Source organism: Crassostrea angulata, chromosome 1 (genome assembly GCF_025612915.1).
Source record: "Crassostrea angulata isolate pt1a10 chromosome 1, ASM2561291v2, whole genome shotgun sequence".
Taxonomy (NCBI): domain Eukaryota; kingdom Metazoa; phylum Mollusca; class Bivalvia; order Ostreida; family Ostreidae; genus Magallana; species Magallana angulata.
In genome coordinates, this window is record NC_069111.1 from 5,630,239 (window position 1) to 5,774,417 (window position 144,179).

General features: G+C 34.6%; 13 protein-coding genes across 27 annotated transcripts in view; 6 read left to right on the plus strand and 7 right to left on the minus strand.

The window, feature by feature from the left end:
• The first annotated feature begins 361 nt into the window (after positions 1 to 361).
• Positions 362 to 5,567, plus strand: LOC128186313 (uncharacterized). Its single transcript, XM_052856113.1, has 4 exons — positions 362 to 1,715; positions 1,828 to 2,010; positions 4,631 to 4,765; positions 4,972 to 5,567. The coding sequence occupies exons 1-4, from the start codon at positions 728 to 730 to the stop codon at positions 5,469 to 5,471; spliced, it is 1,806 nt and encodes a 601-aa protein (XP_052712073.1). The 5' UTR covers positions 362 to 727; the 3' UTR covers positions 5,472 to 5,567.
• A 3,648-nt stretch (positions 5,568 to 9,215) lies between these two features.
• On the minus strand, positions 9,216 to 15,679 carry LOC128167189 (protein pitchfork-like). The gene is made up of 6 exons (XM_052832765.1): positions 15,545 to 15,679; positions 13,543 to 13,688; positions 13,100 to 13,198; positions 12,616 to 12,752; positions 12,311 to 12,437; positions 9,216 to 9,955 (listed from the first exon to the last, which is right to left on the minus strand). Exons 1-6 carry the CDS (start codon positions 15,549 to 15,551, stop codon positions 9,887 to 9,889), a joined length of 585 nt encoding a protein of 194 aa, XP_052688725.1. The 5' UTR covers positions 15,552 to 15,679; the 3' UTR covers positions 9,216 to 9,886.
• LOC128167148 (general transcription factor IIH subunit 1-like) lies at positions 15,680 to 28,134 on the plus strand. Its single transcript, XM_052832701.1, has 13 exons — positions 15,680 to 15,836; positions 16,284 to 16,455; positions 17,510 to 17,711; positions 18,241 to 18,331; positions 18,455 to 18,517; positions 18,981 to 19,074; positions 19,384 to 19,533; positions 19,723 to 19,802; positions 19,903 to 20,376; positions 20,527 to 20,617; positions 21,020 to 21,135; positions 26,691 to 26,783; positions 27,812 to 28,134. Exons 2-13 carry the CDS (start codon positions 16,302 to 16,304, stop codon positions 27,896 to 27,898), a joined length of 1,695 nt encoding a protein of 564 aa, XP_052688661.1. The 5' UTR covers positions 15,680 to 15,836; positions 16,284 to 16,301; the 3' UTR covers positions 27,899 to 28,134.
• A 136-nt stretch (positions 28,135 to 28,270) lies between these two features.
• On the minus strand, positions 28,271 to 33,679 carry LOC128167169 (MOXD1 homolog 1-like). The gene is made up of 8 exons (XM_052832744.1): positions 33,326 to 33,679; positions 32,432 to 32,561; positions 30,393 to 30,497; positions 30,127 to 30,297; positions 29,860 to 30,038; positions 29,519 to 29,759; positions 29,338 to 29,434; positions 28,271 to 29,050 (listed from the first exon to the last, which is right to left on the minus strand). The coding sequence occupies exons 1-8, from the start codon at positions 33,524 to 33,526 to the stop codon at positions 28,540 to 28,542; spliced, it is 1,635 nt and encodes a 544-aa protein (XP_052688704.1). The 5' UTR covers positions 33,527 to 33,679; the 3' UTR covers positions 28,271 to 28,539.
• A 613-nt stretch (positions 33,680 to 34,292) lies between these two features.
• Positions 34,293 to 36,139, minus strand: LOC128167178 (uncharacterized). The gene has a single exon (XM_052832756.1). The coding sequence runs from the start codon at positions 36,124 to 36,126 to the stop codon at positions 34,945 to 34,947; it is 1,182 nt and encodes a 393-aa protein (XP_052688716.1). The 5' UTR covers positions 36,127 to 36,139; the 3' UTR covers positions 34,293 to 34,944.
• Positions 36,140 to 36,278: 139 nt separating this feature from the next.
• LOC128167156 (vesicular glutamate transporter 2-like) lies at positions 36,279 to 48,343 on the plus strand. 3 transcript variants are annotated; one of them, XM_052832729.1, is made up of 13 exons: positions 36,279 to 36,400; positions 43,068 to 43,496; positions 43,863 to 43,981; positions 44,081 to 44,198; positions 44,537 to 44,624; positions 45,057 to 45,143; positions 45,515 to 45,648; positions 45,739 to 45,885; positions 46,199 to 46,331; positions 46,606 to 46,716; positions 47,419 to 47,546; positions 47,638 to 47,722; positions 48,126 to 48,343. In XM_052832729.1, exons 2-13 carry the CDS (start codon positions 43,161 to 43,163, stop codon positions 48,326 to 48,328), a joined length of 1,689 nt encoding a protein of 562 aa, XP_052688689.1. In that variant the 5' UTR covers positions 36,279 to 36,400; positions 43,068 to 43,160; the 3' UTR covers positions 48,329 to 48,343. The 3 variants fall into 3 exon arrangements, with proteins under 3 accessions (XP_052688689.1, XP_052688681.1, XP_052688672.1); XM_052832721.1 differs by lacking the exon at positions 36,279 to 36,400 and adding an exon at positions 41,185 to 41,514 and having other exon boundaries at positions 43,079 to 43,496; XM_052832712.1 differs by lacking the exon at positions 36,279 to 36,400 and adding an exon at positions 41,186 to 41,514.
• Positions 48,344 to 50,525: 2,182 nt separating this feature from the next.
• Positions 50,526 to 60,496, minus strand: LOC128167131 (NFX1-type zinc finger-containing protein 1-like). Of its 2 annotated transcripts, XM_052832682.1 has the most exons (3): positions 54,421 to 60,496; positions 53,111 to 54,214; positions 50,526 to 52,786 (listed from the first exon to the last, which is right to left on the minus strand). In XM_052832682.1, the coding sequence occupies exons 1-3, from the start codon at positions 60,479 to 60,481 to the stop codon at positions 52,719 to 52,721; spliced, it is 7,233 nt and encodes a 2,410-aa protein (XP_052688642.1). In that variant the 5' UTR covers positions 60,482 to 60,496; the 3' UTR covers positions 50,526 to 52,718. The 2 variants fall into 2 exon arrangements, with proteins under 2 accessions (XP_052688642.1, XP_052688649.1); XM_052832689.1 differs by lacking the exon at positions 50,526 to 52,786 and having other exon boundaries at positions 54,076 to 54,214; positions 54,412 to 60,496.
• Positions 60,497 to 64,797: 4,301 nt separating this feature from the next.
• LOC128188515 (GTPase HRas) lies at positions 64,798 to 77,275 on the minus strand. The gene is made up of 8 exons (XM_052859616.1): positions 77,106 to 77,275; positions 76,230 to 76,278; positions 70,683 to 70,711; positions 68,950 to 69,034; positions 67,659 to 67,761; positions 67,124 to 67,163; positions 66,479 to 66,639; positions 64,798 to 65,714 (listed from the first exon to the last, which is right to left on the minus strand). Exons 1-8 carry the CDS (start codon positions 77,134 to 77,136, stop codon positions 65,658 to 65,660), a joined length of 555 nt encoding a protein of 184 aa, XP_052715576.1. The 5' UTR covers positions 77,137 to 77,275; the 3' UTR covers positions 64,798 to 65,657.
• Positions 77,276 to 79,093: 1,818 nt separating this feature from the next.
• On the plus strand, positions 79,094 to 89,041 carry LOC128157429 (zinc finger protein 675-like). 2 transcript variants are annotated; one of them, XM_052819985.1, is made up of 12 exons: positions 79,094 to 79,221; positions 80,559 to 80,708; positions 81,295 to 81,593; positions 82,625 to 82,889; positions 83,117 to 83,232; positions 83,597 to 83,702; positions 84,079 to 84,178; positions 84,296 to 84,483; positions 84,619 to 84,947; positions 85,263 to 85,403; positions 87,391 to 87,612; positions 88,263 to 89,041. In XM_052819985.1, exons 2-12 carry the CDS (start codon positions 80,579 to 80,581, stop codon positions 88,335 to 88,337), a joined length of 1,971 nt encoding a protein of 656 aa, XP_052675945.1. In that variant the 5' UTR covers positions 79,094 to 79,221; positions 80,559 to 80,578; the 3' UTR covers positions 88,338 to 89,041. The 2 variants fall into 2 exon arrangements, with proteins under 2 accessions (XP_052675945.1, XP_052675939.1); XM_052819979.1 differs by lacking the exon at positions 79,094 to 79,221 and adding an exon at positions 79,228 to 79,383.
• A 2,174-nt stretch (positions 89,042 to 91,215) lies between these two features.
• Positions 91,216 to 96,794, plus strand: LOC128164790 (uncharacterized). 2 transcript variants are annotated; one of them, XM_052828789.1, is made up of 8 exons: positions 91,251 to 91,297; positions 91,738 to 91,757; positions 92,806 to 93,489; positions 93,607 to 93,712; positions 93,960 to 94,008; positions 94,121 to 94,556; positions 94,652 to 94,830; positions 94,975 to 96,794. In XM_052828789.1, the coding sequence occupies exons 3-8, from the start codon at positions 92,814 to 92,816 to the stop codon at positions 96,322 to 96,324; spliced, it is 2,796 nt and encodes a 931-aa protein (XP_052684749.1). In that variant the 5' UTR covers positions 91,251 to 91,297; positions 91,738 to 91,757; positions 92,806 to 92,813; the 3' UTR covers positions 96,325 to 96,794. The 2 variants fall into 2 exon arrangements, with proteins under 2 accessions (XP_052684739.1, XP_052684749.1); XM_052828779.1 differs by lacking the exon at positions 91,738 to 91,757 and having other exon boundaries at positions 91,216 to 91,297.
• A 2,285-nt stretch (positions 96,795 to 99,079) lies between these two features.
• Positions 99,080 to 103,103, plus strand: LOC128156474 (protein mono-ADP-ribosyltransferase PARP12-like). 3 transcript variants are annotated; one of them, XM_052818643.1, is made up of 3 exons: positions 99,080 to 99,202; positions 101,702 to 102,382; positions 102,520 to 103,103. In XM_052818643.1, exons 1-3 carry the CDS (start codon positions 99,082 to 99,084, stop codon positions 102,597 to 102,599), a joined length of 882 nt encoding a protein of 293 aa, XP_052674603.1. In that variant the 5' UTR covers positions 99,080 to 99,081; the 3' UTR covers positions 102,600 to 103,103. The 3 variants fall into 3 exon arrangements, with proteins under 3 accessions (XP_052674603.1, XP_052674620.1, XP_052674611.1); XM_052818660.1 differs by having other exon boundaries at positions 99,177 to 99,233; XM_052818651.1 differs by lacking the exon at positions 99,080 to 99,202 and adding an exon at positions 99,242 to 99,384.
• Positions 103,104 to 108,673: 5,570 nt separating this feature from the next.
• Positions 108,674 to 116,454, minus strand: LOC128169940 (uncharacterized). Its single transcript, XM_052835965.1, has 7 exons — positions 116,248 to 116,454; positions 113,000 to 113,680; positions 112,783 to 112,888; positions 112,632 to 112,680; positions 112,107 to 112,542; positions 111,838 to 112,016; positions 108,674 to 111,703 (listed from the first exon to the last, which is right to left on the minus strand). The coding sequence occupies exons 1-7, from the start codon at positions 116,327 to 116,329 to the stop codon at positions 110,357 to 110,359; spliced, it is 2,880 nt and encodes a 959-aa protein (XP_052691925.1). The 5' UTR covers positions 116,330 to 116,454; the 3' UTR covers positions 108,674 to 110,356.
• A 15,649-nt stretch (positions 116,455 to 132,103) lies between these two features.
• The window catches only part of LOC128170921 (zinc finger and BTB domain-containing protein 47-like), a 20,757-nt gene continuing 8,681 nt past the window's right edge, over positions 132,104 to 144,179 (minus strand). For 3 of the 8 annotated variants that reach the window (XM_052836721.1, XM_052836704.1, XM_052836728.1), the window contains one exon: positions 144,117 to 144,179. This exon is cut by the window's right edge and continues 235 nt beyond it. Coding sequence is in view for 3 of the 8 variants with exons in the window: in XM_052836676.1 (XP_052692636.1) it covers positions 132,620 to 133,950 (1,331 nt within the window). In the remaining 5 variants the exon portion in view is untranslated. Of the gene's footprint in view, positions 133,951 to 142,075; positions 142,217 to 142,407; positions 143,278 to 143,717; positions 143,900 to 144,116 lie in introns of those variants that run through there. The other 5 variants (XM_052836696.1, XM_052836676.1, XM_052836687.1 and 2 more) reach the window with 5 other exon arrangements.

The window sequence follows — 144,179 nt, forward strand, 5'->3', positions numbered from 1 at the left end:
GAAACCAATTTCTTGCATTGATGGAAAAGAGAACGTTACGACAGGTTTTTTGAACGGATTATAATGATATAGAAAAAAAATTCAAATATTAAATTCACCATTTAACCAATTATAAGAGATTAAAAAAAAAACCTTTTGATTTTTTTAAACTATTCTTTTTCCTATACAGTTTACATGACAATTCTAAAATAAAGAATAATTTCCAATTTATTTTAAAAATTAACAAAATATTTTAAATAGTTGTGTAAAAGTGCAGACAGTTTTTAAACAGTAACTGTCTCCCTGGACATAAAGGTACATGACAGGTAGCGAGAAAGTCTCCCACCAAGGCATTCCACGATCCGTCACGCATGAGCGACTATCGGTGTCATACAGGGCTCATTTGTTTTCTTACCCCTAGGTCACATCGTGCGTAACATCAGCTTTAGTCTTGGATCTTCATCGGACGAGGGAAGACTGTTGGAGCCGCAGACCTTGTTCAGTGTTCATGATAAAGCCTGAACAATGTAAAGGTTCAAACAGATTGTTAGAACCATCCGTCAAGTTGGGACTGTGTTGATTTTGGAGACAATAACACGCGTACATGAGGCGACGGCTTGCTTAGAAATACATGGATCAGTGATTTGCTATTAACGTAAACAAATATTTATTATATCAAGCAGGATTTGTAATTAGTGCCCACTTTATGAGGAACCGTGCTAAAGGAGTCAAATAATTTGGTGAAACTATGAACAGTCAGCGTTATGTTGCCTGTGTCTTGAACATCTTAATTCTCTTTGAATGTGCAGAATGTTGGTTTGGAAAGAAGCCTGCCAATAAGAAATGTTTGTTCGAACCATGCAAAGACTATTGCCGGAACGGAGGAACGTGTACCCAGGACGATTCAACGTGTAGTCCCCTCAAATGTGACTGTCCGCCGGGGTTCACTGGAAGACGATGTGAGGAGACACTAGGAGAAACCACGGTGTCCGTGACTGCCCAGTCCTCTAGGGATGGGTGTCCACTGAGACCGCTGGAGGATCGCCTGTGTTACCCATTCCCTTGTATACACGGACACTGCAACAGCACGGACGGACGACGGAGATGTGTCTGTGATAAAAACTGGACGGGGGACAGGTGCTCCCTGCTGGACTGTTCCTCCTGTGGAACAGGTGTGTCCTGTCAGCAGACATCTTGTGGCGAGATAACATGTGATACCCCGAGTACAACAAGGGAGGAAACGGTAAAAACCACGAGTCCTCCGGATGGAATGGTCCTACGGCCGCTGATAGAACGACTGTGTGCGCCGACGTTTGAGTGTATTCACGGAGTATGCAAAAACAGCGGGATCAGCTGTGACTGTGACGATGGATACACCGGGTTATTCTGTTCCGAAAGGCTGGCCACCACGACACAAACAACAGAAGAAGAAAAAGATGAAAAAGACATGAGAGATGTGTGTTCCGAAGGTTACTCGCTCCGGCCACTCTCTGAGAGACAGTGCCAGGGCTCCCTCACGTGTAAGTACGGGGTCTGTGTGGAAGAAGCCGGGGAGTCCCCAACACGTGTGAGATACTCGTGCGGTTGTGACCAGCGGGCTAGTGGTCAGCAGTGCGAACAGCGGTGTTGCCGTGACTGTGGAGAGCACGGGGAGTGTGTTCTCAGCAACGGACAGGAGCTCTGTAGCTGTCAGTATGGATTCGTGGGCAAAATCTGCAACGAAACGATACTGGAGAGTAAGTTGTTTCCTAGGTTGCTATATACAAGTCTTAAATGCATATATAGCTCGATTGTAAAAATTCAGGTATTTCGAACACCCCTATCTATACACGTGTGTTTGATCTTTAGGTGACGTGGAGGAGCAGGTGTCTGGGGGCTCCAGTAACTGGTATGCCTGGATGCTGGGGGTGTGCGCTCTGATTCTGGTCGTCCTGTTGGTGACCGTGGTCATCATTCCTTATCTATTGTGGCGCAGAGGGTCCATTCTTATAATGAAAATTGTTCATTATCTCCAACCCACGGAGGACAACGGTAAGACTTTCACTTTATTCATATAAATGCATATTGCCATTGTCCCCTTTTGTATGTGCTCTGTCTCTTTCTGTCTTTTCTGTCTTTCACTCTTTCTGTCTGTTTCTTTCTTTTTGTCTCTTTCTGTCTTTCAGTCTCTTTCTCTTTCTTTCTGTTTCTGTCTTTTGTCTGTCTCTGTCTGGGGGGATTCCAAAATTACAATAACTTAAACATACTAGTATATGTATTTAATAAGTTATGCTGGCTGTTGCAAATGTCTTGCATTCTCTCTGAATGGTTAGATTTTTTTATTTTCCCTTTATTTGAGATTTATGTGTACATAAGCAGGGGACCAATTCCAACTCTTAACGAGTGAACGTTAGTATCGTGTTTTGCCTATGATTCTTTATAGTACACACCAATAACACACTATGAAAGTAAACCGGTTATTAAACAACAATAAATGCCGAATCTACACACAATATTCTGTACCTGAATCTCCCGTGTCACTCTGTCACTTTATTTTCATGAACACTTTTATTTCTTGGCGAGTTGTGGTTTATCGTAAAGCACACTGTAGAATAAATGTTGATTGTTTTTTACGTCGTAATTGCTATTCAGATATTTAATTACGCTTACATTTCTTTACGACCGCAGCTTCTTTTTTATGAGCTTAAGGCTTGAAGTTTGAGTTAAGATTTTTTAACTAAATAATTAATTAAGGCAGTAAATGTACGTACATGTGTAATTTTAAAATTCATTGTTCATGTACTTATTTTTCAAATGCAAACAAACTGGGACATTGAAAGTTTGGACATATACTTACTTATTTTGTATTTTGCATCGTTTTCGATATAAAATAATTTTTTGAAAAAGTCTTTAAAAGTTCAAACATGACACAATAAATTAACTACGGTGTATTTCCTCATAATCACTCTAACTCAGAAATCTAGGAGCATAACTGTTCGGTTAACCAACTACATGCAAAAATAGAAGAGACAAGCAACTCTAAAGAATAAAAATCATAATGGATGGTTACAAGCGAACAAGACCGAGTTTTTGGCTTGGTTATGTAAAAAACATAAAGAGAGGAACTTTGACAAATGGCACCGTTCTAACTGATGTGTTATTTCGCACCACGAGGTGCATGGACACAACAGAAACAAACTAAATGGATTCTAGCGTGACCTTTATCCATCACTTTGGTTTAGTTGTCACGTGATTAAAGTTTTCCCCCGGGATCAGAGAGCTAGGGATCCATCAAGTGTTACACAGGAAGGGGTTTCTGAAATTGAATATGGACTTGTTTGATAATTAAAAAAAAAATATCCCATTGATATTTGTTTCCGGGCAGAAACTTCTCTTTAAAAGAGAATTTCAAGATAATTGGCGAAGAAAAAGGTTTTCTATCTTAAAATGTATAAAATAAAATTGAGCAAGTGATCAAGTTACAACCAACTACAATAACAAAATATATTTTACTGAAATGCACGCAGTGCCAGTAATATTTAACAGAATACAATGCACTGCGCAACAGTACGTACTCCTAATTATTTATGGAAAGCCTTTACAAGTGTATCTTTTAGCGGACCATCTGTGTCAGATCGCTGATAATAATATTTATCAAATTAAAACAGGACAACTATAAATTATCGTATGTTGTCCTATGATATAAAGAAAAACATTGTGTGTTTGAATGACAGGCGATCTGAATAAATCTGCAATGCTAAAGATCTCAATGAGAACAGTCAGGGATGACCTTCAGCCGCCCGTAACTTGGACCAGTCAGACTGCAGGACTGATTCTCTTGTTTATTGAAAACCACTTTATTTTATCCTTTTCTTTTCCTTTTTAAAATAAATAAATAGAATAGAAACATCAAGATTTCGATCCGTAAAGAACAATGAAATAACCAACATTAATGGATTCTTTAATGGATGCATGTCTCAATTCCCTGAAACAACGTTCTTTTACCCACAAAATCTAATCTATGCAACATTATGTACTGCTCGCAATTTTTGATTTATTCTACATGAATAATGTTGCAAGTTAGGACGTAATCTAGACAATTTTAAGTATTGTCAAAGTTACGAATGGACTAGTATTGCAGTGCTTGCTCACAATTCTGCAATGTAGAATTAATTGCATTTTTAAACAATGTAAACTCTTGAATTGTTGTGTAACTTAGTCACTGTTGACATCAAATATCATATCTTCGCATTGACTTGTATTACACGGGGCTATCCAATCTGTATGAGAAAGGAACTTGTCAAAATAATGAAACAGATAAAGCTAGACGCTGTACTTACTCATACAAGTCTCAAACTTAAATCTTTGTGCTTTACATTTTTATGACAGTCACAAAAAATTGGAATTGGAAAATTTTAAACTTATTATGTGTACTTAAATTCTGTCAATTTTTAATTTATTTATCGATATAGAAATGAAATACAGATTCGATCTTTCCCGTCAACTCTCCATTGTGTCTCTATAGTAAACTTTTTAAACAAAAACTTAGCAATAAAAATTGCAGGCTGGTTAAGATACAGGTTGTTGCATGGGGTGTTTTTGCACGATTTGAATTGTACATATATATTTATAATATTGTTTAACTATACATGCATCGATCTTACTTTTGTAGATGAGACTATGTATGACGCCCTGATAGCGTACAGTGCTGAATCAGACAGGGACGCCACGGTGGCCACAGACGTCATATATCCATATCTACGTCATCTGTGTGGGTTCAAAGTCAAGTTACGGGGAAACCAAAAAGGTAACTTTTCATGTCTTATCCTGTTTCTACTTTGTAATAACCGGTATTATTAGGCTTATTTAAAGAATGCATGTCTCAATTCCCCTTAACAACGCTCTTATATTAATTTAACCAGATAAAATTCAAAATTAAACATTTCAATAGTTTTGATTTTATCTCTGTTTAAGCAATTATAACCAAAGCACATCGTCTTTTTCTGTTTTTAGCATCTGAGGACTACAATGGTGCTATCCAAAAATGTCATAGACTTGTTTTGTTGGTTTCTAGTGATTTTATTTACCGGGAATGGCCATTGCTTTCTAGTGAAATATCCGAGGACAGTTTTGATAGAATGAGAAAGCGAATTGTTCCAATATTTTTTGGGGAAGCTAGTAAACTTTGTTACTCCGCTGATAAACGTTTTCAAGATCTTGTTTCAAAAAGCGTGTTTATCACGTGGTCGGGTCTAGAAAAGGACAAAACGAAGAACTTGACCCGAGTGAAATATTCACTGCCGAAGAAGACAAGATTCCCCAAGGAAACAGCAGACAAGGAACCAGATCGGAAGGAGAATCCTGACGATTCAGGATTACAGAAAGATCCTGAAAACGGAACAATTCACAGCAATGACGGGAACCATTTGCTCTGGAAGGACAAAATTGACTTCCTGCAATCTGTAGATTTCAACCATAACCCTTATAACATGCCATATTTCAAAGGGAACTAGCTCATCACGGAGATATATTTTTAAAATGTTATAACAACATTTGATTTAATTCGATGCATTGACTAATTTGGTGCCAATAAAAATTTAATACATGTACACTGTATTCATTTTATAAATGATGCCATGTTTTGTACGTGCATCACCTCTTATTTAACGTTATTCTTTAAAATTTTTGCTTTTATACTTTAAAGTTTTGGTTTTGTTTTATATATCACTATGCTCTATATCATTTACACCTGTTGCATGTATTTTACTTGGTATTTTGTTATATGTCACCACGATTGACAAACCACACTTCAGTGTCGATGTTGAGCATGGCGGGGTCTCTCTGTGGATTGACCTTAAGGATGTCACAGTAGAAGGGTGATCGAATTAATCAGTCGGTAATTACTATTAAACATTAGCTCAACTTTTCTGACAATGAGATAATCTGCATATGAAGTATCTGCTCTGCAAATAACGCATAGGTATTAATTGTATCTTATGAAGACAAAAGTGACAGCCATTGCTTGAGTTTACAGATTTGTTTCAAAATTTTTATCAGTAGACCAGTCAACGTTTTCAAAAAACCCGGACCTGTATAATGTATAAATCATTTCAAGAAAACAATTTTTGCTGTGAATAAAATCTGTGTACATTACGTTTCGGACCCTGCTGATTGTTAAGGGCACCGACCCGCCAGCTTTCTGGCAGCTTCTAAAGTGTTGTTGCGAAATTGTTCATATTTTGCATTTAAATTTGATAATGTTATAAGTGAATCACTCTGTACCAGAGGTTTTCAAACAAATTAAGCGTCGTTAAACAAGGCTTAATTATGAAATTAATTAAGGTTTTTTTGTACCTTGTAACTTTAATCCATCTTATAAGTGTTTTGTTATTTACGTCTTCTCTCTCTCTTTTCTCTCTCTCTCTCTCTCTCTCTCTCTCTCTCTCTCTCCAATCCAAATCGCGGAGGCATCTATCATTACCTAGATTTTGAATTGAAGACGAATGTTGATTAAGTTACAGAAGCACGCATGTATATCTTTATAGTAAATTTGTATAATGTTACATGATAATTAATAAAAGGGCTCTTTCTCTGAAGAGGTCCCAATGCTCTCAAATAATGGATTGAAAATGTTCTCATGTTAGAAGTGTAAGGTTGTTCTGTAGAACATAAACTAATGCAAAACCATTCCTCCCAAGAAAAATCACCCAAACAAAAACAAACCCAAAAGACAAACGAAAAAGCAAACAAAAAACAAAAAACAGAAAAATAACAAACAAAAACAGAAAAAAAACCAAAAATACAAGCAAGAAAAAAAAAAAATATTTAAAAATAAATAAGATAAAAATCAGTGTTAACACGTGCATACTTATTAGATGGTTCTGAACATGTTGAAAATCTTATAAAGATCACTCTGTGTCGGCAAATTGACATTTGCCCGTCCGTTTTGTTTCTTATTCCAGGTGTCACTCGCTGAATAACAAACTAACGTTCTCTTTGAAGTGTGGAAAGAACTTCTGATCTTGATGAATCGCTGGAAAACCAAGCCAATGCAGATTATAGTTTTTTGTATAATCAGTCATTGTTTATAAAACAAAAAGACGGAACATTATTATTTGATTTATTTGTATTTTATGCACACTGTGTTTACACAGAACTGTTCTTATAAATCAAAAGATAAAACATAAAAAAATAAAATGAAAATCGATCTCCAATAGATATAACCAGAGACATAAATAAGATGTTATTTATGTGTCTCTGATATAACACACTGCTGAACATCACATTAAGGAATGGTCAAATATTGCTAAAGAAACCGCAAAAGGCACAGTTTTCAAACATCTGTATAGGATTGAGTTTCATTTCCTATTTCACCCCTATAAATTCTTATTATCGCTAAAGATCCATTTAAAACATATATTATGATAAATACAACACATATGATAATGTAAATATACGGTATATTCAGCAATCATGAAATATAGTAATTATATATCTGCATGCACTAGACATTGTTCTCCACAGCTATTTGGTCGTAAGAACATACATATATCCATCAGGTAAAGGAGACGATCCTTGGTTCGCTGTTGAATGGATTTGTTTTGTACTGTTACAGAATTAATGAGATTACAAATTGATTTTAAACATAAGGCTTTGTTCAGAGAGACTGAAGTCAGCAAAATATTATTCGTGTAGATACTCTGCTTTAGATTATCGTTCCTGCCAATTTTTGATGATTTTAACCAATATACAAAAAAAGTACAGTGTAAAAGGGTTTGTAAAGAAAAAACTCAAAGATTTCTTCCATTGACATGCCATCTCCTATACCTAAAGAAATTAACACAAACGAAAACGGTCTTTTACGGAGATTGAAAAATCTTACATTTTGCTTTTACATTCGAAAATAAGGACTCCTCGCGCAATTTCTAAACATTATCAGCTGGATACTTTCTTGTGTTTGTTAATGCAAACTTCCTACACAATTTGTTTTTAGCTACACTCTTCAACCTGACAAGTTGAAAGGTGCGATTTGAATGACATTGTCTGAACCATGCGGTATCAATAAATCAGAAAAGTAAGCAAAACGTGATACGAGAAATTCCTGGAACAGAACGTTTTTGTGCTTGTTTCGACAATTGACAAAATATGTTGCCGAAGGCGACCAAAATTAATGTAGGAAAATTACAGAAAAATATAAATATAAAGTTTATAGTATAGCATGTTTTGACTGTAATTCAAATCTGTTTTCACAGCAGATGATCACTGTATATTTGCTGAAATATGGAGTTGAGCAAAAAAAAAATAAAATCCCGTAACTTTGTTCGTGTTTTAAAAATTGTTCTGGTCAATGTTTTCTTAGCACTTCCTCTGTCGATTCATCAGAGAGTTGATTTCAGTTGCTATTACACGTCACAACAAACATGACATGAGTTATCACCCCGTCAAATTTTTTTATTTATGCTAAAAGTTTTGATTTTCATGGCATAGTAAGCTCATAAAAGGTATCATTGGCAACATTTACTGATTTGATTTTTGATACCTTATCAGTTTTCGATACAGGTGTGTAGAAATACACTTTTTATAACAGCCCTAGCATCAATCACCGTATTATTTTTTTTGAAAAAATTTAAATTCTTATGAAATTCCTTTCCAACTATAATTATATACTTAATCATTTTGATAAACATTGGTCTAAAAAAAATCTCTCCAGGCAGCGATGATTGGTTTGAAGAAAAACAGTTTTAATTTTTGATGACTTGCATACATGTACATTTTTGCCATGAATTTCTGAAGGTAAGATAATCAGTCATATTTCTACAGTACATGCAAGTTTAACATGGAATTTTCTTTATTACAAAATAAAGTATGCACCCAGTCACATTATTACATACAAATACAATTAGTGTCAATAGAGATATGGTACATCTGAGCTCACCTGAATATGCACGTTTTTTTGTATCAGGCCTGGGGGCCATAAAAGTTAGACGAGCTCACTTTTGCTCTAAGTCTCACTTTTATCAAAAGAAGATATAGTGGAAAAGTGAGACCGAGATCGAAAGTGAGCTCGTCTAAGTTTTATGGCCCCAGGGCCAGGTGTCCGCAGAGATGGCTTATATGCCTCTTGTTTATCTTTAACACTTCTCTCAGGATTCAGATAATAAACTTGGTCATCATGTTTTATTACTACTTGATATGGCATATACCAAGCCCTGATTATCCTGGCCATATTCTTGTTCTTGAACAACAAAGATTTAATACAACAATATCATATCTTTATTCAAAGAGAGTTAATACTTATACATAGTACATGTAAATGATAACAACAGACTTCACATGATAACAAGGTCTCCACAGAATTCCCTCTACAACTTAAACAATCAAGAATAAACAGTTTACATCTTTCCTATGAGGATCATTATATAAACATATGCCCTCCCCATATAATGTAATCAATGCCTGGCACACAACACTCGATCATCTCATGATTTAACCAAATCTATACATTACACAATCGAATGAACAGTCCAGTACAGAATACCAAAACTGAGTCTAACAAGAGATTCATTAATTCTCATCATTCATTTTTAATATTTAATAATACAAATGTACATGTATAGTATCATACATTTTTACGCAAGATTTTGTTATTTCTATATTACTAGCAACAGTGAATTCAGCACTGCATAATGATATCTTTATTAATGAAAACTTCTGCTTTTGTAGCATTAAAAGTTAAAAAAAAAGTGTACATTTTTTTAAAACTAGAAAAAGCTGAATACACAGCACTGATAAAAAAAGAACCAGCAAGTTATGAAATTTGTGAGATGGTAAAAATATATGTTTAAAATATAAACACATTGCATTATTTCTCTTTATACCACAAAAATTAAAATAATCAGGATAATTGAGTCTATTTTTAGACATGATGTCAGTCCCAATAGAGTTTAAGGTAGGCAAGTTTCCGATGAAATTTCCTCTCTTCTTTTGTACTGTATAACTGCAATGGAAACCAGATGATTTATAACAGGTTTACTGTCAAAACTGATTTTCTTTCCATAAAAATGACAAATGAATAATAAACATGAGGCCCAGGGGCCACATCGCTCACCTGAGCAACAATTGCCTTAATTCTGATCAAATTAGCATTACAGTATCAAAATATCATGACAACTAAGTACAGTAGATCTTGCTAAAAAAAATTGAAAATCTGCCAATTTTTTCCACCTCTTTTTTTTTTGGTAAATAACAAGCCCCTTTTATTGTTGTACCTGTAAGAAGATTTTTTTCTATTCCTTTGTACCCCCCCCCCCCCCCCCCCCATTTTGTGGCCCCACTTTTCTCTAGGGAATCATGGTTTCATCAAACTTAAATCTGCATAACCTGTGCTTTCACACTAAGTACTGAGTTTTGAACCAAAAACTTCCCCAGAATATTTTTAAAGATTTTCTCTATAAATTCCTATGTAAAATTTCAAACCGCAATCACGGCCCCGCCCTACCACTAGGGACTGTGATTTTGCAAACTTGAATTTACACTACCCGAGGAGGCCTCTACACAAGTTAAAGCTTTTCTGGCCAAATAGTCTTTAAAAAGAAGATTTTTAAAGATTTTCTCAATATATCTATGTAAAAATTCCTCCCCCATTGTGGTCTCACCCTACCCCTGGACTATTATTTAAACAAATTTGAATCTATATGATCTGGGGATGCTTCCACTCAAATTTGGGCTTTCCTGGCCTAATAGTTTTTGAGAAGATTTTAAAAGATTTTCTCTATATATAAAAATTTATCCCCCATTGTGGCCCCGTCCTACCCCCAGGGACCATGAATTGTACAAACTTGAATCTACATTATCTGAGGATGGTTACACGCCAATTTGAGCTTTCTTGGTCTATAAGTTTTCGAGAAGAAGATTTTTAAAGATTTTCTCTATATATTCCTATGTAAAACTTGATCCCCCAATTGTGGCCCCACCCTACCCCAGTGACCATGATTTGAATAAACTTGAATTTACACTACCTGAAGATGCTTCCATTTTAATTTGAGCTTTCCTGGCCTAATAGTTTTTGAAAAGAAGATTTTTAAAGATTTTCTCCATATATTCCTATGTAAAAATCCATTCCCCCATTGTGGCCCACTATACCACCAGGGACTATGATTTGAACAAATTTGAATCTACAATACCTGAGGATGCTTCCACTTTAATTTGAGCTTTTCTGGCCAAATAGTATTTGAGAAGAAGATTTTTCAAGATTTTTTCTATATATTCCTATGTAAAACTTGATCCCCCAATTGTGGCCCCACCCTACCCCTGGGGACCATGATTTGAACAAATTTGAATTTACACTCTCATTTTATTTTGAGCTTTTCTGGCCTAATAGTATTTGAGAAGAAGATTTTTAAAGATTTTCTCTATATATTCCTATGTAAAACTTGACCCCCGTCTTGTGGCCCCTCCCTACCCCCTGGGACCATGATTTGAACAAACTTGAATCTACACTGCCTGAGGATGCCTCCACACAAGTTTAAGCTTTTCAGGCCGAATAGTTTTTGAGAAGAAGATTTTTGAAAAATACCAACAATTTTTCAATAATTCTCAATAATCTCCCCTTTAAAGAGGGCATGGCCCTTCATTTGAACAAACTGGAATCCCCTTTAGCTAGTGGTGCTTTGTGCTAAATTTGGTTGAAATCTGCCCAGCGGTTCTTGAGAAGAAGATGAAAATGTGAAAAGTTTACAACAACAGCAACGACGACAACGACAGCCAACGGACAAATTGTGATCAGAAAAGCTCACTTGAGCCTTTGGCTCAGGTGACCTATAAAGTTCTAGACTCAACATATTTTTATCAACGTTCTGAGCATAATTATTTTTTGAAATCCAGTTTCTTGCAGACAAGTCATCAATTTTATTATTGTGCAACTTGAATAAAAATGATTTTTCCTAGCTACGTATTGACGCAAAGTTTACACACTGATTCTCAAAAAGGGAAACAAAAAGTTTAGAACCGTTTTAACAAGACCTTGAACTTTTGGTAGGACGTTACTATCTATTTCTTGCATCAAAACAAGTTGAAAATGACGCTGATGCACCGATTGCATAGTCTTAGCTCAAAAGCCCGACCAATTTTGTTGATTTCAAAGAGTCATCGCTTATAGTGGCCAGCAATGAAATAGACAGGCCTACATCACATAATATTGCTGTTTGACACAACTTCCCAAAGTCCAAGCTCTTGCTAAAATGGTTCTATTAAAGGTGACTTAGCTAATATTGACATATTCCTTTTAACTGGGGAATATTATAACAATCTGGACTTGTTTGGTGGAATATTGTGTGAAAACTCATCTATTTACCTTTTCTGTGTTTTGGCCTATTGTGCTCTGTACTGTGATTTCAGGCAGAAAAACGGGGGTACCACCAAACGACTGATGCCACTGCACCTTACGGTTTTTGGGAATTTCGTGTTCATATGTCCCTGGTCTTTAACAAAATTTTAAAAAATGACAGAATAGTTTATGTAATAAAGCAGAAAACAAGTAATTTACAACTGTATCTTTCATACTTGAGTAAAACACTGTTCAGATAATTTTTTAAGTCCTAGAAGAAATTCATATCATTTTGAGAAATCATTGATATTAATATACAGCTAAATAATCACCCAGGTAGCACATCCACAATGTCCCGCTTGTAGATGGGGAATCTGTCAGCTCCCACCAGGAAAGGTTTCTTATCTGTGTCAAAGTCCATGAGCTTTGAGTTTTCCTGTTGATATTCTGTTGGGCATGGTGTCTCAAACTAAAAGTTCAAACCATTGATATACAATTATTGAGGCCAGTTACTAGCTATATATAACATACTTATGGATTCATGAATAAGGTATGAAAAAATATAACAACTAATATTTTGAGTGATATTACTGGAAATGTGCAATCAATCAACCATAGTCAGTAAATAATTGTTTCCGCCAATAACAATATAATCTTAGGCTGGCTCTTTCAAGAAATAGAGTTTTTTAACAAAAAAATAAATTCTCAAGCATACTAAGTGTTTAGCTTATTAATCAACATATCACTCTTAATAGATGTAGACGCAGATTATTAGACATAAAAAGAGCGAAAGCATCACAGAAACGTTCCACCTACCACCACAGTTTTGGGGAGCCTCCTGGACGTCCTTGCTCCTAGAGTGTATCCTTTGACACTGTTTAGGTTGTGTTCTACCTGGTACATGAAATTTGTTTTCTACAAAAAAAAAAATATTCTTCACTACTATTCTAGAAGAATTTGACCACATTCATATATTATGGATTTAAAAAAGTGAGACGAGGGAAAAAATTGAACAGTACTGATTTGTTTTTGTATGAATATGTATGCATGTAAAATGTATTCAATGATTTGAAAATAAAATCTTCTCATGGTCTTCTGAAAAAAGGCATGTTTTTTTTCTCTAATTTTGGTGATAATACTTGTAATATATCAATTCAGATTTCACTAAAGATTAAGCATAGAGTTCAAGTGTCATTTTATTTGTAATTTGTCAAAAGCTGGTCTCTCTTTATAAAAAAAAAATGTGCTTTGTTTCTTACATCTTCATTTTCGTAGCAGCCAGGCCCTCTGTGTGGAGCTCCTCTTAGAGGCACAATCTCATTCCCAAATCTGTTTGGAGGCATCTTCACAGGGAAGAGCTCCCTGTCCATAGTGGTCATAAAAGAAACCTTCTGTTTCTTTTCCACTGTACCAAACAATCAGAAAAACATATGCTTATTCACATTTTAAGTACATTTGTCCATAAACTATACATGTATTACAAACTCAAGTACATATTTTCATATATAACATGAATAATTTTTGGCAATCTTTGGATACCAGAATGGCCAATTCTTATAGATTTGCCAATAATATACACATTTAATCAGATTCAGTACAACTGGGTTTTTTCTATGGGTGCAAATGATCCAGAATTCCTTTTTTTTCAAGGGATGGGGTGAAGGGTGTTCAAAGAAAATAATTTTGTTCATTAGGGGTGGGCTGACAAGGCCTATTTTCTGTAAATTAACTAATGAATTAAGTTTACTTAAGTTTGATTTCAAACTCAGGTTACCCACATCTAGCAGGACTAGTACAATCACTAGATTAGCTGTTACATAGCTTGAATTACATTCAAGCTTTATTTATCTACCTGAAATATGTTTAATTTGATTTTTATGTAAAAATTAAAAACTGACAAAAAGTTGCAAGAAATTAATTGACAACCTATATTTGTACTTATACAATCATAGTTTTGAAAAAGCAGCCTAGAGCAGAAAGTTTATAAACATGCTGCTTTTGAGCAGTTCTAATGCATTTCCATTGTTTCAGTAACTATATCTGTCCATCTTGTGTGCAATAAGGAATGGTTAAGTGTCAGTACTTTAGAAGTGTCAGTACTGAATTATTATCAATCAATTATCATGTCAACTAGAACTGTTTTTCATAGTCATTTGATTGAAGAAGCTGTTTGGTCACAGACATAAGCAGTTTTTCACATCCTCCAAACTTTCAGAACTTTGATTGCTATTATGCTGAAGGTGCAATATTTTTTCATAAACTGTATTCAGGTTAGTTCAAAGTTGAAAATTATTGCTGCACCTATGTGCGACTTTTTGTACAAATGCTCTTTAAGAAAAAGTATGAGTAGTAAAAGTAAATAAACCAATACTTCAGGTAGGTAAATAAAGCTATGTAGCTTATTCAAGCTATGCAGCTAAATCTATAGTCTGTCCTAAGATATTTATGCAGCACATTGAAAAAAAAAAAAAAGGAAAATATCAAAGACATATATTCACATACACATTATTATTTTGCGCTTGGAAAAATAATTAATTCACAAGAACGAAAACAGATATCGTCCGAAGATTTATGATAGGAAATGTTTACATCTTTTCTCCATTGGAAGTCACTCAAAATACCTCGCACAACTTTTTAACATATGGGTACCTTAATTCATCTCCTTTGCTATATGCAAAATCCTCATCGACCTTTTATTTTTAAACCTGACAAGCTAGAGGGGGCATTTTAAAAGAAAATCTTGTGAATTTTACATACTGTTAATGAACATCATTTGAACCCAGAGGTATTTATAAATGTAGATAAATTTAAGATCATATGCAGCAAAAATATCTTGGAACAGATATAGATAGAGATCATGGAGGTTATTTTTAACACAGAGGGGGAAACAATACAGTAAACAATGAGAATTATTTTCTGGGACATTCGGTTATAAAGGGTTATAATAATAGCAAGCATAATTATAACACTTAATTTTTAAACATCTTTATGAGTTCTGCTTTAATGGTGTATCTTCACTGGGTTTTTTTATCCCTTTTATTGATATTATTAGTTGATCTCTCATTTATAAGCCCATTTTTTAACACCGTTCACAGATCAAATTAATATTTTGGTTCTGGAAGCTGAAAATGATGTTTCGAGAAAATGCGGAATGAAAATTTTTGTAAACATCTCAAGTTTGCTATGAAAAACTTTTCTCTGGAGGTTCTGAATTATATTGGCACGCAAAATTTATGAAGAAAATGTTAATGTAAAACTTACCCTCCATTTTGGTATGTATTTTTAGGATATACTAGAATTATCAAAACATTAAAATATGAATAAAGATTTTTCTCAAAATGCTTCGATGTTGCTATGAAATCTGCGCATGCGTCATGAACATTAATTTCCGGATCCGAGAAATCCCCGGTGAAAACTGAATATTACGGGAAAACCTGTAAAAGCACACAAAAGGCGGTTTGACAACATTGTTCTAATATAGAACATCCAATACCATCAATATGACGAAATCTCAGATACATAAAATCTCCATTTGATGTAAAATTCATCAGAGGTAGGCATAATAGAGATTAATCACAGGGGCTCGTCACGAAGTTTTTTCAACCTTTTATATATACCACCTCTATACTATAAAATACGTGTATTTTATAGTATAGAGGTGGTATATATAAAAGGTTGAAAAAACTTCGTGACGAGCCCCTGTGGATTAATTAACAGACGCAAAACCGTTCGAATTGTCTGTGTTGCACAATACAGACCATGTGATAGACAGTAACAGGCCACTGCAGTATCGAGAATTGTTCAGTACATTGTAGTGTTAATTTTTTTCTGAAGACTATCATATACACAACATCTGAATTTTCCCAGTGTTAAACATATACTCTCATAAAATTGTCAACACTTAACATACAGTTGTAAGTATCAGAGACATAAAGAACATTTTGTTATTGTTATTTTTTGTCTGTAAATACACAATTATACACAGTTTTAAACTATATAGGTTTCATATACCCCAAAAATGGCAGCTCGGTCGGAGGAGGTACTACTGATTGTGAACCATGTGCGGAACAAGAAGACTGACGGCACGCTGTACATGATGGGGGAGAGGATGGGCTGGATGCAGGGCAGCAAGAGCACCTTCTCCATCAGCTATATGTATGCTGATATCAAAGGTTAGGAGATAGTTGAAACAGTATACTAGTATGTTTCTGGCATTGAACTTTAAGCAGTTGAAGCATTAACAATGTTTCTCAGTCACAAAAACCTTATTTTTTAACAACAGAAAAGACTGGTGGTTTTGACAAGTTATATTTATTTGAGATATTTTATATTTGTGAACTGCCAAAAGTTGATCAAATATTACCAGACAAAAAAATTTGAAAAATGAAATGGATTAGAATTGAATAAATTGTAATATGTAAACGGTGTGACCGTTGGACCGAGCGCAGATTTAACACAGTGCAGTTTGATTTTTGTATAATAAAATCTATTTAAAACGCACACAGTAGGATCCGCCAGCATGGTTGCCTACTCAAATCATTCATCAAAGTTAAACTAAACGTCGCGTGCTCAGTCTACATTATGACGTCATATTTCAGACGTAAAACGTTCAAGTTTTGTCTTCGGAAATAGCCGGAGAGATTTACGTTATTCCGAACTTTTTTTTATTTCTTCTTTCGTTGTTCATTAATTCAATTCATAGGAATGCCGCTGTAATAAAATTGAATAGGCCTACCTTATTAAGTATCTAAGAGATCAGTTCCTTGACGTTAATGTTTTTATTTTCCATCTGATAATTTGATAAGACATACATAGAACAAGTCGTGTTTCTTGATTAAAACACTTTTGAAACTTATCTGGTTTCCTTTTTAATTTCTTTAATTCAAATCACCTTCTATTGAAACACTAGAACTTATTTAATCGAGTCTAGGGGCGATAAACATCGATAAGTACCAGTCAATCAATGATCGAACTAACTTTTTGAAAACAAAATGGCTGCCAATATGGCGGCGCCCAGGGCTGGAAGAAAATTTTTTTGGCCTTAGTACCCCTGATTCAACTTTCATTTTTCACTGATTTTCTTATATATACGTGTTACCATTAATCCTCGCTTCGCGAGGCGGGCTTCGCCCGCCTCTCGCTGCGCTCGGTATCAAAGTTCAATTGTATTGAGAACAGAAAATGGCCATAAATTGTGTCAGAAACACACTTGTCCTCTTTTTTCAGCACAGAAAATTTCACCTGACTCAAAAGAAAAAGTTCAGCTTCAGTTGGTATTGCATGATGGAGGAGCAAACACATTTCATTTCATCAATCCCAAGGGACGGTCAGCAGCCATTGCTGACAGAGACGGGGTGAAGGATCTACTACAACAACTGATTCCAAAGTTTCGACGGAAACTCAGCAGTGAGCTGGAGGAGAAAAACAGGTGCGTTAAAAAAAAATTCAGTGAGATGCACTGGTATATTTCTCAGACTCCAGTTTGTTGCAAATTGTTAATGGGAAGCAGAAATAAATATTTTGAAATGTATAAAAGAGTAGAAAAACAGTTTTTTAATTGTAGGATCCAGGCATCTGAATAAATATTTTTTAATAATCTTTCGTTTTTGTCAGTAAGAACAGGATTTTTGATTAATGCATTGTTTTCATTTTAAACTAAATTTCATGAAATCTCTTTGTTGGGTCTGGGCTTTTCATCTATTGTAACTATGGAGTGAACCATTCTTTCTCTTAACCATTTGAAGATTTATACAAAAAAATGTGTGGCACCATCTGAACAGTATGAATCTACTCACTATGATTTGATAATAAATCCTTGAGTAAATAACATTTTAATCTTTGCTATAAAAAAGTGATATACAATCCTTAAAAGTAGGCCTCCTCCAATATGTACTAAATTGTGCATAACAGGTTTGAATATAATACCCAAGTAATATAATTAAATTTTTCTAATGTAGGATGCTCCAGGAAAACCCAGAGTTGTTCCAGTTATACAAGGATCTTGTGGTGACAGGAGTTATCACTGCTGACGAGTTTTGGGCTTCAAGGGTAAATGGCAGCAGCCTGTTCTTCTCAAGTATTAAACAATCACATAAGCTCAATTAAGCAGTGCTTCTAAAGTTTTGGCATATATCACAAGCCTGTTTGTAAGTTGTCTCATTATTGTTGTAGAAGAATCAGAGTACTGTCAAAACAGACAAGTCACAGAATGTGGGAGTGTCAGCCGCTTTCCTGGTATGAATTTAGATAAACTGGAACGGTATCTTTTCTCAGATTACTTGATTTCGAAAAAGCAAATACTGTGTATTCATTTTATTGTTTCGGTGCAAATTTAAGGTAAATTTAATGCATTTTTCGTAATTTTTAGTGATCAAGAAAATGACAGGTTATACGATTATTGCTATTGCAGAACTGTTTTTTCATTACATTTATTTGCAGGTCGATCAAGTACTGTGGTTTCATCAATATTCGTTGAATACCAATTTTCGTGGATTTTGTTTTTAAGTTGATCCACGAAATTTAATGTCCATTGAAGTGTAATTTCTATTAACATTTTCTATTGATAGGGTCATTGGCAACGAATTTACGTATCCTTGAAGCTATGATTTTCACTTTATCCACGAAAATTGATACCCTTGAAAATTAATGAAACCACAGTAATACATGCAATTTATTTCATTTTCTTTTATGTATCCAGGCTGATATTAAACCTCAGACAGATGGCTGTAATGGACTGAAGTACAACCTTACTGCTGACGTGATTGAGTCGATATTCCGCACATATCCCATGGGTAAGCCTGCTGAGCTCCAACAATCAAATTGTTGGAGCTCAATAAAACCAACAATTATTGGCAATGATTTTATTTCTAGATGTGACAGCTAATGATTAGCTGGTTTGCAGTTATAATTTTTTGCAACAGAGCCTATCTAGGGTACATGTATGTTGATATTCAATAACAAATACTACACTGATTTAAAGACTGAATGGCAAATCTTGGCAAAGATGAGATTATCAAAACCTTGTTTAATTTTTTCTTACATTTGCTAGCAACAGCATATTTCTTGGAATAGATGATCAGTATATTGAAAAATTGTTGTAGTGAAAAAGATGCATGCTGAGCATGTTCCTCACAACATGACAGAGAGTGAGTTTTGGACCAGATTCTTCCAGTCCCATTATTTCCACAGAGATCGGACAGTGATGGGATCAAAGGATGTCTTCACAGAATGTGCCAAAGTTGATGAAAAAGGTCAGTCAGATTTCTCAGTTAAGAAATGATTTTCTATTCAATATAACAAAGCTGTACTTATAAAATATCTATAATATTTTTTGTTGCCCTGAAAATTTTAGTTTTTAGCAGACCAATTAGTATTTGTTAAGTTTTCAGATGTGGCGTGTGTTTCTTGGCTTCAGTTTATCATATGTTTTTTTCTTTCAGATATGAAAGAAGAAATATCTTGTAAAATGGTTGACCCATTTTTGGATCTCACAAAAATATCAGACTCTTCTCTCCATGAGGTATGAAAATATTAACAAATTTTAAGCAATTGCTATTATGTCTAAAAATGCCCAGGTGTATAATAAACAGTAGGTAATGTATGACAATCTGAACTTTCAGGATTATCGAGGTCTGACGGAAGACACAAGGATTAGTAATAATGTGACAAATGGAACCATGATTCGGAGATTCAATCATCATTCTACAATGGTGCTGAAAGCTTGTACAAAAAACTCGCAAAATGCTCAGAGCTCAAGTGCAGCAGACAATTCTGTTCAGTCCAGTGATACTCAAAATGGAGAAGTGACACCCAAAGTGAATGGTGTAGTAAACGGAGAGCAGGGGCCGAGTACCAGCAAAGACTACTGGGAACCATTGGCCAAAAAACAGAAAATGCAGGAAAAGATTCACATGGATGATTTAGGAGACTCAAAGAGTAAAAAGAATGTGAATTTACGCCTACACAAGATGGAGGGTTATCTACATGGTCCCACTCCTCTCATGATGTCTCGCTACACGACCAGTGAGGACCTGGTTCAATCCTCGGAGTCAGTGATGCAGGACGTCTACCAGTGGTCACCTGACCTGTCAAATGTAGGTCAACCACGTTCTCTGTCAATGTTCTGTTTCTGTGGGGACAGGAATCTAACTTTCATGTCTTAATTCGATCAGATGATATTTCATTGTATTAGTAGTTATTCAATGTATTGTTAAACACAACTTTTGTGTTTATTTCTGATACAGGTGCTGTCTGGGTCACAAGCCATCGTTATCCTCAGTGAACTCTCACCAGGAGGGGCCCTAATGAAAGGCACAAGTCATCAAGAACTGAATCGTAAGTCTTTGTCTAATTATTTACTAATAGTAATCTTTAAATGCAATCGATGCAAAGGTTAGCTCTTGGATAAATTGACACTTTCAAATGCACTTTGCATTCTGGGTGCTTTTTGTGATGGGGTAGTTCTAGATCTCATGCATGCACCATGCTTTTAAAAACTATCGACAAATGCACATTAAATACCAAATTATGCTATATGAATGTCACTTCCCAACACTTGTTACAGAATTTACTGATAATATTTAAAAAGTAAACTTTAACTTTACCTTCATAGCTTTTCTATTAAATACTGTATTTATAAATTGGAGAAGGAAATACACATGCAGATGTATTAATAACAGTACTTGTTTGATGTCTTGATTCTTCTTCAGTTAAAAGTTGATCCATTTTCGTTGACAGAGATTGTTCCCCCTGATGTCCAGGAGGAGGTAAAGGCCAATTATAGCGCCCTGTTGGAACTGCTGCGCCACTTCTGGACCTGTTTCCCTGTGTCATCCAAATCCCTGGAAGAGAAGGTAATGGAGGGAGAATCTATTTCAATGAAAGGGGGGAGGAGATGTTGTAAATAGAGAAGGGTGACTTGTCATTTATAGTACATTGGCTGATGTGTACATATACAAGGGTTGATCCAAAATTAATGTCACACAACTCACCGCACTCTTCATGAGCACTGTATTGCATAAAATGATGCATCAACGTTTTTAACCAAAATTTTAATTTGAATTAAAAACTTGATCATAGTTCATCGAATAATTAAAAAGATATTAATAACATGATATATATATGACATTGCCGCATCATGAATTTACATCTTTTTTAAGGTTTTGATTTAAGAATAAATTTCAAGTTATTCAAGTTGAAAAGCTCTCAACAACAAATGTCAATATTTTGAAATATACATAACAAAGATATTTTTTTAACTGTTTTCAAAAATAAGGGAGCATTACCGTCCATTTCAGATAATGTGCACTTTCTTTTGTCTCTAGATAAAATACCGTTATTAAAAAAGCCAGACATGGAATTTTGATATGAAGCATTTTTTGCTTTGATAGATAGAAATCACTCGAAAATGTTATGGATTTTATATATCAACCTAAAAGTGTGAGCTAGTGAATGTGGTACCCTTTATGTTGTTCCAATTTTTTATTCAGCATATGTCTTGTTAATAAATGAATTACCGTTAGGTAGTCAGAAGATATACGCTCTGAAGGGAAATAAAAGCTAGGTTCTTCTGTCATCATATTATAAAGCTACATTCATGACATCTTGAAGAGCCATCCATAAAACTGATTGCACATTAAATAATCCAATACACTACTCCATATGTCACTAAAATAGTTACTTGATTAACAAGGCCAGGTCTAATTTGTTCTGCCCTAGATTTTTGAATGAAATTTTTTACATGAATTTCTACTGATATAAATATTATTTTAAGATATAAAAATAAGACATTTACGACACTGTTTGTTTAAGGGGTCATCTCAAAGTTTGTTAATTTTTAACATAGGACCCTATGGGATTTTGCTTGAAGTGTATCAATTTTGCACATTTTTTTTACATTTTTTTTAAAACTTCTGCCCTAGGGATTTCTTTTTCTACATATTAAAGTTATTGCTAAAAGGCATCAAACGGTCAAATAAAATAACTCTTTTACCTCCTGGTTTGTTCCAGGGGTCTTATCAAAGTTGTTTTTTGTATTCCCAATTTCCCAGTTTGTCAGATAATGGCTATTTTTTATTTGACAAAGACAGCAATGGTGATCTTTATAGTATTAATATTAAAACATTCAGACATATTTAAGTAATAAATAAATATATAACATTACATATTATTATAAAGGGTCATTAATATAAAATACATGGTTATGTCTTGAAATATTTGAATTAAGCTATATTTAGGCAGGTTAAGAGAAAGTGACAGAGGGCTAGGCTTGCTGAACCTTCTTCACGTGTTCGGCCCGAGCCCAAATATAGCTTATACTTCGAGACATTTATTTTTAGCTCACCGAGACGAAGTCAGGAGGAGCTTATGCTATACCCTCGGCGTCGGCGTCGGTGTCGGCGTCGGCGTCCGGACCTGGTTAAAGTTTTTGTTGCAGGTCCTGTATCTAAGCTATTACTTGTCCTATCTTCACAAAACTAGCATGGATGATGCATCTGGACCTACTTATGGACTTGAAAAACTTGGATGCTAAATCTGAGTCCTAAATTTCAGATGCTGGAGGAGGTTAAGGTTGTTGGACCAGGTTAAAGTTTTTGTTGCAGGTGCCCTTTGATAGCAATATCTAAGTTACTACTGGTCCGTACTTCACCAAACTTGCATGGATGGTGTGTCTTATAATACTGATGCACCAGACAGGCTTGAGTGCTGAATCTGAGCTATAGGTTTCGGATGCTGGAGGAGGTTAAGGTTTTTGGACCAGGTTAAAGTTTTTTGTGCAGGTGCCCTTTGATAGCAATATCTAAGTTATTGCTGGTCCGTACTTCACCAAACTTGCATTGATGGTGTGTCTTATGATACTGATGCACCAGGCAGGCTTTGGTGCTGAATCTGAGCTATAGGTTTCGGATGCTGGAGGAGGTTAAGGTTTTTAGAGCTGGTTAAAGTTTTTAAAGTTTTTAAAACAGGTGCCCTCTGATGATTATATCTTAGTTACTACTTGTCCTAACTTCACCAGACTTCCATGGATGGTGCGTCTTATGATACTGATGCACCAGACAGGCTTGAATGCTGAATCTGAGCCACAGGTTTCGGATGCTAGAGGAGGTTAAGGATTTTAGAGCTGGTTAAAGTTTTTAAAACAGGTGCTCTCTGATGATTATATCTTAGTTATTACTTGTCCTAACTTCACCAGACTTCCATGGATGGTGCGTCTTATGATACTGATGCACCTGACAGGCTTGAATGCTGAGTCTGAGCCATAGGTTTCAGATGCTGGATGTGGTTAAGTTTTTTGGAACAGGTCACATGTTTAATAGATAATAGTACTATTTCAAACTTGCATAGTTGATTAAACTGTAATATGAATGAATCACAGAGGAAGCTTCAGATGCAGAGCTTGATCTCCATTATCAAGGATGCTAAAAAATATGTCTTAGTTATTACAGGTTCTAACTTCACCAAACTTGAATGGATGGTGTGTCTTATGATACAGAAGCAGCTGACAGGCATGGATGTTGAATCTGAGCCAAAGGTTGCGGATGCTGGAGCAGGTTAAGGTTTTAATTGCTAGTGCCCTCGATCTGATGATATTTTAATTATTAGTGGTCTGACTTGCATGGAGATGCATCTTATGTATACTGATTCACCTGACAAGCTTGAATGCTGAATCTGAGCCATAGGTTTCGGATGCTGGGTGAGGTTTAGTTTTTTTGGAACAGGTCACATGTTTTATAGATGATAGCTTGCATAGTTGATTTAACTATATTATAAATGAAATGCAGAGGTTGCTTCAAATGCAGAGCCTGATCTCCATTATCAAGGATGCTAAAGAAATCTCCTACCTCACTCAAACCTGCTTGATAGATGTGTTTGTTGATGATTCCTATGATATAGTATTGTGTGGTATGAAACAATATTGTTTAATATGATACAATATAATATCATATGTAATATTATAAAAAGTTATATGATACGATATTATATTGTATCAATTTTTTTGATCTTTTATGTTATGATATTGTATCATGATATCGTTATGTATAGTATTGTATATTATGATACAATATTGTATAATATTATATTGTATTGATAATTTATTATTTTATCACATGATACTATTACATAAGATATTGCAAAATATAATATTGTATCCTATGACGTAATGTTGTATATTCTATAATATTGAATCATACGATATTGTATAATATGATATTGGTTTCAGTAATATAGAATTATATCACATGAAATTGTATAATATGATACTCTATTATATTTTATATTATATCATATCATACGATATTGTATAATATGATATTGGTTTATGATATGATATATTATCACATCACATGAAATTGTATTGTATGATATTGTAAAATATATTATTGTATCGTATGATACAATGTGCATAAAATAATATTGTATTATATAATATTTTACTTTATCACATAATATTGTATCATTTGATATGATACAATGTTACATATCAAATTATATTGTATCATAGGATACAATATCATATTATGTATCAAAAATGATACAGTATCATACAATATCATACTATATTATACAATATAATATCAAATGTTTCAATGTGTTGATGTATTATGTAATATGATATTGTAACATAATACTATATTGTTTTATATATTATGATATTGTATTATGTGATCAAATACAATAACATATAACACAATACAATGTCATATCATACGTTACAATATCATATCTCATCATTGTTTATTATGGTATTTTATTGTATTATATGATATATGTTGTAAATATGATAGGATGCAATATTTAATTTTATATTATTGTATTGATTAACATATGAAATACAATTTTTTAACAGATGATATACGATATTGTGTCAAAACAGAATCCATGAATATCCAAGATCATAAAGTATGATTTTCATTTAATATGATAAAGGTGGTCTTATATAGGTGAAGTCTCATAAGGGTGATGTCTCGTCTCGGTGAGCTTTGTAATCTGTGATTACCTATGTTTATTTTACAATATAATATCAATTTTATGCATCAAACAAGCTATTTTCAACAAATTTTGCTGAATATCTGCAGTTGAAACTATCACGCCATGGCGTCAACAAAGCAAAAAGATGATGTCACAATACAAATGAAACGCTGCGCGAAAGCGTGTGTACTCGTTCTGTACTCGGCCTCTTAAGACAAAATGATAAAGAATATGTGAATAGACCATCATGACCAATCTTTTTAAGGAAGTTAAATCCTTCTCTGTGCCATGAAGGTGAATAAGGCAGGTGCTTATTCCTGGTTTCTGTAGTGCTGAGTGGATGAGAGTCATTGCCCAATTTCAGCTGAGTGGACTGAGACAATTTAGATAAAGTGACTTTTCTAAGTGCACAACGTGAAGTGACCACAGCAGGGTTTGAACCAGTGACCTTTCGGTTACTGGCGTAATGCCTATCATAATTAGGCAAGTGCTCCATTTGAGCCATGTGTTCTACTAATCATTTAGAAAGGACTAAATTATGAAGTCCAGTAATGATGTCACTTAAGTGCGGCAACTATCCATATTCCAAGCTCTATGAAAGATATCTTCAGAAGTAGTTATCATAACTTACTAAAAAAATTTATACTAATATTTTCAAATATTTTCTAAATTGAAATAGGTGGCTATCTCAAAGCGAAAATTCTGTCACTTTACACTGGTTATTCTATAATTCACTATTTCATCGGATCTGTGACATTACTTTTGGATCAACCCTCTTACATGTATGTCATTATAGTTACAGTATTTGAGTCTCACCGGTGACATATTGACATTACTCTCATTTGTCTAGGTGTGTCATCCATCATTTGTAAACTTTTAAACAAAAGATTCTTGTCTAAATATTTTGTTTGAAACATTGGTAGGGTCACAGGAATATAGGTTTCAAATTTTATTATTTTATTACTTTGTTTCATTATTTTTATTTTAATTACTGAAATTGTGAAAATTGGACGCTTGTGTCAGGAATTCTGGTGCTTGAGATGACCTTATACATTTAGTTTTTCTTTTTTAAGATTTTTTTTGCGTATTAAATTTGTTTCAAAAGGATTTAAATTTTAAGAATGTTGGCCGCAGCCACAACTTAGAATTATTGAATAAATTCTGTGCAGTCCCCCATCCTGATCTTATCTGCCACATATATTTTATTGCTTTGCTATGACTTATTCAAAAGGCATGGTGTAGCGTACCTGTGTCATATTCTCCCAATATACTTTAATGTGATCTTACAATTTTTAGATTTTAAAAATCTGCTGTTTAGATGTATTACCCTAAATCAAATATATTTTCATCAATCTGTCATGACAAAAACCATGTAGAAAATGAAATTAGATATTGTCACCCCTTTGTCAGTACTTGTATGTAATTTTATTCCTTTAAGGTTGTAAAAATGAAGTCAACATTAGAGAGATTTCAGATGGCCAAGCTAATTCCCCTCAAAGAACGACTTCAGGAGTACCACTACACTGTTAATGTAAGTAATCATAATATCAGTTTTAGTCCTGGTAACGTCAGTGTACAATTGTACGTCATTTTAATACCAGTGTTCGTTGTTGTTAAAACAGTGTAAGTCTTTTCAGTATAAGTGTGCAAATATAAGTCGTAAGTCGTAATTCATTGCAAGTGTAAGTCAATGTAATATCAGTGTAAGTCATTGCAAGTGTGATTGTTATATCAGTGCAAGTCATTATAATATCAGTGTTAGTCAATGTAATATCAGTGTAAGTCATTGCAAGTGTCATTGTTATATCAGTGTAAGTCATTGCAAGTGTCATTGTTATATCAGTGTAAGTCATTGCAAGTGTCATTGTTATATCAGTGTAAGTCATTGCAAGTGTCATTGTTATATTAGTGTAAGTCATTGTAATATTGAAGTAGGTCATTGTAACACCTCAGATTAAGTCACTGCAATATCAGTGTAAGTCATTTCATTGTAATATCAGTGCAAGTCATCATAATATCAGTGTAAGTCAATGTTATATCAGTGTAAGTCAATGTAATATCAGTGTAAGTCATTGCAAGAGTCATTGTTATATCAGTGTAAATCATTGTAATATTGATGTAGGTCATTGTAACATCTTAGTGTAAGCTATTGCAGTATCAGTGTAAGCTATTGCGATACCAGTGTAAGTCGTTGCAATACCAGTGTAAGTCATTGTATTATCAGTATAAGTCATTGTAATATCAGTGTAAGTCATTGTAATGTCAGTGTAAGTCATTGCAATATTAGTGAAAGTCATTGCAATATCAGTGTAAGTCGTTGCAATATTAGTGTAAGTCGGTGCAATATTAGTGTATGTGATTTTAAGTGCAAGTCATTTTAATATCAGTGTAAGTCATAATAATATCAGTGTAAACCATTGTAATATCAGGGTAAGTCATTGCAATATCAGTGTTTATAAAATTACTAAAAATCAATTGGGATTGGAAACAAAATCACAAATCTCAGGGTTCTGAATTTGTCGATTTAATTAATTAAATTATTTACAATTTCTTTGACAGCTGACAAGTCACATGGAGGAACTGCTGGCAGCAGCAAACAGGAAGTTTGACATGTGGCAGTCCAGGAAGTCCACTGTCAAAAGGTGATGGTCACACTAGGTTGTTGGTGCTATGTTATACAATGGGAGCAGGTCGCACTATGGGAGCATGTCATACTATGCTGTATGGGAGTATAATGTTAACTACAGAGGACAATCAGACCTGACTTCTGTGATGATGCTGTGGTCTTTGATGCTATGAATGAAGACTCAGAGACTGTTAAATTTTAGTGTTTCTTTTGTGTCTTACTTTATTCAATGCAATAAACTAATTATCTTCATGTGTGATACGATTTGTGGTTTAAAATTTAATGGAATGTTTATGCAAGTGTTGGAAGAACACAATCAGTATGAGTAAAAATTGAATGTTGATTGTGACATCATTTATTTAATACCACAACGTGTAAACATGCAGATCTCTTTATATGTTAATAACGTATTGAAGACTGTTTAGTTTGTCATTTTACCTTGTTGAGTCAAAATAAGGAACAGAAACATCTTTCTAGAGACAGCAGCAGTTTATTTTATCATAAATGGTCGTTTTTATGAGACTCCTTTTGTTTGGAGATCAGTATGTATATATGTATACATGAAGAATTCCACTATGTTTGAATCCTACATAAATGAAAGTAAAGTAGTATCATTGCAAGGAATGGACCTTATTTAAACAATTGAACAGTTGTACATAATCTATCCTCCTCGTCCTCCACGTTGTGACCGTGCCTCCAACATGGCGGTCATATACTGCTCCTCGCAGACGACAAGGGCTTTAAAGAGGGTGATTAGTTTATCGTTCCGTAATGACATGGCCATGAGTTTCCACAAGTCGTACATGTCGCCAGACAGGCAGGGCGTGGAGCGGGCGGCAATCGTCTTCTGCAGACATTCGTTAGAGCAGGTCGCTGTGTTGTCGCAGCCTGTCATGTCATACAGCGGGTCGTTGTGTAGGGCCAGCATGAACCCACGGTACGTACACCCAAACACGGAGTCCCCGATCTCCAGCGCACACAGAGGGATGTTCTTGAAGCTTTCACAGTGGTGGTCGTCCCAGTTCTCCCTTGGGTAGTAGATGAGGATGGTTTTACACAGTTCCTGTTTGGGCCCCATTCCCCACGTGATATCATCACGTACTCCCACTGTGTTATACTCACATGTCAGCTTCAACATGTCACCTGGGAGGACCGGTACGGGGGTAGTGTACCTGTTTTGTATAGAGAGCTAAAAGATACAGCATCTCTCTAATGAAATACAAGTACACAAATTTCTCATTTGGGATAAATGAGTATTTCGGAACAAAGTCGTGAAATTAAATAAAACTTTCTTATCCTTGAAAATTCACTGATACGGTACAAATTTCAATTCAAAATTTGACATCTTTTTCAATTTTCAGTGTTATCACGTTAGTAAAATATGATATATATAAATTCATATAAATCTATAATTTACAGTTCAATGCAGCTCTGTATTTAATAACACACTGACACTGACCAGAACACTCTTGGATTATACACGTCATATTTGGTGTCTTCTGTTATGGAGTTGTAGATCCTGTCGTTTCTTTCAACATCAACCCTTTGTTTAACCCCTGAAGATATAAAATACTGATTCTTGAATCAACCTTTACTTAATTGTAATGAGAAGTATGGTTGCGACGTATCTCGCTACATACCATAGTGTCCCATGATGTTGACTCCCGCCACAACCGTCACAGGTGACCTCATCTGAAACTGTGTGCACGAGCTGGGACAAGCAGACGACACCGAGTAGCTGGGGAGATTTCCGGGAATGCTGAAGTGTGTCTCCTCCAGGATAGCTACACCTGCGTTATACTTCTTCAGGTTCGGTGTCAGGTACAAAGACATTCCGGCGTTTGTTGTACCAGGCTCTTTCAGTGGGTTTAGGAACGTCCACTACAAAATTAAGTTTGTTTTGTTTTTAAAGAAACCACACTGATTTTCAATGCCATTCCTTGCAAGTCGGAAGAACTAATAACTTTATAATATGTATTACCTTCATCAGGACTTGTTTGTATCCCGTTTTGCCTATTAGAAGACCGACATCCCTTGGGAAACAGTTGCCCTGGTCTATTTCACCTTGGTCCATGATTGCTATCAAGTCCTGGCATGGTTTAGCGACAGAAGAGGAACATTCAAACACCGACTTCCTTGTTATCTCGCCAGAGTTTGGGTCTACAAACAAAGTATGAGTTAAAACGCGGCAAAATGCATCCGTGAAAAGAATTCCACACAAAAAGACGAAAAAGATCTAACCACTTACTGCAACCATAAACCGCCACTTGCCCCAGAAGTTTATGCTGATAGTTGATTGGTTTAGATGCTATCACGTGATAGTCAGTTTTCACGGGCAAATCAAAAATTCGACATGTAAAGGTTGATTCCTTCAGAGGTACGGAATAGTTAACAAGGAACATGTCATACTTCTGCACACCTGTATTCAAAAATGTAAAAGTAAACATTTTCAAATCAGATTATTTATTTTCAAGGAATGGAAATTTAGAAAATAGTGAAGAGATGTAATGTAACCTGGTTCGTCTATTTGTTCGCAGTCTGTGGACACTTTGTCAGCACTGCAGTCCAGCGAGGCGTTCATTGCCTGACATGTAGGGCTATCCCAGGGCTCACAGACTCCTGTGTGAGACAAAAACATCTAAAATATTATTGAGCTTATAGACATTGGTGGCTGTATCAACGTTATTGTAACAAACACACGGACCAACAACTTCTCTAAGATTTCCAGAAAAATAAAGCAAAAGCACAGTGGTGAGTTGCTGCCATATGTCAATACTAATATTATATTTACATATGCTTTTTATTTTGATATCATTGTCAAAAGTACTTTGTATAGGCTTTCAAGAGTGTTTTTCTTTCGTGTGTCGTGGCTTTTTCATTTATGCATGTGCAAGGAATACGTTACAACAGATACCTGTACCTACAGCCTGTACACACCTTTTGAAGGCTTTATTGTCTCACCTGTTGAGATGACTTGGAATAACAAATTCACTAATGGGCACTTTGTGTATCCTCGATCGTGTCTTGTTTACATTTAATCAAACGGTTCTTTGAATATTCATTAATGATAAATTGCATCACCAGTTCACCTAGCCAGCCATGTCATTTTTAACATGTACCTGTAGCACTATACGTGTGTTGCTTAGCTTATTGATTACTTAAAGTTTATGCACTTTAAATTTGATATATATATATCTCATGATCGATGCCATGATGATTTATGAAAATCATTACAAAGTAAAATTGTGTCGTAACACAGGACTGTATTATTAGATAGGAGGCACATATATATATATGTATATATGCCAGGCACTTGACACAGTGTCGTAATTGCAAATTACAATAAAACTTAATTACAATGATTAAATTATTGATAAGTAATGTCTTGCTTTAAATATCTATATTATTATTACAATTAATATATTTGTTAGTCACTCTAACAACCAGTCATATAATTGCTAATCTATATTCGATAATTGCTGCATGCTTATATTTATGGCCGAGTGATGATTACATTTAATGTTTAAATCATGATTACAATTAGTGATAAAGTTATTATTTCATTTAGTCATAATATCATGATTACATTAAATTTTCAAGTCTTGATTAGTTTAGTGACTAAGTCAGGATTATATCTAACGTTCAAACTTTGATTTTATTTAATGTTTAAGTTTTGATTACCTTTAGTGATAAATTCATTATTACATTTTATGTTTAAGTCATAATTACAATTAGTGATAAAGTCATTAGACTCTTTTGTGATTAAGCAATGAATACATTTTGTGATATAATCATGAATAAATTTAATGTTAAACCACGGTTACATTTATGATTCCCATACCATTAATACATTAACGTTTAAATCATGGTCTTATTTAATGGTCTAGTAATTATTACATTTAATGTTTAAGTAATGATATCGATTTTATTTAAGGAAGTCATTATAACACTTAAATAATCAAATCATATTTACATTTACAATTAATGATCAAGTCATGATTACATATACAAGTAAAGGTTAAGTCATTATTATATTCAATGTTTAAACTGAACGCTATGATAACAATTTTGATAACATAGTATTACATTGAACGTGATGACATGATTATATTTAGTAGTTTTGTCGCAATCACAGTGAATATCGGGTTTGCATATCACGAACATTTTTCATTTCTGTGTTGATGCATGCTATGATTTATTGTTGGTTCAAAATTTTAAACAAGTGACATGATAACTTTGTATGCATCCAGAACTTTTAAGCAGTGTCAATGCTGTTATAGCTCCACTCAATGTTTCTCGTTATTCAGACTTGACAAATTACCTCGCGATGTTTACCGACCCCTACGTCATGCATATAGTATACTAGTATACTTCATGGTAAAGCTTTCATTGAATCATTGTACGAGCCATGCCGCGGATCAAGGGGTCATGATTTTTTTAATTCACATAGCAAAATTACTGAAAATATGCCTCGGACCCCCCCCCCCTGGAAACACATTTAACCATTTAACATTTTACAGTTGTGTTTAAAGTCTTGTATAAATTTAGTATACCTGGGTGGGAGAAAGCCGGAAGGCTGAGGTTTCTGTTGGAAGTGGACCATTCACAGTTAGGGTCCCCTAATTCCAGTCCATTGTATTTCCCGTCCCCATCAGAATCCAGGCGGCAGATGTCGCTCCATATCTATTGGGAGGTCCAAGAAATGTTAGATTTAGTACCGGTATCCAAATGTATTGGTAAGAATTTACCCTAGTAGTAATGGGTAAGGGATATTAAGTATATGTGCATGTATTTTACCTTTCTCATTGTTTTATCATTCCTATATCCGATCTATACAAAATCGTTATGCAAGTACCCCCTCTCCCCTTTCCAAAAGAAAGGTTCTAAAGAAAGCCCCAAAAGCCTCCACAAAAAAATATCTTTAGTTTAAACTCTCTCTCATGCCCGGACACCACACTGAAGTTAATTTTCAGGGTCAGGATGGGGGGGTTGAGGGGCTCGTCTACTCCACAACAAAGCTCAGGTGATGTAAATGAGATTTCATATAAAATATCAAAATGTGAGTAAATGTATATATAATAACAATATAATCTAAATGAATAATTCAGTCAAGAGACCCCATTTGTCTATAATTGAAAAATCCATGCACACACGGTTTAATATTAATTCCCTTTACTTACTACCGTTTTATATATATTTACCTGTACATTAACTGTCAACGTTCGGGATGTACATGTAATAAAACATTCATGCTGGGAAACGAGTAATGACGTACACTGATTACCATTGACAATGATTGTAACAAGCTGGTCACTGACCACAAAACTCTAGCGAGGACGGAGTAACCCAGGACTGACTGACCACTAACAAGATTCAAACTCACTGCCGTCGCTCAGTGGAGGAATATTTCAATTAAACATGTAGTTATTAAGAATTATTTCACCTACCTTATTAGCTTTAATAAAATCATGTCCGAACTGGTTTCTTGGTCCTGACCCGTAAGGTCCTAAGTGACCGACTCCGTTCCATATGAGGGAGGGGTTACAGGGGTTGGGCACTTTATCTCCGTTAGGGATCAGGTCGTTGTACGTGGGCCATCCTCGAGCGACCGGTATCAAGAAAAAACCTATCAAACCCAACACGTGCATTCTCGGCTCTTGTGTCAGAATTCGTCCTAGCTATAGCTTACTTCTTTTTCTGATGTTAATTCATGCAAAAGGACTAATCACTCAAAGTAATTAATTGGACTGCGCATGATGTACTTGTGAAAGTTTTATGCACAAAGTTGTGAAACGATAAATAAAACGTTAAATATAGGCTGAGACTCGTTTCGCGTTGAATGGAAAAAAAGTTTTTGGTCGCTTTCACAGTTTCGAAACCACAGTACTCGTCCCTTCTTTATTCTAATACATTGCTAAAAATTGTTCTTTCCATCATATACATTTATTCAGTGTATGTGAAATGAGAATGCTACAATTGTTAGCTGAACGATAAAGATGGTAATTTTTAGGAATAATAAACAATTTAGGCGTTGTCAACTTATAATGCAACTATATTTAAAGGCACAATCTGCCATTATTATAAATCATATAAAAATGCTAGATTCAGAACAGAGCCATGTCTTAATTAATTCATTTAAATCAGACTATAAAACACCTAACTCTAATGTTGACTTTAAGATCATTAGTTTTAACAATATGAAAAAAATTGAAATATGTCAGTATATTTAAAAAATAATAAATATTAACTCCAAAAAGTATCAAATGTAGAGTTGTTTGTGTTGCTAATTAGGACATGCAGTTCTGAAAATAGAGTATACCTTTCTTCGAAATCCTAATTCCTAGGCCTACAGGATCGACACTCAAACCGATAAAAAAATATAGTTATGCATTTTATTATGAAAACCATGTTTATCATAAATGACATTACTTCTCTAATAAAATATATATCGAATTCCTCATTGATACTGCTGTCAGTGCTTCTTACTGACAATGTGGGTTAATTTTCTGCAACTTCAATGTTTAAAAACTTTTATGAACGGATTTTATTATAAAACTTATTGATAATAAAAAGAAGTTCATTATTGAATTTTTTCTAGCTCTTTTCAATGACACACAAAATAAAGAAAGGTGAAAATGAAACCTTTTGACTTTTGAGCGTTAACCAGTGCATAAATATCATGAATGATGACATGTCGCTACCAAAAATGGAAGAGATTCCCAATTTAAGTATAAATTATATACAACATATAACATATAATTTAAGATGTGCTAAAAACAAATTCACAAAATGGTCATCATACTTTGTGTACGCAATTAGTTAATTAGTTTATATACCCATTTAATGTTTTAAAGATTTTGAAGTTTGCAAGTGCACTTAAGCAGTACAAAATTCAAAGAACTAAGTTCATAAGTATAATATCATTGCAAAAACTCAGCACAATCATGTGTACAGTTGATGTGTATACATCTAAAAGCTATATGGTACATGAATATTGTGTACGTGTCATCAATAATATTACACTTCCTGGCGAATTGGTGTACACCTGTACACAAATTCAAAGTTATCATCCCATAATTTTTTCCAGAAATTTAACCCAAAAAGGTACGTTCCCTGCTTTCTTTTCTCCTCGAAGACGAATTTTGTCAAGCGAACCTTTAAATAATGGGCTTCGAACACAAGTTCCATCCGATTTATCCATACGATATCCTCGCCTGCAGCCACAAGAATACGAGCCGACTGTATTCCTACAGATCTTGTCTTCAGCACACTGGCCCACCTGATCATAACACTCGTCCTGGTCTATGCACAGAGAGAACCGGGAACTCCACACGTGTCCCGGCTTCTCTGAGGCACAGTCACACGAGAAGTTTAATCGGTTGCGGGTCATGTCCTCAAAATCCACGTTTTGTCCTTCGCTCCACGTACACGCCTTGTTTTTTAGTGTTTTACATGGGTTAAGTGGGTCCTCTGGAGCAGATATTTCGTCTCTCACGTTTCCCATTGAACTTTTGCCGTAACACGGATCCGGACAGAACCACAGGAAGGCACAGGTCCACAAAGAGACCCATTCCGACTGGTTCCCCCCGTACTGGGATCTAAAGTCGACCACTGTTCTATTAGCTGCTTCTACCGTCATTGACAAAGAATCAAGACATCCATCTGCCTTATCGTCTAAAAATCGTAAGAGAGGACTTTTCAGTTCTGTAAACCAACACATGTAATACGCAGCGGTGGCGCGATAGCGAAATATATCAAGTTCGGATTCGAATGGCCAGAAATTGTGTCGCTTGGCAAGCTTCTCCTTTCCTTGAATTTTACTCACAGATTTTGAGTCACGAGCTTTCTTGAAAATTTCGTTGATACATGCCAGTTCACTCTCCTCACACGCAAGAGTCAAACTTGGCTCCATCTGTACGATTCGTGGATTAGGAAAATGTTTATGGAGCCCTCCTTTTCTTTGGATTTTACCTCTGATTTGTCGTGGATCCACTGCAAAGTATTTGTGAGCCGCCAGAAATGGTCCTACTATTTTTAGCTTCTGTCTCACTGGGCTCATAAGGATATCTTTAACTTTGGGATCGTCTCTTGAAATGGGATGAACCCAGCTAACTTTTGGCTTTTTGGTAGGTCCAAGTGCATTATTCGAAATGCTTTTGTTCGTTTCCGTTGTCTGGTTTACAACGAATTTCCACAATGAAATTGAGAAAACCAGGCACCATATAAAAGAGCTGCTTATCGTTCGCATGTTGTTTTATGACGTCACGAATATGACGTAAATCATAGTTTTGAGTGTGAGATTTCGTTGTTGAATAAGTTCGATCACAAAATACAAAATGAATGAGTGCTATTTTGACAGTGATATTATGATTATTGATACTGGTTTAATTCTAGAATATCAAAAATTTTCAATGAAGAAAAGGGAGACAACTCTTGAAGCGTGTTGTGTCAACGCTGCAACGTTACGTGCTGCTGCCACAATCAAGGAATGAACAGTTGCTCCGAACAAGTGCTTCGCCAACGTAAGTATTTTATGAAACCATTCAAAATAATTGGGCGATAAAATACACGTGACGTTTACATTACTCGCAGGTATGAATAAATTCGAATTTCCTCGCAATTCTCAACGATGATATTGAAGAAATCTAGCCTGATTTTCTGTACGATGTTGCAATATAAGCTTGAAATTATGGAATGTTGCCATAAAGAAAGGTTTCAAGAACTTATTTGTCTCCACAAAAGACTTGAACTGTCGAACAGTAGAGTAGGCCTACTGGTGGTTTTCCCGAGGCCACAATAACACTGACATATACAAAAAAGGTAAATAAGCTGAACGTTATGGTATATATAGTATATTGATACCTCAAAATAGATTTCTATCATTTGAAATAATTGATTACTTTATATTTCATAAATAATGAGTATGTACATGTATGTTTCAGGAATTATGATCCGCCTTTTTGGACCCCTTCTCCTTTAAATTGATATTAATTTATTTTTTTCATAGGGACCACCCAGGCCAACACACCTCTAATTTCTTATCTAATTATTAATTGGATACATTTTTTTTTAATTTACCAGTTAATTTAATGGCTTCATCACAAGTTATCGCTTTAATGAATGTATTCATAGATAAACATGGCGAGAAACTTATGATTATATCTTAGATATTAATGGTTTATCAATGATAAAGTTTCTACAAACGTTAAACATAATCATTATAATGAAATCTACATATGTGGAGGGAGTTGAAAGCATATATGCATAGTGATACTTGCTTGAATTAAGTTTTTGAAGTTTTATATTGTCATAACTGTAATTTCGTCGTACACTCTTAGCTACAGTACGTATGTAAAGTTACAACAGCAAAAGGCATATGTATGGAACGCCGGGACTGTCTTATATGAGGATTTAACATTATACGCAGTGTTCTCCTCATTATATTTGGTAGTATATTCATTATATGAGGTCTTTTTTACATTATATCGTGTGCATTTTCCATTATATATAGTACTTCTTTCATTATATGATGTAGTTATATGCGGTAGATTTTGCATTTCGTTGTGATGTAGACACAGTATTATATGTTGTGCTTTCATCTTTATGATGAAGATCTTTCTGAAGCTTTTTTTTCGGAAGTCGTGCTATGAAAAAAATGGATGATATTTTACGGGCAATCGCAACTTCTCAGGCCTTTCCGGCAGACTCGGAAAAACACCTCGAATGTATTACCTAGGCGTCCATGACAACCCCCCTTTTTATAGAACTTGTTATAAATACAACACATTTCATGATCTGTTTAGATGTGAGCTATACTTCATTAAAGTAAACGATATACACTAGAATATAACACAGAAGCGACATACAAAACTGTCTAGCCGATACTTACATGTATTTTAATGGGAAGCGACTCCATTTTGTATAAAATCCTAACATCCGGTGATGTTAATACATTCGAGGCGTTTTTCCGAGCATGCAGGAAAGGCCCGAGAAATTGCGATTGATTTTACGGGACCTTAAAATGGCTCAATTTATAGATGGATGTACCTATTGCCGGGCAATGCTATTTGTCTAGCCTTGCTTAAACATTCTTAAATACTTGATGAGGATTACAGTATATCTTTCCAAATTATAAGGCGTGAAAATAGATCTGCACATTGTCTATTTAAGTTTTTCTCCTGATAAGTTTTAAAAAAATAATTTCAATACTGCACAAATCACAATTCATAATTTAAAGTTAAGTTTTTTATTCATATTTCTAGGACCTTGCCAAAATTTTAAATTATTCTTTTAGAAATATACCCATTTAGCGTTAAAGGAATTCTTATTTCTTGGTTTTGGAAAAGAGGTGGATTGAAATAAATATTCGATCTGCTCCTGAATACTTAATACAATATTCATTGTTGGGCCTTCCCGTGATATACATGTTCGCTTGCCAAAGGTACACGATTCGTACGGTTAGTTAGCAAAGAGACATTTTAAATTTTTAAGTTTAAGCTTTTTTATGCCCCCGTCCTAATCGAAGATTCGGAAGTATATAGTTGTTGCCCTGTTCGTCCATCTGTTTGTCCGCAAAAATATAGATCTTGGCCTTAATTTTTGAGTTGGTGGGGCAATTGCTTTCATATTTCACAGATGTATTCCTTGTATCAAATCAAATATACAACATGACTACTTTAGTCATGTTGTATATTTGGTTTGATAAAATGAAATATATCAGAAAGGACACTTGTGACAAAACTTTTCTTGAAGTACCGCCAAATTAATAAATATCGTTTACTTAAAATTTGTAATTTAGATTATATTTATCCCAGATAGTAAACTTTACATCTGCATTTAATGAAGATGAATGAGCAGTTTCTGAAATTTTAAGACACCCCTCCCCCTTCCATTCTTCTCTCAATGCACGCCATTCGAGCTTGAAAAATCATCGGTAATGTCTGCATATTATATAATTGGCATATTGAATTCATAAAGAAATAAGACCTTCATTCGTGCACACATACATATTAAATGTTGACAACTTTTGACAAGGTATGTTCTGTTCCCGCTATTATATTTTTTTATTTTGATAATTTATATTTAGTAAAACTATTTTTGATGGATTTTATGTCCACGTGTCCGGTTTAGAGCTCATGCACACAAGTACGAGAGTTCAGCTTCACACCTCTACTTGCATTTAATTTTATTTTTTAAGTAAACCAAAAAAAGTACAACTCTCCTGTGATGAAAATAGAATATAAATGTACATATTTCTGTTTTCACAGGAGATGCCCCCTCTCCCCCGGCAGATTGTATCCTGCTGTCGTTTCAATAAATAAATGGAACTGTTGTTACTTCAACTGCATAGGCGTCGGAACCGGGGGGGGGGGGGGGGGCTAGCCCCCCTTTTTTTTTTTTGCAAAGTTAGACCTAACCATTAGGAATATAGCATCATGGAGGGTTCAGTCCCCCAACTTTTATCGCATCAAGTAAAATTGTTCCTAAATTTACCCTAAAAAGATTAAAATATTAATAGTGATATCGAAAATTGGAGCCAGATTTTAATGATCTTGTCAAGATTTCTGATGATTAGTCTAGCTAGCCCCCCCCCCCCCCACTTTCAATTTGCTTCAGACGCCACTGAATTGTGCCAAATTGTAAATTGTCAACATGAAATTTAATCATAACCCTGAATGATCTCCAATGATAGATTTACAGTGAAGTCGTACCCAAACCGAGTCGTACCTAAACAGACTTTATCAAATGATTCGTCATACTAAAAACTCTGCGTTTATATTCCAGAGATTCCGAAAATAAGCTTCCGAAAGATCATCATCATAAAGATGAAAGCACAGCATATTTAAACAATAAAATGCTTTCTTTGGTGATTCATTCGGGATATGAAGGTAGTGACATTGCAGAAAAAATACATAACCCGCGTTAGCGGGTAATGTAAATTTTTTCTGCAATGATCACTACCTTCATAACCCGAATAAATCATCAAAGAAAGCATTTTATTGTTTATATTAACATCTTTCTTTAAGCTAATCGATAAATTGATTAGGAAAATTAAGTAAAATTCACTAAATTACTGTTGATGTACGTAAGTAAGTTAGCTAAAAGAAACAGCCAAATCGTCTCCTGTGAGACTTTGAGTCTGACATCGTCATGATTATCTCGTGCAGTCCGTGATTTTTCCTAGGTCACTATAGCTTTGGACCAATCGATAAACAGGGCGTGTTGATATCTGTCCTGTCATTTTCTTGTCAGTTTCAGCCGCTGTAGATTTCGACCAATCAATAAATGGGGCGTGTAGATTTCAGTCTGGCTGTTTCTATAGAGCTATGAATTAACTATAAGTTTTCGTAAGAAATAGAGGGAATAATACTTGGGAGATGTAAATATAATACTGTGTCTACATCACAACGAAATGCAAAATCTACCGCACGGAATGCTGACAGGACCGGACATAATATTTAATGTTCATCATCATCATCATAATAACAGAAATACTACATTTAATAATGAATATACTGTATGTAATGTGAGAAGTACATAATATAATGTTGTGTTCACCGCATATAATGTTAGAACGACCGCATATAATGTTAGAAGCACCTCATATAATGTTGGAAGCACCTCATATAATGATAAATGTACATAATATAGTGAAATAACTATATCATATAATGAAAGAAGTACTATATATAATAGAAAATGCACACGATATAATGTAATAAAGACCTCATATAATGAATATACTACCAAATATAATGAGGAGAACACTGCGTATAATGTTAAATCCCATATAAGACAGTCCCGGCGTTCCATACATATGCCATGGAGTACGATGATGTACAGTCTGCAGTTAACCATGCAATTGGTGTAATAATAGTAGACTAGAAGCAGGCACGTAGCATCAGGGAAGGGGGGAGATGAAGGGGGGACCCCTTTCTCGCAGCATCTAAAATAATTAAATTTACATATAAAAATTGAATTAATCAATTAATGCCCCCCCCCCCCAGTTTTTTTGGGATAAAGTATGTGAAAATAGTAAAATTGAAGTTATAGATATACTACGCCAGCCGCCACCCCCTCCCCCCCCCCCCCCCCGGATTAGAATTTTGAAGTTGGGTTTTTTTCTTTCAAAAACGATGCTACTACGTGCCTGAGAAGTTTGGAATTTAACCAGAAGTGTATTTGTTTATTCTATTTTGTGTGTTATTGTCTGTAATAACAATAGCACTAAGCTTCTTATGGTTGTCCATAATCCTTCAAATATATACATGTACAAGTACTCCGTTATACATTGAAATTGTTTAACTTAATGGGAGATGATTGGCCAATCATCGCAATCACAGACGATGATCAAATATAAACTGCATTACATGTAGAATCCGGACGTCCCCGGATTTCTCCGGCCCCGGCGTGGACCGGTGCGTGTTGTACATGTAAGACCGTGTATCAGGTCCTCGCGGTATCACTTGACGGCCCCAGTGATCAGCCGTTAGTGTGAGTTCGATCTCTCGTCAACAGCTGTTTTTCTGCCGACTGTATCTGCCTCTCTGTGTTTAGTTAATCATCTGTGTGAGAGGACAGCAGTCGTTGTCTCAGAGGATTAGAACTGGACGCACCCCACCCAGTGATCCCAAAGGTAAGACTCAGGGGGCAATTTTTGTATAGAGAGAAAAGGGCGCTATAGCTTAGGTAATATTGACGATGAACGGGGTCTCATAAGATTATAGCCCTACCGAAGTTGTCAAAGTTCATTCAAACTGCAAGTTACATTAGATCAATGAAATTATTTAAAACTTGCGGAGTTTATGTACAGGTTTCACATTTTCTTATTAACTTAAGATCTATTTGATATTAATATATAATAACAATATGTTCCGATATGGGAAGGATATCTGCGTTATGACTTGAAACCTTTGGTTCACAGTCAATAAAATGTGTTCAAACTAAATCAATATCAGATGTGCAACACTTTAAATCTGGAAAAAAGGTATAGTTCGTATTCACTTTATCAAGTGTGTGTACTTTTCTAGCTGATCATAATATTTATAGTGATTAAAACAGGTTAGAATAATGATGAAATAAATTGTTATGATTTGTTGGATATCATGTGAAGTCATGACAGAACTTTAACTAAGTTATTCTTACCTAACTCGTAAATAAGATATTATTTTGAGCGATTTTAACATCGCACTTTAGGTAATAAAAATGCTATAAGTGCATATTGTTACGTGGTAACGTAGGGGTTTCTACTTTCTACTTTAAATCAATTCCGCTTGTTTGAATACTCCGTGATAGAGATAAAGGCATGAGAAAGATGCATACGTGATTTCAACCTGTCTAGCCAAGTTGGTAAGAGTAGGTGAAATCCAAACATTTAAAGATGATTTCATTCTTTCTTTGTATTTCAGTATGTTCAGCACACATATAAAGTGAAAAAAAAACGATACAAGGTGCGCTAAAAATCCAAATTTAAGTTATTTCAGTTGATTCGAACATTGAATTTTGAACTAAATAAAAAATACAATGTATTGTACGTAGGTCCTTGACTCCTCTGTCGGTGAACACACGTATCGAACAGACGAACGCAGCTATAGTCTATTTTCTGGTGGAAATTAAAAAGCTGTGTGAATAAAATCTTAAAATGACAGCAAAAAACCCCAAAACAAAACAAAACAAAAAAACCAATCTTTTCAACAATCGGATGATAGATTTAAGGACTTACAAAATTGGCCATCTGATTTGTCAGTAATAGAGAATTACTGTAATTTGTCTTCCTCTATACGGATGTTGATGCTATTTGTATATCTCAAATTGTACTTATGTACGCTGTGTTTTGCGCAAAAATTATCATGATTTTATTTTTATTTTTTTATTTGCTGTTTGTGTAAACAAGTGACACACAAAATTAACTACTTAAACCAAACGATGAAATCCGTTATATAGATACTGTTTATGTATAAGGTCGACAAGTCGCATTTTAAATCCCACACGTGGTTTGTCAGTACAGTTGTAATAATAGGAGATTAGGTTTATGTTAGTGTCTTCGAACTAATTCAAAATCCCATCAACGATTTCCATCTATTCACCTGTTCACTTCAAAAGTGACTGAATTAGCTAAGTCGTGATGGTTTTAAGATCAATATTTGATTTAGCTCTCTAGGAGCTGTGTATTTTTATGTTCATGTACAGTTTGATGACAGTTCACGATCCCGCCAACTGATAAAACACGCCGGAATACAAAATCATAATGCACTGTTGGGACCATCGACCCAGAGTGCAGAGATGTTGACGTCACAGGAAACCGCGTCTCCGGACAACAGTTCGACGGCAGACGACAGTAGCCGGGACAGCCCTGAGAAGAGAGGTCAAGGACGGACGAGTGATGGTGACCCCCTAAAGGAAAGTCAAGTCAAGGGTGATGAGTCCGACATGTCGGACGCCAGTTCTAACGGCTGCTGTTCTTGTCCGTACATCCCAAGGAGGTACATTGTGGTATTCCTGTCGACGCTTGGAATGATGGTTGTGTATTGTATGAGAACAAACGTTGGAGTGACCATGATAACCATTCTGGATGAAGAGGCCCATATGAAAGTAGGGACACCAGAAGCCAAATGGAATGTAAGACTTTGACCCACTTTGGAAAATATCTTTGCAAGTTTAGGCCACCCGACTCTAAAATATTTGTTCGTCCCACTTTAGTTCGGTCTCTAGAAAAATTTTTATAGAAAAATTCAATCTAAAATCTAATCAAAATTGTAAAAAAAAAATCTGCAAACAACTGCAGATGAAAAAGATATAGCCCTGATTGTTATATAATAAAACAAATATTTGAGTCTGATACGTTTCTTTAACAAGTCCGTCATAATTGGGCTAACAATCAATTTTTTAATGTGACCATAGAGACGTTTGAACCGTTTTATGACAATTTTCACAAAAGTATTTACAAACTTTTCATGTTGAATTAACTTGTGATTTTTGTTAAAGCTTCCGACAGTGGAATGGGACACCAAAATGGCGGAACTCCTGCATAGTTTGTTCTACATCGGTTTCTTCCTGTCCCAGCTTCCGGCAGGTTATCTCACCTCTAGGTGGGCATGCAATAAGTAAGTCCCAAAGTCGTATTATACCATAAAACCGCTATCATCTAACTGAGGCGTTAAGTACGATTTGATTAACAGCATAGTTTTCATTTGGTTTTTCAGAGCATTTGGAGCGTGTATCCTCTTCTCCGCCAGTCTAAACGTTCTCCTACCGGTCAGCATTGAACACCTGGGCTACACAACTAGCTGTGTCATCAGATTTCTCCAGGGGGCGGGGGAGGTAACGAACGAGAGAGAGAGAGAGAGAGAGAGAGAGAGAGAGGTGTCATAAATTTGTCACGAAATAATCACCAAAAAAGTATAAGATAACAAAAGTACACTCGTGTTAGAAGTCCTAAGTTTGTTCAAAGCCCTCAAATCGATTTTATTATTAAGTACGTGTTTAGTGTATCAAATCCTCGTGCATTTTGATGATTCATAATTGCGTTTTTTAATAAACAACCATCTGTTGCACCTGCCGTGGCTTTCACAGAGAAGCTGTAGAAAATGTTGTTAAAGTGAATGTGTCAAAAATATTTAAGATGTTCGAATGATGTGTTGAAATTTGACATGCTTTAGGGTTTCCTGTACCCCGCCTCTTACGGCGTGTTACGTCACTGGACAACAACCAATGAACGTGGGCGTCTTGTAGCAGCCGTTCTTACAGGTATTTTGATTAAATCAGATTTATTTTCAGCGTGTTGAGGCTTATACACCTGCTGTCCACACGTTCTGTGATTACGTCAGCGAATTTTATTTCGATAATCCTTTGTTTAAATTGCAATTTTTTTTCAACCCTTCCTTTACATGAAATTACCATCGTATTCCAAAAATAGTTATTTCTCTGTTATCTTTATTGATCAAAACATCTCATATAAAATTATAAATATTTATTAATTTACATTTTAAATGCATAAATGGTTCTGTATTAAACAGTTTTATAAATTACTTAAAATTTTTTGAAGAAAAAAAAATGAATTTAGTCATTTAATTTAAGTATTTTCTGTAAAATTTCTTTCTCTGAAGTTTGAGAGGTATTGTTTGGTTTGTCTTTCGTTGTGTCTCTTTTTAACGTGTTCGTGAATCCTGTCGGTTTCAGGGACCTATGCAGGCGCCATTGTTGGTTTCCCTATGAGTGGGTTGATAACACACTACATCTCCTGGGAGTATGTCTACTATGTCTCCAGTAAGACTCTCTACCCACTTTACACAGCTTACATTGCTGTTTTAAGTAACAACATTTGAATGTAAACGTTAAAGAGATATTGATACAATCAACGTTTCATTTTAGAATTATTTTTTTTCCCCACTTTGACCATCATTTACCTAGTGTGTGTTTATACATATCATTAAATAATGAGTAGTTTGGGGTACTAGTACTGTATGACAGATGATATTATGTATCATGTTAAAATATATATGTTAAACATTTATTATAGTAAATTCTCGAATAATATGATAGTATTTTCATTATTAATTTGTTTTTGAAATTATGAAATATTAACATGGTCTGTAAGTCAATTAAAGTACACGTTATGCATTGAACCATTTTTCTAGGTGGACTTTGCATTATGTGGTATTTTGCATGGCTGTGTTTTGTTTTTGAGAAACCCTCTCACGACCCCTCTATCAGCCAATCAGAATACGAGTATATTATTAAAAATCAAGGGAAACAAAACATAGAATACGAGGTAAATATTCCATTTATTTAAGTAAGTCTGATTATTTTTGTCTTTATTAATATACCTATATTTGTATGACTTTCTGGGTTTTTTCCACAGAATCTCAAGGTCCCGTACCGACACATTCTGACGTCATTACCGGTGATCTCACTATGTTTGTGCCATTTCGCCAGAAATTGGGTCATCATATTACTCCTGACCAACGAGCCGTATTATCTGAGTATGTTTGGGTTCAGCGTAGCCGAGGTGCGTTCCTTGATTTTTTTTAACCTATGAAATTTTTTGTAAAGGGGGTTTGGCTAAGAATTACTGTCGAAATCAATTCTGTAGAATAAACAAATGCGGTTGTTGTCAAAATTATTACTTTTTATGTCTGAATTTCAAGACTGTAAGCATAGGTACAGTGCCAGATTCATACTTTTCTATATACTCCATATTGCATTTTACTTAATATAATATTTAATGTTAACAGAAAACGGATATCTGATTCTGAATCTGAATAATGTTGACGTAGAAATAATTTGCAATTTGATTGATATAAAATGATTGTTTGGACCAGAATGGGATCTACTCGTCCATCCCCCACGTGATGTTAGTGCTGTGTACATTCACCAGTGGGTACATCGCGGACTATCTCCATCTGAATCCACAGTACTCCACCACGTTTATACGGAAACTGCTGACGGGATTCGGTAGGATCACATTGTATATCTGTACCGTTCAAAGAAAACGTTGCAACCATGATTTAAAAAAAAATTGTTTTATAAATACATGTAATAATGTAAAAAAAAAGAAGTAAATACCTTTTATACAGCTATACAGTACAGAAAATGCTACTAAATGAATTTATAAATACTTCTTATATTATCTGTCAATAAAAATTTTTTATATTTTTAAAATCATAATTTGTACATATAGGTGTCAATTTTAAAGGACATTTTTCCCCATCTTGTGTTTGTCCCCCAGGCTTTATATCCCAGTCAGCGTGCTTCCTCCTCCTGACCTTCCTACAGACAGGGACCCCCGTACTAGTGGTACTGTCAATGGCCATGGGATTCTTTGGACTCTCTGTCTCAGGTAAACACTACATTAACGTGTAGTAATGTTCCCTGATCCTACAGACGGGGACCCCCGTACTAGCGGTACTGTCAGTTGCCATGGGATTTTTTCCGTCTCGGTTAAATACTACATGATCACTGATGTTAGTCTCTTGTATCTGAGGCCCCTCTTTTAAAAATTATTCGATACAAGCGATCGATAGACGGTATAACTCATCAAACTGGATTTAGATTAGTTCTTCAAGGCGAATTAATCATGTCTACTAGTATTTTGTAATCTCTCTCCATTATTGATCATGTTTTGGGTTCGTCAAAATCAAAATCTTAAAGCTCTTTTAAAATGCATTTTCCTAAACTACTTGTCAATCGCATAAAGAGTTATTCTTTACCCCAGTCAATGTATAAACCAATTTGAACATTTAGTTACTGGAAATATATATAGGTGCGTCTTATTTAAAGAAGATAACATTCAAAATTAATTCCTTTCTAATTTTTCTCAAGCTATTTTGTCATGCTTGTTATAAGTATTGAAAGTGTCATACCACATTGAAGAAATACTTTCTTCTTAATCTGTTTCTGTTTGGGGTTTTTTTTCTTAAAAACATACAATCATGTATACAAAGGAACCTTTATAGTGTCCAAGTGGCTTCCTGTTGTATCAAAACTTTTGCAACCCTGTGCTGTATTACGTCACTGTATCTCTGCCTTTGGTTGTTTGTAGGGTGGCAGGTGAACTACTATGACCTCTCTAGTCGCTATGCCAACATCCTGGTCAGTATCTCGTCATGCTTTGCTGCTCTGGCCGGTGTGATCACCCCCATAGTCGCCGGCGAGTTCCTGTCCCCGAACGTAAGTTCGTGCTTGGCGAACTGAGAATGATGCTCACAACTCTCGTTTTGTATGATATAACTCTCATCGCCTAATCTTGTATAAATTTCAGAATATAACGGGTTGGAATGGGACGTTCTACATTACTAGTGCCATAGTGCTGTTTTCCGCATTGGTTTTTGTATTGTTTGGTTCAGGTACTGGTTTTATTTTACAAACATTATATGATATTTTTCTAAATTCTATATAGAATATTTATTTAAAGTCGGGTTTTAAAACAATAAACATTAGCTCTGAGGAGCTATTTTCCGACGACATAATACCATTACATATAATTACAACATAGAATACACATGTACAATACCTGTATCACATTACTAAAAACATAACTGCAAACACACCACAAGGATAATTTAAGACAAATAGATGCCACAATTATTCTGACTTACTGAAATCACACATGTTTAAGAAATTTAGCTTTCCATAATACTGCTGATAATTGTTGCAATATTTTTGTTCTGTCTTGTTTTAAGGTAGGATTATCCACCGACTTTTCTGGCAGTTTGTTAAATTTTTCCTAAATGTTTTCTATACTAACAGGGGAAGAGCAACCATGGGCAAATCCGCCAGAAAATATTGTGCTGATACAAAAAGTTGACCCTCTTGCTAGAAAGCCATACACAGTTGAAAATAGCCAGAAAAAACCAAATGAAACTAAAAAGGATAAAATTTCCCTGGATCCCACACCCGAACAGATTAACAAAATAGTCCACAGAATGTCAACAGCTGCAAATAAAGATTGATTATTTTGTTTAAAATGTGCACTTTGCTATTATCATTTGCCAATTTATCATCATATTGTGTTTACATGCAATAAGCAAAAACCCGTGACTTTTGGCTCTGTTTATTTCTTTATTGTTGGTACTATGACGTTACTTTTTTATGACGTGGCGTTATTATGATAGAAAAGTTCATATTCTATTTGTGACGTCATCATGTTTTGTTTGCGACAGCTGTTGTTTTCATTATGACAAATCACTAATCATGTCTTTGTCCGAAGTCCCGACGGAGAGGGAAACCGATGAAGTTGATTTGGACAGCGATGGATACCGGGGTCAGAGAATCTCTCCAAGATTGTATGATCCTCGGATAAAAGCCAATAAACCTAAACGGAAGAGAATCTACATAGCAGATAAAGTTGAGAAAAACCAGCTATCACCAGATAATGATATCGCTGTTGGTCAGAACAGAACAGAAAATACCTCAAACTCCTCAGAAAAAGTCACAGATTTAAATGGAATAAAGCAGTGCGGAAGTACAAAAGAAGCGCATGCGAATATCAAATGTATTGGAGGTCAAAAGAATTTAACGGAGAAATCGGTGAAAGTAGACACAAATCAGGGGCAAACTGAAAACATCTCTCCTGTTATAGTGATTCCATCAAAAGTATACGAATCTACGGCACAGCAAGCCGATGATCCAATATATGAGGACGACGAAAGGGCGGTGCCAAACGTAAGTAAACAGCGGGTCAGGAGGAAGGCGAAAGTTTCATTGACCATGAAAGTCAAAATGAAAAAAATGCCGATTCAAGAACTGGCCACCATGAAGCACGCAGAAGAGACGATAGGCGGTGGAATATTTCGTCTCCATGTATGTAATAAGCAAGAAGGAAGGCTAATGGAAAAACTCAATAAGAAAAAGAAATGTAAGATTCACAAGATTCCCCTAAACGACGAGGATGTCCCAGAGGAATGGTTTGAAAGAAAAGTCTGGAACACCCTCTGTCACTACCCACATCTCGGCTCGCACGCTAGGGAGGAGTACTACCGCCGCATTATCAAGTGGAGGAGGGGCTACTTGGCCGACGTGGGGAGGGGGGAGTGCGTTCTGTGCGACATACAGCAGCTTGCCTCCAAGCCCCTGTATAAGGATATCGACACCGTGCAATACAGCCATGATTTCTACGATCAGTTTTCCCGCCAGTCTCGGAGTACCCCTCTCTCATCGCGTGACAACACCGCGGACTATGCGGAAGAATTGTCATTGAAACACAGAACCCCTCCCCCCGCTCCGCCAACTTCCTCTCTTGGTTCCAACACTTCAGCTCCAATCAAGAGAGTGTATTCTAACATTGTGTCACCGTGTAAGATGAACAGGTTTTCAACTGACGGTTGGAGGTCAGCGTCTCACAAGTGTAGTCCTGATTCTGAGTACACGGAGAGTCAAGCCCTCAACCTCCAGGAGCTTTATGTCCCTAGGTGTAAGGTCCTGCACGAGCAGTGTTCCCCAAGGTTACCACCGGTCCAGTGGGCGCCTCAGAGAAAATCCAGCTACATCGACCATGTCCACCGGCAAACTGCATTTAAAGCCTATGCACCAAAGAAGAAGGATATGGTCCCTAACAAACAAGCCAAAAAGAGGGTGTCTCCTATCCAGAAATTCGCTGTTAAGGAAATCGGTGTGACGTACTTCCTGCCAGACAGCAACCAGAATCTCGCAAAACGTCACGTGAGCATTCCCAAATCTTACACATACGTTCAAAGGCCTCACTCCAAACGGGAGTCGATATCCATATGGATTCCTCCCACCGGCAACCACAAAGCTCGTAACATTACTTACATTTCCATGTAAAGAATCCACGCAGTTTAGTTTCCGTGCACAATTGTTTCTAACTTTCTGTTTAAGTCTTCACCTCGAGCTTTTTAAGAAATATGTACCTTTTTGCCCTGATTTATTATTTCAAATCAATATATTTATTTTTGTAACGGCAAATAATGAAAAATATAGAAGTCTATCACATGTGTTTGTTCTCTTCATATCTTAATTGCTACATATATTGCCCCTTTATGTGATTAATCACCTTAAACTAATCGTTAGGTATATCATTATGATAAGACTGATACATAACAAAATTCTGATTGAAAACAAATCTTTAAATGACCTTCACATAAAAAAAAATCATGTCAAATCTTAGAAATGAAAGAAAGCACGAACTGCAAACTTCAAGTGTTTATTTTATACGGTGACATATTTGACAAACAACAATAACAGTTTTATTCACTTTAATTTAAACATTTACTTCCAAGTGATATTCAACGATACAAGTTGATCAACACGTTATATCACGCTATGTAACTGTAGCAGAGGCAGTGCAGCTCCATGAGAAATTCGGGTTAATGGACCGTGGAGCTACAGTTCTGCAGCTACATATAGGTGCATAGTATGACATTAGTTTTACAAGGGTTGATCCAAAAATAATGTCGCACAATGCATCACTCTTCTCATGAGCGCTGTTTTGTATAATTGTATGAATGTCAATAAAACATCAAAACTTTCGCTAACGTGCGATATATATATATATATATATATATATATATATATATATATATATATATATATATATATATATATATATATATATATATATATAAGTAATTATCATTCTTCTGCATTAAAGTTTTCAAATCTGCATAGAAATAGTATCTCAAAACAGGAAAAATTGTCACTTTACGCCGATTTTTTTACGATTTTACCACTTTACATCACTTTTGGATCAACCCTTCTTTATATACATTATCTGAACTTGAGATTTGTTTTTTAAACTGAAAGAAATTAAAAATATTGATAATAAAAAGAAAAACATATACTTGTACTAGTTAAATATGTGCAACTTCAGTCATCCCACAAATCTGCATAGGCACGTATGATCGTAGCGAGTGGAGGGACCATACAGAAATTGAGAGGCCATTTAATTTGTATTTTTTTGTTTATAATAAATATAAGAAAAAAAAATATAGTTTAAAAAGGTACCCCGCCCGATGATACGTGCATAGCGCATATTTATTTAAAAGCACAAAAAATTGGATTAAATTGTCTGAAAAAGTCTTGGATGATGCTAGAATTATATTAAACGATAAATTAAATCACTATATAAGATCGGTTACAAATCATTTCATTTCATTTCTGAATCAATAGTTAAAGACCAGTAAAATATATTTTCGTAATTCAAAATTGTCTCATTAATAATCTACTAGAAAATTTCTTTAAAAAATTGGTTTAATAAATTTCTGAAGAATTTCCTCTACTCTAGCTGAACCACACAGGAATTTACATAAAAAATTATTTTACAAGGCGCCCATTGGTTACATCGCACAATTGCACAATAGCAATTTGAGATACGATATCATGTCTAAATTTATTTAAAAATAAATTAATGGATTTTTGAGATGGTTGACAGTTTGTTATTTTCATTTTTCATTTATTAATTTCTTAATCCAACAATTTTTTTTTAAATCAATACTATTCATACATACTAACTTGCCACTTGTTCACCCCATCCCTCCCCCAATTAATCATGTTTTGTTCTCACTTACATATAATTATTTCATTTAATTTGTGATTTCTTCCTGTCCCTTTCTTAACTAGCTTACGCATTTGGATATAATATAGGCTCTTTTGCTTCAGAATAAATGATATGTATTTCAATATTGAGTGGGAATGTAATATATGAGAGTTTATTTAAATATTAATTTTACAAATTATTGCTTTCACTCTCTTTAGCCGCCCATCACCCCCTCTATCTCTATCTCTGACCAAAAGGTTTATAGAATGGCTAAAAAACCAAACGTTTGTGTATAAGTTAGCTTTAATTTTAATCTTGTATCATTTAGTTTTTCAAAGCTACTCTTTCCTATGAATAACTGATTATACAGTTTTACATGTATTTAATGCAAAATCATCACAAATGTACACGTACTTTGAATGACAGTACTGGTTTTTAACTTCGTCGTTATTTCACTTGCAACTTGTAGGTTGTGTTTTATTTAAAAATGACAGGTTAATCCCTATAACCATTGCTAAGGAACTGATAGTTCATATTTCTTTAAATAACTACAGCATGACGTCTTATTTTTCTTAACATAAACATTTTATGGTTCAACCAAAAAATAAGGCAATTAGCGCTAACATCCCCTTACCAATTTTTTGCCATACATCTAAGATTCAGATTTCTATTAAAAATATATGCAATAAAATATAAACTACACATAACAAAGAACTTAATGGAATGTTTTAAGTCTTAACTTAAGAATAATTTTAAATTTAATCACGAATAAAGGTAAATATGTAATGCAATGCAAAGTATTTTGCCTTGATACTTCACATGGGCCTGTCTCGTTTGCAGAACTTTTTTTAGACAGGACTATCTCGAAATGGATCACACCATCGGCACTTTTCATCCTCCCTAAACAGCATATGACCTACAATATGAATTTGTCACATCGTTTTTTTTCTTGATTAAATTTGATGCTTAAAATATATCAATATATACTTGCATTATAAACGATAAGCGAGATACAACTTTACCAGTAATAAACACGCATGGATTTGATATTTTCAATATTAGCGAACATTTATTAATTACAGTTGGCTCAACGCATTTTTTAAAATGATGAAATAATTTTCATCATTCGAATGTTATTTAAAGTTTAATTTTAGGACTTCAATAAACATGTGAGTCTAAAAAAAATTCGGAAACTACGTGATATATTTGATTATAATGTAGTTTTATAAAAGTATCAAACCTTTAGGACATTCACGTCTCCGTAGACCCCTTGGTTGGTATACATCTGGTTGGTATACATCTGGTTTTGAAGGCTTTTCAATCTCCGGTTCCTTACGTTGGTTTTCTTTTCCTTCAGACTTGATAACTGCGACTTGGGCTCCCCTCTCCTTAGCAAGGTCGTCATACTGTATGTCCAAATCAATAGGGCTACGTACAGACTTGCTGCTTTTGGTATAACCAGACTTGCTGCTTTTGGTATAAGTGCGTGCTCCCCCTAAAGCCTGCCGAACACTCACATCAGCGTAATCAACATCCATATCCTCTTCTTGTCTCTCCTGCAATTTTCTTTCTGCAAACCCTGCACCTTGTTTTTCTTTAAATCTTAATAATTCCTTCGTACCATAAACCTTTTTGGTCAATTCTTGATCACCGCCGGATGAAGCAGACTTATAGCCTGAAACGTTTGTAGGATTGGGGATCTCGTTTTGAATTTTTCGTGTAGTGGAGTCAGTCTTTTGCTGAACATACTTCATTTCTGGTCTGCTCAGAGCCTCGGCCAGAGAAGCTAGTTGAAAACTTTTTAATGAAGTCTGCTTGTTTTCCATAGGGATATTCCCATCTGTTGAAATTCTATTGCTGTGTACAGCCCATTTTTTAACTTCAGTAGGATACTCTGAATCATTAGAAACCATAGAATAGTCAGTGTCGGGTTTTCTGCATTCTTGATTTTGTGAAACCTTTTGCCAAGAAAGGATGGCACTTGCTTTATTTTCTACATTTTTAGGCAACAAACTAACATCAGTGTTCTCCTCGTGCGAACTTTCAGTTACCTTTTTAGAAATATTTCTTTCATAGAGACTCTTAAAAGTAGAATCTGGCTGAGAACTTGCAAGAGAATTTGATTTATCTATCTCTTTTCCAACAGTTTGCGGACTTTCCATCATTTCCATTTGTTTCTGAATTATATCATCAAGCGAACTCGCTGCTTTCTTTTTCCGATCATCTGGCTTTGGCACCGACACAATCAGTTTGGGAGGAATAACTTCATGACATACCTTCATACCAATGACTATTTCACACGAGGGGCACTTGGTTTGGTCTTGATCTGTATTCGAAATGTGTCCTATAAAAGAATAACAACTTTTAATCCAAATCTGTTTTTAATCACTTAAAACAAATTACTCTAACAAAAACAATCAAATGTACTCATTTTATGTAATGTTTATCCTGCCAGTTATCACTAGGCTATGAATATGGCCAAAAATGATATACTTCAAAAAATAAGAAATAAAATACAAGAATTAGGGTATATTCTTTTACCTTACTTACCACTTCTACATTTAAACCAATTCCCATATTGCCATATTCTATAGTGCTGTAATACATCAGGGCTGACCAAGTCATTAAAAAGTCCTTCATCAAATCCAATTCCATAAACTCTCGCCGACAATCGGATGCGGGTACATTTTGTTTCTGAAAATGGAGACTTTTTAAACAGTTCTTGAAGTTCTGTTGTGCATTTTAATCCACCAGATTCGGTGAACTTTAGAAATTGAACCAGGTATGCCAGTCTCAATAACTCTAGACGTACCTCAGAGAGCTCCTGCCTAGAGAAGCAATATCTAGTTTGGAGTTGTACTGTCTTTGTTTTCTTCTTTGTTATAGTCCGACGACTTTCGAATAACCATTGACGAATTCTTTTTAACTGTAACCCAATCAGTTTTTCTTCTTTTGTATTTTCAATGACAGATTCTAAAATACTTCGGTAGATACTGTAAATTATTTCCAAAATGATTACTTGCGCATGTGCAAATTCAACTCTTTCAAAGAGCTCTGTCTTGCCCTCGTTGAGTTGTTTAACTATGAAACCAACAGCTTCTGAGTCTTTTGCCTTCAACATCGTCACCTTTTCTTTTACATATTTTAGTTTGATTTTCCAAGATGAAGTCTTTTCTTCGTGTATTCTCCTTTTTATGGTTTTCATATCGTTCCTTAATTCTTCAACAACATGTTTATATCTCACACTTTTCTTTATATGAGCAAAACATATTGGACATTGTGGCAATGTCAATGCAACTGACGAACTCCTATTAAACATGTATCTATCCAGGGAATCGACGCAAAACGTATGATTACAATCGTTAAGAGTGACCAAACGAACACCCTTGTCTATTTCGCATGACGAATCCTGGAATGTTAACAAGTGGCAATCAGTACACATCTGTGGACAACTTTCGCCACAAATACCTAGACAGGCATGACCGCATGAAAGCGTTTTATTGCAGTTTCGGGAGCAGGGTAATTTAATACACTTTTCACTGCAAAATTTTTCACATGCCTGATGTATGCAGCGCCGAGAACAAGGGTTTCTACAATCTTCACAAGGATCGCTGCATTTTGACATGCATTTTGTATGCTCACACTCAGTTTGACATTTTTGGTCACAAGGAGGACAACCTTTGACACAGAGGGCTAAGCATTTGTGACCACAGATAAGTTTTCGATTGCACTTAGATTGACAGGGAATGTGTAAGCGACCTTGTTGACAATCATTACAACTTCCACTACAAACATGTCCGCATTCCAGCTTACCACCACATGGTTTCATGCAGACGAGATTTTCTTCATCTGCAGAACATATAGCATCGATAATATGCCCACAGGACAGACGTTTTCCATCGCTCTTAGATTGGCATGGAATGTGCAAGCGACCTTGCTGACATGCGTTACAAGTTCCAGTGCACAAATGTCCGCATTCAAGCTTACTATTACATGGTGACTTGCAGATTAGACTTTTTTCATCATCGGAACATTTCGCATCAATAATGTGTCCGCAAGACAGTCGCTTTTTGCAAGGTTCTAAACACTGCGCATGGGTGTTTTGCGTCCTGCAGTTTCCACAAGCTCCTTTGCAGATGTGAATACATGGAAGAATTGTGTTACATGGTGCTTTACAAGACCATTGATCTTCATTGACAGAGCATGGAACATTTTCGACGTGTCCGCACGATGGTATGGTCTTTTTAACTTTAACCTTACAAGCTTCACAATCCTGAAAACATTTTCGTTGGCAGAAATGTCCATTGTCACATTTTTTCAGACATGGCTGTAAACACTTGTATAGTTCGTGTTTAGGGTCTGAAACATGGCAAATTTGTCCACACTTGTGAGAGCAATTGAGAATAAAATTACAAGGCAGATAACAACCACCATTTGACACTTGATCAAAGTCGGAATCTCGGCTTACTTCTGCACTATTTCCTGGATGATTTCCACATTGTAGAATCAAGCTTTTTCCAAAACTATTTCTATCTTTCATTAAATTTACAACATACCTCCATAATTCGCTCTCGGAACAAAGAAGTTCAAAATTTCCTATAACAAATAGTCCTTTGCGAGCTCTTGACAAGGCAACACAAATTCTGTTATCTATTTTTAGGAACCCAGTAATTCCCATGCTATTACTTCGAACAAGTGAAAGGATAATAATGTCATTTTCTTCTCCTTGAAAATTATCGATTGACGTAATGCGGACTCCTTCGAATTCGTTTTTCGGCATCTCTTTTTTTAGAGCAAGTATTTGCCCAGTGTAGGCAGTGAGAATGGTAATCTGACCTCTCTCATAGTCTTGCTGAAGAAAATACCTGCACAGCCGTTTGACGAATTTTGCCTCGTGAATATTGGACTTACTCTTTGTCTCTCTATTGTCCGTTTCTGGTTCACTGTGATTTAAGAAGTACACATCTGATGTAACACCCTTTACATGCTCATAGACTTTGACGTCCTCATGGTCATCGAGGTCCGGATAGAGATGTTCATACCTCATCAAAATGGATATTTCTGGCCGCATTCTATGTTGTATTCCAAGCGTCACGTAGTTTAGATCATTGTTAACCATTCTCTCGAACAATGATAAGTCAAGGTTATACTTCTTGGCAAGAAAGTAAACAGTTGGTGTTGGTCGTAATTGTTTGTGATCGCCAATGAGTATAAGATGCTGGCAGTTTGAATTTATCGTTGTGACAATATGAGACTCAAGAACCTCTGCAGCTTCTTCGACAATGATTATCTTTGGCCTTATTGACTGTAAGATATTTCGATATTTTGCAGCACCAGTTGTTGTCATTCCTATCACATCTGCTCCCCGCATTATCTCCACATCTTCTGCATCTAAAACCTCTCTATATCCTTTACAGAGATCGTCGTATTGTTTTTCTGCTTCTTGTATGGACCCTTTCATATAGGTGATATAACAACTCAGCCAATAACGATACAGTCTTTGACGTGCAAAGGGTTTCAGTTTCCATACATCATTCACTTTTGCTACCTCTGATGTGCTCATGATATCATTACTGTCTATAATTTTCTTCAAATTTTTTCGGAGTTTGTTTCGACTTATCTGAACAGCCCACCCATTTGTGTCTTGTGATCTGTCAACTTTACTGTAAAGTATTGCAAAAGACGCATCACTTAAATTCTTTGAAGACGTTTCATCTTTTTCATTATTTTGGCTATATCCAGAAAAAAATTTCAATTCATCATCGTCTTCAATATCTTCTTCTTCGAGTCTTCTTTCTTCGTTTTCATATTCAGCCTCTTCTTTTGCATCCAAGTATTCCTCAAGCAACACTTCAGCTATTCGATGGCAGTTTTCTGGCGAGCCATCTAAACACAACCAGTCAATGATGCTCCCTTCCTCTTGTATCATCTTTGGTATTCGCTTAAAATATTTTGGCATGAAGTCTATAAGATACTTTACTTCTACAATATATTTTTCAGAATTCGTAAGCAAATTTAAGTAGCTGTTAATCTCTTCCTGTGGTTTGGGGCTTTTTGACGATTTTGCTTTTCTAGTTCTGATAGCGTCATTATTCAATAAAGTAATTCGATTACCGAGGAAATCCTGAAACTCTTTAAGAAGACACTTGTATAGAGCCCCTCTCTCGTGCAACTTGAGCTGCCATGGATGTTTGACAAGGTAAGCTTCGTCTTTTTTCATTCTTTCAACCTTTGATCCGTTAGATAGTTCGTTTTCCCATTCAATCATCAGCATATTTTTATGTTTATCTTCATCACTTTCGTGAGAATTTTCCATCATATTAACATCAAATCCGAGCCACTCATCAATACTGGCACGCTGACTTTCACTCTCTGAATCAAGTTTGAAGCTGTTAACATGCACATCATCCATAAATTGGGAAAGTTCAGTTAGACGAAGAATTCCTTGTTTTGCGCATTTTAATTTCTCGCTTACCAGCTCTATTTTATCACTGCAGTTTGCCATGTTCATGCGGCATTCACTTTTTTTCTCGTGGATAGTTCTTGAAATCGATTTGTCTTCACGGGCTTTCATTCGGTATTTTTGCAAGGAATATTCCTCTAACTCTTCTGTTTTACACCTCCCACCAATCCTCACTAATTTCTCTGAGTACTCAGAGATTCCGACGAGAAATTGATCTAAGGCATGATTGGTGTAACAAACTACTAATATGGGATCCATTTTTCTATTTTCTGTCCACATTTCCTTGTTGTGCAGCAGAAGTTGTACAATTTTGAGTCCAACATATGTCTTACCAGTACCAGGAGGTCCCTGTATTATTGCGATTTCTTTGGTTATGGCCATCTGTAAAGCCTTATGCTGTGAGTCATCCATTCCGAGTTGTTTAGCTGAAGGCCACTTTCTAGTATTAAGAACGGGGCATTTAAATTCTCTTGGTTTTTTGTCCATTTGTAAAAGGGGGCAGAAGTCATATGGCATAACAGATCCAGCTTGAATAAGATACCTAGGAGGTTTTTCGTTGGGTTTGCAATGAACAATTGAGGATTGTAACGGCATATCATTTCCAACTTCTTGAAGTCCTTGCAAAATGTATCTGTAGGCTTCAAAGTATGCTGTTGTTTCAGCCATCACATATAACTGGTTTGCTGATAAATTAAAAGAGTGAGCGTCTTCCGTAAACTGAACCTCCACTATACCGTTCTGTAAATCCGCTACCTTTCGTTCAGTTACTGTGGCAAACAGCATTGTTTGGAAACCATCTGACGATAAACAAAGCAATGACCCATACAATAGTCTCCTTGACGACTCCCATCGCATAGTTGCGAATTTTGTATTGTCAAATCTGATGACGTGCCTGACTCCTTGTTTTGAGCACAGAGGACGAAGTATTTCGACATTCTCATACATTCGTATGTCTGTTTGTCGTTTTCGTCCTACCCTCTTTGCCTCTTCAAGTTCTCTTCGATAGTCTAAAATACCTTCTCTCAAAGGATGCAAGTAATCTTCTCTCAAAAGACGAAACTGAATATCCAAGTATTGTTGTAAGTCATTATATCCCCCTTTTGTTCTGTTAACTCGCAGGAATGGTTTCTGATTAAATTGTAGGTCTTGCAAGGTCGGAAGTACGGAAAGATCGTGGAAATCGTCTGGTGGCTCCTTATTCTCTGGTTCAGGGCGTCTCTTCGGTCTTTCCTCTTTGTGTAAGTTCTTGATATAGTTCTTGTGAATTTCAGTTTTTGCCTCCTGAAGATCTTTAAGTTCGGTATATATTTTCGGACAATACGAAATACAGATAGAGTTGTATTTATCATTAGCCAGTTTTTCCAATTTGTCCAGAAATGGGGCTAAAAATGGAATGCTGTTTTGCATATTTTGAAATAAACACAGGGTTAGTTGACACAGATTCCATAACAAGTCTCCCGTCTTTTGGTCATCAGTAAACGAAATAATATCAAATTCAAGTTTATCCAAAAAGGGTATGAGGTGGATTGGAATTAGTTGTTTTGCACCCAATATCTTAGTTAGTTCGTTGCAGTTTTGGTCTTTTGTGGATTTATATGCTTTTGCTAAAATGGGTATAAGAAAGAACATCCACTCGCCTTGCAGCTGTGTATCTAATAACTTTTCAAATCCATTCCTGCCTGTGACCAACTGAAGAAGTACAGCATCAGGATCATCTTCCTTGTAAAGCTCCTCCAGTCGTCTGTACCCCATGACCCTCATGTGTCCTTCATTTCTGCAACTACTGCTAGAGCGCTGACCTCTGTAATTGCCTCGTCCGTTGCCTTGCCTATCACCCCTGTCTTGGATGGATGCAGATCTTGGTCTCCGTTGGGATGTGTGTCCTCTTTCTCCTGATCCCCTTCCCCTGAAGTTTGGCCTTCTTCTATTCCCCCTTCCTCGCGAGCCAGAAATATTATCCTCAAACTCTGAGGAGTCATATATTGGAATTGAATGACGTCCTTGGTTTCCCTCGTCTTCAGCTTGCTCCTGAGAAGTACCTGAAGCCGCCATGTTATCTGTGGATCTGTTTTGTGACTTTGTTCTCCCCCGCCATGGTCTACGCCCTCCTCTACCCCCTCTACCCCGGAATCCCCTGTTTTCCTCCATTGTCTGAAATAGAACGTTATGTTGAAAATGACCATCTCCTTCAAATATTAATTATTAAACTAATGACATATAATTCTTGTCTATGATAAATGCCTCACGACCAGTGGCTCGCAACATAAAGGATACATAAGTCTAAGACAGTGGTAAGTAAGACTTATGTACATTCGTAGACTTAAGGCCGTTAATAGAAGAGTGCTTAGCTAGGACAATTTACCCAAAACTAAGGCGGTCGGTAGAGGTGACTTAAGTTTATCTTAAGTTTTGTTTACACACCTTTAGAAGTTTTATTGTTAATATTGTTGCAATTCAGCATTTGAATACACTGTATTAATCACATAATTTAGGTACATATATATATACTTATGCCACCTTGGATTTTGTGTCTGTACATTTACTTCTACCCCTATCTAATATAAAAGATATCAATTGTTTGTATCTATAAATAAACTAGATACAATGTATTAACCCAAGACAATAAATGTTTACCAATACGTTCAAATTCGATATAAGAAATAAACAATTCTTTTTTTCATTTATTAATATAAGCATGACTTAGTAAAGACATTGCTAAGTTTGCCTTATGTTATGTAGGTCCTAAATTCCGCATAAGTCTTACTTATGACCCTACTTAAAGTCAAAATCTTTGCATGCTTTATGTTATGAGCCCCTAGGAAGCACCAGACAAAATCGAGAGAGAAATGTCCATACTTACTGATATCAAGTCATCTTCAATTGATCTTTCACAGACAAAAACAAACACTGTTGTAAATATTGGCTGGTGGATATCGCTTTTCTAAAATTACGACAACTAGTTTGTGTCATAATGTATCGCACATTAAAAATATATTCAAATACATTTAAAGTCGGTTTGTAGCAGAGTGAAGGAGTTTATGTGTTAAAGATACGCTGTCAGAAAAGGTCACTGAATGAGAGTAAGAGAAATGAGGGTAAGAAGCTTGTAGTCACATCAATATCAAGTAGACTTAGCGGGTGTTTTGAAACTTACGCATTTCGCCATTTTTCTGTACTTTCGTTTAAGATGAATATCATTAATTAGTACTTACTTTGAAATAAAAGATAAAATGACAGTCAAATCTCAACCCGATACATTTAACATAGCATTTTTCAGGATAAATACATAAATACATAAAAAATCTCTATCCGATCCACGATTGCTTTAAATGATTGACCAAGTAGCCCATTCAATAACAACCCTCTTTGTTTGTATACATGTACATGTTTGAATAAAACTGATATTTAACATAATATTGAATCATAATAGCATGGCTCAAATAACGAAATATTATACATGACCAATTAAGCCACGGAAGATATGTATGTTTAAAAACAACTGAATCACAATGTTTTAAATAAACTCGATGGGATGTTTTCACACTTGAAAAAATTGGCAACATCGTTATTTATCTTTTATGTTACGTTTATAAAAAAAATAGATCATTTCAAATGAAATACTTAACTCATAGTATCGATATGAGATAAATCATCAACTAACCTTATAGAAAATAAATAATAATAATAATAAAATGAATAAAATATAAATAATAATAAATCTACTTGCTTTTAGTTAGGTTCAAATAAAATGCATATTGAAAAGTTATTCGATGATGTTAAGCTGCATATAGCTGTGTCTCCCAGTTTTAGCTTGCATTACCAAGGACTATGACCTTCCTGTGAATCATTTAAAAGTGAGAGGAATGCCTAATCTTAAACTGGTAAATGTGTTTTAATCCAATCAGTTATATTTCTTTAAAGGTGCATGGTCACGATTTTGATCAAATTGTATTTTTCTATTTCCATTTTTTACAATGCTCTAATAATACATTTCTTTGTAAACATTAAAAACTGAAAAATAAATCTTGATTAAAATCGTAACCATGCCCCTTTCAGCGGCATGCATGGAATACCTTCATATTGTGACGGTCACACAATAGGAATTAGTGTTTGCAACTGGATCGTGAGTTCAAAACCCACTGGGGCTTTTACATATTTTACCTGATAGTGTATACAGTGTTTCAAAAATGGATGTCGAACATTTTGTTTAAAATTTTTTTTTTATCTGTGATTATTATTTTTTTTCATTATAATGCACTTTCATCCAAACTGAATCTTATTTCAATGTTCCAAATATTCTCTTTTGAGAAGTGGACAGGCATAGCCTAAATCCATGAAGGTAGGCTATGCCTGTCCACTTATCAAAAGAGAATATGTTCCAAATACTATCCTGAAACTATATAAATATATATATCTTTTTCGGAAATTTCAGGAATGGGTCGCCGTAGAGGCATGACGTTAGTTTCCTTCTTTCGGTTTATTTTCAGCGAATTGTTTGGTTTTATTGATCAGTGTGATCCATTTGACTGCGTATTGCATATATATATTCGTCACATTGTGTAGACGGACTTTTAATAAAAAGAATGCTCCATTGCTCAATGTACCCAAGTTTGTGTTATTGCTATTCGAATGTGATGAACATTAACTTAATATTTTCCGAACTGAGGGAAAATATGTAGTGTAAATGTTGAATATTTAATTTTTTTTCTATAAAAAAAACCCCTGTGTTTTTCGTTGGCACTCGTTATATAAAAGTGTAAACAAAATGTCATACCAGGTAGGTAATGAGTCTTATTATCAATGTTGCTTCTTACTTTGAGAGATTGAATATGCGTGGACTTTTTTCCAATCGGAAGAAAGTACATTGAAAGCACCGACTGAATAATAGACTAAGGTCAGTCTTTTTGGCCAAATATTTACATTTTCCGAGTATGATTCCCTCTATTTCTTACGGAAACTAAGGTTAATTCAAAGCTCTCTAGAAACAGCCAGACAGAAATTTACACGCCCCGTTTATCGATTGGTCGAAATCTACAGCGGCTGAAACTAACAGGACTGAAATCTACACGCACCGTCTATCGATTGGCCGAAACCTACAGCGATGATGATGTCAGACTCAAAGTCTCTCGGGAGACGTTTTGGTTGTTTTTCTTATTAAAAAAATAGTTAACGTACTGATTACATAAACAGTAATTTAGTGAATTTTACTTACTTTTTATAATCAATTTATTGATGAGTTAAAATCAATAAAATGCTTTCTTTGATGATTCATGCGGGTTATGAAGGTAGCGATCATTGCAGAAAAGATATACATAACCCGCTAACGCGGTTTTAAGTATTTTTCTGCAACTTCGCCACCTTCATATCTCGCATGGATAACTAGCCCATACATATACAATAATATTTGAAAAATTGCTGTTTCCTCTATAGAAACTGACCAATAAGAGTGGTAATTTACGTACGTTAAGGCACCTACCCACTTTCTAACTGAAAAAAAATGTTTATATAACAATAACATGATTTTTTTGGTGGCTTATACATACGGACTCATTGTAAAAATATTTAATAACCCGCTTCAACAAGTTTTTGAACTTTTTTCTAAAATGCTCGCTATCTTCATACCCTCAGCAGTGTGGACATTCTTGTTTGTTTTATCAGCGTAGGTCCTGAGAGAACCTATAAACAAACGACTGATTAGACTTGAAAGATAAACAATATACCAACCTTTATAGTGAACTATAAATCATTGATAAGTTTTGCGACCACTATTTATTCACAACGAAAATTAAAACTTATATATAGGTGCCAGTGTATTACAACGATTCTCTACAAGAAATATTCGTCGCGGTGACGAGGTTTTTGTGACCCTCGTTAAATTTACTCACACGGGAATATGGGTTGCTTTACGGTATTCAGAAAATCTTTAAATAAAAAAAAATTCACAAGAAAAAACCTATTAATTATGTAAACAGGCACGTACCATTAGCCAACAAACTGACTGTTCGGTGACCATGCCTGGCCATCGAATTTGATATTTATACAGACTGAATTGATTTTAAATGATAGAATTATTGCTGTGTACAAAAAAGATCAACAGCAATGAACCAGTCTAAATGATAGATTATGGTCGAGTACAACCGGTTCATGTACAGTTCTGTACCATGCTGAGCAAGGTTGGGTCCACTTGCACTTTAGTACTGAAACAATTAAAAATGTGTCTTTCCCAAACCACAATATAGTTTAACCTTAAATAAAGTTATTGTATTCATTAGTGATATAACTTTTAAATACACACCTTACAATTTTATTAGCAAGTTTATTTCATTTTTTTGCAATGATCACATCTATAATTCTACTAAAAATACAGAAATGCTGAATCAATTTTTGAAGACAGCTCTGAGATAAAAAAAAATTTAAAATACATATTTCATAGTACAGTCAAAAATCAAAACCTGGAGATAATCAATGCTGAAATTTCCTTTATTTCAAACAATGTATCAATATGAGTTAATTCCTCATACACTGGACAATCATTTAATATTACTTAATTATTCACTTTTATAGTGAGTACACTTTTTTCAAAAATTCCCAATAAATCCATTAAATCAACATACATTGTACATAAAAATTGCTATAATATGCAAATATACTGAAATACATAACATGTTTGTATCTCAAAGTGTGACATGATTTCTAAATGCATTTTTTATGTGTATGTAAAGAGACTAAAACACCAAAATCAAGCAAAATGAAAACAAACAGAACCGTATGTAGTACATATAAGACTCCTAAGGAGGGTTCATTGCTTGGCGTTCCGAGTCGGATACTACACTCGCCAAAACCAATGCCACAAAAAAACGATTACCATTACAATGACACTAATCATGGTAGAAAAATAACAGGCAATACAAGTCATAAATAAATACAATTGTCTACAGGTAATTTTTAAACTTATGTAGTTAATGAAATCCTACGGTAAATTGACTTATACAGAGTAATTTGTCAATACCATGTTAAAATCTGCAAGCGTGCAATCTGTGATTATGTTTCGGCACCAGACTTTATATACCGGTACGCGAGGTCAAAATTACCTGAATTCTGGACTTTTGTTATCATAGATGTCGAAAGTAGACAGGTTTCTCTATATTCACTTGTACAGGGTGCAACAACGGGGGTAATTTGAATGAATTGTCTGATTACTTTAAATAGAAAACTGAGAGAGTGATGATGATTCCTGATCAGGACTGGAAGTGATTTTTGGAGTGAGCTGTATTGCATCACAAACTGCAGACAACGAGATGGAAGGTTGAAATCACAGAATGTTTTAGAACAATCGACATAACTTCCTTTTCCCCTTTTTAATATTTCCTTTCTTCTCTTTCTGCAAAAGGCAAAATAATGCAAATGTGAAACATAACATAGATAAAAAAAATAAATGTCATTTTGTTATCAAAAAACTGCAATGAGTTGTGTAAATATAAAAAAAAAATCTTTACATGTTTTTTGTAATATCCAATTTTATAGATACAATTTATGCATGAAGTGAATTTATTTGCTGTACTTAAATATTATAAACATTTATTGCATATTTTGAGTGCATCTTTGTATTTTATTTTTAAGTCTGTTGTAACATTCAAATCTCTAAAAGACTCTGAATTAGGCACATGCCATTCTAGCTTTCCTATCTCCAATACTGGTCAGCAAGCAGGTATGTAAACCCTTTGCATTTGTTACACGATTGAAACCTGAACTCAAGGCCAACTTGTTGTGTTCTTTATTTGAATATGTGCTTTTTTTCTTGTTTTACCTGTGTGGTGTTTTTTTTAAATGCACCAACCTAGATTTTTTATGTTACTTTTCTCTTGGCAAGGATTTAGTGTGTACATTTCATAACTTTATTGCTTGTGACCGAGTAACAATGGACATGTAATATGTACATCTACACTGGTGAGGCTTGAACAGCCAAATACTTTAAACTATAAAAAAAAGTCCAAAACAGGGCAAACAACGCCCACTACCAATTGTGTTCGGCATTAAGGAGTTGTATAAGTGTATCTGTCTGTTGCGTGTACAGATTTTATTATGATCACACATTGTGTATAACTATAATGTTGTTGTCTGTGAACTGTTGATGGATGTACTCACAAACTTCCTGATTTCTCTGACGAGGGTGTAGAAAGCATCGTCCACTCCCTGTCGGGTTTTGGCCGAGGTCTCTACGTAGGGTATGTTGTAGCTGTCCGCCACCTGTTTGGCCTGTTTACTCTCCACGGTCCGTGTTTGTAGGTCAACCTTGTTACCCACCACTGTCAACAGAGCAACCAATCAATTCAATAGAAGTTAGTCACATGTCCAATTATAACATCAATTTATAATCGTCAATAGAGCAACAAATCACCAGACATCATTCACTTCAACACAAGCATTTCACAGTGCTGATAAAATCAAAATCTGCATAAATAGGATCTGGTAATATGTATGACTTGAGCATCCCCTTAATTATCTTGAAAATCTTGAGATATGTATAAGATTAATGAGAATCAATTTGTAAGGTCATGAGTTGTTTTTTTTTTTAAATCTTTATCTATTATTCAGGCATATTACAGAATGAAATAACAGATGAAATGGTAGTATGGTTGTCCTGTGAAGAAAATCTTATTTTTGTTTTTCATTCACAAGTTCTCTCCATATCAATACATCAATGCAGTGTACAAGGAAAAGACAACTCTTGCTTGCTTGTGTTATCATCTTTCCATGTAGACTTGGTTAAACTAATGTTTATATACTTACACACCATAGGAACTTCATCAGCATCTTTAACTCTTTTAATCTGTCAAGTAAATAAAAGACAGTCATTATACAGTGGCAAAATATACATAGCATTTTATCTGTCAAGTAAAATATACATGGATCAAGAAAAGCTAGCCTAATATCTCAACATTCTAAAATCATATATAGCTAACAACAATAATGGGAAATGCTACTTCATGTAATTATATTTGCTATAATGTAGACTTTTGAATGTCCTGGTTATGATTCAATGTGGAAGTACCTTCGCTATTTCTATATCATGTTGTCTGTAAAAATTAAAATTAGGAAGCATTTTTCAAGCACCATTGCAGCCTAGTGCCTTTCTTTTGAAAACAAATGCACCTTAACTATAGGAGTAGCTTGGTCAAGTGATTGTAATTTTCCCCTAATGCTGTTGAAGTTCTGGTTATCAGACAATTAGATTTATTGTTTCCATGGATATCAGACAATAGATCTATTGTTTCCATGGACATCAGACAATAGATCTATTGTTTCCATGGCCATTTGTACCCACCTGTTCCCTGTACTGGTTAATGTCCTCAAAAGACTTCGTGCTGTTGACAGCAAAAACACACAGAAAGCCCTCACCCGTCCTCATGTACTGGTCTCGCATAGCGCTGAAATCAAATTTACTCATCATTATCATGAACTGGAATAATTAGGGTTTTTTTCCATATCAAATTATATTTTAACATGACATGAGGAATTCAATTTAACAAACATTTCCTGCAATAACTGCACAATAAACAATCAAGTAAACAGAAAAATCACATGAATAAATAAAGTAAACAATTAGTGTTTGGTGTAATTGATAATAAACGATACAACTTATATTCAAGATATAATGTACAGATGTAAAATCATGATTCATGTAATAAGAATGTAGATTCTTCAATGGAGAATTTTTACACACTGTGACATTTGATGAGTGTCTCTAACAACCCCTTATCCCTCCTTATCTCCACCTCCACCCCCACAATCCCTTACCAATTTGCCCTCTTTATGATAAAAAAAAATATAAAGGAGGCCGCTTACTATAAAATCCTTAAAATGATGCCCATTTTCTATAATTAGATAAACTCTAGATTCCAGCTAACAAAATTTTCTGATCATCCTCAGGGAGCAGGCTAACCAGGTTTGACTGAACATGATCAATTTAGTGAAACCTTGTACCAATAACAGTTTCTCAGGGTGAAACGTTTGAACCTCTATGTATAGGATTGGTGGTGAATTATTCACCACTGGTTAACTCTGCTCCCCCACAGCTAGAGATGACCAGACAACATCACACGCTCCTCTGTGGAAGCTGCCACTTGTGTTTGTCTTACTCAACAACTTCCTGAGCAGGATATTGGGTCATGTTCATCATTATCAGAGAATTTTATTTCATTTTGAAAAGGGGAGCTGCTGCAGTGTAAACAGATTTGCATCCAATCATTTCATGCATTAAACTGTGACACCAGACAGAGAGTTTTAGAAATGCCAGGCTAATATCTTTTCCCAAAAGCAATTAGGAAAGAAAATTTGCAACATCATGTATGATTAATCAATATCAAATTGTAACACACAATTTGTCCTAAATTTCAAGAGTTGCTTGGATACAGCTACTGTAGAGGATGACTATTCATTTTTTGAACCTATGAGTGAGCTAGATTAAAAATTCATTACGGTAACGGTCTAGAGAATTAAACCTGAAACTTTAAACAGTAATTTTATACCCCTATAACAGAGATGCAGCTGATATGATCAACACCCCTGTAACATTGATGAAGCTGTTACATTTCACACCCCTGTGTGCCACTGACCTGTACTCTTCTTGACCTGCCGTATCCAAGATATCTAACAAACATGTCTCTCCGTCTATCACAACTTGCTTTCTGTAGGAGTCCTCTGTAATGTTGAAAATATCAGAGAGGAATTAGAAGTGATACAAAAAACAAATAACTCTGTTTCATTGCAATTAAAATATACTGTAGAAAAAAGTCTGATTTGTATTTTGCACAAGAAGTAATTCTGCAGTATCTCATCTTGCATGAAATCAAGAGAATATAAAGTTGCGAGCTCTGAAGTTTTGTTATAGTTCACAACCGTCAAAAACAATTTTGAGTTTTGATATCAAATCTGCAAGGTATGTTCCTCTTTATTTAACAAAAATATTAAATCTTCGCATTTAATTAGGCATCTGCGGTATTTGTCCAATTAAAAGAGTTACAATGTCAACTCCACAAGTATAAGAAGTGACACAATGTTACGTATGTAATATTGCAATGTAACTATCACTGTGTAATTAGAAGTGTTACAATGTCATTCTCTCACAAATTATAACAGCCACATGCAGCATTTGTATAAATTAGGTTAATAGAACAGTTTTCTGGAATTTTGTCAAGAATGTTTATAATGTAAACAAAATATCACAAATTTTCAGATTATTTGTTGCAAGTTTATATATAAATGTAATACACATGCAACTGTCTCACAATTTGAAATTTGCAAGTGCTCTGGGTAAATATGGCAATTTAAATATAGGGAATATTTTAGGACATTATACCTATCCATGTCAAACTGCCTATCGGGTATTCATCAAAATTCAATCTCAAGCTTGCTAATGTTGTTTAGGGTGTTTAACCACACCTGATTTTAATGAACTGCATGTTCTTCGATAAATTTTCAACAACTTTGATAGTACATGTATGAACGAAGTAGCACATTCACCAATGACTGTGTCTGGCTACCACGGGTGGAAGCACCAGTTTATCAATGTAAAATGTTCATAAACCTTGCATCAAAAAAAAAATATACAGTGCTATTTTTTGAACTTAAACAATTATTCCAACAATCAATTACATTAGCAAAAGAAAACAAATTGAAAAGTGAAAATGTCAACAAGTTTGCTTTGTTAATTATAACGTAGGTTCTGAAGCAGGAAGAGTATAGCAGTTTATGTGTACGTTACACAGCACTTAAAGCATTAGTCTTATTATATAACACAGTTATATGCTTCTACGTCCCAAATAAAAATCCTGGAATATATAGTATGTACCACCTGTTTTCTTTGTGCAGTAAAACATTTTATATATGTAGTTTACTTGTACTTAGTTGAAACTACATACAAAGATCTAGGGGGGCACTGAATACACGGATCTAGGGAGAGGGAAGAGGAGGGGGAGGTCTGTTTTGCTCCCCCTGGAAAAGTTAAGCATGTTAAATTCATGTACATGTAGTAAAATTACTGAAAATATGCCTCTGATAAGGCAGTTCAAGTAGTCATGTGGAGTTATTTCCCCATAGTTTTTTCGATGGGCTGATGTTCCCACCCAGTCAAACCCAATTGTTTGGGGGGGTTGGGGGGGGGTTAATTAAATTAAAGGGGATACTAAAAAAATTAATAAAAGCGTCAATCTTCCTTTAATACTTGCAGCCATTAGTAGAATGTCAGGGAATCTCTCTTTTTTTTTTGACATGAACACTTACATAATTATAAACACGATGTGCTGCACAAACTCAGAGGTAATAAATCAGTTAACCTTCTAATACATACCTATTGTGGGATCATATTCCTCTACGAAACTGAAAAAAAGGTAAAAGAAGGTTAACAAGAGGCCCATGGGGCCACATCGCTCACCTGAGCAACAATTGGCGTTCAAAAGATATTGTGCCATATGGTCCCTCGGTAGAATAACAAAAAATAAATATTGTCAAGTATTCGAATTTTACAATTATTTTTGCATACACGTAATCTTTGACATTGTACCTTCATGAAATACTATTTTTTACCAGAATAAGAAAATCCTACGCAAGATATAAAACTAAACATTTGGTAGGGGTACACTGTTAAGTTGTTAACTTCCAATTCCCTATATTTTCGTTCTGCCCCCCCCCCCCCCCCCCCACACACACACTTTGTAAAGCGATCAAAATATATGAGAGCATATAGGTACATTTGTTTCATCAACTACTTACTTGTTATTGTATTTAAAAAAAATATATAATAGTTATTGTATTTTATTTAAAAAATCCTTCATGTATAGATGTGAAGAAGAAAATTGTACCTCAATGTGCTCAATTCCTCAAATTGAAACATTCAAAAATTTAATTTGTTTTCCATTATAATTAAATGACTGTTATTTACCTCGCGTACAAACCAGGATAATTTTCCGCTGTGATATTTTCTTAGGAATAGCGATAATTATTTTATCCCCATAACAGAAATGTGTCAAAACTATGGAAACTGTTTTAAAGATGTCGTTTTTATTTACTCGTGTCTTAAAAACTATCAAAATTGATGTAGATTTCACATTATTTATTGTATAATGAGGGGACCCCAGAGAGTAGGTATATACAGAATATCATTCTTTTATTTTTTTTTGTTCAAGTATTTAACATACTCTAATTCATATAGAATTTCTAATATTCAACCAAAATTTCAGCGTCAATCGTAGAATTATAAGCAAGATACAGAGCTCACAGTTTCCCTAGGTTTGAGTCATATTTTGTTGACATGAATTTATTACATTCAGCTTAAGATTTTTAACTTGGTATATCCTATTCACCATTAAAAATGGAAAAAAAGAATGGCCTAAGATTTTCAATTCTTTTATTCACTCAAGACCAGTTCATTGGTATTTAAGGTTCAAAATCAGTTTATACAAATGTACTCAAACACAGTCAAGGATCACATGTACAGTAGGAGTAATAATGACAAAAAAAGGTTAAATTTACAATACAATAAGTTGTTAAAATTGGTTTCTGGAAGAACAGACTTTGAAAATTTTCTTAATAAATATTGACAAATTTTTTACTTTTTTAATCTTTAGTTTTTAAGATCTGTGTACAAACATAGAATTGTGAGCAAATCTCTGTATCTTAATTGCTTATAATTCGAAGCTTAACACTCAAATATGGTTAGTAAATAGAAATTGTAAACAATTAAACACAAGAAACATGCATGCACTATAACAAATAAAGAACACAATTTATTTTTTCGAAATGAATCATATATACACTGTAACACATGTATATATACCTACATATTTCCTTCAGCGATATCAAACTCTATTTAAACTGAATAAACTCGAGAAAATGCCGAGCATCGATCTCAACAAAACCTATTGCATTAATCTACCATTACGCAAAAGATAATGCCGAATTACCGATAGAATGAATTGTATTTCAGTACTTTTTTGATACGTCAGATTTTGCTTAATTTGCGCAGGTAAAGAGTTAACTGTTTGATCTACCGAAGTCTCTGTTTGAATTGATACGTAAAAATCACGAAATACGAGAGTTCCCAGGTTAAAATACAAAGCATAAATAATGCATACGAAAGGAAAATCAGTCCTACCTAACACCAACGTCATGTGTGAAATCTGTCAACGCATTGAAATATTTAGCCTCAATTTACTTCACAAAATCGGCACCAATATATTTTGCATGTTTCAAAAATTTCCCTTCATACACGAACTGTTGCATAAACAAGCAAATTCATCATAGTCAGATCGACCCTTTTTCGTATAATGTCATGGCTGCTTTAAACAAAGAACCTCGTTTTAGAAGTATGGAATACGAGTCTTGGTAAAATGGGTATGCAAACCCGGGCCGTGGCAAATTAATAGCCGGGGTAGATCGGCAATCGTCAATTCCAAATACGCATTATTTTGCGGCAATATTTACAGCGAATACAAATATAACTGGTCCATCAAATATCCTGAAATTTTAATGAGATTGGCAGATTAATAACTGCCAATCTTTTGTTTTGACCAGGCCAAGTCTTGCCTACCCATTTTACCGGATGCCGAACCGAACCGAAGCTGAAACACGCCTTTCCTTTATCATTATTTTCGTAATAACTCAGACTTGAAACTGAATTAGACCTTAATTTTTGCAATTTATATTTTCCTTCCCATAAGGATAATTTATGCTTAACTACGTTGAATTTGCCTCGGTAGTTCTTGAGAAGAAAATTTTTAAAAATGTACCCCCCTTTTTCTACAGTTTCAAGGTTTTCTCCGCTTTGAATACAGATCGTACTTTTATTTCTGCAATTTATATTCGCCATCCCATAAGGATGCTTTGTGCCAAATTTGGTTGAAATTGGATAAGTGGTTTTAGAGAAGAAGTTCAAAATGTAAAAAGTTTACAGACGGACGGACAGACAGACGGACAGACGGACGACGGACAAAATGTGATCAGAATAGCTCACTTGAGCTTTCAGCTCAGGTGAGCTAAAAAAATGAAATTGAGTAGCAGTTGATGAAAGAAACAGGGCATGTTCTTATTAAACTGGCATCACAGATAATGATCTTATCCCAACAAACAGAAGCAAGTACTCGTTTGAACATTTGTGGAAGTTCATGGATCTCAGCTCTGACTCATAAATCCCACTTGCTTTATATATATGTATCAAATTGCAATAATTTTCCTGTTAAATTCCCAAGTTACCAACAAACTCTTATTTCATTAGATGAATGATATATTCAACAAGTGAGCAAATTGATTTCTCTATTCTACGGTGCAATCGGGGTTCCCCAATAATTCAGCCAACATATCTGTAGTGTGGTGACAACGGTTTGGAGTTTCTAGGTCATCTCATGAAGTTTGCATTACAGTCTTTACAGAGTCAGACAATATGCTACTGGCAAAATGCAGGTTTTGATACAAAACAAAGAGGCGTCGTCCATATATTCATTATTCAACCTGTTTTAATATGTCAAGGAGAGTGCCAAAAATACAATGCTTTGTACATCACCTGTACATGTATCAGTCCTTTTAATGTCTTAAAGTTTTTTTCCCTTTTAAATCTAGCTGTTTGTGTTAATGAAGTTTCAAAAATACAAGCATAAGGCATCTTATATATATCTCATATATATTTCTTTCAGACATGCAAGTACCGGTAATGTTGAGTTACAGGCCTAAAATACTACCCTCTTTTTTGACAATTCTCTTTAGAGAAATGGATGAGGGCTTTGATGTATATGCATTTTCACATCTCTAAAGAGGGTATTTTTTAGACTGGCATGTGCCAAAAACCATACCTTTTCTCTACTTCAACAAAACACCTTTTTCTTTGAAAAAAAAACCATGTATGTACACCTGTGGGATGCTTGAAATGCCATTTTCTCTAGCATAGCAATAACAATAGTTTAAACATGCTGGATGTTAGCTGCAGGTCTGTGGCTCCTAGTCTGAAAAAATTTGGATGGATGACATGAGTTCATCTGAATTTTTCTGACCGGGAGCCACAGACCTGGGGCTAGCTGGATGTGGTCTGACGATGTTATGAATTCAAAATAATTTTAGACGAATGAAGCAAGGATAAACAAGAGAACAAAACTATCATGACAAAACAAAGCTATATGGTCATGCTCTCACAATCATATAAACAAAGGACTCTGAAATCTAGGATCTAAACTGAGTCAAGAAATATGACACCAAAAAATCCACTTATGGATAGAGTAAGTATGGATTAGCCCTGATATAATGTCCTGCACTACATTTAGATGATCTTGTCTTCTGGATAAATGCAATGTGATAATTAATATAGAAAAAATAGTGTTGCTTAATGATCCGTTGGAGAGGTTGCTGATTAACAATACCCTATTTGAGATTTTATAATTTATCATAATTAGTATTATACCTATCGTTCTTTTTTTTATCATTTTATATGTAATAAAATGAAAATTTTTGCAAACTGCGTTTTTTTTTAATCTTAAAAGATATGTAACACTTCGATAACAATACAGCATACCGGTACATCTTATTAACTTTAAAAATATATATATTATTTCATTTATATATTTCAAATTCTAATAATAGCATAAAATTTAGTGCTCTATTTTAACGAATTTAATACAATTTATTATCGATTCGAGTATTCAGTTGGTATAAGACAACCGGTTCTGCCAATTAATCGATTATGATTTTCAACCGATTTGACAACACTAGAAGAAAGGTTCAAAATACATATATTGGTGTTTGTGTTTAAAATCATATTGGATAGTAATTTATTTATCATGTTGTGACGCATGAAGGAGATAATCACATATTACAGAATTTTTATGTTGCATATTTTGCATGATTATGGGCCCTCACTTAGACACGTAGATTCTCTCCCCTTACTCTTGCTTACTCCCATATATCAGCGACTCCCCTCATACCAACATTGATGCCAATGAGAAATATAATATAAGATGTTGAACTATATCAATCATTATAAAATAAATATAGTCTAGAACAATTGATGAGGAAGACAGTGATTAATTTTGGATGTGCTTATTAATGTATGTTAACAGTAGACTAGTGCTCTATTTTAACAAATTTAATACAATTTATTATAATAATTATCATCATCATTATAAAATAAATATAGTCTAGAACAATTGATGAGGAAGACAGTGATTAATTTTGGATGTGCTAATTAATGTATGTTTACAGTAGATGTTTAAGTTAGATGTCCCAGTCCGACTTTATATTTGTCAATTTTTTTAAATGAGAAAGATATTAAATGATCATTAACAACCTAGCACCCAAGGGAAATCCAACCTATTGTTTACATTTCATTAATCTACAAATAAAGAATTAAAGAGGAATGAAAAAAACCCTTGAAAAATCAATACAACTAACAAGTAGAGAGATTTTAACTTTAGAATCAAAATGTTTTCCATTACTAAGTACTGGTATATATGCAACGCAGCTAAAAGAAAAGTCTTTTTGAGGTAAAACAAGAAACACACCTGTATGATCTGGAGAAATTATTTCTTCGACATACATAAAAATATTATTGGCACGGCATTCAAGCACAAACAGTCAAATGACGCACAGTGATAAACGTAAGACTGACACCTTAATACCACTATAATGGCTTGATTCTTGTGGTTTTGACTTTCACTAATTTTCACCACACAAGTTATGGAATTCATTGGAAATCATTAGGACCAACACACTTCAAACATGCAGCATCAGAGGCATTCAGAGCTCACTGCTCCATCTCACGACAGAAGATCCACCACAGTCCTCATAGAGCAATGACAACTACTTGCAAGTATTCAATGTCATGAAAACATTTTCAGTATCAATACTAAATACTTACTGGTTCTGGATAAGTTGGATGGTTAGAGCGCTCTTTCCAACGCCACCAGCTGAAATACAGAGTAAAGCATTGTAAATGTTTGAATATAGACTGTAAGGAATATACATTGATGTACCATCATGTACATATAATAGATAATTATTTTCGTTTTATGAGCAAAATTACATTTATCTTAGATATCATAGCATAATATACAATAGCCAAAAAAAACAGAGCGATCTTCTACATTTTGTTCTCATACAGTGATGCTCAAAGCACCACAGTTATGTCATGTTTATAATTATATATGTGTGCACTCAAAAATACACTTGTGGGAGTACAAAACACATACATACTAATTGTGATATTGTTTTGTGGGTAGATGGGTGTGAATGCTTCTGCAAAGTGTCAAAAACAAACAATAACATACACCGGTATGGTGTAGTGCTGTTATCTTGTCATATTGCAGCTGTATATAGTTGTCACATCTGATGATAATGACATCACAGTTTGAATGAACTTCACAGTAAATAAATAATATTATATATAATGTAGCTAAGTAATAGTTCACCTAATTGTATCAGTTATAAATTGTTAGAAACTTATATTATAGATATATCAATTCAACATTCTGTTCAAAAGTACAAGAATTCATTTTTTACTCAAGCAGGTGCCCCATAGGAAATTCGGGATATAGAGTAAGTAAATCGAATGTTTCAGTCCCTTTCTACGTAAATCGGCATAATATCTGATTTTGAATGTAAAAAACTAAAAAAAATCGTGTGTTGTGTATTCAATCATCAGCATTTTTACGACATCTACCATGTCTACATATACACCATTTATATAAATGCGACTGGGTGCGACCACCGAGGATTTCCGATTGTTCTCACTTACCTCCAACAACCACCAATTTATATTCCGTCATTAGGATAAAATAATTGCTTGTAAAACGGTTCTCAATCTGTCTTTGATAGTACACACATATGCACAGTACAAATCCCGAGCTAAGTTAGTTAACCTCAATCGTGAGAACGAGGTAAAATAAATACGAGATACGTCACACGTCAACGAGCAACATTAACACTAAGTGAGGCTCACCACGGGCAATACAATTTATCCATTCATTCTTAAGTGTTGTATAATTCTACTCATATCTTATATTTTGATAAAAATCGAATAAAATCTCAAGTATTAAATAATTTTTTTATGAAAAATATAATGTAAACAAATGTCTTTAGAACATTGCTAGCTTACAACCTTTAAAAGACCCCTTGATCTAAAGATAGGTTGGGGGACAAGTATTCTATTAATAAATTGTTGAGGTACATAAAGGTCACGCTACATTTACATGTTACTATACACTGTATAACTTTTTCTCTGCAGAGCTGTGATTTTTTGCTAATTTTCAAGTGCATAAAATATGATTCTTGTTAAAAATGAATTTACTTAAATTATAATAAAAGAACAAAACGCGAAAAAGTCATGCATCTAAAAAAAGATATGTGAAACTGCATGTGCAGCTAAGTTTATTCTGTGTTTAATTTATTCTCAGTCATAATGAAAATTGCCAGAACTTGCCAGAAACGTATCCCCCCAAGTTTTGAATACCCCCCTTTTTTTAAATAAAGAAATCGACCCCCCCCCCCAAAAAAAAAAAAAAAAAAAAAAAACCAAAGGGACAAAATCAAACTTAAAGGGACATGGTCACGATTTTGGTTTACAATGCTTAATTAAGTATTGCATTTTTAATAAGCTTGAACCAAAATTTGAGTGTCTTTGTTGAGATATAAGCAAGTTACAGAGCTTACAATTCTTTGCTATGAAACTAAACTTTTGTTTATATTTTGAAAGTTGAAGTGAAAAATTCCAATTTTAAACTGAATTAAAATTAATGTGTTAAACATAAGGAACTGTTTACTTATGCTTAAAATAAATAAAAAGATGGATAAATCAGCTTGAAAAAGATTTGTCATACTGGTACAGAGTGTATATTGAACCCGTGTTAACAAAACTGGGGCACGAGCCTTGTTTACATGACAAAGAATTTTGGGTCCTTAATTTGGCTTATAACTTTACGATTGACTCTAAAACTTTGGTTGGTCGATAGGCCCTACAAATGCATTCCTATAGCATTGTAATATCAATTTTTAACAGAAAATAGAATTTGACCAAAGTCGTGACCATATGCCCCATTTATGTTTCTGATTTGGTAAAAAAAAAAAATGAAATTAAAAAAAGAAATCTGTTCAGATTTTTACACCGAATATTTCAAACATTCCTTTTTGTCGATATATATCTAAGGAATAAGGAATCATTCTATGGGTATTATGAGGTGATAATATTTCGGTCGTGGCGTGGTCAAATCCGATAAATCCCGGTCTGCGTGGTGTGTTTTGGACATGTGTTTCACACCAATATATACGCAAAAAAAGACGGTAGGCCTATATTGTGTTTTTGTACAATAAAAATATGTTCAAATCAAATCGACGGTATAAATCAAATAATTATTATCTATAGTCTATATGTATATGTTTTGTCTTTAAAAAAGAAAGGTGAAATAAAAAGGACGCAATATTACTATTTCTAATATTTCATTACCTATGTAATAATTGGCATTGTCAAAGGGGTGGAAGGTAACACCCTCCCCTCATCACCACAATATTCCCCAAAATTTAATAATTATATCAACTTGAATTTTTTAAGGATTATGATTTCCTAAAATATGAAAATCATTGAGAAATGGCCCATTATTTTTTGCTTTATAATAATCATTATCTCTTTTTTTAACATTTGGTGTAATCAATATAAATTCTATTTATTTTTTTTACCCCCTCGTAGGCCCCAGCATTTTCATCTCGATCTTTCAGACGTTTGATGTGATTTTCTCTAATGTAAAGCGTCTGAGGTACGCTTTATCACGGATTACCTCGGCTCTTTCCGTTCGAGAAGGGACGCCAAGTCGAGAAGAAGGGCATCTCGAACTTCTAGACCTTCGGATACACTCCAAAAGGTATTCCGAGAGTTATTGGTAACAGAAGGGTCACATGTTACCGAAATAGAACTATTAAGCAGAGGAATTAAAGTTATAAGTGAAAAAAATATAAGAAGGCAAAAAAGATTGTTCACATTCAAAATGGTGGCTACATGTTTTTCACGTCTTCCCGCTTTAAAGGTTTTAACAATATGTAGCGGTCGACTGTGTACATGTATCTAGATTTGTTTTATGAGCTTTCTACTTTCATTTCTAACTGTTGAATTTCGCATCCCCTTGGAAGTAAAAGAATTAGGCGAGAATATCATAATTTTGAAAGTATTATTGCATATGTATATAAAATGTATACATGGTAGAGAAGAGAACACAAGTTGTGAGATTAGTACTGTACATGTAGACAGGGTCTGTTATTGATTCTGATTCAGCGAGCTGTTTTGATATGACTGTTTTGACACTTTAATGCATATATTTGAAGTAAAACCTTCAAGCCGACACGAATTCATAAATGCATATGGTTTGATCGCATCTTAACTGTTAATGGGGTGTATATATATATACCAGTCGAGAAAGTTATGGACAGTTGATTTCTGGTCGGGCATTCAGGGTGCACATGCATCTAAATGCATGAACTACCCATTTAATGATATGTTTAAAAAATGTAAATAAAAGCTACAATAAATAATAAAAAATGTAAATAAAAGGTACCATCAATAATAAAAAAGGTATAATCTTTGACAGAATTCCAAGGTATCCACACATTATCTTGCACAGATAGGGCTGCCTTACTTCACATTCACATTTAACATGTGTGTCATTCATTTAGAGAGCATAAATGTTCTACAATGATCGATGATTTTCAAAATATGTCTGTCTGGATTGAATCAGCTGTTTTGTTTCGTCTTTTATTGGATATTCCTTACCAATGCAGTGGTTATGTTTTTCATAATGCGTTCCTACAAATCTTTACATCCAATATAACAAGTTCAGTAATATATCTGTATGAAATGAAATACCTGAATGCAGTAAAGCATGAATAGTTCTCTCAGCGTAATGTGAAGCAATTAGCATAACAAGAAATAATATGGCAGTATATAGTTGGAGATAAAAGGGGAAATAATGCGTACTTATGAATTCACGTCAGCATAAAGATTAAAATGCCGATCATATGTTTATGTTAGGTGCTTTGATTTTATGTATACATGTATATAGATCGAAATATATAACTTATTTAATTATCAGCACCCTTTTTTTGAACACTTTCAGCAAACATAAGACAAGTAGCATTGCTGGAAAAGTATAAATGTCTAATTTGATATAAGATATGACAAGTGATTTATGATTTTTGTTTTTTGAAGGGTGTTGACATGATAAAGCAATGGCAACTCTAGAACTAACTTCAGCACCAGGAGGTGAAAATCGTTTGCTGTCATTAAGAGTAACTCCGGAGCAAGAAATTGCCATCTATGCTTTCTTCCAGATCAATGGATGGACAATTATCACAGAGGGTAGGAATTGTTGTAATTTTCAGGATATAATAACTGTGATAATAATTAACATATTTTCTTTACAATTATACAGAATATAATTTAACTGGATTATGTCCCTTGGTTTTACTTTACGTAATACCTTGAAAAACTATATTTTATGGGTGTTATTTTTTTTATGAATCTTATAACACCTTGGTCTTATTAAACTTTATTAGAGTTTTAAGTAGGTTTTCATACATTTTAAAATACATGTATTAACAACGTAAACTTGTCTCAACATCTAGATGATTCTAACGAAATAAAATCATTCAATGCTCTTCTAATACTCATGAAGTTCTGCCAGGATGTTTTAAAATGCAAACAGATTTTGGATGTCGATTTAATTTACAAAACTGTTGCTTAAATGACTGAGAAAACTACCATAATGCCTGCTCTTGTTATTGTTTTATTATGTCAGAGTTTTACAGCTTTCACGAAATATGCTTTATGAACAGATAAAGCTGCTTAAAAGTTTTTTATCTGCAGAATGATACAATTATGTGCACTTTTTTTCATACAGGTTCATATAACTTTATTAATAGTTATTAGTACTTATATTCTTCAGAAGTTCCAAAGCAGTGTGAAATCTGTCAGAAAGCCATCAATGGGGAGACACCAGAACCCGTTCATTGTCAAAAATGTCAGCGGGAGATTGAGGCAGAGTCCAAACAAACGGAGGATGAATCTCAAGACCAGACGAGCGTGATTGGGCAACTGTCGCAGCAGCCCAACCAATCACAGCAAGGCTCTGTAATAGCGCTACAGGATCAGATGGGAAGGAAGGTGGTTGTCGTTGGTAACACTATGACCATGACCAATCAAAAGATACAGGCCTTACCGCACGTACCTTCTACAGTTATACAGGTAATTTCAGGTCCTTCCTCTGATACCTTTTTGGGAGTTGATTTATTGAATTCTCCTATGCAGTTACTCAGACAAACTGAAAGTGAAACAGTGTTTGGACCTCAGCACAAATCATTGCTTCCGACAAGACTTAGTTCTTGAAAATAATTGATAAATTCGATGCAATGTATGCTAAAGCATTGTTTTTCATGGAAACTTATTTATAAATACCGTGAAAATAGTCAGATTTTAAATAGTACGAACAATATTAATATTTTTTGTAGTCGTATGTATTCCTACGCCAGAGTTCAATATAGTCTCGTTCAACTCCACACTCGGCTGTCTCTGTAAATCCTTGTCGGAGATTTACGGTGTCAGCCGAGCGTTTGGTTGAACGAGACTAGAGTTCAATATTGCTTGGATCCATACAATTTTCGAGAATTATTTCTACCACTGATACATAGTTTGATTGAATTAATTTTATCTTTAAATATTATTTAACATGATTCATATGGGGGTTTCTCGACATTCTTGTCGAAAAAGTCCAAAATTCATATTATAAAAATGTGCGTAATTCAAATTAGAAACTACATGTACTTGTCATGCAAAATAACATATCATTGATTTTAAAATATATAAACATCGACAAAATCAACTCCCATGCAGTTCTTCAGTACTTTGACTGTTATATAGAGGTACATAGTTATTAGATGGTGTTCATTCTCCATAATTTTTATTCCCCTGTGCTATCAATTTTGTGTGAATCTAAACTAGACAAATTTAAACATGGGACAGGAGTATATGACATGTAAAAGAATTTACAAAATAAACAATATTCAAGGATGTTTAAACATACATAGAATTTCAGTTAGTTCAAATATTAAGGTTAATTGCAATGAAAAGTAACTCTTGCTTTTGAAGAGAATTTTATGAGGAGGGATTGGGGTGTAAGTGTACAATCTACTGGTACTTTGGTTCATAATATATATTTTGTGTAAAGAAAAAGCATGTAGAAAAACAGATATTTAATGACGTGATATTAATGCTCACAGCATGCAGATGGCAATGAAACCATCATCATTGAGCGCATACTGGAGGCAGACCAACAACAAAAGGCTGACGTAGAACGAGCCCTGGGGGTCACACTACAGAAGGCCGTGGAAGCAGTCCCCCCAAAGATCTACAACCTTAACAACAGCTCTGAGAACCGGCCGTACAAATGTGATGACTGTGGGAAACATTTCAGGAAGAAAACTCATGTTCTTGCTCACATGAAATTTCACAGTGGAGAGTCGCTTCCCAAATGTGATGTGTGTGGTATGTGAAATTGTGAATACTTTTTTTTTGGAGTCAGATAATTATGTACAAGTTGCAAATCAAGATGTAATTATTGCTTTTGTTAAAATATTTTTATTGTAATGGTTACATGTATATTATTAAGCTGTTCTGCTAAATTTTTCATCTAGGATGATAATCTAACTTTGAAATTGTGAAAATTAACAAAATTTAGATGATGAGCTGGATTTTGTTTATTTTGTTTGTAGGGAAGGAGTTTCTTTACAAGCACAATCTAATTTCCCATGCATCCATACACAGTGGAGAGAGGCCATATCAGTGTAGTGCCTGTCCTAAAAACTTCCGTCGCAAAGACGATTTACAGGTACAGTATAAGCACAATGATTTTAATTACAAGGGTAATTATAACTTGTAATAACATGATGTAACTACAACATGAAACAGTTCAGCTTATTTTTGAATTCATAGGACATCCAATGTCTATCTTTAAACACTAAAAAATGATACATTTTTTTAAATTACAAAATATATTTCAAACTGCCATTGCTCATATAAAAAATGATCCTTTATTATTTACCAGGTTATGAGAATTTTTTCTGGTACATGCATTAAATTAAAATTAGAAAATTGATACTATTCATGAATTTGTTGAACTACAATAAATAAGAGTTGTAAATATGTAACATTGAGGAAGTAAGTGGGAGTCATAGTTTGCTTCCTGTTTTCAGATCCATATGCGAACACACACTGGTGAGCGCCCGTACAAGTGTGATATTTGTGGAAAGTGCTTCACAACTCAGAACCAGCTTCCCAAGCATAAACGCACACACACAGGTACACAGAAATTAAAATTGTCACTGGACTGAAAATAAATTAATTTTTTGTTCAGAATTGCCTCCCGCCTCACTGATAAAATTTTATTAGCAAGAAATAAAAAACTTTTTTTAAGTAGTGATTTTTAATTTTAGCCAATTTTTAATAGATTGAACTTCAAGTTTGGGAAATGAAAAAAAAAATTACCTCTCTCCCTCTTGGGTATAGAAACCTCCAGGCAGAAATTCCAAACAAACATTTTTTTTTAAGTGTTACCTTGTATTGTCCCCTCAAAACATCTGAAATTTCTCAAAATAAAGTAAGCATGCATTTGTTCTGATAAGAATATATTTGAACTATAAAAAGTTTTAATTGGCTTTCTGCATCACTATTGCAGGTGAGAAGCCCTATCAATGCAAGGTGTGTACTAAGAGTTTCCGTACGAAGCCACACCTAGAAAAGCATCACAGGACCCACAGCGGAGAGAGACCGTACAGGTAAGTGTGTGTCACCTGGAAGCATCTATTTAGTTGTTTAAAAATCCTCCAGATATTCTCAATCTGTTTTGCATTTTCAATTACTATAGGTCTCAATGTTTTTATTTTGTGGTTTAGGTGTCAAGAATGTGGGCGGGCTTTTACCCAGAACGCCCATCTCTTGGCACACCAGAGAACACACACGGGAGAGAAGCCATTCAAGTGTGATGAGTGTGATAAAGCATTCAAAGAGAGCAAGACCTTGAAAAGACATAAACTTATCCACAAAAATGGCATGCCCTTCAGCTGTCCTATCTGCTTCAAAGGTAAATTATCAGGCAATGGTTCATTAGTTTTTCCCACAGAAGAGCATTGAAATTGCATATGTGAATGCTGCTTATTGCTTGCATTTTTCAAGACTGTAGTTTTCTTAAAGGTAGAACTGAATTTTTTCCAAACAGGATTTCTGAGGCAGCAAAATTTAGAGGTTCACATGTGTGTCCACTCTGAAGATGAGCCAAAGTACAAGCGTAAATTACGCCTCAAGCGAGAGTTGATTGAGCGACTAAGGGCGGAGGAAGATGCAGAGGGAGGGCTACAGATGGATGTAAGCAATGATTTCTCTGCTCTTAACCATGACCACATGGAGATGGTTAAAAGTAGGAAGGCAGATGGTATGGAGGACCTGAGCATGGAAAGTCAAAATATCATCGAGGAAGAGGTGTCTGGTCTTGATCATGATCATCTTGCTCTTGATGGGAAAGACGAAACGGAATCAGCCACTGAAAAGGTACCCCACAACTAAAGAGATGTCTAAACTTTACAATGCTTCGTAGGGGTGACAAATTGCATATATTCTATTTCTTTTACTTAATGATATCACATAGAGAAATCATTAAAATACCTCATTCTTTAACATGTGTATAGATCTATGTATAATGTCGTGTCACATACTACAAAGGTCTTAGCATATCCTAACTGTGAATAGAAATTGTGGTTTCTGTATGAAAATAAATACAATACAAAATAAATATTGTTTTTGGACACATGTCCATAAAAGAAGGATTTAATTATCTCTACAAAATCTTATTTTGGCTTGCTACAGATGACAGAGGAGAATGGTCCGATGGAATCGAGTGAGGATACCAATCAGAACTCGATCGCCAGCAGTCTGCTGACCCTGGTGGAGATGATCACTAGTGCGGAACAGGGAGGGTCACTGCCAGCTAATGCACAGCAAGTACAGGTGAGACCTAATGATCACTACAGGGAGGGTCCCTGCCAGCTAATGCACAGCTAGTACAGGTGAGACCTAATGATCACTACAGGGAGGGTCCCTGCCAGCTAATGCGAATGCACAGCAAGTACAGGTGAGACCTAATGATCACTACAGGGAGGGTCCCTGCCAGCTAATGCACAGCTAGTACAGGTGAGACCTAATGATCACTACATGGAGGGCCCCTGCCAGCTAATGCACAGCAAGTACAGGTGAGACCTAATGATCACTACAGGGAGGGTCCCTGCCAGCTAATGCACAGCTAGTACAGGTGAGACCTAATGATCACTACAGGGAGGGTCCCTGCCAGCAAATGCTAATGCACAGCAAGTACAGGTGAGACCTAATGATCACTACAGGGAGGGTCACTGCCAGCTAATGCACAGCTAGTACAGGTGAGACCTAATGATCACTACAGGGAGGGTCCCTGCCAGCTAATGCACAGCAAGTACAGGTGACACCCAATGATCACTACAGCTAATGCACAGCAAGTACAGGTGAGATGTAATGATCACTATACAGCTAATGTATAGCAAGTTCAGGTGAGACCTAATGATCACTACAGGGAGGGTCACTGCCAGCTAATGCACAGCAAGTACAGGTGACACCCAATGATCACTACAGCTAATGCACAGCAAGTACAGGTGAGACCTAATGATCACTACAGGGAGGGTCACTGCCAGCTAATGCACAGCAAGTACAGGTGACACCCAATGATCACTACAGCTAATGCACAGCAAGTACAGGTGAGACCTAATGATCACTACAGGGAGGGCCCCTGCCAGCTAATGCACAGCAAGTACAGGTGAGATGTAATGATCACTATACAGCTAATGTATAGCAAGTTCAGGTGAGACCTAATGATCACTACAGGGAGGGTCCCTGCCAGCTTATGCACAGCAAGGACAGGTGAGACCTAATGATCACTACAGCTAATGCACAGCAAGTACAGGTGAGACCTAATGATCACTACAGGGAGGGCCCCTGCCAGCTAATGCACAGCAAGTACAGGTGAGATGTAATGATCACTATACAGCTAATGTATAGCAAGTTCAGGTGAGACCTAATGATCACTACAGGGAGGGTCCCTGCCAGCTTATGCACAGCAAGGACAGGTGAGACCTAATGATCACTACAGCTAATGCACAGCAAGTACAGGTGAGACCTAATGATCACTACATGGAGGGCCCCTGCCAGCTAATGCACAGCAAGGACAGGTGAGACCTAGTGATCACTACAGGGAGGGTCCCTGCCAGCTAATGCACAGCAAGTACAGGTAAGACCTAATGATCACTACAGGGAGTGAAAGTTGTTGAAAAAGGGCACTGCGAGATGACTGAATCCCATTTAAAAATCACCAGAAATGACAAAAAACATGCCTTTAAGAATCGAAAAACTTGATTTTTGTTGACTAAAACTGTTACCGGTACATTGTTCGTCTCTTTACAAATTGCATATAGTTTGTTTAAATGAATGATAACACAAATTCTATGTCCAATTAAACAGAGCAGCAGGAAAAGAGATCAACACATTTTTAGCCACACATAACTATCAGACATATCATTTTAAAAAAGCATGGGAAAAATATTGATTAAAACTTAGGTAAAAATGTTCAAAATGAAATCCAAATTTTCATGACCTTGACTGGAAAGAGTTGTTGTTTATATTGAGTAGTCGCCCTTCATATTTAGTAAGAAGCGCTAAATGAAGAAAGTTCTAAGATTATTTCACATCCAAGGATATAATGCAAAAGTATATCTGTATGTTTGCATAGTCATTTTTACTTTGTTTATATTAGAGAAATTGTCCAAAAATTTCAGTTGATGACAACACCCAAGTAAACGTCGGCCATTTTGCCAAATCAGATATGGCTTACTTTGGTAAATTGTAATATTGATTTTGAGCCAGTTTTAGAGAGAGAACTATCAATAGTTGATGCTCGTACCTGTAATTATAGGTGTCTGGTGATGTTCGCACTCAGCCCTCTTCTGCAAACTCGGTGATTTCTACAGCAACAGTTCAAAATGAGGACCAGAAAAATATCCTTATCCAAGGGAATAACTCAGCTGACGTGGTCATTCAGAATGCGATGGATCAAGGTCAGTCCACAGAAATGGGTCAGGATGGACTGTCACAGAACATCATCATCACCACGGAGGTGGAAGGCGGCGAACAACAGGTAGGTCAAAGGTCAACCCAGGAAATTATAAACTGGAGGCCTGAATTTGTGTTGCAGGGATATAAAATAATTCAAGCAAGCATTAGCAAGCTCTAGCTTTGCTGAACAGGCTTCAGGTGTGGTTTGTTAACAGTATGATGTCTTTTGACAACTAAAAGGTTATTAAGTTTCCATTTTATTGTACATACTGTAGCCCACAATTCTTACAATTGCATTAAAATCTTGTATTCTGGTATATATACGTGTACATGTATTTGTTATTTCTCAGTGAGTGCAAGAGATTTCAAGCTATTATAGCCATGGATTTCTTAAATTTTTTTTATTTCTTAAAAAAAAAAAATGAAGGGTCTAACTGCAATATGCAGATAAGATTCAGTGTATTTCTACAGTAACTGATGAAGTTTAAATTTATATATCAAGGGTGAAATACTTTAAAAAAAAGTGGTTGGGACTTACAAACCACTTCGACATATCCATTATATTTGAGATACCAGTGTTCAAGATATCGAAGTTTAACTGTAGTTACTCTAATCATCATTTGTAACCATTCCTGTGGTATAATTTATATACCATATACTTGTAGACATTTTGTGTTATTATTTTCAAACTAGATTATTTTTTTTAAAGAACAGTTGTTTCATTTGTTGTAGATAATTCAGACAATGACGGGGGAGTTTGGTGATGGTGAGACGTATGTCGTCCAGTACGTACAGGATGACTCCTGAGTAACCTTCACCTCTTCCTAGTGAACTTCACCCCCATACAATTCTGGATTAATGTTTATTCACATTCAAACATTATGTATTTATACTGAGTTTGTTTGCAAATTCCTTATTTTAATCTCTGAAATATTGTAAAAATTTATTGTGAGATGAGTTTGTCATATATATGACAGCAGTTGAATGACATTCTCCTGAGGGCAAAGACATGAATGTAGCAGAGATTTATTTTTTATAAGAAATTCTTAAGCTTTCTGGTACCTTGTACATTACTGAATAGCAAATAATACAAAATTGCATTACTCAACAACTGTCCATTGGTTAAAAGTTACGAAGAATTATATCACTACAGTTCAGGGTTTGACCCGTATTTAGCTCTGTTTGTTATCTGTTAAATTTTCAATTTATTTCTTTTCATTTATATTAAATTTTCAATTCATTTCTTTTCGTTTATATTTCCAGTTGAACATTTGTGTGTTTTCATGTATTTTTCTGTTAGGTGTTGCAAATTGAAAAAAAAAGTGAATACAGATGTTTGGATTGAAAGATTTTGCCATAGTTGTTCAAGCAAATGATTAGGCCACTTGATGTTTTTGGGCAGTATGTAGCTACTGTACAATGTCCGACACCCGTTTATGCCGGGTATTCTTGTTCATGTGATACTACATGTATATTGTTATATTCCTCATAATAAAGCCTTCTACTAATCACAGGATGTTGATTTTTGTAATAGTGTGGCATACAGACTCCTTTTATTTTGCATGTTATACATGTAATGTAATTCATGGTCAGGTTGTCTCCCCTCATTTAAGGAGGCTGTATGTTCAACAATTTAACCATCTGATCTACTAAAAATAAGATATATTAAAATTTTATTAAGCTATAAAAGATTTTTAAGTAAAGTAAATAGCGAAATGTTTTACCTTTTAGATACTGGAATTTTACCTATTTCTTTTTTTTTTTTGTTCAAGTATTCATATAAAATAGATTATAATAAATTGCATATTAACTTGATGAATATGAGAGAGGGTTGCTCTAGATATTGAATAAATTCTTGCAGGTTTCCCAGGCCTCATCAAATAGTACTTGTCTATCATTTTTACAAGCAATATATCTATTTGTGTCATACATAATATTGGTGGTTTCTTATGTTTATGTACGTTTTTGTTCTGAAAATATTGTATACTATTTCCAAGTAGCATACAGGGCGATTAATATATATATAATTCCATGTGTGATATTTTAAATGCTGAATGTAATGGATTGGTGAAAATATAAAATTCATAATTTTGAAAACTCATAAAATTATGAATTTTGTATGTATTACCAAATAGTCATTAAAAATTTAATTTTCAATATGACACAGGTGTACATATAAAATTTTTAAAACGAAAAGCGTATCCATGAAATTAAATAAACGTATTTTTTGCCTTGGAACGTACAATAACAAATATAGATGTAGAAGATAATGTATTTTGGAAGTTTATTGCTCCAAATAATACAAATAACTCAATAGTAGGTAAATGTAAATATATTTACATTCGCTAGGTATTCACTCACATTTATTTCGTAAGAGATCTCACAAAAACTGACTAAATTGGAATGCACGCGATCCAGTTGGCAATGAAGCGGTCGATATATACACGCATACGTTAGTCACCCTTTAAAATCGATTTCAAATGCATTTACAGTGTAGCTAATTTCAAATACACTTTTATTCATAAAATATAAAGGTAATTTATTGTTTAAATAACAGTGTGGATGTGTATTTATTAAAAAAAAAATTAAAATATCATTTCTACCTGATATAATTTCAATTTTGTATATTGATCAATCATGAATTCCGATTTTTAAATTTTTTAAAATTATTTTTGCTAAGCTTACGAAAGACGAATAGGACCACATAAAAAAATATTTTTATCTCGTAATAACGAGAAAAGATCTCGTTATTACGAGTTAATTATCTCGTTGAAAGATCTCTATATTACGAGATAATTGTCCAGTTATTACGAGAATAGATCTCGTAATAACGAGAAAAGAGATAATTTTCTCGTTAATACGAGAAAAGATCTCATTATTACAAGTTAATTATCTCGTTATTACGAGAAAGATCTCGTTATTACGAGAAAAGATATCTATAAAATGGTGCGTTTCTGAAAAGAATTCCAATTTGATCAATATTTAAATAACAACGATCATTTTTCATTAATTTCTACATATTAAAATGATCGGATTTGACATTTTATCTTATATGAATATCAGTGGAAAGAACTTCATGTAATTTTACTTTTCAACTTATATATTATATTATAATCCCACTCCATGTAAATACCAGGTAGTCCTATTGTCCCAAAAAACCATTTCCTATTGTTACAGATAACTTTAATGACTACATAGTTTCAGTCAAGGATAAATAGGATTTACCCAAATTGTGTTTTATATGTTCATTCAAAATCTTCATTTATATTGAAAATTATTGATTTTGTATATGAACATTTTGGAGTTTGAAAACAAATTATACGCATCCTATAATTAATAAATAGTTCAATGAATTTATTAATCGATCTGCTTTGCTACTTCTTCTTAAATTTCTTTAAAACTGCTTGATCCGATTCTATATCAAATTAAACGATGACTATGCTAAGTATGTGTATAATAATAGACATTGCATAGAATAATGAAACGCGCAATATTAAATAGATCTTTTCTCGTAATAACGAGATAATTAACTCGTTATAACGAGATCTTTTCTCGTAATTACGAGATAAAAAATATTTTTTTAAGTGGCCCTAGTCCTCTTTCAGCTTATCTGTCGCTGTGTTTTGCGAAAAAACATTGTGTGCATTTTTTTTTCTATTTTCTGAAACGGGACTTCATACTTTCAAGTAGGCCACATGCGGTGTGTGATTACGCGGAAAACAAAGAGAAAATAGAGGAAGACGGATCAATTATCGTTGAAATGCAAGGTAAATATTTCCTGCAATGTATAAAAGTGGTGAATTTAATTAAAATATCTACTACAAAGAGTCCGAAATTATCGTCCACTGAGCATAAACATAATGAGTTGTTATACGGTGTATAAAGCAATTAGACTTGAATCAACATCATTATTTGAAGAAAAAAAATTGTTTTGATAGAATTTTAGTGGACATTTCTATTTTTTAATTTCAAATCCTGCTAAATGGCTATATATATGATAAAGATTATAAACTCATGTGGACTATACAACCCCGCCCGAAATGCAGCCATTATTAGCTCACCAGTTCATATAAATTTTAGTAAACATGTTGTTCACGTCAAGTGATAATTTCATTCAAAACTCCGATTAGTGAATCTAAAACATTAATTGAAGTTCCAAGCAAAAACAAATTTATGTTACTCATGCAGACTGACAACTCTTTTGCAGCTAGTACTTCATCGATCATGGTCAGTATTTAATATACTGGTATCCTATAGATAGATAGATAGATAGATAGATAGATAGATAGATAGATAGATAGATAGATAGATAGATAGATAGATAGATAGATAGATAGATAGATAGATAGATAGATAGATAGATAGATAGATAGATAGATAGATAGATAGATAGATAGATAGATAGATAGATAGATAGATAGATAGATAGATAGATAGATAGATAGATAGATAGATAGATAGATAGATAGATAGATAGATAGATAGATAGATAGATAGATAGATAGATAGATAGATAGATAGATAGATAGATAGATAGATAGATAGATAGATAGATAGATAGATAGATAGATAGATAGATAGATAGATAGATAGATAGATAGATAGATAGATAGATAGATAGATAGATAGATAGATAGATAGATAGATAGATAGATAGATAGATAGATAGATAGATAGATAGATAGATAGATAGATAGATAGATAGATAGATAGATAGATAGATAGATAGATAGATAGATAGATAGATAGATAGATAGATAGATAGATATATTGCAGCCTCATCCTGATCATGGAGAGTAATATTTGTAATGTAATTATTTTTAAGACGTACTTTTCATTGTGGTGACCTCTACATATTTCTCGTAAAATTCCTCTGTTTTACTCCATGACCAACATTTTTTAAAAGCTATGTTCTCCTAAATTGCAACCTTTTTGTCATTTCAAGTTGAACACATGTTAAGATATCATTTATCTAAATAAAGTGTTCTTATAATCTTAATCAAATGAAGAGCACGGGGGAAAGGTATGTGAAATAATTGAAGTAGCAAGATTACAAGATTACTAATTATTGGTTCAGTTACTAGTATGTCTAAACAATCAGATCCCTGACCTTCTCCCTTTGTTTTTTATTGACGCATAGTAAAGCTAGTTTGTTACTTGACCAGGGTCGGGCAGTGTTGCTAAGGTGAGCAATGTGGTCCCCGTGGCTCTATATAGCTATCTCTATTCAGCCATAATATGATCGCTGGGGTTTATTATTCTCATTTTTTTGTAGCACCAGTCATGCAAAGAAGAGAAAAGAAGGTTACCAATGACCCACCATTATATGACGCCCAGTTCGCCGTTTTCGTGGCTAGGAATGCTATCTATTTGATTGTATCTAATGGTGGTCAGCTGACTTCCACAGATCTACTGGGTTTCATGCACCAAATTCCACAGCTTACGCATCTTAACGTTGAAAATTTATTGAAAATACTGAAAGCTTATCCTAATGTGTTTGAGCTGGAAGCCACAAGGAGGGGACCATCTCAGACGAATGTGGCTTTAGCTTTTGAGTTTGAGGTATGCGACCAGCCGAGGAAATGTGGTGGTTACCCAATGTGTAGATCCCTACATGTTTGCAAATATTTCCTTCAAAATAAATGCAGGCAAGCCAAAGCACAGAAATGTCCATTTGGACATGATTTGCACTCTCAGCATAATTTGCGGATTTTACAAGAGAAGTACATGGACTACATAGATCCAGAAAAGCTGAAAGAATGGATACAGCAACAACACAACAGACGGTCTAGGACGTCTCGTCCGCCTCAGATCTGCACCTTCTACAACACGGCAGGTGGATGCAGTAAAAAAGACTCCTGTCAGTTTCTTCATCTCTGTAGCTTCTTTGTAAAGGGAAGCTGTAAATTTGGCACTAAATGCACAAGAAGTCACGCACTGCGCGCCAAGCGGAATATGGGTAAACACTATACATAAAAACAAAATGTATTTTTATACAACCCCGCAAAAAACACGTTAATTCTGCAAATTACGCGCATGTCATTTTAATTTTCATTTTTGTTTTAAATTTTAATAGAAGTGTTACGTGAACACGGGATTGACACTCGCAAAAATCAACAACAAATCCTCGATATACTCTGTGAAAACAAGCCCCAGGACATGCGTCATGACCACGAAGAAAGGTTTACTCATACATATACTTTTCTTCTTTCGTTTGGAATGTTTCTATATGATTTGCCTTATCAAACGAGCCTCTTCCTTGTTGGAAGCTAATCATGCAACTGTTCTTTGCCACTTATAAAAGATTACTTCTATGTAACAAACACGTATAAGCAAGAACTAAAATTGTAGATACAAGTTTAACGGCCAATAAATAAACAAAACATCTTGTAGGTAGTTTCACTAATTTCATTATCATTTTCTTTACAGCGAAATGTCGGATGATGAAGAATTTGAAGACTGTTACAGTGATTCAGTTGTAAGTCATATAATTTTATTTATGTGCACCCACAAACACACCCACACGTAGATTCCCAATAAAACACCTTCCTCTATAGAGTTCTTGTACTTATCAAACTTATATGTTTTAGGGCAAGAAAAATGAAATGACGCCCGGAACCCCATTTCTCGTTTCCGCAAAATCCGATCGCATAACTTTGCAATGGAAGAATATCTGCGGTTTAAGCTCGGACTTCGAATATCAAATTCAGTATAAAGAGGTTCCAGACGGACGATGGTTAATTCACGAGTCAGCAGTATCCCATGATTCATCCAGAGCGGTTATAACCGGTTTAAAGTCGCGTACGTCCTACTGCTTCAAAGTTCGTATTATAAATGCCAAAGAAGGAAAGGAATACCCTTTCAGTCCAGAGAGTAAAACATTTGATACGCCAGAATCACCTGGTCTTCAAATGCAATATCGCTCAACTCTCGCTAAATCTGGAAATCCAAGTGTATATCGTCTTCCTACAAATGAGGTTAGAGATGCAAGAAATGAAAAAGTCAAGTCCAAGAAACTCTCTTTAGGTAAAATTTTGCTAGTATTCATTTTTATAAATATCAAATGTAACTTGGTACAGCGAGCAAAAAAAAACTAATGCTATTCTTGTTCTTGTTCACAGGCTCCGGTAGATTGTGTTTTCATGATAAAACAATCATGCTGGTTGGGGCAACCGGAAGTGGCAAAAGCACTCTCATCGACGGTTTTGCGAATTACTTGTTTGAAGTGAATTGGGAAGACGATTTCCGTTTTACTTTAGTTAACCTTGAAGATGAAGAAAAAAGAAGACACAAAGATCAAGTAACTGTTTAAACTTTATCCATCCAACTAGACATCCAACTAGAGATATAAACTTTTTAAAACAAAAAAGTTTGCATACGAATTGAAGTTGACAATATTAACAGACCTCTCTTTCCCTCATTACTATTATTTTCTCACCTTTAGGCTGTATCACAGACAGAATGGATCACATGCTACAGTATATATCCTGATGTTGCAACCAAATTAGACTACGCACTACATATTGTAGACACACCGGGGTTCGGGGACACCAGAGGAATACAACGTGACAAAGAAATAATAGAACAGATTCGAGAGATGTTTCTGTTACCAGGAGATAAAGGAATGGCTTGTCTTGATGCCGTATGTTTTTTGGTAAAAGCCCCAGATGCCCGACTAACGCCTTCGCAGAAGTATATACTAGATGCCATTCTGTCTTTGTTTGGAAAAGATATGGAAGATAACATTTGCATCTGCATTACATTTGCCGAGGCACAAGAACCTCCAGTGCTGGCTTCGTTGGCAAAATCTCGTCTGCCACACAAGTATTATTTCAAGTTTAATAATTCCGCATTGTTTGCTGGAAACCAAGGTAAAGATGATCTTGCATCTGGCTTTTGGAAAATTGGAATGAATAGTTTTGACAGTTTCTTCGAACGTCTAGATCGAATGGAAACAAAAAGTTTGCAGATGACAAAGGAAGTTCTGAAGACGAGACAAGATCTCGAAAATACTGTCCATAATCTGCAAAGCTTGATCACAGCGGGAATAGGAAGAATCTCTGTACTGGAAGAAGAAATGTATATATTTAAAAAACACAAAAAACAAATACAGGAAAACAAAGACTTTGTTTACGAGGTAACAGAACAAGTACAGGAGAAAGAAGATATATCAGGGAAAGGACAGCACACTACAAACTGCTTGACCTGCAATTACACCTGCCACGAAAATTGTCTCATTCCCGATGATTCTCGAAAATCTAGTTGCATAGCAATGGACAAATCCGGAAAGTGCAAACAATGTCCAGGAAATTGCCAGTGGCAATCCCATCACAACACCCCGTATATCATACGATGGGTTTCAAAGAAAGTAACAAAAACCTACCGTGAAAAGTTGCAGCTTTATACAACAGCCAAAGAGCAGGTTAGCTCACAAACAGAAGTCTTGCAAAAAATGGCAGAAAACGTCAAAAAACTAGAAAAAGGTATTGTCCAACTTCTAAGCAAGGTAACCGAATGTAACAACAAGCTGAAAGAAATCGCTCTCAATGAGAATCCGATGAATACGGCAGAATACATTGAATTAATGATAGAGGGTGAAAAGAGAGAGCGGAAATCTGGCTATATGTCTCGTATCAAAGTTTTAGAAGAGTGTAGACGCGAAGCATTGATTGGTCGCGAAGCAACCGACTTCTTATATAAAGCACAGCAAACTAGACACAGCGCCACGTCCAAAGGTGTCACAACTTCTGGATCCGTTATATCCAGCATGCACTCTCTGATGAGACTTTCCTAGAAATTTCCATGTGCGTTCATTAGTATAGAAGTTTCTTGACAAGTCTATGAAAATATGTGTAACAGTGTGATTTTTACTGTTCAAAGATATGAAGAAATAGCTCATGAATTGAAGCCATATGTTTTTGGGGGTTTTTTTTTGGCTATATTTGCCAAATTATCCGGTAGATGGTTTGAGAAGATCTTTGTTGTTGTTGTTAGGTAGTAAATGAGAAATTTTCCAAAAGTGTTCCGACTTCTGGATGTGTTATCTCTAGCATGCTTTCTATGATGAAATTTTCGCTATTTCAATTTGCGCTCACTAGGTTGGATGTTTCCTAAATGATCCATGAAAATTTGCGCCCTAGTTTGCTTTTAACAGAGATGTTGAAAACTAATAGAATTGTTTAGAAATTGCATCAAAATGTTTTTTCTACTATCTTTGTCATATTTAACAGTGAAATATTTAGTATTAAGGAACTTTCAATTGTTGTTCTGGCTGTTGTTGTTCTTTACACTAATCGAAGAGTCTTTTGCTTGTTAAGTTATTTTTCCAGGCTACTCTTCGTGCACAATTCGTACAACTATAACCGAAGTATGTATTAATACAATTGTAAATACAATTTTAAAAAATGCTTGTTCTCTCGTCAGATTCATTTTGAATTAAATTCAGTTTAACCAAAGGAATATAGTGCAATGATGTGGCATCAGAATAAAAAGAAAAAGTTTTTCACCGATCTTTTTTATGGAAAAAAAATAAAACTATCATACTTTTTATTTACGCCACAATTTACAAGTCTTGGCCAATTTATATGAATTTTTAATGGTATTCTACTACAGTTATTGCTGAGATCAAATAGATGCCCTGTACATTATTCTCCAATATACCACGAACGTCATTAGTAAATTATCAGATCAGAAATACCTATTTGTCTCGCACTGATCATATGCATGAAAGTAAAACTTCAAACCGTAAAAAGTCAATTCCACGTGTTAATTCCAGTAAAAACGATGTATATTGCCTCAAATATTTATTTTCAAGAGATCAATGTGGCTGTTCCTGGGACCTCCCTAGCACATTTTCACTGCGTGTTTTTACATAAAATATACCGGTATATCGTGTAGTAGCAATAATCGTATTAAATTGCCCTTAAAATATTAGGAATATGATTTAAAGATATTTTATAAATAAGTGAAGAGTATCCAAAGAAAAATTCTGTCGTCTGCATATGATTCCTTTGATCAATACACATGTAAACATTACTAACAAAACCGTTGGGGTTACACGGAACAGCCGTCAAAATGACCGATATCGTCTTTAGAAATACTGGGCTGTTAGTAGAATAGAAATAAAGTTCTTGTTATCGTGAATGTTGCAGGATAACCTCCTCAGTCTCGAAATGTTGTTTGAAATATAAAAGCCTCGGCTTTATATTTCAAAACAACATTTCCCGAACTCGGAGGTTATTCTGCAACATTCACGAAAGCTCGTACTTTATTTCTAAGTAACATCTTGTACATGATTTACATATTTATAATACGTATTATAAATACACATTAGCTTGTATACAACTTTCAGTAAATCTCTATTTTAAACTTAAACCAGACTTGAAGCATACAATTCTTGAATAAAGGGTTTTTAATTTTCAAACGAATGACCAGTATTTTTTAAAAATATAATTAATTAGAATTCTTAAAAAATTAGAAAAATGTCAAACAAAATGACACGTAGGACTTCATTTTTATTGCTTTTATATCTTTTGGCAATATTTTTGCCAATTTCGGGCAGAAACAAGCCAGTTCAAGAAATGTTCACATTCTTATCCTCAAATGTACAAGATAGCCGCACATCCCCCTTAATTTGAAACTAAACTTTGAACTCTGTACCATGTGTACTGTACAGCTCTGTAGGGCGGGTATCCTGGTATTTGAAAGAAACTATCATTGGGTTTTTTTCAATTCTACATGTGTATATATGCAATTTTGAGTATTTAATATGAAACATGTAAAACTGTCAATTTGTTTTGTACTTTACGGAATTTTAAAATAAGAGATAAAATGAACTTGTGTAAGCAATTCCATTATGTCCGTGTTAAGTTTTTTAAGATTAAAATGTCGTTTTAAGAAACTGGGTAACATTAATTAACGCAATACACTTTACGTATAATAGAAATACATGTATAGAGAACATTAAATGATGACGAAACACGGTTTTAAGAACAGAAGACAAATTCTCTGCATGACAAATGTCTGTGCAAAATCCCAGGTCACTAGGACAGCATTATACTCATGTTCTTTTAAGGCATATAAGGGTACCTGTCGTAAAGAAAGTGACTTTTGAATGACGCGTGGAGCGACAATTTGGAAAGTTCTGCGCGAAAATTCTCTTTTCTATACAAGACATAACGAAACCCGAGGAAAAACCGATACATTTTTAAAATAAAATATTGTATGAATAGAAATTAAACAACTGTAATTATACTTCAATTTGTGTTTCGCGATTTTTTGTTCATCTTTCAATCTAGTTTGGATTATGCAAACTTTTGTATTATCAACATTCAGCTCGGGCTTCGCAAATTGACACTTGGTACCCCTTATTATTGTTATACAATGTTAATAATGTCTAAATTATCTTACCCAGTGTCTGTGAACAGTCTTAAATTGAGCTTCAACCCTTTCACATAAATTCTGAAAACATTAACATAAAAAATTTACTTATTCAGCTATTTTTAAAGTCCTTTAATGTATATAAAATAACAACATTTAAAGAATTTTAAAAATGTTGATAGATTCATATAACCCACAAGAACCCTTGTTTAACGAAGCCATTTTTCTCGTATTTCCAATGTGTCATGGGTATATTTACATTACAGGGAAAACAAACAGAAAGTACAGAATATGTAAGTTATTTGACATGCTTGTGGCCAAAAGGTAAATAGTTTCACTTTCTAATCTTCAAGCAACCATTATGAACTATCTGCATTACATGATTATATGCAGGAATTGAACATTCTGAGATCGATCACTTAAAAAAAAATAATCGAATTCGACATTATTTTTGCATTTTTGTAAGGAACTACAGGTAAAGTATAATTGTCATTTTTATATAAAGCCTAATGTCTTGATTCGGTAATATGACATCATAGATGTTACCCTGTTACAAAGCAGAAAGTAATTTCCCAAAGGATGACTTAACGCCGTACTTTGGGCCCTTTTTCGGTCACTATTGTTATTGTTGTTAGGTTTATTCCTCGCTCAATATTTGTTATAGTGTTTATTCAATTTCCAATGGAAAATTATTTTAATAATTGTTTTAAACTGCGATGCAATAAATAATTTCTTGTTTTATTACCCTAACTGCTCTGCAAACATCTTGAATGTAGACTTGTCTTTCCTTGATTGAAAATAAGACTCATAAAAATGCATGGATAGTTGATCTTATATTATAATGAGTGGTCTAGAATTAGATTAGCGGTACTATACATGAACACCTCTCTTTCTCTTCTCTCTCTCTCTCTCTCTCTCTCTCTCTCTCTCTCTCTCTCTCGATCGATCGATTGATCGATCGATCGACTAGTATAAGTAGCCATTGATGGTCTTAAACCAGTAGCTGATGTAAACAATTTATGTGTACGAAATGAATTAACAAGTAGATTAATATGTAACGCACAGAATAGAAGTTTTAAACTTTCTAAAAAATGAAAATGACGAAAATCTTGGACAGAATATTTCTCTAGTGAGGTTTTTAAAAAAATTTGGAAATACTTGGGTTCTTTTATTACACGGGTATGAATTGTCTCACTAGTATCGCCTAGCAGATTGCGTGCTACCTAACACGTCACGTGACGGGAGTTTTGTTTTCCCAAAGTTTATATACAACAACCATTAAAAGGAGAACAATAGGCAAACATGCTTTGACTGTGAATTAGGTCTTTAAAAAAGTGCATGCGCGTCCCCATTATCCTACGGAGATTCAAGAAAATGTAATGATCCCTACCTATGAAAACGGTTTCGTTCTTTGTTAATATGAACTTTGTAATAATGCTATATTACATGAGGTTTCAGTTAAGACATTGGCAATCCCTACAATTGAAAGAAACATGCCATTTTAACGTTTATTTTGTCGCGATTCTTAAATGTCATTGAGTGCAGTCATCCTTTACAAATATGAGATTAATATCTGGTTCATAGTTTTAAATCGTCATCAACACGCAGGACCTTTTTAACAACCGGATATTTTAAATTCAACAATCACTTACTATCTTTAATGATTATAAATCTAAAAAGGATAACTAGACACAAATCGAAATATATATATATCCTTTTGAATGAGATGAATTCATTCCTTTTCCTAATATGTTTTAATAATAACAATAACTCGCCAAAAATAAATGCCCATGTGAGATTTTGAAACGACATAAGGTGCCTGGAAACGTTTTAACACTTCTTTATTAAAACATTTGAAGATATTTTCAATAAACCTCGGGACGCACGTTTCAGTTTGTAAAAGTGAATGACCATACCCCTTTCAAAGGTCGAATGATTAGTAAATCGAAAAATTCTATATCATCAAAATTCAAAGATAGCTACAATAAGCAGGCACGTAGCATCGTTTTTGAAAGTGGGGGGGGGGGGCAGACTCATTCAAAAAATCTTGACAAGCAAAATAAAAAAAAAAAAAAGGAGGAATTTAACGTTTCCCAAAATCTTCAAACTCCTAATCCGGGGGGGGGGGGGGGGGGCTATTTCACTCCTCATTTCCTTATTTTCATATCAATTTTTTTACATACTTCCAAAAAAGTGGGGGGCCAACTCTATGTTAATTCAATTTTTTATATATAAATTTTAAAAAAAATTGTTGCTGTGAGAACAAGTGGGGGGGCCAGGCCCCCCCCCCCTGCCCCCCCCCCCCCCCCCTGATGCTACGTACCTGATAAGTGTGGAAGATTTGAGCTTGTTCATGTAATGACATCGGGGGCCATAGTGATAACAAGGGGTTTTTTGTTTATATGGACAGATTTAATGGAAAAATAGTTTTTTACCGGTAACCTTTATAAAAGACAATTCATGCTAACATACAAAGGACTTAAGCTGTGGATGTTGCTATTAACCATTTATTTCAAAGGAGGCCTGAGAGTTCAACATTAAACTCATTAAGCGTTTTAAAATAAATTCTAAAAGAGAAAAAGTCTAAAAAAAAAAATTAAGATAAAAAAGAATCGGGAATTTCTAGCATACAAAACACAGGAGAGGGTTGGAGAGTTCTAAGCTTGGTGGGGAATTCCAAAGAAGAATATGGAGGACAGTCATTCCTAGGAAAACAGCGCTTGTAAATTTTTGTGAAGGTAATCATAGTGGTTTTTTAATCATGACACAGATTTGAATCTTTCTGTTAACAGCAAATATGAGGAGGAGAGAACGCGGTGCTACAAATCATTCCTTAACCGACTCCCAGATATTTCCCACAGTAGCAAGATATGCTATCTATCACATTGTGACGTCAGATGGTGGCCAGCTAACTGTTTCTAAGCTTAGAGACATAATGCTTGAGAATCCACAGCTTACAAGTCTTAGTATCGATGATTTATTGCGTATCCTCGGCAAACATCCAGAAATGTTTGACCTAGAAGAAACAGACAGAGAAAAATCTCAGAGCAATGTGGTGTTAGCTTTTGAGTTGCAGATATGCGACCAGCCCAAAAAATGTGGTGGTTACCCAACATGTAAAGACATGCATATCTGTAAATACTTCCTCCAAAACAAATGCAGACAAGAACAACCAAATAGATGTCAGTTTGGACATTATCTGCACTCTGAGCATAATTTACCCATTCTACGAGAAAAATACATGGATAATATTGATCCAAGAAAACTCAAGGAGTGGATACAAAAACATCACAACAGGCTATTTTGGACATCTCGTCCTCCTCAGGTCTGCACCTACTACAACACGGCAGGTGGATGCAGCAAAAATGACACCTGTCAGTTTCTTCATCTCTGTAGCTACTATATCAAACGAAGCTGTAAATTCGATTCTAAATGCTCCAGAAGTCATGCATTGAAATCCGAACGGAATATAGGTAAAATTAATTTTCTTTTAGTAGTTTTGAAACTAACTAATAAATCTTATATTTTAAGGAATTGTCATTAAAAAAAATCCTCTTTTTGCGTTTATCTATATAATTATTGTAAAAAAAGGTTTTGTTTAAACAAATAGAAATTCTACGTGAACATGGGATTGACATTGAAAGAGATCAAGATGAAATCATCGACATCCTCAACGAGAGCGCGACATAGATGACACGCCAGAGAGACGATGCAATCTAAACTCATTCAGTACTATAATTCGCATTATCAAGCTCACACTGACAATAATATCATTAAGTGACCTGGTGTTCACATAACATAAAATAGAAAACAACTCTTTGTACGGCTTAATTGTAACGTTTTGAAAATATCTGTCTATATATTTTGAAGTAAACATTTTTGTCAAAACGTAAAATATTTATGGCCAAAATCAAAAATGATTTGACGTCAATGCTCAGTGATTGACTTTTGCTCAACAAAAATATGACTTGACGAAGTCGTGGAATCACGAAAAATGATAGACCGTCATTCATCTTTGTATGCACATCTTACAATTTGGACATATATTATTCATAAAATAACGTTTATATTTTTATAGAATGTTTTGTTTTGAATATAATTATATTTAAAACATTTTAATATATGTAACATTTCAAAATGTCATTCTGCATCTTTTCACCATAAGCATTTCTTTGTAACAAATTAAAGTATGCATGAAAAGAAACATTTTTGTAATCATCAACAAGCAAAGTCTAGTTATGGGGAATTTTTCCCGCGATAAAATTTTAAGCTGTAGTTAATTGTCTGTTGCCGGAAGATTGAATTTACCGTATCGATGATACGCCCATTTTTGCCTTTGTGTTGCCTGTAATATACAATTTAAAAAAAAAAACTCTATAAACGTATATGAATTCTTCCGTAACACCCACGTTTTTTTTTTTCCAAACGATTTGACGCTGGACCACTTTGAAAATTTAGGTGTTAGAGTATATAGTTTTTAAATCACCTAACGCTTTTTTGGTTTGGCTATGATTTACATGAAGTAAAGCTTACACTCTGGAATAACAAGAAAGACATTTTTCCTCTGATTGATGCTGGTTCATCCAAGCACATACCTTTATCATACGAGTGTTGTCCGATATGTAATATGTATTGTAGTACAGCGCAATGACGCTTTGGACAATTTCGTTGATAATGTTACCTTGGAGAGCTCTATTTAATACCTTTCAATGGATATAAACACGAGCCTTAGATCCACATAGTTTTAAACTTTTAGTCATTTCAAGAGAACCAGTCGATCGTTGAACAATGTAAAACTGATTGGAAAACGGGTCGAGAATATAATTGACATGAAATTAGAGCTTATATAAAAGCCTGCAAAATTATTGATTTTTCTCTTATGCTGATTTTTACTAATTTGATGGAAGGTTATTGATCTGATAAGGCATCTACTGAGATAGTAGGTACATGGAAAAAGAAATTGCCATCAAAATTTGGCCAATCTATGACTGTAACATGCAAAGCAAATATTTCAAATATCAAGGAAATAATGAAAAGTGATCGCTGATACCCAATGTGTGATATTGCCTTTCATTTTAAAGCATTTTTTAAAAGAACGAAAGATATCTGACAGATAAATATCGCATTATTTGACACATGACCAAACAAGAGGCCCATGGGCCACATCGCTCACCTGAGGAACAATAGGTATGATAAAATCAGCTTAATGGAGTCATAATACAAACTATCTCGACAATGCACAATAATACATGTAGATCCTGTATAAATAAAATCCATTTTCCCCTGGATATTCTTATGTTTATAATCATTAGTCCCTTTTCTAACAGGATGATTTTATAGTCATATCATATGTTGAGTATTGCAGTTCTCAAAAATATCCTTAACAATTGTTTATATATTAGATATAAACGTACATCAAACTATGAACCTTCTCGGGAGGCCAAAGAATTGTCCTGGGGCCAAAGTCTTAACAATTATAATGAATCATCTGTCTGATTAGTTTCTGAGAAGATTTTTAAAGATTTACCCTATATATTCCTTTGTTAAGCTTTGACCCCCCATTGTAGCCCCACCCTACCCCTGGGGATCATGATTTTCACAACTTTGAATCTACACTACCTGAGGATGCTTCCACACAAGTTTCAGCTTTCCTGACTGATTAGTTTCTGAGAAGAAGATTTTTAAAGATTTACTCTGTTTATTCCTATTTAAAACATCGACCTCCCATTGTGGCCCAAACCTACCCCCAGGGTTATGATTTTCACAAATTTGAATCTACACTACCTAAGGATGCTTCCACACAAGTTTCAGCTTTGCTGGCTGATTAGTTTCTGAGAAGAAGATTTTTAAACATTTACTCTATATAATCATATGTTAAACTTCGACCCCCCCATTGTGGCCCCACCATACCCCCAGGGGTTATTATTTTCACGACTTTAAAACAACTTTGAATCTACACTACCTTATTCTATATTCCTTTGTTAAACTTCGATCCCCCATTGTGGCCCTAACCTACCCCCGGGGGTCATGATTTTCACAACTTTGAATTTACACTACCTGAGGATGCATCCACACAAGTGTCAGCTTTCCTGGCCGATTAGTTTCTGAGAAGAAGATTTTTAGAGATTTACTTTATATATTTATATGTTAAACTTCGACCCCCCATTGTGGCCCCACCCTACCCCCGGGGGTCATGATTTTCACAATTTTGAATCTACACTACCTGAGGATGCTTCCACACAAGTGTCAGCTTTCCTGGCCGATTAGTTTCTGAGAAGAAGATTTTTAAAGATTAACTCTATATATATTCCTATGTTACCTGATGATGCTTTCACACAAGTTTTAGCTTTCCTGGCTGATTAGTTTCTGAGAAGAAGATTTTTAAAGATTTACTCTATATATTCATTTGTTAAACTTCGACCCCCCATTGTGGCCCCACCCTCAGGTGAGCTAAAAAGGTTAAGTTTACAATACAATAAGTTGTTAAAGTTGGTTTCTGGAAGAACAGAGTTTGAAAATATTCTTAATAAATATTGACAAATATTTAATTTTTTTATTTTTTAGTTTTGAAGATCTGTGTACAAACATAGAATTGTGAGCAAATCTCTGTATCTTGCTTATATTTCGAAGCTTAACACTCAAATATGGTTAGTAAATAGAAATTGTAAACAATTAAACAAAACATGCATTACATGCATAACAAATAAAGAATACAATTTAATTTTTCGAAATGATTCATATATATACATGTACATGTATATACCTACATATTTCCGTCAGCGATATCAAACTCTTTTTAAACTGAATAAACTCGAGAAAATGCCGAGCATCTCAACAAAACCTATTGCATTAATCTATCATTACGCAAAAGATAATGCCGAATTACCGATAGAATGAATTGTATTTCAGTAGGCACCTACCCCTACATCAGATTTTGCTTAATTTGCGCAGGTAAACAGTTAACTGTTTGATTTACCGAAGTCTCTGTTTGATTTGATACGTAAAAATCACGAAATACAGACGATAGTTTCCAGGTAACAAAGCATAAATAATGAAAACGAAACAAAATCAGAACAAGCGAACACCAACGTCATGTGTGAAAACTGTCAACGCATCGAAATATTTAGCCTCAATTTACTTCACAAAATCGCCACCAATATATTTTGCATGTTTCAAAATTTCCCTTCATACGCGAACTGTTGCACAACAAGCAAATTCATCATAGTCAGATCGACCCTTTTTCGTATAATGTCATGGCTGCTTTAAACAAAGAACCTCGTTTTAGAAGTATGGAATACGATTCTAGGTAAAATGGGTATGCAAACCCGGGCCGTGGCAAAATAAAAGCCGGGGCAGATCGGCAATCGTCAATTCCAAATACGCATTATTTTGCAGCAATATTTACAGCGAATACAAATATACTAGTCCATCAAATATCCTGAAATTTTAATGAGATTGGCAGATTAATAACTGCCAATCTTTTGTTTTGCCCTGGCCAAGTCTTGCCTACCCATTTTACCGGATGCCGAGCCCGAAGCTATTAAACTGATTGAAACACGCCTTTCCTTTATTATTATTTTCGTAATAAGTCAGATTTGAAACAGAATTACCCCTTAATTTTTGCAATTTATATTTTCCTTCTTATAAGGATAATATATGCTAAATTACGTTGAATTTGCATCGGTAGGTCTTGAGAAGAAGATTTTTAAAAATGCACCCCCCTTTTTCTACAATTTCAAGGTTTTCTCCGCTTTGAAAACAGATGGACTTTTATTTCTGCAATTTATATTCGCCCTCCCATAAAGATGATTTGTGCCAAATTTGGTTGAAATTGGATAAGCGGTTTTAGAGAAGAAGTTCAAAATGTAAAAAGTTTACAGACGGACAGACGGACGGACGGACAGACGGACGGACGGACGACGGACAAAATGTGATCAGAATAGCTCAATTGAGCTTTCAGCTCAGGTGAGCTAAAAACGGGTATGAGTACAAACCGCTAATTAATTTTTTTAAAATGATTCCTAAATTAAAGCAAAGACAATTTGCAAATATTGAGAATTATGGCTAACTAAACTAAGAAGAAGGCGTATAGTCCCCCCCAAAAAAACCCATCAGCTTTATTTCATATTCACGTGTGATGGTAAATCCGTACGAACTCCGGTGCTGAAGGGAAAAAGTGGTACATGTCGGTATTGCCGAGACATTATAGTAGACGTTCAAGAAATATTATCATAAACGACGCTCTGTGTTAGGGCTTGGACAATTTATACCTAATGATAATACGATTTCTGAATTTGGAGAAGGTTTCCGTCTTGCCACACCCATCCTACTTTTCATATCTAGACCCATGCGATTGTTTCCTTTTTCCAAAACGTAAAAACATATCTGGTCGTCGGTACAGGTACCAAAAAGCCCTTGGCTCAGACGTCAGTCAGTGCCTCAGCAGTCTACCTAAATCAGGGTACCGTGATGCATTTCAGATATGGATTCATATATTGAAATTATATATTTTAAACAGCGAAGAATACTTAAAAGGGATTTTAATGTTCATTTTACTATTACAAACCTCGTCATTTTTAAGGACAGCATCTATTGAAATCTCTTATTCATCCACCTAACATAAATTAAAATAAACTGAAATTTTTCGGTTGAACTTTATCAAACACCGTGTGTAAGACGATACTTTGTCTTCTCTTGACACATGTAATTTTATCTCATCAATCCTACAAATGCAATATCAACGAAAATCGTGATGTATGCACACATATACACTGTATTATACGAGGCAAGAAGCAAAAGACCAACAAACTTCTTATACATAAGGTCAAGCTTCTATCCACTGCATACGAGAACCAATTTAAATTAGTTTACACGAAAATTATTAGATGGCGCGCTTTTACAGGTTGTGGCATGATGTGCAAGTAAAACTACCATGTTAGTTGTGACAAATAAATAATGAAGAAAAAATTTGACACTTTATTTGACCCTTTATAAATCTTAATTATAAAGAAATTGCTTACAACTGACTTGTTAAAGAGGTTTTTTTTTGCACCGCTGCTATTCCTATAGCCCTTTTATGAGCTGCACATTTCTTTATAGTTCAAAGTATTCCGCCATTGAGGTATGCACCTATATATGAGAATGTACAAATTACACCACTCGGTCGCGATGAAATATTTATAGTTGAAGGACTCATTTTAAACCAGGAGAAAAGATAGACCAAATATTCAGTTCAAGCAATATATAAAGCAGAAAAATTCACATAAGACAAGAAAACTGAAACGATGTATAAAAATACTACTCGTCGGCCATACCTTCAAAAGTGAGAAATTAGGTTATTAAAACCAAGAGGTTAATATGCCTCTCTGCTGGTGCTTTTTTAAGGTCGTGTTCAGCAATAAAATGGTATAAGTGTACTTTCAACATTTATTTCTCTTGCAAACATTGTCACAGTAATATGCCCCATGACAAGAGAGAGAGAGAGAGAGAGAGAGAGAGAGAGATAAAGATAGGGAGGGGTTGAATCTCAAATAAAGGAAACAAAGAAAAAGATAGGCGGATTTTAAATCTTCTTTGAAACTAAATAGCGAGAATTGCTTTTGATGTCTGTTAGAATAATTCGCTATTTATTTGTTTGATATAACACCAGTGCTTCTGATTGGTCTCTGCATTTAAGAAATGGCCAAATCCGCGGTCTTAAGTGTTCTGATCAAACACTTTTTAAATACAAGAATGTCTTTTATAAATATTGTAAGAAAAACAAGGTTAATTTATTTCTTTATTATTGTTAGCTTTCATAATATAACTACAAGTCTATCAATACAAAAAATAAATGTTAGCTTGAAAGATAAAAATTAAACAACAAATTTTATTAATAAAAAAAAGTAAACAAATGTCTTCTTTGCTATACGATCAACGTTTTCGAAGATGGTCACTGTTCTCGCAATTTAAAATACACTGTCGTTGTAACAAAGACATCTAAAATGTTGCAGATTGACACAAACACGTACATAATCGGACATCAAATACTTAAAGTGTCTTACATAACCCCACCCTCTCCCCACCCCCAGTATACCACTAAAGTTCCACGTACACTGGCTGGAAAATAATTAGTACAGTATTTGTCAGAGTCGCTCTTCATTTTTAACCATCTTTTCCCACATTGGCGTTCCCTTACATCAAGACTATATCCATGCAAATGCATTTCATCGGTCCGTCTCTCTTAAACCATGACATTCAGTATTCGTCGGAATTTGTTGCACAATGCAGCTAAATTAATTCAAATCATCTGCTGTTCTCTTTCTTTTCAACTTAGCAAATTAAAAAACTTTTATTTCTTGTCTAATCCATTTTTATTAGCTCAGTAAGTATATTACCTGACGCTGAAATCGCATTTTTTTTTAATTAATTTTTTTTCTACATGCATTATTTTTGTTTATTCATTCGCGACTCAATTGCGTTATAAAAACCCTTTGATAAAAAAAACCACTTTATGTTTTCAAATTTAAAATCCTACGAAGTACGAATGTAATTAGTGAAGTTAATTTAAAGAGAAAAACTAGCCTACAACCCGAATGAAGGCTACCTAAACTAGCCAAAGAAGTTTGAATACTAATAGTTACTAAAAAAAAAAAAAGCAACATCCCAAAAAAAAACCTGCGCAAACTACCCAAACAACCTTGAAGAGTATCCTAATGTTACTACAGAAATACAGACAGACAACATGGCCACCATGTGAACAATGAAGCGTAAAAAGTAAAAAAAAAAATTGAAATAAGCGATATCTTATACGTAATATAAAAGGAAAATATATAACAAAATTATGATAAAAATCATTCACACAATTCTATTGTAATTGCTATAAACAGGTGAACTACAAAGAAAAAATAATAATCTCACCACAATACGTTTGTGCTATATAATATTTAAAGAAAAGTTTCTTTGAAGTAAAAAGATGATCTTTTTAGATACTTGACATCTAAAAAGATGATTTTTTTTACAAACTTGATATAAAGAAAAAAGCTAGCATACGGACATTTTATATCAATATAAACCGTAGTATATGAAGCAGATTCCTTTTTATAGGCGTATATCATCATCAAGTAGCAAACATCTTACCTAAAAATTCATGTAGAATATGATTCTGAAGGAGTGGCCTCTTATCCACTTTTTAAGCATATAAGTGAAATTAAGGAAATTAATCTAAAATTGAATTATTGGTTAGAGTGCAGTGTATTAAAATATAACATATGAGGCTAAAACATTTGTTAACAGAACCCAATTTTTAAGAAATAATAAGTGCATAATTCTGAACAAATAGCTATAAATCTTCTGAAAAGGAATTGCTTCATATTAGCGTGTAGATATTTCTAGATCTAGAAAAAATATATGGAATATTCGGCATATTTAAATCAATTAATGCACTTTACAATAGCGTTGGCTCGCTACTATCGTCTCATTAGCGAGCGCATGCTGGAGATAAGTGATCCAGAAGTTGGGACACTTCTGGACGTGGCGCCTCGTCTTGTTTGCCGTGCTTTATTCAAGAAGTCGGATGCCTCATTGCCAATCATTGCTTTTCTTCGACAATCCTCTAAAACTTTGATACGTAGCATATAGCCAGATTTTCGTTCCCTCTTTTCGCTTTCTATCATTAATTCAATGTATTCTGCCTTATTCATCGGGTTCTCATTCAGTGCGATTTCTTTCAGCCTGTTGTTACATTCGGTTACTTTGTCAAGAAGTTGGGCAATAACTCTTTCTATTTCTTTGACGCTTTCTGCCATTTTCTGCAAAACTTCTGTTCGTGAACTTAGCTGCTCTTCGGCCGTTTCATAAAGCTTCAACTTATCACTGTACATTTTTCTTACTCTCTTTGAAACCCATCGTATTATATACGGGGTGTTGTGATGTAATTGCCATTGACAATTTCCTGGACATTGTTTACAATTTCCATGTTCATCCATTGCTATGCAATGAGATTTCTGAAAATCTTCGGGAATTCTACATTTCTCGTGACAGGTGTAATTGCAGGTCAAGCAGTTTGTAGTGTGCTGCCCTTTACCAGATATATCTTCTTTCTCCTGTACTTGTTCTGTTACCTCGTAAACAAAGTCTTTGTTTTCCTGTATTTGTTTTTCGTATTTCTTAAATAAGGACATTTCTTCTTCCAATTCAGATATTTTTCCTATTCCTGCTGTGATAAAGGATTGCAGATTATGGGCAGTATTTTCTAGATCTTGTCTCGTCTTCAAGACTTCCTTTGTCATCTGCAAACTTTTTGTTTCCATTCGATCTAGACGTTCGAAGAAACTGTCAAAACTTTCCATTCCAATTTTCCAAAACCCTGATGCAAGATCATCTTTATTTTCATTGCAAGCAAACAGAGCGGAATTATTAAACTTGAAATAATACTTGTGTGGCAGACGAGATTTTGCTAACGAAGCTAGCACGGGAGGTTCTTGTGCCTCGGCAAATGTAATGCAGATGCAAATGTTATCCTCCATGTCTTTTCCAAACAAATCCGATATGGCATTTATTATATACATCTGAGATGGTGTAAGTCGGGCATCTGGAGCTTTTACCAAAAAGCAAACGGCATCAAGACAAGCCATTCCTTTATCTCCTGGTAACATGAACATCTCTTGAATTTGTTCTATTATTTTTTGGTCACGTTGTATTCCTCTAGTGTCGCCGAACCCCGGTGTGTCTACAATATGAAGCGCGTAGTCTAATTTTGTTGCAACATCAGGGTATATACTATAGCATGTGATCCATTCTGTCTGTGATACCGCCTTTAAAAAAGGAAATTCATGATACATTTCCTGTGCATGATATGCTGTTTTCAATCATATATATTTTGGGTAAGGACAAACTGCAAAGTTAAAACAAATGCGAATAAATATCGTATATGATGATAAAAACTTACTTGATCTTTAAGTCGTCTTTTTTCCTCGTGCTCAAGATCGACCAAAGTAAATCTAAAGTTGTCTTCCCAATTCACTCCAAACAGATAATTTGCAAAGCCGTCAATGAGAGTACTTTTACCACTTCCAGTTGCCCCAACCAACATGATTGTTTTGTCATTTATGGCCCACCTTTCAGAGCCTGGGAATAAAAAAAAACCTCTTTGCATTACTAGGTTTCAACTGATATTCATTCAATAAATAATAAGTACTAGTATTAGAGCGGATTTACCTAAAGAGAGCTTCTTGGACTTTGCTGTTTCATTTCTTGCCGCTATTTTTTCTTTTGCAGGAAGACGATATCTTTCTGGATTGCCAAGTTTTACTAGAGTTGATTGGTATCGCATTTGAAGACCTGGTGATTCTGGTGTGTCGAATGTTTTACTCTCTAAACTGAACGGGTATTCTTTTCCTTCTCTTGTATCAATAATGCGAACTTTGAAGCAGTAGGCTGTACGCGACTTTAAACCGGTTATAACAGCTCTGAATGAATCATGGGATACTGCTGGTTCGTGAGTTATCCATCGTCCGTCCGGCACCTGTTTATACTGAATTTGATATTCGAAGTCTGAGGTTAAACCGCCGATATTCTTCCATTGCAAAGAAATGCGGTCAGATTTTGCAGAAACAAGGAAAGGGGCCTCGGGAGTCATATTTTTTGTCTTTTCCTGAAAATACCAGTTTCATTAGTATTCAGTTCAGAATGTATATAGCATTATTTCAGATCAAACAAAAACATAATGATAAAAAAACTTACATTTATATCCTTGTTATAAGGTACAGATGTCTTATTTCTAGAGCGCTGGCTGAAAAGAAAATAAAGATGATTATTGATGAAACATTTTTTGAAATATTAAAAAATTAATATTCTTTAGAAACTACAAAAATTTTGGTATTGTACAGTTTACCATTCGTCATTGTCAGTGCGAGCGTATTGTGACCTGTTCTTGGAGAGGATGTCGAGAATTTGATCTTCATTTTCAGTGATATCAATTCCATGACCACGTAGAATTTCTTTACGTAAAAAAATTATAATATAACGTACAAAAGGAAAACAGTTGATAAAATAATAAGGCATAAAGAGACAATTTAGTCCTTAAATAAAGATATAAATTTAATTTTAACCTTTATTCCGTTTTGAGCTCAGTGCATGACTTCTTGTGCATTTAGAACCAAATTTACAGCTTCGACTGACAAAGAAGCTACAGAGATGAAGAAACTGACATGTGTCATTTTTGCTGCATCCACCTGCCGTGTTGTAGAAGGTGCAGACCTGAGGAGGGCGAGAAGTTCTAGACCTTCTGTTGTGATGCTTCTGTATCCATTCTTTTAGATTTTGTGGATCAATACGGTCCATGTACTTCTCTTGTAAAATCCGTAAGTTATGCTCAGAGTGCAAATCATGTCCAAATGGACATTTCTGTGACTGGGCTTGCCTGCATTTATTTTGAATGAAATATTTGCAGATATGTAGATCTCTACATGTTGGGTACCCACCACATTTCTTAGGCTGGTCACATACCTGAAACTCGAAAGCTAACAATACATTGATATGAGATTTTCCCCTGTCTGTAGCTTCCAGCTCAAAAATACTATCATATGTGTCTAGGATACGAAGTATATCGTTAATGCTTAGATTTGAAAGCTGTGGATTTTGACGTAGATATTGTCGAAGCCTGGAAACAGGCAGTTGACCATCAGTTGATGTTGCAATGTAATGGATGGCATATTTCGCTACTGTGGGATATATCTGTGATTCTGCTGAAGAGTGCCTTGTAGCACTGCGTGCTCGCTTCTTCATATTTGCTGCGAGGAAGAATAAAATTCTTTATGAAATTCTTTTTTATAGTATTTTTATGAAAAAAGAAATGTATTATGCTCGGTTACATATAGCTATTTTAAAAAGTAATGTTAAATTCCAATAATAACAAAATACCAGAAAGACTTTTAAAAATTCAATCTACAATGTATTTCACAGACTTTAAAAAAGAAATATTTGTTTCCAATTAATAGATGACAACATATGTCAATATATGTGTTGATGTTTGATTGGTGTGACAGCTATAAAGAAGAAGCTGTGTAAATTAACAAGAGGCCAATTGGCCTTAACGGTCACCTGAGTAGCATATAACCCATACACAAACTTGTCGAGGAGCCTCATATATGCATTTAATTAATAAGGTTTCATTCTGGAGTAGAAAAATTATAAATTTGTAATGACGACCACCTCCCTGCCTGAAATCTTTCAAAAAGAACTGTGAAACCTATAATTCTGGTGAAAAACTTAAAGATCTGGTCTACATGTACAAAATCATGAATTCAGTTTTCTTTTCATGTGTGTGGGAGTAAAGAAGATAATTTTTAACATTATATGTATTAACGCCTATACATCCATTTTGGTCCTGCCCTAGAGCCAAAACCCATACCCCTAGGGACATGAAAATTAAAATGTCAGTAGAGGACTTCCTGGTAAACATAATTGTAAGCCAGTTTTTTTTATACAGATGTGTGAGAATAGAGAAGAAAACTTTTAAACATCATATGCATTAACACTATATTGCCCCCCCCCCTGGCCCAGGGGCCATGAATTTCACAATTTCAGTAGAGGGCCTCATGGACAACATAATCATGCATTTAGTTTTAAACCAATATGTATAATATTAGAGAAGAAGATTTTCTAAGATTTAAAACATTTTTACTATATGGTCATATTTGCCCCACCCTATAGCCTGAACCACTGATCCAGGGGTCATGAATTTCACAATTGAGGTAGAGGGTTTCTTGGACACTATAATCATGCATTTAGTTTTTAACCAATATATATGGTAGTAGAGAAGAAGATTTTCTAAGATTTAATACATTTTTACTATATGGTCTTATTGGTCTCACCCTAGAGCCAGAACTCCTGACCCAGGGGCCATGAATTTCTCAATTTTGGTAGAGGGCCTCATGGACATCATAACTATGCAACCAGTTTTTTCTCACATGTGTGGGAGTAGAGAAGAAGATTTTTGAAAATTTGGGTTTTTTCGGGGTTTTTTTTACATATTTGGCCTCACGTGTGTTGCCCCGGGGTGGTAGAGGTATGAATTTCACAATTAACATGAAGTAATATTTTAGCTTCTAACTGGACAGTGTAAATATTTGATTCAATAAGAAAAATCTACGCAAATATATGGCACTACAAAAATGTTCAGTATATGTAAACTTAAAAAATTCTATGTTGTTTGTGTAATTCAGTAACAAATGTATGAACATTTGCATTTTGTTCCTATATTTTGCTTTCTTATATTCAATGCTTTTACGATAATTCAACTTACAGTCCATTGTCTTGTCAAAAATGATAAAGTAGTAAAATAACTGATAAATGTATCAAACATTGTTATCGATATTTTAACACTGGGTTTTTAAGTTATTGTTTCGGCAGGTTTCGTAATTTTATAAGAGCTTGCTGTTATCCAAAATGAACAACAAAAAAGGCAAATTACTAAATAATGTGTCTTTCCTCTTAATCAAAATATTTACATTTTACAAGTTTGGTTTAAATTGACCAAATGTTTCTGAGGTAGAAATCAAAAGTGTATAAGGTCTTCCAGACAGACAAAATCCAGACACCCCATAAAATGTTATCAAAAAGGTCCTTTTGACGTTTTAGCTCCGGTGAGCTAAATACTGAATCAAACTTTAAATTATTTAAACCAAACCATTGATATGCTCTATTAACTTTCTGATCACGCTATACACAGTTGTGTGGAGTCTGACGTATGTTTTTATTCATGTTACTAGTATATCCTCTTTCTTTTTCAGTATTTTCAGAAAACTAATGTAAAGCTTTGAAAATTTAAAGACTGTTTATGAGTAGATATCTTATTAAATTGCATATTAATGAATTACATATTGAATCTTATCACATTTATCGTGATAATATTCTTATTTATTTTTTTAAAGAGTTTATCATAAAAGTTTGTTTGATAAAATATAATAAAATTTCCTTTACGTTGAATAAGGCTTTTAAAATAAGTAAAAAAGAAAATTATTTTTGCCCGAAATAAGTTTTAAAGATCCGCATTTTGATGAACAAGAAATTTGATTTCTGCACTTTCTGTTTTAGAAATTTCCATAAAAAAGACAACTTGTGTTAAAAAAGTGTACAATGCTTTGAGCCATTTACGAACAATAGACTCATACTTTAGTATGAATATTAAAACAATTATTTTTCTTGAAATTGTAAATAAATATCACAATACGTCCGTATTCCTTTGAAAAGTAAATCTTAAATATAAGAGATGAATTATTATATTCATACATATGGAATACATGGAAATGCTCATGAATGATGCTGATTTTTTTTAATTGAAAAGAAAGTTATTTACCTTTTGGTAGATCCACAACTTTATCAAACTGTTGACGTCGGGTATTTTCTTTTTGCATTCCATGAAATAAAGATACGCCCATTACTAAACTGCGCAGTCGTCTCGTTGAGGGCCCTTGTGGGGTCAATTAAATTATCAGCATTAGATTTTATTATTTTTTCAAAAAGAAGTAACTCCTGAAAATATAAACCTTAGTCATTGCCTCAATTTCTTTCCAAGGAGGGATTGGTAACCCTTATAAGAAAGTTTCACGCGATTAAAAAAGAGAATATTATCGATTTAAAAAAAAACCCAGCATGTTGTATGAAACAGACAAGATAATATCATTTGAGTGGCATCTCTTTGTGCAAGAACCAACGCATACGTTTTGTAACAGATGTTAACATTTGCAATTGTTAACCTTTCAGAATCAATGCAATCACTAATGAAAAGTATAGTTATATATATATGGTATGATACATTGATTAGTTTATGATTCTCTAGTGGCGGATCTGAATCTCGGGGAGGACCAACTATGGGTTCTGGATTCTCTAATGGCGGGTCTTGATTTTGGGGATTTCAAGTACAAGGAAATTTACCATTCTAGCAGCAATCAAACTTATCGGTTAATTTATTCCCGATTCGGACAATGCTTTCAAGGAAAATATCAAATTTGTTCATTTCAATATTCTATAATCTAGAATATACGACAAATATAGCGAACTAAGTTTCTGATCAACATTTTTTCGTTGTCTCTTGTTGTCACCGTAGTAAAATTTTCACATTTCCATCTCTTTTCAAGATTCTTGCAATTGTGTAAAGGTAATTAATCAAATTTAGAATTATTGAAAATATGTAGACATTTAAAAATTCTTCTCGAAAACCATTTTGACCAAAAAAACAAGCATCGTCATGTAGTGTTATTTCAAGTTTGTTCAAATCATGATCCACTCTATTTAGTTGTCTAGATATTCAGTAGATACTTTGTATTTGATACCCTACAAAAAACTATATTTTTAGACATGGAGTCTCTTGTCAGGATTCAGTTTCGTGGGTTTATTGTGCTGCCTTTAACGTTTTCCATATATACATTCAAAATGTACATTTAAGACGGCGCAGGTCGAAATACCAGAGCTTTAACTTTTTAAAAACCTGGCATCAACTGGTATATACATGTACGACTCCTGTTTATATGTCTTTCTCACGCTTTACTTCTATAAGGTGTCAAAAACCCGCTGAGTAAACAGAATATGTTTTGCGTTTTAAAATCCTGTTGCTATATCTGAAAAGTTCAATAATTTAGCAATGGGCCTTTAATAAAACTAGAGATTGGTGCATTTTCAAACAATTTTCAATTTTAAAATCGGTTTTAAATTTGTTTTGAACGCAAATTTATAAGAGAGAATTTAACTTATTCACAAGTCAGTCATCGCACAATTCATTAACATTTTGGGCATATTGCCAAAATCTTTCAAGTGTGGCTCAAATTATAAAAGATAAAATCAGAAAGTCCCCAAGCGGATTCGAACTTATGATCTGCGGTTCACAAGCCTCATAATTTAACCACTGAACTATGACAATGTTCAACCAAATCGATCGATACTATTGAACAAAACAGTAAAATTGAATTCTTGAGCCGTAGTCTTTACAAACATTAGTCTTAATGTAGTGAGGTACCTTAAAGCTGAGGAATTCATAAAAGCATTTAGTCGCTGTAATAGTTTTGATCGCTCCTCAATTGTGGTTAATATACCGGCCGGTGTAACGACGAAGAGTGACCCCCGTAAAATATTGACCGAGTGTCATTTTTCTACGTAGAAAACTTTATTTTAGAATACTTTGATATATTACATCGTAGAAATTATGGCCATAGTGACATTTTTCTCCGTGTGGGTTGTAGGAAAATGACCCCGTAGAATATTGATTAAATTTTATAACATATTCTATGGTTACTTGTTTTGGGTCCATTCTTTTTCCGTAGGGTGGATACATGGAATAGTGGTTGTGGTGGTGGGGGGGGGGGGGGTTACATTGCCTGATTTTTACTTGATTTTTTTTTATCGTATAATCTTGTATGAATAACCAGCTTATGTACGCTTTTCTGATCACATGTCATTGATTATCAGAAAATGTTATCCGCCCGGGGGGGGGGGGGGGGGGTTCTGATGGATATTTATCGGAAGGGGGTCGAGGCCTATTTTAGGTAAATTTAATATGTAACCTTAATAAGTTTGAATTCCCCATCCCTTACATCAGCGATCGATTGCGTGCGTCATTTCATATTTAATTTTTTAACAATCAATTCTTTATTGTTACAACAGGTTTAAACAGAATGTATTTTAAACAAATACATTGCTTAAATTTAAAACCATATGAACACCACAAATCCCAAAACGAAACTAGAATCGAACACAAGAAACAGAATACTTTTCAAATGATTCTGCATTAATTTAAAATCGATATTTGTTGCAATCAAATTAACATTAAAACTATACTTGCAAACTTCGGTATATAACAGTGAAAGCAAATTGCAAAGAAACAATCTAACTAAAAGGGGCTTTGGCATTGACTTTGACTCCATTTGAATGTAACCCTGGTATTTTTAACAAGAGGCCTATGGGTCCACATCGCTCACCTGAGCAACAATGGCTTTATATGGGTGTTCAAAGGATATTGTGCCATATGGCCCCACGGTAGAAAAACAAAAAAAGAATACCATAAATTAAACTGTATCCAAATTTTACGCATATTTTCCTACACTTAATCTTTGACATTGTACCCTTATGAAATACCATTTTTACCAAAAATAAGATTCTTTACAAGATTTAAAACTAAATTTTGGTGGGGGTACACTGTTAACTTCCAATTCCCTTTATTTTAGTTCTGCCCCCTTACTTTATAAAACGATCAAATTAAATATGAGAATATGCATATAGGTACATATTCATCTTCAACTACATAGTACTAGCTAGTTATTGTATTTTATCAAAAAATTCTTATATGTAAAATTGTAACTCAAGGCACTCAAATTAAAAACATTCAAAAATTTAAAAGGTGTTCCGCATTATAAACGATTGTTGTTTACCAGGTGTGAACTCGTGCGTTTTATAACCCTACTCACTTGATCGATGAATACACTCGAATGAAAAATGTCAAGTGATATGTTAAAGAGCTATTACATGTATAATCAATGCATAGGCGTCGGAACTGGGTGGAGGGGGACCCCCCCCCCCCCCCCCACTTTTTTTTTTGCAAAGTTGACATAGCCATACTCAAAATCTTTTTTTTTCTAGCCCCCCCCCCCCCAACCCCTCTAAATGAGCCTCAGACTGCAATGTATTGACAGGCATATCGCTCTGTTTTACTAAGGCCAACGTACCCTTTATTTTCATCTTTATTCAAATCAACGTTAACAAATGGCTACAAATCAAGATGATTTTCCGCTGTAATTTTTTCTTTAGAATAGCGATAATACATTTATCCCCGTTACAGTAATGTTTAAACTGTTTTAAAGAGGTCGTTTTTATTTAATTGTGTCTGAAAAACCAACAATGTGGTGTAGTTTCATCATATAAGGAGGGGGCCCCAAAAAGTTGTTACAGCATATCATCCTTTAATTTTTTCTGTACAAGTATTTAACGTTTAGTGAGACATTTCTAGTGATAAATCAAAATTTAAGCGTCAATCGGAGAATTATAAGCAAGATACAAAACTCACAATTCTGCTTGCTTTGAGTCAATTTTTTCTTCACAAGCGTTAATTACATTCAACTTAAGATTTTTAAACTTGCTATTTCCTATTCAGAATGAACAAAAGCATGGCCTCAGTTCTGTGAGCAAAGCTCTGTATCTTGCTTATAATTCGAAACTTAATATGGTTAGTAAAGAGAAAATTGTAAACAAATAAAACAGAAGAAAATGCACTAAAACAAAGAAAGAGCACAATTTATTTTTCCTTTATATATATATATATATATATATATATATATATATATATATATATATATATATATAGATCGGTCTTTCGTTTCTGCAATTTATAATCACCTTTCTATAGGGATGCTTTGTGCCAAATTTGGTTGAAATTGGCCAAGTGGTTTAAGAGAAGAAGTTTAAAATGTGAAAAGTTTACAGACGGACAGAAGGACGGACAGACGGACGACGGACAAAAGGTTCACTTGAACTTTCAGCTCAGGTGAGCTAAAAATGGCATTTGCATCTAGTAATTCATACCGGCATATTCTTACATAACTTTAAACTTGACTTGGATATCCCATATAAGTGTTCCAGGCAATCATACTCATTTTTAGCAGTTTCTAAAAGTAGAAGCAACAGCTTTTTTTTTTATCATTCTCGAGAAAATGATCTCTTAACTGAGTGTTTATAAAGTATACCATCTATTGAGATATAAGTAAAAAACGAATTATAAGAACTGCTGTAAGGACCAGATTGCATACACAAGATTTATACATACCAAACTTAAAAATAATAAAAGAATATGGACCTGTTATCCCTAATCATATAGTACTGTTTACTAATAATTGTAAAGGTTGCAAAGTTATGTAAAACTTATTATTAGATAAAAAGAAAGAAACATGTACATCTATATCAAAATGGAGAGAAAAGGGTCATAACTATGCAAAAGAAACCTGGATCAAAATTTTTTATCTCCCTTTTAAATTTACACACGAGTCAAAACTATATTGGTTACAGTTCCAAATTCTTCATATAATTTTTCCAAAAAATATCTTTTAAATAAATAGCAGAGTCTCCTGTATGCACTTTCTGTAAAAGAGATGAAGAGAGTATTGGACATTTATTTTATGAATGTACTGTAGTAAGAGAATTATGGACTGATGTTGAAGAATGGATTCTGAGACAGTTTGATTTGTTAATAACAATATTAATTGATAAACAATCAGTTCTTTTTGGAAAATATAAAAATTAAAAGAATTATAATTTTTTTAACTTGGTAGTTCGTATTGTTAAACAATGTATTTGTTCTTGTAGGCTAAATATACATGTAAAAGTAAGGTGATCCAAATGTACATGAACAAGAGGCCAATAGGCCTTAACGGTCACCTGAGTAGCATATAACCTATACACAAACTTGTCGAGAAGTCTCATATATTCATTTAATTGGGTTTCATTCTGGAGTAGAAAAATTATAAATTTGTAAAGACGACCACCTCCCTGCCTGAAATCTTTCAAAAAGAACTATGAAACCTATAATTTTGGCGAAAAACTTAAAGATCTGGTCTACAAAATCATGAATTCAGCTTTCCTTTCAGGTGTGTGGGAGTAAAGAAGATAATTTTTAAACAGAATATGCATTAACACTTATAATCCATTTTGGCCCTGCCCTAGAGTCAAAACCCATACTCCAGGGGACATAAAAGTAGAGGACTTCCTGGTAAACGTAATTATGAAGTCAGTTTTTCATACAGATGTGTGAGAATAGAGAAGAAGATTTTAAAGCATATTATGCATTAACACTATATTGCCATATTGCCCCCCCCCCCATGTCCTAAACCCCTGACCCAGGGGCCATGAATAACACAATTTTGGTAGAAGAGTTAGTGGACATCATAACCATGTATTCAGTATTTTGCCCACATGTTTGGGAGTAAAGAAGAAGATTTTTTAAGGTTTGATACATTTCTACAATTTTTACAATATGGCCATATTGACCCCACCCTAGAGCCAGAACCCCCACACAGGGGTCATGAATTTCACAATTGTGGTAGACGGCTTCATGGACATCATAATCATGCATTTAGTTTTTAACAAATATATATGGGAGTAGAGAAGAAGATTTTCTAAGATTTAATACATTTTTACTATGTGGCCATATTGGCCCCACCCTAAAGCCTGAACCCTGACCCAGGGGCCATGAATTTCACAATTTTGGTAGAGAGCTTCATGGACTTCATAACCATGCAACCAGTTTTTTCCTCACATGTGTGGGAGAAGAGAATAAGATTTTTGAAAATTTGGCTTTTGTTTTGCAATATTGGCCCCACTTGTGATGCCTCGGGGGTGGTAGAGCCACGAATTTCACAATTTAAATTCCTCTTACCATAGAGATGCTTCACACCAAAAATGGTAACAATTAGCCTTGTAGTTTTTGGGAAGAAGTTAAAAATGTAAAATTGTTAACGACGACGGATGAAGCACGACGACGGACGAAAACGGATAGCAATAGGTCAACTGAGTTTACTCAGGTGACCTTATTAAAAAAACGTTATAATTAATAGGCTTTTGACCAAAAAATATGTGATAATGAAAATTTTAGATATAAGGAGTATGAAAGCCATTGGCAAAAAAATATGATAAGCCTTAATACTGTAGAATATATGGTTAAATTGTTTCTTTATTGTGTTTCTTTTCTATTTTGTTTTGAACTGCATTGGTTTTTCCCCAATTTCTTTATCCTCTCTCAAGTGTATACCTGTAGAACAGGGTCCTATCACGTGAATATGGTTTATATTTTATATACACATGTAAACAATGCCCCTACCCCTTTTCTCCTCTCTCTCTCTCTCTCTCACTCTCTCTCTCTCTCTCTCTCTCTCAATTTTCTTTCACTATATATATAAGGACGGTACAGTATAAAATATTCTAATAGTCAAAAGTTTTCCAATATGATTGTATAAACTAATGTACGAGATGTCACGTACGTATATGTATATGTTGTGAAAGTGGAAAATTCAATTTAAAAAAAAGAAAAAAGGAAAAAAAAGTACTGAGAGTACTGAAAGACGGGGTCTTGAAAGATTGAATTTGTAATTGTCCTGGATTTCCTCGAATATGCTTCCAAAATTTATGAGTTTGAATTAGTTGTTACAATCTATGTTAATTCGGCTTTTTTGCAATTGTCTGATACTTTGTCTAAATTTTACTCAATCCCGGCCTTAATAAATGTAGAAAATTGACACAACGGTATATTATGTAAAATAAGACCCCAAGGAAAAAATTTAAGAATTACTACTAACCGGGAAAATCAAACAACTATATCAAAGTAGATAATTTTAATCATTAGATTTACCTGGTATTCAATTTTGTGATCCAAAGGAAAATCCACAAGTCAACAAGTCAGACGGTATCCGTAATAAAAGTTTTATGAAAACCCCGAAAATTCTAAAACTGCTGAATTAACAAACAAAGTGAACATTTGTATATCGATAACAAACACAAGCACCTGACGTTAGAAATATTTTTTTACAATAAGATTCCCAGAACTTTGACAATAAAAAGATTTGTCACGGTCGCCATTTTGATTTTTAAGACCGACTTATCGGACACGATTTTCTTCATTTGCTATTCATGCAAAATTAATAGGTAAAAATAAATCCGTTCGCTATTTACTACTTTTTTGTGTAAACTCGTGCATCAGCTACACGAATTACGTTACAACCGTTCCTTTCATTAAAAATCATACTCCGAAAATCAGAGACATATATAACAGATATTGTCAACTCCGCCATTAACTTGTAAATGTTACGGGACCAACCTTACGTTGAGAACTACAAGTGCAACAACAATCTTGTATAAGTAATTAAATCTAAACCTGATAGTGAATATGAACATGAACCTGTAAATATTTTAAGCATGTTTTATTTGTGAAATATTTACAAAAACTCTTTGTTTAGTTTTTAAATTACTTTTTTAAACTTATTGACTTTTCACAAAGTAATGGTAATGCACTACTTTACTCATGTAATGGTAATGTAATGCATTACTTAAGAAAGTTCAGTAATGGTAATGGTAATTTAATGCCCTAATTCATGAAGTATTGGTAATGTTATGCATTATTACGGGCCGCCGGAAGGCGGTCCGTTATTTGATATACATTTAAATATTGCTGCTGCGTTTCTGTGGGATAGTTATTTTTTAATAGTATTCATATTATGCTTCTTTTTATGAATTAAAAATAAATTTGCATCTAGAAATATGTTTTATGCCTTTTAAAATATATCACATGTTTTTTGTTTTACTCGTGAATGAAAAATAGGTCATACTTAGTAGACTGTCGTGGTTGGCGCGTTTTATCGAGAATATAATCTATTCGGAAAATTTCGGAATTCTTCATTCTCTTCAAAACAATGCATCAGGATCGGTATGCGGGACATACATAAGACCTGAATGTCATTAAATTTTATATAAATGATTTATGTGAATTTCTATGTGCCTTGTCAAATAAAATGACTTTGTGTGTGTGTATTTATTATATTTCCATGTAAAATGTGGTAAAAAATATCATGGAATGACATCCATATCAATTATTTACGCAAAAATATGAGCGAAATGAAATTTTGAATTGACTGGAAAATTTGAACTAATCCATTTTTATCATGTGGTCCCTTGAAATCATATAAACTAATGCATTAAGTTTTCATTCAATACAATGCAACAACAAAAAACCAAAATGGTTTGAAATACATAATCTCCAAGAGAAAAATGATGAGTAGAACTTTGTATTAGGGTAATGTACAAATCAATGTGTTCTCCATTACTTCATACTATGGCAATGATCATACAATTACCGTTAGAAATGCTTACAGTAATGAACTCGATTCTTCATGATAATAGTAAAATGTTAAACTTCAAAACAAGTTGCTGAAAGTATATTAAAACTTACCATAAAAATTAGTACAACCAACTTTTATTTTCTTCTTCTTGGTGTGTTTTATGTAAACAACCGACATACAACAATTTTTTTTTGCGGCCCATTTGACGCTTGCGTCAATATGATTTCTTGTTTTACAATGTAATTCACCCCAAGCCTGATTCCAACTAAGCCGGAAAACATGAACATTAACATTTAACTTGGTTCTTCAATTGATAAGATTGTATATATTATATGATGTATAAGTCTTCCAAAATGTATAATCTATTATAGATTTTGCTTACAATGCATTGTTTAAAATTTAAATTCAGTTTAATCAACTAAAGAGCCAACGAACGAGAAGGCAAATTCAGACTTGTTTTTATTTTCTTTGTACAAAATTCCCTTGGAGAGGAACAGCAGACATACCGCAAGTAGACTGGAAGCCAATGAAACACCTATTTAATTTGTAAAACATCTGTGTAGAACCCGTCCCGATTTTAACTTCGGCTTGCGCATGAAGTTTGGTAGTATTAAGGTGAAAGATTGTCAAAATAAAATTCACAACTTTTCAAAAATGGCACATTGCGTTTGGGAACTTTAATTTCGATTCCACAATCAACCTCTTCTATTGATTAATGAGCTCGTACAACAACTGAATCGTCAACGGCGCTGTGCATTCAGTTACGTAACTCATTCCACATTTGAACCCGAGCAAGAATATTTTGATCAAAAATACTATTTGTTTATTTTCTAAATAGAATTTTGTTTATACACAGAGGACTAGAAAAGATTTAATGCGTGTTTTTATAATACATATTTACTGGAATGCATGAAAACTTTCTGCACTATTTTCTTACGCGTAGACTCAATTCATGTGTTCTACGCGTGCCTTCCGGTTTGAGACTTCGGCGGACAGTAAACCAATAGACGGGGTCACGTGACCCCGTCTAAAAACGAAGTCATCATCATAGTGTTGCATACTTCATACAGAAAGTCGAGAGGGGGCCCTTTACAGTATTGCAGTGTACTTGACGGTTCGTTATAGATCTTATTATTTATAAAGTTTATTTTAGACAAAATGCATCTGTCAGGTAAACAGCATTCGGTCTAATATAATGTCATTCATGAATGACTGCAACATTGCATCCTCCAATAATTTGATTCAGCGATGTCATTTATCATTACCTTTTGATAAGACTAGAGTGTTTCATGCACGTGTTATTTGTATATCTAGGAAACAATTTAGGAACTTCAATATCAGAATTTGAACGACGCAAAATGTTTTGTGACCTTCAATGTTGGTTGGAATATACAAATTGGTCTCTGCAATTATTTTTTTCTCAAACAAGTATTTGATATACAATGTAGATATTGTTCGATCTTGAGAGCAGTTTGAGTTAAAGTACAATGTACACTGAACACAAACACCCATGCGATGGTAATACAATGGCAGCATTACAATCTTAAATTACTTTTACCTTGGAATTTAAAAGCAAACTTGATAAAAATCTATTAGAATCACTCATACCTGTAGTCATAATTATGTTTCAATACAACTATCACAATAAGACTAAAAGCCGTCTAGTGTGATGTTTTGCACTTAAATCAGTAAAAATCAATAAAATCCATCAAATATGTAAATAAAATATGAAAATAACAAGAGGCCCATTGGGCCACATCGCTTACCTGAGCAACAATTGTTCAAAGGATATTGTGCCATATGGCCCCACTGTAGAAAAACAAAAAAAGAATACCATAAAATAAATTGTATCATAATTTTACACTTATTTTCCTACACTTAATCTTTGACATTGTACCCTTATGAAATACCATTTTTACCAAAAATAAGATCCTCTGCAAGAAATAAAACTAAATTTTTGGTAGGGGTACACTCTTAACTTCCAATTCCCTTTACATGTATTTTAGTTCTGCCCCCTCACTTTATAAAACAATCAAATTATATATGAGAACATGCATATAGGTACATATTCATCTTCAACTCATTGTACTAGCTAGTTATTTCATTATTTTATATATATCATTATTTTATATAAGTATTTTATTATAGAAAATTACTATATGTGAAAGAGGAAAATTGTACCTCAAGGTGCTCAAATTAAAAACATTCAAATATTTAGTTGGTCTTCCGCATTATAAACGATTGTTGATTACCAGGCGTGAACTCGTGCTACGTTTTATAACCTTATTCACTTGATCGATGAATACACTCGAATGAAAAATGTTGCCATGTGATATGTTTACGAGCTATTACATATATAATCAATGCATAGGCGTCGGAACTGGGTGGAGGGGGATGCCCCCCCCCCACCCCACTTTTTTTGCAAAGTTAGACATAGCCGTACTCAAAATCTTTCTTCTTTTTTTTTGCGTGTCAAGATTTCTGATAAGGTCTAGCCACCCCCCACCCCATACCCCACCCCTCTCAGACTGCATTGTATTGACAGGCATATCCCCTATTTTACTTAGGCCCACCCTTTATTCAAAATCAACGTTAACAAATGGCTACAAATTAAGATGAATTTTCCGCTGTAATTTTCTCTTAAGAATAGCGATAATACATTTATCCCTGTAACAGTAATGTTTTTAACTGTTTTAAAGAGGTCGTTTTTATTTAATTGTGTCTGAAAAACCAACAAAGTTGTTGTAGATTCATCGTATAAGGAGGGGGCCCCAAAAAGTTGTTACTGCATACCATCCTTTTAATTGTTCTGTACAAGTATTTAACGTTTAGTGAGACATTTCTAAAGATAAAGAGTTATTCACATTCAACTTAAGATTTTTAAACTTGGTATTTCCTATTCAGAATGAACAAAAGCATGGCCTCAGTTCTGTGAGCAAAGCTCTTTATCTTGCTTATAATTCGAAACTAGACACAGCTGAATATGGTTAGTAAAGAGAAAATTGTAAACAATTAACACAGAAGAAACATGCACTAAAACAAAGAGAGAGCACAATTTATTTTTCATTATATATATATAGATATTTCTAGCAGCAAAAACAATCACCGTTTAGACTGAAAATGCAGAGCATCTTAACAAAACACGTTGCATTATAATCAACCATTCGGTAGAGATCGTACCGAGTTACCAATAGAATGTATAGTATTTATAATATAATACGTTGTTAGTGCCTCAGATTTTGCTAATTTGGCACAGGTAAACAATTAACTGTCTGATTTACCGAAGTCTATATTTGATTCGATACGTAAACATTCCAAAATACAGGCGATATTTCCCCTCAAGTTAACAAGCATAAACGAAATTCAAAACAACGTAACACCACGGTCACGAGTGAAAATGTCAACGCATTGAAAGACTTAACCTCAATTCACTTCACAAAATCGGCACAAATATATTTAGCATGTTTCAAGTATCTCTTCGCACGTAAACTGTTACACAACAAGCAATTTCATCTTTGTATGTTTGACCCGTTCCTCTGACTCTAACCCCCGCTTTTATATTGTGACGCACGTCATAATATAAAAGCGGGGGTTAGAGTCAGAGGAATCTCGGATTACCGTTTGTCATGCGTCAACATTAAAAAATGGCTGCCTTATATTATGAACTTTCGTTTTAGATATAGAATACCGAATCCGAAGTTATAAACCGATTGACAGCGATTATCTCTTTATTTTTTTTCCGTAAATTACTCAAATTTAAAACAGAATTCACCGATTATTTTTGCAATTTATATTTTCCTTCCCGTAAGGATTATTTTTGCAACATTACGTTAAATTTGACTCAGTAGTTTTTGAGAAGAAGATTTTTTAAAATGCACCCCCCTTTTTCTACAGTTTCGAGGTTTTCTCCACTTTGAAAAAAGATCGGTCTTTCATTTCTGCAATTTATAATCGCCTTCACATAAGGATGCTTTGTGCCAAATTTGGTTTAAATTGGCCGAGCGGTTTTAGAGAAGAAGTTCAAAATGTAAAAAAGATTACAGACAGACAGACGGCGGACAAAATGTGATCAGAATAGCTCACTTGAGCTTTCAGCTCAGGTGAGCTAAAAATGAGGCCAAAAAATTTGGTAGAGGCCAAATTTGAGGCCAGGCCAAAATTTGGGATCAAGCCAAATATATGTGACCAAAAATCATCATTCAAAAAAGTGTTTGTTTTTGTTTATTTGTTTGCAAGCTTCAAATTACAAGAGTTGGCCACTTTGTTTATGGTTAAAACAACGCAGTCGAATTCCAAACCTCTCCTCCCATGGAAATTTTTTTTAAGTTTACAAGTGGAAAATTGAATTTATTAGGAGCCCACCCCCTCCCACGTCTTTGCAAGCAGATAAAGAATATATAGGGGGAAAATCCAAAATCCCCCCCCCCCCCCCACACACACACGCATTAGGGATTTTTTTTTCGCTTGTCCTGATTTCTGATTAGTCCGTCCCATTTCCTTTAAAAACCAAGCTGTGTGCCTGTACTTATAAAACCTTATATATTGAGATTGAGAGTTAAGTAAAGTATATACCCTCTGCCAAAAATACACAAGGTACACATGGCCGCCACCTTGGATTAATTTATAACTGTCACATCGGCTGAAAGTTTCGCTCGAGAATCACCGGTTAAATTATTTTGGGATCATCTCAGTCTCCCGATCGGTCCTACGACATCTAAGCTTACAACCGATTCAACCAAAACGACGCATAAAAATCATCATTCAATTTGAATCCACCGACTTCGATAAGCGATAAATGTTTAAATGGAATACAAAATTTACAACTTTATATACACAAGATATCCATGCACCTGTGTTTTTGTCAATATCTATGAAATAAGGAATCATTCTTTGAGTATTATGAGGTGAGTATTTCGGTCGGGGCGTGGTCAAATCCAATAAAGCCCGAAGGGCTTTATGATAGATTTGACAACGCTTTGACCGAAATTATCACCTCATAAGATTCAAAGAATGATTCCCTATTACTTATATTTATATTATTTCCAATTTGTACACTTTAAAACAACATAATTTTTAAAACACTATTTTTTATGTAGCACATGCAATGTATTACAACGCGGCGCAGCCAATACCGTTTTTCGGTTATGTTATAAGGCACGCCCATTTTGTGTCACTCATAGTTTATGAAGTCATTGGGTTTTAGGGTTCAAAATTGGTTCGTAATGTTATCACAGACAAAGACAGTTGGAAATGTAAATATTTCAAATATCTGCATTTAGAAACGTGTATATAAACTTTGTGTAATAAAAGTTATATTTGACAGAATGAATTTCCACTTCCATCATTTCAACGTGTATGATGTTGTTAAAATTCAGAATCAGCGCCTTCTGAATATGCGCATCAATGCTATATTCAATTTGGAAAGGATAAATCGAGGTACGACGTCTTTGTTGTATCTTTATGGTTGTAAAAAGAATAAAGGAAACCACAATCAAAAATTCATAAAAGATTGTGTACTCTTTGAAAGTATTTTCCAATGTATCTTGCACAGGTAGTGCTGTGCTGCCTTACTTTGCATGCACATCGAACACGTGTGTCGTTCATACATAGTGCATAATGTCTGCATCTTATTATAGACATTTGCCGCACAACATCTAACGCAGTAGATAAGTGATAGTAAATCCAAGATGATAACAAAGAAACATTGTTTTATCAGTTTTTACAAAAACACTGTTTTCTTACGTATATATAAATGCTGTCACTACGCGATCTGCTATAGTGTGTGGTTTGCGCATGTGCAAAATTATCACAGTTTGACACAGATCGTTCTACAGTGATCAAGTGTTTTTGATATAATTATGTGTAATTATGTGTACCTGGATTTCAGGCTGGTTTGTTTCGTCTTGTACTGAATATTCCTTACCAGTGCAGTGTCTGTAATACTAATTTAAAAGGCTTCAAATATTTCCGTCCCGTGTGAATGAAATACCCGAATGCGGTGTGGCGGTAATCGAGCTATCGGCTTTATTTGAGGGGGGGGGGGGGGTGTAGCGATCAGCGTGCCATTAGAAATCGACAACTAATATGGTGGTAGTCGGTGCATGTGATAAAAGGGAAATAATGCTTATTTATGAATTCACTTCACTTACTTCACTTATTCCTGTTCGCTCCTTGGGGAGCATAGGGCCGCATTTATGAATGCATGTCAACTTAAATTAAGAGTTCCTCTAATTCCCTATAAGCTGATAAGAGTATCAATTAACTTCCAAAGATTGAAAAAAATAATTATATATTTTAGTATCAAACAGCACTGCTTCATGAAATAAAATATACAAAAACCCAATTTTACTTGCATAACATATTTAATAAAAAATAACGTGGAATTCTTATTGTTCAATTCTTGCATACCTTATTCACATACAGTAGCGGTGCATTTAGAAATGTATACATTCATATTAAAACTTAAGTTAATCTGTTCTCTAGAAGAAACTCTGAATTGCGGCATTTCGTTACAATTCATTACCAAGATACGCGTGTTCCTTGATTTCAGCGTAGTTCACACGTGGTTTTATAATTAAAACCCCTTTCCGCTGCTCTTAAAAAAGGTGAACGTCACCATATATTCTGAAAAATTAGTTAGCATTATGAGGCATATTTGGCGTTCTTTTATGACCCGGCTGAAAAACTCGGCTCAGTGACAACAGGTGCTCATATGGAAGTTTAAACAGAGAAGAGTGGTAGACCGCAAAGCAGTTCCGGTTTCCTCTACAAAGCGCCACCTGGCATTCGTGACATTTCCAGCGGGACTGGATCATTCCGCCGCTGGTGGTTTTCAGTTTGTTTGACCGACAGACCACACAGACACGGCGCTGACATACGCTCTCCTCGGGGGTGATCCGGACTGGAATATGGCGGTCGTAGTTAATCACTTCATGGGAAATACCTGTGTGCCCCGGATCTCCTGCAAGAGAATTGTTGTAACAGTTCAACGCTGTAAAAACGGCACACTATTTACTTTCAACGAAAATAAATGTATGCCTGTTAAGTACATCTTAATTCTTCTTAAACCTTCAACATAGACCTATGAAAACGTTCTGTACATAAAAATGGCGTACAACTTTGGAATAGTATTTATATTTTAAGTGAACATTGGTAGTCTTAAAATACTCAAATTTTTTACGATCGGATTCCCCAAACCTATACGTCTTTTTTCAAACAGAAGAAATAACGTCAAATTGATCATTTGTAGAATATATTCAGCGCCATCAATAGAACTAAAAACTAGTGAAAACCCAATATATGTTTGACTTATCAAATATGAGCAAGGCAAATGCAATAATACCAACTGCTTTTTAATATCCAAATCTCATTGGAATAGGTTTCATACACAACATCAAAAGCCAAGAACCATTAATGTTTTATTTATTCACTAGAATTTAATGAAATATAAAAAACAAAATACATTGTTAGGAATTTCGAGACCATACTGTGTCTCTTCTCACAACACTTTACTATTGTTAACGAAACTGTGCTACATGAAAACAATCTAATACTTAACCGCAAAGAAAAACAAAACAAACCAAATTATGTCCAAATTAAAGTTTGTAAAGTACTAATACTATTGAGGGCAAACACTACAATATCAATGTTGTAATTGTAATACCTGAAGGGGAAGGGGTGGGGATGGTCTGCAATATTTACAAAGAAATGTCTCGTTTGTACATAGTCATTCAAGTTTCTTCTAAAGGAATTGCAGGTCTGCAAAACGTTATTAAGAGAAGCAATCGCCAATAAATTCGGCTAGTTATGACAACATAAAAAATATGAAATCGGTAAAGTACATTCACTTTGGCATCTTAACAATCAATTCCCATTGTTTACTTCAAACAGTAAATTGTGGTAGATCTTGAAGCAGTCTTTCTTTCCAGTACACAGTCCGACAGTACAGACACTGCATTTGTAGACCGAGGAAACCGAATATTCACCGCCACCTTCCTGACTTCTCTTCGCAAAGCAAATTTCGCAGACCTTCTTCTTTTTGAAGTCTTCCTTAAGATTCACGCGTACGGGATAATGGATGGCCATCATTTCTTCTGTACTTGCAGATTCATCAAGCAACGTTTTTGTGATATGCTTTGCATTTTCTTGGTGATATCGATCAAAGCAAGATCTTCCTCCTGCTATGAATATTGAATTGCAAAGATATACGTTACATACTTTGCATTTATTTCGAACAAGATCAATTTTTCCTTTGGTTTCGGGGTTTTCATAGCAATACACGCACATTCCTCTCTCTCCTCCATCCACAAAAACATGCACTGGATGCTTAGGCGAAATCTCAGTTGAACAGTTTTTTTGTTCTTCATTTTGATTTTCTGCATTTTCGCTCTGGACATCATTCGACTCTGCTGTTTTATCCTTGGTCTGACAAGCTTCGTTCTGCGTCTCCGCTGCTGTTGCCCTCGGTGGTGAGTTATACCGATGTCTTACTTGTCGTTGTACTTTTAATCTGCTTTTCCTGCGAAAGGTTCTGAAATCGTAGCGGTATAGACCTTTACGTACAGGCTTCACTCCTTTTTCTCGGACCTCTTTTTCCATAGACATGCTCCGATGTTTACTCAGAGACCATTTTTTCGTGTTTTGAAGTCTCGAGGAAGGAGTTGTAAAGTTTCTTCTTTCCTGTTTACTGTGTTTTATTTTCTCGCGTCCTCTATCAAATGAGTGTTTCGTGTTGTCGAGTACAACACAACTTTGGTTCCCCCGCTCTGGGGAGTATATTTTTCGTGTGATTGCTGACCCTCTAATGATTCTTGATCTTTTCTTCAATTTGTTGCCTTTTTTTATTTTATTGGCCTCGTCAAAAGAACCTGACATTTTGTTAAAACCCTCCTCTTTTGAATTTCCAAAAAATAATCTATAGTTTTCTTCTTCGATTTCATAGCTTGTTGCTCGCATAGAGGAAGTATTTTCTCTTTCATTTTTATATTCCATCGATATCCCTTCAATGACTTTTTTGACTGGTTGAGCCAGGCTGTAGGCAGATGAAATTTTCCACTCGCATTCATTTGAGATGCAAGCAACTTGTTCAGAATTTTGTTCATTTAAGACTAAAGTGTCCATGTTATCTTCAGAGCAAATCGGGATGGCATACAAGAGGCTGGTCGGGTCGGATGCTAGAACATTCTGTTCAACCACTGAAAGAAAGAAAAACATTTACAGTGAAAAAATGAAACAAGGTTTAATCTATCTGATTCATTTTTCAACTTCAATTTTGTAATTCAATGGCAATATAAACTTATCTACTCTTAAACAAAAACATTTAAGGTAATGAAACCACAAAGTGTAAAACCCTAAAGGATTTGAAACTTGAGTCCAAGGAACAGGGTGGTATGCCTTGTCCAAAATACTACGCATCACTAATTGTAAAAAAACAACATGTGCCATTATGTCTCCATATAAAGATTAATCAGCTGATGTTGAGAACAATGAGAACTATGTTATATTAGGCCTTAATGATCCAGCGCAAAGTAATTGACGCAAACAAATGATCACAAAAATATTTTTATGTACAACAGAGACAATAAAAACATATTAAATTACATTACAATAAAAATAATTCAAAATAAGATGCAATCCAAAGATATGTAAGCGTTCTGGAACACATAACAGAATGTTTAAAATAATCACCGACACCATTTCCGGTATTTGATACCAAATTTATTTGTTATAAAAAGCGATGTCTTCAATCTGCTTGCACATGTGAAATTTTACGACAAGCCCATGTTATTCAGTTTATCGTGGAATGTGTTCCAACAATTTCTATTGTTAACACAGAGCGCCACGTCACACGTTACGCAGTTCCAGCTGGTTTCTACCCCGTGACCACTGCTGGTTGTAACCCCGGTCATACGGCAATGCTGACACACTCTCCTCCGCTTGGCATGCAGGCGTTCTGCCACGTGCAACACGGTCCCTACCAGGTAAGTGGGCGGGGGAGGATTTCTCACTTTATGTTTCACATTGTACGATTTAGGACGTGGACGAGCCTCTACAATGATAGGTAGAATAGTATTTAAGTTTACATTTGTTGGGACAATTCGAAGTTCACATGGTGCAATTGGCTAAGACATACCAACCATACAACAGATACACAGACTTCAAACAACACTTCACATCAGTCAAACGAAAACAAATACTAGTAACAAATACGATCCGCAGTTTAAACAATGTAAAAACGTTTTTTGTCACCACATTCTCATTGATTTGATCAAGTTCCGTAATGTGTATTTAAAGATACAATATTGGAGAGAAAATCTACCTTCACTGTAGCAGACCAATCTAGCAAATAATAAGTAAATATTAATGATATGAGTTTAACAAATCAAATGCATGGTCCATCTAACCCTAAATTAACCTGAGATTAGCGATTCATCCTGAAGGGAAATCATATCATGTCATTAGAAACGTTTCATCGGTTTGTGGATCAAATAAGATCTAACAACCTTAATGAAGATCAATCACTGAGCACTGAAGTTGTTGTAAATCAACATTGTACCTTGCGAATAGCATCATAATTTTTATGCATTGAAGACTGAAAATAAACCCAATCTGCAATTATTTAAATAAATTGCTCAAAACTGGATAATCGTTGTGACATTTTATACATGTATCCTGCATCTGCCTTATAAGTCCTCTGTAGCAAAAAAGTTTTTTATAACTAACTTTAAAAAATAAATAGAATCATGGAGAAGAGGCTAGATTTTATTTTGGATGAAACAAAATTTTATATAAGACAGGTATACAAACAATTATCGACATACAAGTAACTTACAGAATGTTTTAACGAAACAGGAATATACTTAAAAATTATCTTTTGTCGAGGTGGATGGAGGGGTACAAGGACACACAAGTTGTCAAAGTGTTTAAAATTATTCAACACAAAAACATCGACAACCAATAATAATTAAAAAAAAAAGGCTTAATCGCCATTATATGTCATGTAATACAAAGGTACATCAAATAACATAAAATTACTATAACTGATATTATACGAAACATATAAAGAATTTTATTAACAGGGATTGCTTCTATCGCAAACTTTCTGCAGGTACTATTTTACATACAAACATCTCCGACAAGACGGACAGCTTTCCGAGAACCTCAGTGGAAAGTGAATTCTTTGGAATATAGTTGTGAAAAGATCTTTTTCACTTTAAAACAGATCCTGTCAGTTGATGGAAAGTAACAAAACAATTTCGCGAAAGAGAATTGCAGAGCGGCAGGTTACAAACATTACATTTGAAATAGGTTTCTACTTTAGATCCTCTCTCTGTCCTACGCTTGTTCACTTTGCATAAATGACAGCTTTTCCTGCCACAACGAACGTCCTCTCTGGAAAATTTTACGGCGCGGTGTGTTTCTCCGTCAATAGTGACTACTCCCGGTAATCGAGGGGCCATTTGTACTACGTCGGATACGCTATGCACAGTCTCTGTAAGGGAACATAAAACGTGGCTGTAACCTCAACAAAGTCAAGAGCCTTTAGTCTCAAAACCAAAATCAGGCATGTATTCGAAGCACATATTAAAATATATTCCTATTCTTATGTTCATCAAACTCATTTCACACCATCTACACGTACATGTGTTATTATTTAGAAAAATACACTGTAAACTCCAATTGTTAAAGAAAAAAATCATTTATACAAGAAACATTTGTTCAATCTTACGAACAATCGCCAAAATAATCCAAAGCTTTCTCAAAATGTTTCAATGATCTGAATTATATAGCCCTTATTTCTCCAACATGTTTTCTGTGAATTTATATTTTTAACCGTTTTGTTGATTTTAAGCCACTTAATATCATTGTCAACAATGTCGTTTCACTCCTGTGAGTTTTTGGTCAGATTTTCGTGGAACAATGTGAAGCAGTTCCTCTTGCCGATACAGAGAGCCACGGCGCACTGCTCACACTTCCACTGGGTCTCCACAGTCCGCCCACTGTTGGTCGTCACACCGATCGACCGACAATACACGCAGGACCTCTTGTAGTTCCTACTTCCGGTGAATCTTTCTGCCATGTGCACTTGGCTCCCTTCGTTAGTTTGTAAAATGAAGGAAAGCTGCGTTTGAATGCGACTTTTTGCTTCAAGGTTGTGCGGTTTTCCAACGGATAGCTGATGTTCTGGAAAATATTAAAATCATAGCAAATGCCATAAACCCAATTTACTTGATAAAACTAAAAAAAAATATATTTTAACAACTATTCATATTTAATATCCTGACATGTTTTCTCTTAATACTAACACAAAATAAATGACAAATATTGCACAAAACTCTGCACTTTTCAAAATTCCCAAAATACCAAGATTTTAGCAATGACAACAAAATCCAAGCCAAAACACATAAATAAATTGATTTCAGACTATTCTGTGTCTTAGATCTCACTATTCGCCTGACATTTTTCCCCATGAAAATTGTTCAGCAGATAAGGTTCACCGTTTATCCTGTTCACATCCCAAATCACTACTGACGATCATTTGCGCATTGTAATGAAGTTTGACGCCTTCATGGAAACGGCCAAAGCATTGAGTTATCACTCTGTTACATAAAGCAACATCACATGCTTCGCATTTATAATTCGTATATATATCCCATCCTGATTTGGTCTTCACACGATAATAGTAGCACAAGGCGCAGCGCTTTCTAGAACCAGGAACAAGGCGGTGGGGAACATCCATCGGAGGATTACGGCGGGGCTTGGGAAACACTGGAGAAAACGAGGCTTGTCTGAAATCTGAAAAGACAGGTCAGAGGATGATTTCGTTCTACAGTTTATCCATGATTTCAAATTTATTCACAAAATCTCGATATATTTTCAGTTGTAATAAATAATAAATGTCAAGATGCACCACACTTCAAAGAGTGTTCATAATAACAGGAAAGTAGTCCTTTAATGTATTACATCCAGTAATATGAATAAACAGGTATACAGTATATAATGCCAAAAGTTTAATCCGTTACCATCCCCATGTTATGCACTAAAAATTAAATGCAAAGCTCACAAATCGACTATAAATCTGAAGGACTTTCACAATTTGGTATTTAATTTTCCAATACAAAAATTCTGGTGAAACCCATCAGCCATGATATCCTTGCAATTGAGAGCTCACGTGATGTCCGCTTGATTTCAAGAGCTCGTGATAGAGTTCAAAGCATTTTGTGGTCCCAGCACAAAGAGGGACTTCACAAGCCACGCAGTGACTTGTCGTTTTAACTCGGTATCCTGACCGAGTTCGCACTTTGGTCATTTGACAGTAAAAACAGCGCTTTAATTTGTTGCCATCCATTTTGGAGAGGCGATGTTCCCCGGCGTGGGTTCGGTTAATTGATCGAGATGCATCATGATGCCGCATTGTATTCTCATATGAGTAACTTGCATAAGGTTCTGAAATTAAAGAAAGTTTGTCAATATCTTCTGCTAACTGATGACAGCATCCGATACAAAAAATCGGTGGAATCTAAATTCTTCATGATCAAAGTATGACTAAAACTACATGGGAAAGACAATTACCTCAGATATGTGACAATTCTCGACACCTTCACAATGAAGCGAACCACAACAATGCGCAAGTTTCACCTTAATGGATCTTCATATACTTTATACACAGAAAAAGTAATTCAAATTATGATACCTTTTATTAAAAAAATTCTATACAAGTGGCACAAACTCTGTTATTTACAATAAACTTAACGGAACATGTGTTAGTTTGAAGATTTCATGTTTGTTATGGATTCATTTTGGAGAGCGTTGTATACAGCTTAAATTCGGCTCTAGATATTGGTCCCTGCAACCCGTGATGTTTAATTATTTCATGGTACTTGAAAAAGCATCTGTACTCATTTCGACACAGAGGGATTCGGCAAACATTGCACTCATAGTACGATTTCTTCGCAAATCCAGCTTTTGTTACATTCCGCATTAGACTACAGTATCCACACGTGCGATTTTGAGTCATATTCAGCCGAACTAGTGAATGGATGACACCATTGCAATCCATTTGTACTGCCTTGAACCGCGGGTCTGGTTTGTACAGTTGATATGCACCAGTATTTGCTTGGTATAGATTATGAGAAAGGTTAGGAAATCTATATTCCATTTCCTCGAAGTTGATTGACTGTGACGCCATAGATGATCCTGCAAAGACAACGAAAACTCAAACTCAGGTCGTTGCATACTCTGACATTCTCTCTTATTTCATATTATATAGAGACTGAGAGACCTATCAGCTCAGAGCAAAATTCAACAACCCAAGGAACTATTATTTGAATCACAGTTTTTAACATACATATTCTTCTATAAAACATCAGCCATCATTTTCTTGGAAGTGCACTACATTCATGTCAAACTAATACAAAAAAAACTTTCCAAGTTTTATTTCATTCAAATACGGATATTTCACAATGGTAGTACTTCACACATAATCATTTCATGGTACTTTCTGAAACATTCCTTTTTGCACAGGAAAACGTTACAAACGGTACACTTGTAGGCCGATTTGCGAGTTTCTCCACATTTGAATCTCCGACCAGAGTGTTTACAGAACTGACACACTCTGCGTTTCTCACCCACCACAAGGTTGTGATTTAGCTTCTGTCCAGTTTGTAGAGTTTCCGAATAGGTATTAAAAATCCGGGTTGTCTTCTCTGTTGGTTCTGGAACAGAAACCGGATGTAGTTGATCAAAGCCAGATTGATTTTCATTCATATTAATTTCTGGTACACACTGTTATAAAACAACTGTCTTTAAAGTCACTATGCGACCAATTTCAGGGGAATACAAGTTCATAGAAATAACCAAACGTCGACTAAGTAATGAAGGCATTGCAAACATAAGTACAACGATATGAAAACGAAGAAAAAGAAATGCATTTCTCTTTATCTTTGCTTACACCGATCACGTTTCCCGGTGATAATGGAAACTTGCTATTCACAAACTGGATGGTATTTTGCCAAATGGTACTTTTCAAAACACCTTCTTTTATAACTTTTACATAAAGACACTTCACAAATTGAACACATGTATTTGGACTTTAAAGTCTCTCCACTTGGGTATCTGACATCAGACGCCTTACACTGAACACACACTTTAGCCCGACCCCCACAGATCACTGTCATTTTATGCACAATACTGCATCCATTATTTGTCTCTATGAAAGTGAAAATGTCATCTCTTCGTCCAATATGCGAATCTCTTAGCACAGTCTCTCCGTCTTCTGATAAAGATATAATGGCACCAGGCTCTGCAAGAAAGAAAATGCCCTCAATGGTTTCACCGTTCTCTCATTCTAATATCATTTTCGAATTTTTTTTCATGAATAACATTCCATAAAATTGTGCTATCAAACGGTTTGAAAACAAAGTGTGACAAATTGTATGATTCCTAGTCTCGCTAAAATATCTACAAGAAAACTGTATTGAATTTCACAACTCCGAAAACCCCTGTTACTGCGAAATCTTACAACCTCAAATTGCATCAAACGCAGATTATGTAAAATTGTATATCTTTTATTATTTTCAACAAACCACAATAAATATGCATTGTTATGTGAAATTTTATTGTCAAAATTACATTTTACAAATATTCACAGAAGTCATCCTGAAATTAAATGAATTCCTTTCGATTATATACGCAATTATAATATTTAAAATTAGCATCACTTCCACTAACTGAACTATATACACTTTGTCTGCACTACTACGGAAGCAACTGGCTGAATGCGACGCTGGGGTGCCTTTTATCAAGTAACTCGTGGTATTTAACAAAACAATCTCGCGTTACTTGACGACAAAGGTTCACTTCACAAGCTTCACACTTGTAGTAAGAAGTCCTGACCACTCCACATCCAAAACGGTTACCCATTATCTTACAATATCGACATACGCCATTTTTGGCGTGCACAAGTCGGTGGAACTTCCCGCCATCAGAATCACCACGTGTTTCCATCGTCAGAAAAGGGCTCACTTGGTCTGAGAGTGGAGCTGTTCAAGCAAATGGTACTCTGTTAATTTACTGATGAATAATGTGGATCGTTATTAATTCCAACATATATTATTTGTAAATATATACTAAGAATCATGCTTGTATGTAAATCTACTGATAACAACATCCCAATACAAACACAGCTTTAAGTCCTATTAATCTGAATCATAGTCAGATGCTCGTCAACTGTACTGAATCGAAAGCATGCAACTCAACTCTGGAATCCAACGTGATTTATTAAGCAATCAAATAATTTGACTGCTTAGGAAAAAAACCTTTCACAACAGTTCAAGAGTAAGCAGAAATGTAGAAATTCAATAATTTATCTAAAAAGGAATGAACGCCCTTACTTGAATGATAGTAACTAAATTTAGTGACAAGCTATATAATCTAGTGAATAGTCACGCATCGAGAAAAAAAGAAGTTAAGAGTTTAACAGAGTAAATGTGAAAAATATAGAACAATCAAGTGTTGAGCTGTCCTTTCTACCTTAGTTCATAAACTAATTTCAAACAAGCATTCAAAGAGCGCGCAGGTAACCAACTGTATATTCTGATGATCGGATATTTCCTTTCATTTCTCCAATGTTAATTTTGCTAACTGATGGTGCCACTGATAAAAACAGTCTTTGAAATTTGGACGACAGAGGGAAACATTACAAGCGTCGCATCTGTAGTAGGACCTCCTAAACATCCCACACGCAAATTTACTTCCTAATCTTTTGCAATGTGCACACACTCGTTTTATACCACCGGGATTCTGAATCAGACGGTGGGCAATGCCTGCGATAACCTGACATGTCTCTGTGTCCAGGAAACTGAAACCTTTTGACGTTCGACCAACACTTGGTCCTGATCCTCTCCAAGACAATGATCGGGTTGGTCTCAAAGATTCCATTGGTGCAGACAAGGGTTCTGTAATAATAAATTGGCGTGTAAGAATCGCTATTATGTCATGACTGGTGTGATATGCGTAGATGACATGCACAGCCTTACTGAACTGACGAAAGTCACAAAATTACGTACGTAATGGAGTGCAATTAACCGAAAATCTCTCAATCCACTATATATCTATAAGAAACCAGAGGTTGCTACACTTTCAAGTTACAGAGATGTGCCTTCAAATTGTTTTTGTATTTGAAGGACCGCCCACATTTTAAACACAAAAAGTCGCGGTTCTTGGAGTGAGATCGCTTGTGCGACTCAAGTCTGCTCACACAGTGAAAGTGTTTACCACACACTTCACAGGCAGGTAGCTTAGTTTTCTCTCCATGGTTAAGTTTATAATGGAGTCTATAACCCGATTTTGTTTTTAGCATCTTTCCACATTTTGGACAAACAAAGCCAAAATTTCCAAGGTGGTCTTGAATAAAGTTTGGTTTTGGTAGAATAGTTGTTGTTCCTCCTTGGCTCTTCGGCTCTAAAAATAAACATGTTGGCTTTAATTACATATCCTTTCAACTCGCGATATTAACATACCTGTACTTCATTTTTGTTGTACAAAAAAACTAATAACTTTGCTTTACACTCTAATCATTTCAGAAGAAAATCATTTTGAATAACCAAATATTTTAATGATCAAATCACAGTGGAGTAAATATACCAAACTCACAGTGGAGTAAATATACCAAACTAAGTAAAGTTCATGGGCAAGAAATCGACAAGAACAATTACATACAATGGATGTGATATGCACTGCTTCCTACTTCTGTAACATTGGGCAGTTATGTCTCTGAAGATTAAACTTGTGTTTAAAAGCCTTGTTACAAGTCGCACAAAAATAGTTCTGTTGATCAGAGTGCGATCGCATGTGTACATTTAACTGACTTCTTGTTGCGCAGGACTTCCCACAAACCTCACACTTGTAGGTCTGGACCTCTCCCTCTTTAGTGTGATACATCTTCATATGATTGTTGTAGCCCATTCTAGATTTAAACCCCTTGCCACATGGAATGCAGATGTCAACAAACATACTGCCATCAACATGCTTCAGACGAACATGCTCATTGCGTTCTTCTTTCGTTTTAAAAATGCAAGAACACCATCGACAGTGGTACAACCCTTTATGGTACACAGATCGTTCGTGAATGAGCAGATCACTCTCACTATAAAAGGAGGTCATGCACAGCTCGCATAGAAATCCAGGAGCCTGGAGAGGGGTATTCTTTGCCATGGTAGACTTCTTTCTGACACTAACAATTGGAGAATTGCTACCCATTGGTTGAGACTGAGAAGTGGTTGGACCGGAATGAAAACCAGATAAAAATGGTCTTGTGTCGTTCGTTTTGGACTGCATCGACTCCCACCCAGATATAAGTCTTAGTGGAAGTGGAGATGGGCTGGAAAATGAATGGTCAGACCTTTCTGGTTGTTGGGCACTTTGACCATACTCATTTTGGCCTCTACTATCAATTAATGATGTTTGTTCCATAGTATCCTCTTCTATCAATAGCTGCGGATCATCAGGTGATGTTGTATTTCCTGAAGAGAAACATAAATTCCTTTATCGTCACGGCTGATCATAAGTCGGCACCCATTGTTTCTTCTTTTAATATTCAGTCAGAGAAAATACAAATTGTTAATCTCAAAACCCAATCATGTAGTATGTCCATTTTTCTTTATCATCCAAACGAAATTCAATTAGCTTTATCAGAGGTAATTCAAATAAGATAAAAAGGAAGGGAGGGCAAAAGTTTGGGGTTAATATATATCTTTTTCACAAATTGTTCAAATAATTTTAAAAATTACGTCTACTAATTTAAAATATTGGTATTTGCAGGATGATGCAAATATCCAACAGTTTACATTTTCAACAAATAATTGTCATCGAACAATTCTGCAGTAAGATTAAGCATGAGAAAAAGTTATTTGTAAGTGTGTATGTAACACAGGCAGTGGTGAGATATGCATGATAAATGTACTTGTATGTGCTATAGAAATTGGTATCCTTCCTCATTTCATCCTGCTTTTCATTCCAAATTTCACAACACAATATCAAGATTCCCGATCTTTTAGCCTTGATGGTTATAGGCCGTTATGCGTACAAACATGAACATGTTTTCTGCAGAAGACAGAGAGGTTCGATTTGCAATGTAATCCTTTTCTGATAAAAAAAAATCAATTCAAATGTATTTTCCTTTTTCATTACAAAGATATAGCAGATATTTTGATCACTGTCAAGAATCATACTTTATTTGTTTATAATTCAAACAATATACCAGTCGTAAACCCTATTAATGATAAAACAAAACTTTAATCCTCCTTAAACTGATCCGAAAACCATATGTCACTTTAACCTCAAATCATAAAGAAAAAGATAATGCAAGAAATATTCAGAAAACAAATTCTAATTGGAATAGAAATACAACAACAAAGATAAAAAC

Coding starts and splice junctions, on each gene's coding strand:
- LOC128169940 (XM_052835965.1), bottom strand. CDS start 116,329: ATGGGCGTATCTTTATTTCATGGAATGCAAAAAGAAAATACCCGACGT. Junction 112,681..112,782: donor CGCACTGACAATGACGAATG/GTAAACTGTACA, acceptor TTTTCTTTTCAG/CCAGCGCTCTAGAAATAAGA. Junction 111,704..111,837: donor AAAGACGACTTAAAGATCAA/GTAAGTTTTTAT, acceptor CCTTTTTTAAAG/GCGGTATCACAGACAGAATG.
- LOC128156474 (XM_052818643.1), top strand. CDS start 99,082: ATGTTGATAGATTCATATAACCCACAAGAACCCTTGTTTAACGAAGCC. Junction 99,203..101,701: donor AAACAGAAAGTACAGAATAT/GTAAGTTATTTG, acceptor TTCTGTTAACAG/CAAATATGAGGAGGAGAGAA. Junction 102,383..102,519: donor GAAATCCGAACGGAATATAG/GTAAAATTAATT, acceptor TTAAACAAATAG/AAATTCTACGTGAACATGGG.
- LOC128167169 (XM_052832744.1), bottom strand. CDS start 33,526: ATGCACGTGTTGGGTTTGATAGGTTTTTTCTTGATACCGGTCGCTCGA. Junction 30,298..30,392: donor CGAACAAATAGACGAACCAG/GTTACATTACAT, acceptor TTTTGAATACAG/GTGTGCAGAAGTATGACATG. Junction 29,051..29,337: donor TATAATCCAAGAGTGTTCTG/GTCAGTGTCAGT, acceptor TATACAAAACAG/GTACACTACCCCCGTACCGG.
- LOC128157429 (XM_052819985.1), top strand. CDS start 80,579: ATGGCAACTCTAGAACTAACTTCAGCACCAGGAGGTGAAAATCGTTTG. Junction 84,179..84,295: donor AGCGGAGAGAGACCGTACAG/GTAAGTGTGTGT, acceptor TTTGTGGTTTAG/GTGTCAAGAATGTGGGCGGG. Junction 87,613..88,262: donor TGGAAGGCGGCGAACAACAG/GTAGGTCAAAGG, acceptor CATTTGTTGTAG/ATAATTCAGACAATGACGGG.
- LOC128186313 (XM_052856113.1), top strand. CDS start 728: ATGAACAGTCAGCGTTATGTTGCCTGTGTCTTGAACATCTTAATTCTC. Junction 1,716..1,827: donor CAACGAAACGATACTGGAGA/GTAAGTTGTTTC, acceptor TTTGATCTTTAG/GTGACGTGGAGGAGCAGGTG. Junction 2,011..4,630: donor CCAACCCACGGAGGACAACG/GTAAGACTTTCA, acceptor TTACTTTTGTAG/ATGAGACTATGTATGACGCC.
- LOC128167178 (XM_052832756.1), bottom strand. CDS start 36,126: ATGCGAACGATAAGCAGCTCTTTTATATGGTGCCTGGTTTTCTCAATT.
- LOC128188515 (XM_052859616.1), bottom strand. CDS start 77,136: ATGACGGAATATAAATTGGTGGTTGTTGGAG. Junction 69,035..70,682: donor GGAATATGATCCCACAATAG/GTATGTATTAGA, acceptor TCAACATTACAG/AGGACTCCTACAGAAAGCAA. Junction 67,164..67,658: donor TTAACCAGTACAGGGAACAG/GTGGGTACAAAT, acceptor TTTACTTGACAG/ATTAAAAGAGTTAAAGATGC.
- LOC128167189 (XM_052832765.1), bottom strand. Junction 13,199..13,542: donor GCTGCTACGAAAATGAAGAT/GTAAGAAACAAA, acceptor TTTTTTTTGTAG/AAAACAAATTTCATGTACCA. Junction 9,956..12,310: donor TAGGCCAAAACACAGAAAAG/GTAAATAGATGA, acceptor TTTCCATTGCAG/TTATACAGTACAAAAGAAGA.
- LOC128164790 (XM_052828779.1), top strand. Junction 94,009..94,120: donor ACTGTTACAGTGATTCAGTT/GTAAGTCATATA, acceptor TATATGTTTTAG/GGCAAGAAAAATGAAATGAC. Junction 94,831..94,974: donor AAAGAAGACACAAAGATCAA/GTAACTGTTTAA, acceptor TCTCACCTTTAG/GCTGTATCACAGACAGAATG.
- LOC128167148 (XM_052832701.1), top strand. CDS start 16,302: ATGGCAGCTCGGTCGGAGGAGGTACTACTGATTGTGAACCATGTGCGG. Junction 19,534..19,722: donor TGCCAAAGTTGATGAAAAAG/GTCAGTCAGATT, acceptor TTTTTCTTTCAG/ATATGAAAGAAGAAATATCT. Junction 26,784..27,811: donor AGTACCACTACACTGTTAAT/GTAAGTAATCAT, acceptor TTTCTTTGACAG/CTGACAAGTCACATGGAGGA.
- LOC128167131 (XM_052832682.1), bottom strand. CDS start 60,481: ATGGAGGAAAACAGGGGATTCCGGGGTAGAGGGGGTAGAGGAGGGCGT. Junction 54,215..54,420: donor TTGGTTTAAATGTAGAAGTG/GTAAGTAAGGTA, acceptor ATTCTTTTATAG/GACACATTTCGAATACAGAT. Junction 52,787..53,110: donor GAGACGTGAATGTCCTAAAG/GTTTGATACTTT, acceptor TTCATATTGTAG/GTCATATGCTGTTTAGGGAG.
- LOC128167156 (XM_052832729.1), top strand. CDS start 43,161: ATGTTGACGTCACAGGAAACCGCGTCTCCGGACAACAGTTCGACGGCA. Junction 44,199..44,536: donor TTCTCCAGGGGGCGGGGGAG/GTAACGAACGAG, acceptor GACATGCTTTAG/GGTTTCCTGTACCCCGCCTC. Junction 47,723..48,125: donor TTTTGTATTGTTTGGTTCAG/GTACTGGTTTTA, acceptor CTATACTAACAG/GGGAAGAGCAACCATGGGCA.